Here is a 144,179-nt window from a genome sequence, read left to right on the forward strand (position 1 = left end):
CAAAGGCTTGTGTTTCCTCAAATTCTCCATTTACATTTAGGGAAGCAGAGTTCTTAAGCTCTTATGAGAGAGAAAATATGATGTGGTCTGGGCATCTCTGCCTTCCTGTGCAAAACAAATCATAATACTGTGTAAAATACCAGGTCCCAGGCAAAGATGCCTGATTTTCAATACATACTGCAGCAGAACCACTGCTCTGTTATCCTTTGCTGTATGAAGAGCCGTGTGTCTGATTCAGTTTGTACATCAGCCTGCATTGACATGAGCCTGCCTGTGGGCCCACCAGCAGCCCAGCAGTGCTGGAAAACTAGGTTGCAGGTCTTAAGGAGTCAGCAGGAATTTATATCCTAGCTGGCATATTTTTGAAGGTTTTTTGGTTTACTTGCTTTTTGAAGGTTGTGTGGGGAATTCCTGGGAAGCAGAGATCTGCTTAGAAGAATGGCACTTGTGATGTGAATGGGCAAGGGCCTGCCGTGCCACTGTTGGCATTTGGATAGGGGATAGGGCTGCTCTTTTCCTCTGTGGCTTTAGATAACATTGATGAAGGCTTCATCAGCGTATGTGAGGTATTTGCTCTCTGGCCTGACAGCCTCCAGGTGATGGAAAATGAAGGTGGAGAGGCAGCAGTTTAGGGAAATAAGGACTCAGCAATCCCCATGATGGAAAGAGCAGCAGCTGTGGGCTTTGGGCCAATAATAAAAGTGACAGTCATTGCAGGCGTGTCCTGAAAAGCAAGCAGGAGCCAGCTTGGATGGGCTGCTTGCACTGGGACTGACTGGACTGTGGGTGCAGCCTTATCGGGCTTTGCTGGGAAGAGACATTGACAGGGAAGATGAGGGGCAGGCACTTAGTGCCTGTTGTACCCTCTTGTATCATGCCCTGGAGACAAGTGATGTAAGTTGAATGATCAAAAATTTTAGAAGGTGGTTGCTATTTTCCCTTTATAGCCCAGTTGGGCCTACAGTTGGGATGGTTTTAGGTCAAGTATCATAATGTGAAGAGAGGGAGGGTAGGGGTCAGGGTGTGGTGGTGTTGCCCTCTGGTCTCTGGATGTGAGGTCAGATCTTTTCCTTGGCTTGGGGGCTGTGTTCTGGCTGACTATGCAATGGACAGTGTCAGGACTCTTCTGGTGGGGGCAGCCACTCCAAAAGCTGGAGCCTGTCACCTGGCCCACATTGTTCATGGCTGAAGCAACATCTCCCTTCAGGTGTCTTTAATGTAATTTGGTATTTCCAGTGGGTTGGTGCTATTTACTGGGGTATTGCACTGTGTATCTTGTGAAGACAAGACTTAGGACTGACCACTACAAACAACTACCACATAGTTCAGGGGATGAAGAAATGAGCATGTTTTAGAAAAATCTTCTTGTTCAGTATTTTCCCATGATACTCCCAATCTAGTTTTCTCTAGTAGCAGTAACCAACCATTCTGTGGCATTTAGTCTTATGCTGCAAAACATCGGTTTCCCAATTAATTTTCCTTCTTAGTGAAGAGTTGGGGAATAGATCTCATTTCCACAACGTGGGTGTACAGTCCCTTTTATTTTTTACAGCTTTGATGGATTAGAGAAGTTCTCCTTGCCTGCCTCAGCCCCTCAGCTGAAAGCTGTTGGGCATAAGAGGTGGTGCTTGGTACTTGTAGGAGAGTGAGAACCAGACCATCATCTGAAGAAGGTAGGAAGTAGGGGCTGTGTCACCACAGCAATGTAATGGTTACAACAAAATGGAGCAGACAGGTTTTGGATCCTGCTTAGATTAAAGGAATTTAATCTGTGGTACCTCCTTTCTGAAACTGAGCTATGGAAAGGTCTCGCATGAGGCCACTGACGTCTATGGGGCCACTGTTCAGCAAGGAGTGCAGGACTCCTGAGGACACAGACAAAGTGGAGAGATACACACCCTCCCTTTTAACAAAAAAATGTGTTTGAGAATGGGAAGTCTTGGTTCTTGTCCATATGCTGGAAACTGCTTCACAACGCTTGCCCAAGAAGCAATTGAATAAAAAAAGCCTCTGCAGCACTGGAAACAAGACAGAGGACTCATTTCCCAAGGGGATATTTAAACTTTTCATTGGAAAAGATTTAAACTTGTCATTTGACATATTTTGTCAGCAATGATTTTATTACTCAGTGGCTATTAATCATGGGCCTTACTGTGGCATTCATATTTCAAATCATTAGCCTTTTATTTTCTGGCAAAAATGTAGTAGATCTGTGAGAGTGACTGTTCCCTGCTGTTAAGAAAGCCATGGCATCATAAAACTTGAGAAGCTTTGCACCAATGTAATCAATCTACTAAGTGACAGCTATATTTGATATACAGTGTGCATGTACAATGCCTCACAATGGAAAGCAAAGTACTGGTAGCACTCCCGTGTTGTGGCTCCACACCAGCAGTTTGGGGAGTGTCTTGTGTGAAACTACTTCCATGCCACAAACCCTTCTTCTTCTTGAAGGTCTGCTCCCTCAGACTTGGTGATTATCAAACACCAAATGGTGTGTTGGCCACACAGCATTTTGATGTCAGGTTTGCATCCTAGCAAAATGACAATCACATCTTTTTCTGGTTGTTTTAATTACATTACCTCTCAGATATGAAAGATAATGTTAGCCACTAACTTGACATCCAGTGAATGTTTCCTATAAGATTGTTTTGCTGTGTTAAGCAAAGACCCGTGAAATCTAAATCAATTTATTTTGAAGTTCTTTACAGTGATACTACAAAGACAACAGCCATCTTGAGCACTGCATCAGGAGCATTGCATACTTTTATCTGTCCTCTTCTTTGAGAATGAAGAATTAATCTCTACAGGACACAGTCCCATTTAGTATAGGATTCAACCCTGAGTGAATTTAAAGGCAGATTAAATTGGGGGAAAAATGTTGACAAGTCTGCAGCAGCAACGTGGAAAGAACAAACCTTTTGTAGAGCTAGGAATTTTCTAAGAAACTTTTAAGGTCTTAGTAAATTATTATCTAGGTACAGCTGAGAAGATCAGTCGACATTCCTGCTGAATTTTCCTAATTCTTAAATATCTGACTGAGCGCAGCAGCGGCTTTATGAATGACCATTCTGGAAATTTTTTCCTCAAACATCTTGCTTGATGGAAAAATAAAAGCTCTTGCACATTGCTTGAACTTGTGCAGTGATATTATCCATTAGATTTGCACTTAGTAGCAAAGACAGTATTCTCCCCAAAGGAATCACAGCGCATAATAAAGCTTCTTTAAAGTGGGGAGTGTAATTGCCTGCTGTTGACTGCACACCTACAGAACTATAAGCTTAATGCTTGCATTGATAGAGAACATCTCAGGAGGAGAAGAGCTGAAACCTCAGGATTTTTAGTGCAGCTTGCAGGCAGGGTAATTCGGGTCCCAGGCAGCTGACAAAATGACTTCATAATCCCTGTGAATGTTTGCTGTTCACAGTGAGGAACTTATGCTCCGACATATTAAAATCTTTTGTCCTACCACTGGAAAATTCAGCAAAAGTTTTTTGAGGGTAATTAAATTATCAGGCCCATCTTCTAGATGAGGGCTAGACTGATTTACTGTATACTCTTGAGTAAATAAGGAGTAGCCAGGAATAGAAAGAATGCTTCATTATTTTACAGCCCAAAGAAATCATTACATGTGAAATTAGATTCTTGTAACCATGCAGGTCTGCTTAAGGCACTTCTGAAATTCCTCTGTGATGGGCAAGGGTGCACACAGCAAGATCACTCTTCCCTCACTACTTTCTCCAAAACCTTTTCATATTGGAGGCAGAGCACCCATGGTTTCAGGGAATGGAGTGGGCCTTACTCTGAATTTTCCTACCTTCACTTCTCAGTGTAAGATAAAACCCCATTCTCTTGCCTCTGAATGATTGTTCAGGGGTACCTGAGCAGTGATCCTGCTTTATCATGATCCACTTCTACTTCGTGGAAAGGGGAATGTCCAGGATAGGAAGTTAGCTCTTCCCTGGTTCTCATGAGGCTTAGGAAGTTTGGCAAGTATGTGAAAGACAAACATTACACATGTAGACAAAATGGTGAGTAACATCTCCACTCTGCAATATTTCTGTAGGATCTGACAAATCACAGCATTCCTTATTCTTTGTTTAATACTTAAAGATGAATGGCTCTATTAAGTTGCCTAGCTCTTTTTATTCATTTTGGTAAACAGACTTTTTCAGTAATTAATTTGTTTGATAAGTGAACTGAAAAGGTCCAGATTTCTTCTGCAATGGGATTACTATATGCAGGTATCAGTGTGGGTGAAAGAATTTTAGAGGGGTCATGGAAATTGAGGCATTACATGAAAACATGAGTAATGCATCCAGAAGTTGCTTAAATCTAATATATTCTTGTGTAATCAACTAATCTCTTTTTCTAGCTTTCTAGCAAATATTGGAATGAAATTGCTTGCTGTCTCCTTTATGAGAATAATTTTTGTGTTTGTCCTTTCTGTAGTCCCCTTGCAGTACTTCTGAAGAAAATGGGCTATTTTTCATTCTGTTCCTGTTCTTATAAAGCATTTTGTTGAGAAAATAAATTGTCAAGAATGGTAAAATTAAACATAACATCAGAAAACATTTTTGTGAGATCAGAATTTTACTCTTTGATTGAAAACCAGTAAAGGTTGTTCTAATCTCATCTGTTTCATTATCACAAAACCCTCTATGAGGGCAGAACCCAGCCAGACTTGTAAAACAACCAAAGGGAGAGCTGACACAGTTGATTACCACCTCCAAAATGTATGACTTGGCTTAAAAACTGGAAGATGGCCATGGATATGGTTTTGTTTTTTTGGCAGCAAGATATGGAAGTTATCAGCAGTTCTGTTGTTGAGACCTTAAATGGCAGACCAAGTCAGCCAAAAAGAGTTACAAATTCCTTGTGGCTTTGACCTTTTTCCTAGTTTGACAGCAGATGATTGAGAGTATGCAGTGGGTAGTTTATGACAGCCTGTGCTGTGCAACTAAGGTTGTAGCGTGGCTACAGGGTGAAGCCTGTCCTTGACATAATTAGCTAAACCTTCCTCTACTCCACAAAGATAGAAAGATAAGGAATCAGTCCCACATGTGGAAGGCTGCTTTCCAGAGATGAGGCAAACTGAATTTGCCAAAACTGTTTGCAGAACTCCATGATTCTTCATCATCCTGTGGTTCAAATACCTCTTCTGATCTCCAGTCCAAAAGCTGACACTCATTATTTCCCTTTGTTTTGTAAGGGGATCGTTATACAGCTCCAGAATAACCCCAGATGAAACACCAAAACATGGCAAAAACCAGATGGGAATGCCAGAGCTCATGTCACCTCATTCTTCAAGAATATTGCATAGAATGTGCCAGCAACAAAGGCTTGGATTCAGTCTAGATATTGAAGTTCGTTCTGCTAAAACAACAAATTGATGAAAATCCAATGGAGGAAAGTGATCTTGACAGCAGAGCATGAAGAACCAAGGAAAGCAGAGCCTGACTAATACGAAGGGACGTACCTGAGGAGGGAATTAAGGTCATGTAGGTAAGAAGCATCACCTGTGGCTAAGCCATTTTTGAAAGAATGTTTGTTTCATTTGCAGCTGTTTCTTGAACACTGCAGAGTGTTCTGGTACTTGGAAGACTAAGCCCAGCAAGCAGGACTGGAAAGGTTTTGTTTGTTTCTTTTTTACACCAGGGAAATATCTAATTATGCAGCCAGGGCAGTTGAACAGATCCATGAACAAAAAGTTAAGTAAATTAAAAACCATTGAGGGAAATGGAGGCTAGTTAGCCCTTTCTTTTCTGATGGATCTCTTAAATGAAATCATATTCTAGCACACCCCTCTCAGCTATGATCTCACAACTATTACTAATGCTTGGTCATATGAAAATATAATTTCTTTCCCAGTAAGAAACAAAGGTTTGTCTGTAGCTTCTCCCCTGAGCCTCAATGACCCCTTGGGCTTGTGTGCTCAAGACTCCCTTATGTGCTGTTGGATAAAGCAATAGGCATGACTTGGTACCATCCCATTTTTAACCTCTGAATCTCTATCCCAAAGAGCTAGATAACTTATGGTCCAGCTGGCAGGGTGCAGCCTCCAGCAGTGCTGGAATACTACTTTAATTCATGCCCCTTGAGCTATTACAGACATGCCACTGCATCCCTAAGAAACACACACAGATCATAAATAAGGTTAGATGTTATTTTAAGTAATAAACACTAAGATACAGAAATTTCATTGCAGCCTTCTGTCTTTGTCTGTCTCTTCATTTCGACTATTTTTAGTTTGCAGTCAGCATTATGACTGTGAACTCAAGGAACACTTGGACAATAGGTACATAAATAATTATGGATAGGTCTCCAGAGCCTTAAACATTAGCAGAGAATTTAAGTTAAATACTGGCTGGTACTATTCTGTGGCTTGGAAATATAAGCTGTACTTATACATATTGCTAGAATTTTATTTCCTGTGACGTATACATTGGTGGTGGTGGAAGGGTCTGCACAGAAGCTTCAAGAATTGCAAATTGATGTATTACTGAACACAATTCTGCAGAACGAATTCTGCGCCACAAAGATGGTGCCATCTTCTATGGTTTATCTGCTTATACGTCTCAGCAGTGAACTTTGAGCTGTCACAGAAAACATATTGCACATCCATAGACATGCCTGAGAGTAAAAAGAAAGATTTTTACTATTTTTCCAATTGATATTTAAAATGTGAGTTCAAAAAAACAACTTTTAAGGATAAAAGCTAAGTGTGCATCGAGGGATATTGCATGGCTAGTGCTTTGGGTTGTGATAAAAAATAGTAATAGTAAAGAAAACTCATGTAAACTACTGAACATTTTCTAGTAACTTGTTTTTTGGGGTTTTTTGCATGTGTTTTTAAAATTTTTGCCTTTTGAAAAAATCTCTTGTGAAGTATTAGTAAAGTGGTGCAGAAAAGTAAGGTTTTTATGCAGAGATATAAAAATGTTTTCTATTTAAAAATTGAAATCTTTGTTCATAAAAGCACTGCCTATGCAGACATTGATGATGGTAAGAATGTTGCAGAATTACCATGTAGATTTTCTCTATTTGTTTTTTATTTTCTTTTCACAGTCTGTGAGAATACTTGGAGTCTTCGGAGAGCTGGGTCAGGACAGTGAGTAATATAGAAGACTTTCACCTCCTGCAGGTCACCCCTGCAAATGCAAGGCTAGGAAAAAATAGTAAAAGTTAAGACTCCACTGGAATACAAATAAATGTATCTCTGCTACTACAAAGAGAAGCATGACGACAAGTTAGGCAGAGCACTGGTCTGAATGACAGCCTTGGTGATCAGGGAGGTTCTTTGTTTATATTCGAGGCACTTAGTTCTCTACACAGTCTCTGCAATTAAGCAGCCTGCATCAAAGGTGAATCAATCAGCTCTTCTACTAGGAATGACTGAAACATTCTAGTCAAACCTCCCATTTCATGTTGTATCACTTTGTAAAACCAAGTGGGGTCTCTGGAACATGTCAAGAGCCCGAGTCAAATCTTTCTTGATGGAACAGAGTAATTCAAGGTCTCATTTTGCGAGGGCAACAAGACCTCTGTTCTTGTATAGGCTTTAAAAAGGAGGAATTTTAATTTACTTTTCCTGCCCTTGGACAGTGTACTAGCCTCCAGGTGACAAGTCAGTCTACAAACTTGTGGTAAGTTCACAGCTACCAAAGGGGGAAGCTCTCCTTTTGCTACTGCACCCTCTGCCTGCTAGACCATGCAGGGAGTCGTTTTAGATCACTGAAATGGTAGAAAACTATCTCAGAAGAAAGGGAAAAAAGAAAAAAAAGAGCATACATGTGGCAGATGGAATCCTGCCATTCTAGTGAGCTGAACTGGCTTCAGGGAGACTCTTAAGCAGGTGTAGAGAGGGAGCAGGAATACTCCTCTTTATGGCTCTGTGCCATTAAACCAGTACATCTGCTTCTGAATGGAACCCAGGAGAACCTTTCCCTGATTCTAGGACCGCTGTGCAACAACTGAGGTGTGCTGGGCCTGAAGGAACATACAGGAGAACAAAGCAAAAATCTAAATGCAAGTGTGAGTCTAAAACATGCTTTTTTAGAGCATATGTGTGGTAAGTTCTGGTCTCCTGGTACTGCCTGTGTGTCTTGTATTTCCTAATCTGCAAATAACTGCCTAGGAGATGAGTATGCTACCCAGAAGACTTCTGACTGCTACACGAGTGACAGAAGGCCAAACCAACTGTCTTTCTCAGCTAAAGTAAATCTTCCATTTCACTCTGGCTTTCAAACTCAGTCCTAGATCATGCTCCTTTTCTATTTCTCTCCATTCTACTTCCATCCCAGTTGGCTCCTTCTTTTATTCCAGTTCAGCTCTTATCCCCACTGCAAGAGAATGCATCAGGCTGCACCTATAGAAGCAACCATTACAGGTCCCTTCCAACTCAGAATATTCTCTGATTCTGTGAATCCACACTGCAGCAGGTGTTCTGAGGAGCTGGTATTTTATTCTAGTAATGGCAATGAGGAGTGGTGATTGATTCTGCATAGGTGACAGACATGTATCTGGACAAGGTAAGAGAATAAAGCCTCTGAAGTCAAACTGAATATATTTTTTGAGAATTTATTCCAGCACTTTATAGAAAACTGAGGTAACTCTGACAGAAGGAAAACTCAAGTCAGTATTACAGAAAGAATAAGAAAAATCACCAGTGAATTCACATGTGAAAGTACATCCAAACACTGTTCATTCTTTAAAGCTCTTCAAATTTGTACAACTTTCAGGAAGACAGATTGGCTTACGTTGTTGGCAATTCACAGCTACTTGGAAAGCACAAATGAAACTGTTACTGCACTGTAATGCAGTGTGACATTAGCATGAAAGAGTCAAGACCCTCCCTCCGTCTCTGATCTCATTTGAAGCACGACAGCATCAGACTGGCATTACTAATGCACAGGTCCCCAGTGTACACTGGGTCTCACTTTTGCATGCACTGAGCTTTCCATACCCTTTTCACTACAGATCTGTAGATGTCAAGGACTCCTAGCCTTGAGCGTGCACTACTAAGTATGTATGAGCAAAACACATTTATAAAAGACATTTTAAAATTAAATGTGCTTTCTCTTGGACCTTCTACAGTCTGGAAAAGATCTGCAGTTGGATCTCAGGAAAACTATTTCAGCTTCAGATAAAAATATTTGGAATGTCAAGGGACTACTGGAAGTCCTGAGAACAACTCTGTGAACATTACTGTTATAACTCAGTAAAATCCATTAATGTTTCCTGTAACATTGAATATCTAAGCATGCAACAGCCTGAACCATGAATGACAATTCCAAGTTGCAATATGTCCTAACATTTCCAGATATAACAGAAACAAATGGCTGTGGTCATTCACAACAGAGCATTGCACAATGTCGAACAGAGTGCCTCTTTTTAATATGTATAAGGAGATTGCAGATGGATGATGAGACAAAAGCAGATATATTTATTTGACTGAATTTATAAGAAATGTTAAAGCTACTATTTAATAAAATAAAAACCTGATTACCACGTAAGAAAATCTTTTTGGAAATGCTTTCTTTTTTCAAAATGTAGAAATTCTCTGCTGACAATCTTATAAAACACATATATGCTGCAAAAATGAAACATACAGAGGAATAATGAAGAATTACCTCAGCTTTCACCACCACTTCACTTGATTGAAACTGTTCTTGTGTTCCATTAAGCATAATAATATATTTGGAAAATGTAAATAACCTAATTACATTTTTTTGCTTCAAGCTTCCAGGCACCAGTCATATATCGCAGTCGTATAAAAAGAAGATCCCTGCCCATCTGCAGCCAGCTCCAAAAGGGAACTAACTTAGAACCTGTGATTAATGAAGAAGAAAATCAGAACGACATTGTTAGGAAAAAAACGAGCACTGGCAAGACACACATTTAAGCAGTCACGAACCTCTGCACTCTCAGCATACTCAGCCCCACAACCTAGATCCTAACATTAATAAAAAATATATATTTTGAAAGCAATTGCTGTATAGTATTACATTATGCCATAGGTGAGACACTCTAGTTTGCAAGCAGCACAGTAATTCCATGTAAGTGCCAAGACGCGCATTGCTCTCTGAAAAGGCTTTGCTCAAGTAAATAGGAACCTGAACACCAATAACTAAGCAAATTATTCATCTAGCAACTTTAGAGAAGAGGACCACCAGCTTGTCTTACAACAATAATATGAAGGTACCTATCTTCAGGCAAGGCAAGGAACCCACACTACAAAACCAAGCCTTCTACCATCTCTGTTAATATTTGTGTTGGGCGCAATGTACACATGGAACTGCACTGAAAGGAAACATTTCTAGTAAAGTTGGCTCAGGATATTCTCTACTTGCACCTTTCATCATTACTACAGTTCATTATAATTTCTGTTTCCAGGGTTGTGCTATGCATGGAGCTATACTTCCCAGTAACTTAGTGGCAGAGACCTCCCTACAGGTCTGTAACAATATCATATCTTAAGAAGAGATGGTGCCCTAGAGGAAGCCTCAGTAGCTGAGAATTTTGGAAGGCAAGATAGGGTGAAATGGAATTCAATCAGTAAGTGATGATGGTCAGACTACCTGTGCAGTGTTTTAAAATGGCACTAATTTATTAACACATTACAGCAAGAAGACATGCCAAAATAGTGTTTTGTCCTAGCACTGTAATTCCTTACTTTTGTCTCCAGTGGGACTGCAGAGTTTCTCTGCCATGCTACCCCTTCACCTACACTTTCTGTGCCAAGCCATAGCAATAGGCTGGCAAGGACACAAAATTCAGAATTTGTATGGAAAGAAGGCTGTGTGCTATCAAAACCAGGTAAATAGGGCAATAACCTTGGATCTGTTATTCTGGATTGACATGTCAATCTTGTAAGAACATGAACTATCTCCCTACCTTCTATTTCAGTCCAGTTGACAGCAACTTCTGCTATAGGTATTTTCAAGCGCTGGGCTATGTAAAGAAGTTCCACATCAAACGCCCTGAAGAAGAACAGGAAATACCAAATATAATCACACATATACTCCCAGATGAAAGACAGTGGAAATGTTAATTAAATGACTGTTCAGTTATGCAGTTGATACCAATGCTCTATGGGTCAGATACACATGGATGGGAAATTAATTTTCTTGACTAAACATCTCACAACACAGCCAAAATACAGACAACAGTAACAATATTACACTATGTCCTATATTTGAAGGTATAGATCGATCACTCTGTGTTCAGCCCACTTCTTGCTTTTCCTTCTGTCACAATCACAATTTAAACATTTTTGAAGACCATGAAGACCAAGCAGTCAAATGTACAGTGTCACTCCACATCTCTAATAGTTTTATCAGAGAGGACATCTACCGCCTGTGGCTTTATTCTGATCTGATGGGTGCTCCTTTTAGTTTCTCAGTCAAGGAACTCAAGGCAGCAGCATAGAAGTGAGAAATTATTTATGTTACCATGCACAACTGAATCCAAACAACAGTATAGTGACCAATTAATGAACAAGAACCCTCTTGAGAGACTTGTATTTTTGCTGGCTTAATTTTTTGCAGGTTGTATGGCAAAATGAATTGAGGCAGTGATCCTACTCTGTCAGGTGCTCTTTCCTGTTTACTTTGTCCACAATACATCTTAATCTTCTCAGTTCTCTGCACAGAGAATTGTCTGTGTGTTTCATTCCTGTAAATGCAGTCTCAAGTAGGCCTTCTAGCTCTGAAACGCCAGACTTTTGATATGCAACAAGTAGTTTGGCAGCTTTTAATGCTTGTTTAGAAATCAGCATATGAAACTGCCAGTAGCTACTATTGAACGCAAATCACAATTAAGAAGATTCTGATAATTAGCCTTAAATTCTCGTTGCTGAGTTGAAGACGGTTTTCTTTTGAAATGAAAGAAAATATTTTGCAACTGGAGGAAATGTATGCAATAAAAAAACCCCAAAATTATTCATTCATGGCTGAAGAGTTGCTTGAATTCATGTCTTTGGTAATGCCATTTAATATTACAGAAAATATGGAAAGGCACAAAGTGATCAAGAGCAGGCAGAAAACACACTTTAACAGATTGCTTGCCAAGTTCAGATCTTATTTCCTTCTACTTCAAGCCACCTTCTCCTTTTAAGCAGTGCATTTCTGCAAAACTATTAATAAACGCAACAGCAGCGGTCCACTCTGAAATGTGCACGTAGGTCTGACACACACAGGTAGGTTCCCACTGAAGTGCAGACCACAGCAGGCTGGCTTGCTGGTGGAATCACAGGCACACATGCACAGACCTGGACTCATGCTCTCTGTGTACATGGCAGGAGAGCCACTGATTCCACACAGGACAGCACTAAAACAAGCAAAGGCAGCACAGACAGATGTTATCTACAGAGGCTACAGCTATTGGGTATAGGGAATTCAGAGCTCCTTTGCAAATCCAATTTTAGGACACGGGCCTTCTCATTGTCACCAAAAAAGTTAGAAGAATAAATTATTTTTTTTACCTCAGTGAACTAAATCTGCTCCAAGCAGCCCTGTCATTTCACTGCTGTCTTTACATGAGGGTTGAATATTATTTTATTTTATTAATCACTCCATGGTCTCGTCTACTGAAGAGGTAGTATTTAATGTTTTGCTGACATTTTACATTTGTAAGCCAAAATCCCAATGTATTCACCTTTGAATGTTTATGAATCATGTGTACTAAGACAAAATCTAATTTTGTAATACTTACTTAAATGACTAAAAATCTTAAGAGATGCAGAGTAATTGTCAGATGAATTAGACTGTATGAGCTGCTCTAAAAGTATTACATAAACTATTAGCCTAGTGAACTAATAGTTATTTGCAGTAATTCCTGTGGACAACTGATTACTGGAATGTCAGCACATACATCACAGAACAACAACATTAAATAGTTCTGTGAACTACAGGGCTCAAAGTAAGAGATTAAAAGCACACAAATTAATCAGGTTGAACACTAATATTGTTACATGTGGTTGCCATTTGGGTAACAGTGAAGATATCCTGAAATTAAAAAAAACCCAACCTATTCAAAGCTGAAAGGAGAATGACTTCAGTAGAATACCACTGGGTTATTGTTTTTCATCCCTTTTCCCCACCACCTTTCAGTATGCCAGAATGGTTAGTCAGGGAATACAGACTGCAGTGTGCTCAATACACTGACAGCAGTACAGGCATACTGCAGACCACCAGATCCAGATGGTACAGGAGAACCATACAGAAGCTTCCACAGCCAGGATTAAGCTTGGGTGTGTTAAATAGAGCCTACTCTAGAAGAGATCAAAGCCACACCCGTGGATGAGCTGTAAGCGCAATTCATGTGCCATTTGTGAGTAGTTAACCTGTGACAGAACCGAAACAGCAAGATACTATTCACACCATGCACTTCATTCTGCTGCCTTTTGGGAGGGGGTCACATAGCTCAGAACACCCAAACTTGGCTCCAGCCTGAAAGAATTCAGATTCCAATCCAAGTAGATAGCCAAAAATCTATGGTGTGAACAATTTCCCCATCTATTTCTAATAGTGGCTCCATGATGTGCTAATTACCACAAACATGTATTGTAAAGTAAAGAAAAAATTGTTTTGTTTTGGTTAAGTTACAATTTAAAACAATGCTGGCTAAAATTCATTTGAAACCCAACTTGGTAGGTGTTTAATTGAATTCAGTCTTTTTAAACTGAATTCTTAAGATGCTTGAGCTTATGAAATATCTATCCTTAAAAATTATTCTGTATTTTAAAATTGCACTAGGACTCTTTCTTTTTCTGGTCCAATATTCTGTGTTTCAAAAAACAAGATCAAGCCTTCAGCTATAATGTTCTAACAGGAATTTACGAGTTTTGTACATCCAAGATATGTTTTTCCAAGAAACTCTTAAAGGCAAAGAAAACAGCGAATGGTCAAAGAGGTCTAAAAATGAAACAAGATGCCAAGTGGGCTAGGCTGCCAGAACTGCCCTAGCTGAACTTGGGCTTTTGAAAGTCCACATGTCAGCCAAGAGCAGGACTTTTTAAAAGACAAAACAGACAGAGTTAAACCAGCAAAAATATTTTTGTGTCGTCTGGACACTCATAAACAATTCTACTTGCCATGCACAAAACTATGAAAAAAACAATTCATTACACTGCTTGTGTTGGTCTACAATGGCACAAAACCGGGAAAAAAATCCCTGCAGCAATATGAATGCTTATTTTTGTGAAATTTTAATATAGCAACTCATATTTAGAGATTAGTGACAAACTGGAGACACAAACTTTTTTTTTTTACCAGTTTACTTCCCAGTTTTACATGTGAAACAGCATGCCTTGTTCAGTGCACAAGGTAATTTTTATAGATAAAAGTAATAGCAACAATTTGATCTCTTCACTGATCTGCTGACTTGTACAATGCCATCGTAAATTGCCACTTCACAAAAATATGTCAATCAAACCAGGACTAGAACTACATTTTGAATTTCCCCTCCTTTTATCATAAAGGTAGGACTGTAATTGCTAAGGATAGACATTTTCTGGCTGGAATAAAGTTTTTTTTTTTTTTTTGTCAGAAGAAATCAATGATCAAATTTAGGATAGGAAAACTCAGCCAGCGAGACCATTTAATTTTCCAGTATTTCTCCTGTGCATCAAAATTTAACATGAACAGTTACATTTTTCAGGTCAAGACTCTAGATTCAGAACTAGATCTTCTTTTATAGCCTGAAGTGACTAATTCCAACTGTCTCTGTTATGTTTTTATAATATCTCTTTTAATTTTCTTTTAAGTTTCAAATTAAAAAATCTGCTCCATCGATTTCTGAAAAACAGATTAGCTGTGTAATCAAATTCAGAATCTAAAACACAAAGCATATGCTCTCTGTTCAAAAGATTGCTTTCATTTCAAACTAATGTCAAAACTTTGCTATTTAGAAAGTAAATTTCAAGAATGTTTCGTTTATACTCATATATACACAGCCAAAGGATAGTTAAACAAAAAAGACAATGAGAATACTCTCCAAAAAAAGCCAGTTTAGGATGTAAGTATTGAATATATAAACAGTGTGTAGTATCTATTAATTTTCAAATGCCTTCTAAAATTTAGGATTAGATTAAAAAATATTCTAGGAAATATCTTGGTCTCTCTTTTGGAGGTAGCAGCACAAATCCTACTTCTGGCTCAGCTACAGTCTCCTTTACGGCAATAAGCAACCCACTCAGGTGGGAAAGTGATTTTCTGACTGTTGACTGCTCAGTTCAATGCAACAATAGCTCTCTGTTCCACAGGAGATTTGTGTGCCCAAACATGACCTTTGCAACTGCAGTCTGGAGGAGCAGTATAGCTGTCAGAGCTCAGCCTAAAACTATACACACTGGAATTGACAAAGACTGTAGGATTGCACACAATCCTGTTTGTGTTCGGGAACATTGTTCAGCAGTTCTGTTCCCTGTCAAGCAAACAGAAGCCCATGAGAGATTTTCCTGAATGAAGACAATAGTTTGAAGAAGTTTGATTACACCTAATTAAATCATCATTTCTAGCAAAAATCGTGGCATAGAAATTCTACAGAAATTATGGTATTTATGTGAAAACAGTGCTTCAGTCCCATAACAGTAGTCATGGCTGTATCACTCACGCATGGGAACTGTTGTAGCTAAATTATAACTAAAGGAGCTCTAAAGTAATCAAAAGACCACATATAATTTTCAATTTTCTGAAATTAAAGATATCTGTCAATGTTTCTCACATAAAATACTTTAGCAAGAAAGTAAGTAAAGAATAAGTCCTCAGCAATTACAAACACCTTATCAGATATTGATTTTACACAAAATACTTTGGTGAAGCATTACTGAATTGTAATGTATAAAAAATAACACTGATAGGTGTTTTGAATATGATTAATAACTCTTAACTTTCCTAATCATAATAACAGCTGCTCTCTATTTCTTACTCTGCTTGCATGGCTTATATCTGTAAAAGGAGAGAGGACTCTCAGAAACTGGGAGTGAATTACAGCACCATGAAAAACTGTTTTTTTGAAATTTCTCCTGGAGGTGAAGAAGAGTTATTGGGATTTTCAGTTGTTTGAGGCCTTTTTCCTCTTTTTTCCCCTCTCCTCTTTCCTAATCAATAACCATTTCCTATGACAAGGCAAAACCAACGTATCCTACCGAGGGCTACATACATCTTTTGAGAAAAGAGAATAAAATTAAATAAAGAATAAAATTAAATACCCAACTACTTTCCTACAATATATCTTAATAAGATCATAGAATTTCTAGCAATTACCAGGATACTTTAACATAACAAGAAATCGAAGCTGCCATGCAGGCAATACTATAATTGGCTAAACTGAGCAGCTGAGATGCACACACAGACATCACATGCTTCATTGTAGCTGCAACACTAAAATTACTTTTTCAAACACATGTTCAATTATAAAAAAACCACCACCAACAAAAAAAAGGAACAATTTACCAGCGTTCTATGTGAAGGTTTGAGAAAGTCTGCAAGGCAGCTTCTCTGGTTAGAAGTTTAAATCCGCACTGTGTGTCCCGGATCTCTTTGACACAGAGAAACCACACCAGGAAGTGGAACCCATACATGAGGAGAGTTCGAAAGTAAGAGCGCTGTGGACAAAAGGCAAGAAGTTAGGTGGTTTTATCTGAGTGATGAGTGAAGTGCTTGAAGAGAGCTGTCTTACAGGACAGTAACCCTGTTTTGTGATAGCTTTCAAAGTTTGTAAACTGGTTGTATTTTGCACTGGAATGAAAACAGAACTTAACAATTGTTACAGTACAAACAAAGTATTGGCTGAAAGGGAAATACTTTGATCTAGGCAAACACTTGCCAGTCATGTGTATAGTCTAGGATAGGAGAAATCCAAGTTCCTTATTCTTCTCTCCCCAGTTCAGAGCAGTTTTTCACTCTGGATTATACCTTCTTAAGTAAAGAAGGAACCTGCATCTGAATTTCAACTAATTAGCAGAACAGCCATAGTATCATCTGCATGATTCTTTGGAAGGGTATAATGGACTAAGTGAAAACCAGTCTAAAGTAAAGGCTGCTGTGTAAGAGATATTTATTTTATATTTCCAGCAATGATACAGTCATCTCTTTTGTTCTTTTGCTTTCCCGGATACATTTTGTATTCCTGATAAATGCACCCAGCCTACTCATTGGTTACATGTGTTCCTGACACAAAAATCATACAGATAAGGTTGGCCATGAACTCCAGAGGCTGGAGTCTGGATTTGCAGATGTCCCTCTTAGTCTTTTATTCAAGACAGTTCCTAAACAACTAGAAGTGTGATCTAAAAATTGCTTCTGAACTCACTGCCGTTCTCAAGCTGAATTTAGGTGATTGTATCTATGACTGCATGCAATATATCATATAAAATCTTTAGGAGCCAATGATTCAAGTGTTAAGTATCTCTGGGTGACAAGAGATGCCTTTAAAGCCAACAATTTAGAATCTCACTTGAAAAATACAGAAGATGCTTGGCTTATTATGTAATAGCCTTTGGCTTAAGGAAAATCAAATTCATAGCGTGTGTCTTTTGAAAAGTGCTCCTGCCCCAGGTTAACGTGGATCTGGTGTGGCTTCTTTGGCTCTTTTGGCTCTGTGACCAAGAGCACCAAGCTCCCAGCAGGGCCAGAAGGGAAGTGCTAGGAGGATGCATGATTGTCAGACAGTGAAACTGTACACTTAATTCACAAAGAGCAGTTCCTGGGTTACACTCATCACTCCTAAGACTATTTATGCAAGTCATAGTATACATTCATTAAACGACATTAACAATTCTGGAGGCAGACCAGAATTCTTGATGTATTGAGACTGAACACAAGGGTGAAATTCTGGTCTTAATAAATTCTATACAGCTGCTTATCACAGCTTCATTCTACTGTTTCAGATGCAAATAAGTTCAGAGAGAAATCCCAACATCTAAAAGACTGCTCTGCAACTTTTTTATACCTATTGCACTATACAACAGTCTTGTCCCACTATAGTAAAGGTAGTCTTTCTACTCCAATCTAGGGACAACTGGGTGATGAAATGAAATGGGCTACACATTTCAAGCAAATCAGTACTACCTAACCAGCTTGTGATTCCTCTATTAAAAATTCAGAAATGTGGGGAGAAGCAGAAGGAAAAAGATGGACATGTCCTAAAAATTATACCTTTGTATTAAAAGATGAAAGTCCTGTTCCAATTCCTCTCCCTAATGGAGCAAGACCTTCAAGAAATATGTATGCACTGAGAAAAGTCTGTCCATATCCAGTACTTGACCATGCAATGAAACACTTTTTCTGGGCTCAACTTGATAAAGACTACATAATCTCAACTTGATAAAAACTACATAATCTCCCTGTAGTAGTTCCTAGTTTCTGATAATGATGAAGGTTTTTTTCTTGTTGAGTTCTTTTTTTGCTTTTGTTTTCTTTTTCTTTTTGAGTATGAGGATGCTTTGAGGATGAGGATGCTTTGAGGATGCAAATATACACACAGTAATATTTGCAAGAACTCAGGAAGAGTGAACCACTCCAATACTATCTCACAAACCAGAAGAAAAAAGAGTACAGATCTACCAGATGCTGAACATTACCAGTGTAACTTCTTTCGAACTTCTGTAACTATTTTAGTAGCTGTGTATATATTTTAGAATAATTTCAAGTACTAAACATCAGTATAAACAAAGCTTACTCCTGAGAATATTCACCATGATGAGCATGCCCAATGATGCTAAAAAATGAGCCCAGCAATGTGTCTGTTGCAATACAAGTTCCATGCCTGTGCTTTGTCAATTACTGTCTGCCAAGACATCAGAAAATCAGATGCAAGATAAAGCCATGTGCCTGTGCATCACTGTTTATTACACAAGAGTCACACAGAGAACAGTACTGTCTGTGTGTTCAAAACTCAAAAATTTTACTATGAGTAATACAGAAGACTTAAACCACTTTCCCATGAACAGAAGTACTCTTCAAACAGCTGGCTGCTAATTATCCTTAACTCATTTTAAACAGGTTTCAAGATCTGCAGGCCAAGTTCTTGCACTGAAAGGAAATCAATAATAATGAACTCATCAGCTGCCTTCCCTTCCAGCCCCAGTACTGGTTACTGGCTACCAATTCTGTCAGGGTTTACAAGCTCTGCTAGTGAGATATTCTCAACTATAAAAATTAAATCCATAAATTTGAACTGACTGAAATGAGTTCAAAGTGCCTAAAATCTAGAACATATCCTTTGTACATGATGGAGGACATCTTGCATATATGACAAGCTTTTCCTTATCTTTAGCTGCCATTCTTTCAAAAATATTGATTATCTAATTGCAAAACCTGTAGAGCAGAAGCAAATAAGTACACAGCAGGAAATGGAAACAAACCTTTGCTATTGAATCCTTCTCCAGATGAGCTCTAGAACCACAGGAAATAGCCATCCCTTCCTGTGCAGGAATATAAATGAAAGAGTTATTTCTTAAATGAATATTATTTTAATTGGTGGAATCTTGTGTTGAGAACCATAAAATAAATAAAAAAATCAAAGCAGTACACCTTTCTGCTTCCTGTAGCTGCACTTCTTCTACTGCTAGGTTTTGACCCTAAATCAGTCTTCTATAATTAAGAGACAATCTAAAGTTTATTACAATTTGCATAAGGTACATGCAAATTGCCTCAATTTATTCAGGTCTTGTTTAGCTTTACATTGTTTACTTTATGCATATGGCAAATGTTAGCAGCACAGATAAGTATGCAGCATTCCTAGGAACTAAGTGTTACAATGTACATTTTCCTTCAATATTGCATGATGAAAGCAATAACAAAATAAAGCACTTGTTGCACTGATGTATCTTCAAATGAATAAAATGCCATGACATCAGCCAAAAATATAATCTCAAATTAAGTCAACATGATCAAAACAAAAGGTTTAACACTCTTCTCACATTAAATCTCTCAAATCTACTCTATTTGAGGCCAGTGCTGGAGAACCAGCAGCTGCTGCAGCCCTGGTAGGGAAGAGCGTCAGGGTCACACACTGCCCTTTGGGTCCTGCACTTGTGGCTCTTGCACTCACAGGCTGTGACACCTTCCACAGGTACATCCCCTGCAGCTCTGTCTGGAAGGCTGCACATCTATTCTGGCACTCTGGGAAACCAGCTACAAGTACCCTACCCATCCGTGTTTAAGCAGAAAATAAACCTCAGTTCTTTCAAGTCAAGCTCCCAAAAGAGAATGACTGTGCAGGGAGGTGTTCTTGTTCCACAGGTTCTCGAATTTTTGTTTACAATAAAAGTTCTTCCAAATAACTGTTATTAAACTAAGGACCCTGAGAAAAGAAAACCTATATAAAAGAGGGTGGAATTAAGATGCACCCTTAAAGGTATATAGGATGACATCAGATAAAATGAAAAAACAAAACAGTTCACAAAGAAAACTAAGTAGGCATCACATAGTATTTATACAGAACAGCACAACTTCAAACAATTTGCAGGAAGGATAAACAGCAAATAGAACATTCTGTACTGCCTTGGAGTAGGCACAATGGATGCAAAGGAGGTAGGAACTCAGTGAAAGCTGCTTCTGATAGCCCATTCTTGAGGCTTCTAATCCTACACTTAGGTCTTCAGACTTACACCTAAATCTTCAACTGGATCTCAAAAAATTTGAAGAGAACTACAAAACTTGGGTATTAAATAACTACTATTAGAGAACTACTACTTGGGTATTAAAGTATGCACGTGTATTGCAGCAAAATCATGAGAATTTATACTCACAGGCCATGGCCGGAGATTCTTTAGACCTTCTTCTACTTTTTCAATATCTGCAAATTTTGTAGCTCCATCTGCATCAGCCATAAGAATCGTTTTCCCCCGAGAACTAAAGACACCCTGCAATGAAAATAGTCAATACAAAAATAAACACCTTTGTAATCAATTATTTGTCATAAACTAGGTGAGAGATACTCCAAAAACCTATGTGTTAACAAGACAGTGATATCTCACAGATTCCACACAGCAGGTGAGTCTTAATATTCTGCTACTAACAGCAATTTACATATTTATATGGTAATAACATCCAGAGACTTCACACTCTAAGTGTCCACAGTGACAGACAATGCATGAACATGAAAGGCTAACAATCCTTCTCAGGAAAACCTAAATCTAAAAGGCAACAAGCCGCTACAGTCGGCTCTAGAGGGGAGCATGAAGAAGCAATGATTAGCACTTGCCACTACAGTGGATGGCTTTTCTTGGTCACCTGCGCTATGGAAAGGAGGAGGCAGTGCGAGTTTTTCCTAACACCTTTTCATGAAAATTCAAGAGCTGTTTCTCAAAAATAATTTAAGACTAAGTCTCAAGTCACAATATCACTGCAAAACACTTGTGATACACAGGTTTCACAGCTTATTTTGCCATATGCTTGGTTAGAAAAATTTCTTAATTTTTGAAGGGGTCCAGACAGGAAAACAATTAGCAGTGGGTGAGACAAAAGTACTGTTGCAACCAAGCATGTGTGCATCTGGAAAAGCCTGTCAAGGAAATAGCTGTACACACATCCACTCTACATAATGCACTGTAGAAGTATATCACACCGAAAATTGTTCTCCTTCTCTTGGAATAACTTCAAAATTGTATCTCTTACAACAGTTCCATATGTTCTAACATTACGTTCTTTCCATTTCTGATAGTTATTTATTTTTCATAAAAAATAAATTGACATACTAAAGATAGAGCTGAAAATACAGATAAAGACACATCACTGACAATCCACAGATGATACCACTCTTTTTCAGAAAAGCAAGGTGTCATGCATCGTAGGAATACAATGTTCCTTCTAAATGTGTAATAGCTATTTCATATTTAGAACATGTTCATTTTATGATAATATCTATGTGAAAGCATGAATTGTGCTGTTTTGACTATCCAGTGTTGGTGATAGCAGTGAGCTTCAGTAAACATAAACTGTGCTGGATGAGTTCTTGTTTATCAGCCATGTTAAAACCACAGCCATGACATGGAGAGTGAAGTTTGCCAATCTGGCTCTATTTTGTCTACAAAAGCTTAACTTCAATCTGTAACAGTTTTGAGTTATTGTTTTTTTCTGGTTGGCTTTTATAAATGCAAGCATATTTCTAAGTAGAACTCACATGAATATGAGATTCAAGCAGTTTTTTTCCACTTTGAATTCTTGTATTAAAAAAATGTCTTTGTTATTGATCTTTCTGGAAAGACAACACTGCTACCAAGATCTACAATAAACTTATTTAGAAAAATATTTTTGCTTTAATTTATAGAATCTGTACTCAATTTTCTCCTAATAATTTTGTTAATGCATTGAATTTAAAATGTCAATCAGCACAGCTCTATCTTCCGCATATTTGGGCACAGGTAGTTCAAACAGAGAAGGAGATGAAAAGTATTAATTACCGTCCTGACTGCTCCCCCTTTCCCTCGATTTTTTTCCAAAGATATCACTCGCACTTTGTCACTTCCATATTTCTTGCAGTACTCCTTTGCAACCTGACAGATACACAAAAAGCCACCATAAAACAAAACCAGGAACCAAGGGAGAAGTGTACATTTGCTCACCCTTCAAAAGAAAATAAATTAATAGCACAGGGCTATAACCACTTCAGTCGGCACAAATACATTGCCAGTGTTTGCTGGAGTCTGTTTGGGAAAATAAAAAACAGTTCACAGTCAAAACAAGAAGACTAAAGAAATGAAGTAATGTTCAATAAGAACAGGATATTTCCCTAAGCAATTTCAACCCCCATCCTCCCACCACCAAAAAACTCAATCCTAATTTAATTTATATCATACTATTACAGACTTTTCTATTAACACCAATAGTTCATAAAAGAAATACAATTTTCTATGACAGCCTATTTCTCACTTGTCTTGCTGCTATTTGAGGTTTTGAAGAAAAATTCGTATTGATCTAAACCCCCATTCACACTGCAGGAGTCTGAACATTTTGGTACATGTTGTGGGGAAGAGAAAGCTTGAGTTTTCTCCTAATTTTTTCTACAGGTTGTCTTGAGTCCTTTTAAGTCCAGAGGCCTGCAGCCATTGTATGCTCAGTTGAAAGAGATGGTAGAAAGAATGCACAGCAGTCAAAAATATTTACCAGCAATCCTTAAAGCAATATGCATTTTAGAGTCTACCTCAAACATCTTCCAAGCAGTAGGTAAAAACCCCCACAAGTTGGCTAGCCCTCCTTGTCAGCGACATATATCAAAAGCAGAAGAAAACAGAATTATTTTGAAAATATTACTACTGGCACGTGGATTTTTAAATGAACAATCCCACAAATGGTATGGGAAAGAACCTCTCAGCTGTTCCGTCAATCACAGTATGAATGAGATATTTTAGAAGACTTTTTAGTTTCGTCTGTTTCATATTCGCATCATCCCTATGCACAAGTAGAATATTTCAAGTTAAATTTCTTGAAGTTAGGATTAGAATTCTTAGAATTAGAACCTCAGCTGCAGGAAAATGGTTACAGTTGCCAATCAAGAAGACTAGAATTTGCAGAACAATTATGTGTGTTATATGTCCATATGCACCATCCATGATGCAATAACAGAGATAATTCAGATATATGAACTTCAACTGTCAACTGCTTCAAGTACCAAAATACAAATATAAACCACTGGTATATTCCACAAATATACAAAAATCCAAACAAAATTCATGCCTCTGATTGCTTGGGAAGATATTTCTTTTTCTTACCTTTGCAGTTTGATCTTTACTACCATCATTAACCACTATCACTTCATAAGTGAATGTAGGATCTTGTTTCTTGAAAATAAAAACAGAAATAATGCATATTATTTCAATTTCATCCCATTTCTTAAGTAGGCAGTAGGTCTTTCAAATGTCATTATTCTTTTCTCCCTAGCAGTCATTCATAGGTGCCAACAGATACTAATATGATGCAGTAAATTTGTTAAGATGGCATAATTACAGAATTTTGCCATGCTTGATGCAGGTACTGCTACACTGGCTTGTCATGCTACCATCTAGAACTGAAAAATCAATTTAGCTGTAGAAGATGGAAGCTCAGAAAAACATCACTTTTAAGAAAACCGAAACAAAACAAAATCCACAAACTTTCACAATGAGCTTCTTACCCAGAGAACAAATCCTAATGAAGAGCAGATGCTTATGAAACTTGCTGGAACAAACCAGGACTTAGTTTAGAAACTTAAACGCATGGCTAATCCTTAGCTCTGTCTTGGGCAGATTTCATGCATATGAAGATTTTTTCATCCTATAGTAGTGTATTAAATTTCTACTTAATTAAAAAATTCTTTCCGGCACTTGATCTAAAAATAACTGATAAGAGACAGAAATATTATTTCTAAGTGGCCAAGTACTACTGTTGTAATGTACTACACTAACATAGCAAAGTGACTAGATCACTGACTTTAATACACAGAAAAATAATGAATTTTGAAGGCAAAAAGAAAATACCTGTCTTTTTTCTAGATAATCCAAAGCTTCATCCATCATAAGTGGTACTAGAGAAAAGATGGAGTAGTGCAGGTTAGTAGATTATAACACCAAAAGCACCTGCACAAGCAAGCTGAGAACAGCCACAAAGCAAGGCTGAGCAAATAAACTCTTTCATACAACACTACCTTCAGTAGCCAAGCTTATCAGTTGCAACTCCAAGTGCTGCCCTTTCTGAATGCAGAAAGAACACTGAAGAAAATCACACACATGACAAAAAGGCAGGATAAAAATATTTTTTTCTGAGGAACCAACTTTTCCTTTTGAAGTATGTAATTCTCTACACAACATTAAAGGGAAAAAAAATCATTCTTTATGACTGACCCTGTAAACCAGCACTGACTTCATCTATTTAAGCAAGCTGTCAGCTTGTGTACTGCCACATCAGCTTTAGAGATTGATTATTTCTACCACATCTAAAAGCCTTCACTCAGTATCAGGTACTTCTATTTATGGCCAAGTCAAACACAAACCCGTGAGATCATCCCTTTTTCTACTTGTCTGAAGCTGCCATTGTTGTTTAAAGAGTGGGATGCTCTCAAATCAATTTAAAAAGTATTTTACTACTTCTTGCCTTGCAGCATTTGCAGGGGCAATGAACAGCCATTCTTCTGGGGTTCATTAAAATTAAGGGAATTCTTACAAGTGCCCCATGCTATTTTTAGCAGTAGAAATCAAGTTACACTATGACTTAATTTTGAAATTCAATGTACTTGGACTGTTTTCTGGAAACTGTGTCCAAAATCTGATACATAACCTGGCCTGCCAGAATCTACTGCTAACCCAACTGACCTCTGCATTATTTCAGTAACAACAGATAGATTTTCTTATTTTCCTCAAAACTAGAAAAATCTTACACCGCTTTTCCTCATTGTATGAAGGCACAACGACAGAGAGTTCTCTTGTAGCAGGATCACGTAAATTTGGTGCAGATCCTTTCCTGCACTCAGCATCTTCGTGCGGCATTGTTTTGGCAGTTACATGAGCGACTACACAAATCTGTGATGAAGAAAAAATGAAAAAACTTGTCAAGAATTCTGTTAGAGGTTTACCTAGCTGTTAAATGTGCTACCAGGGGCAACCAAGCATATTTCAGTAATGAGGTGGGTCACTGCTGTGGAATTTCACATAGGACCAAAACCCTCTCACGCCGTTTGGTCACTCCCACTCTGACCACTGTTAGCATCATTGGCTTGCTGATGTTTTTAACTGCAAAGCATGCAGATACCTCCAAAGTCGTGGTCCAAGCTCCTTCCCCAAGTAACCTTAAGCACATAAGCAGGTGCCATCTCTGATCCCCCACCAAGCCACTGAAATCAACGGCAAGGGTCAGGACCAACCAGCCATATGTGCTTGCAAAACTAAGCCTCTCATTGCCTTACGCACGGCTAAAAAATAGCGGTAGAACTTGGGCTCTGGAGCACTTTCACTTGGTGACATCACACACAGAATCTTTTAGGCTGAAAAAGACCTCTGAGATCACGGATGCCCCAACATCACGGTATCAATTAGACCACTGCACTGAGTGCCACGTCCAGTCTTTCCTTAAACACCTCCAGGGACGGTGCCGCCGCCACCTCCCTGGGCAGGATGCATACGTGGCACTGCGGACAGGCAGCAGAATTTCGCTTTCCAGGGGGTCGACCTTCTTAATCTCGCAGGGCATTTCGGATACGCAGAAAGACAGCCACTTCCCAAATGGTTAACGCCAAGGCGTTACCAGGACATTTCCCAACACGTACTGAAAGGCTGAAATGCTCCGTCTTGGTGCCTTCTGCCAGGCACGCCACCCCACGCTTTGCCGAAACACGTTCCCCGCACAACCCCCCGCACAAGCGCGGCCCTGCCGGCTTCTGCCGCCCAGCCCGGGCCGGCCCTACCGCCTGCGGGGCGCGGCGGGACCGCGGGACCCCCGGGCAGGGCCGGAACCCCGGGCAGCGCCCCTGCCCCGCACCGGGGGGCGGGCACAGGCGGCCTCGCGCACCGCCCCCGCCACGGAGCCCCCCGGGCCCGCCGTGCGCGGCTCTCACCAGGACGAGGAGAAAAGCGGCGAGGGCCGCTAGCGCCAGCGCGGCTGCGGGCAGGGACAGGGGCAGGGACGGGAGCAGCGGCAGCGCCATCGCCCGCGGCAGCCGCGGGGCCCCGGCGCGCCGAGACAGCGACGCGGAAGGGTCCGCGCCGCCCGCCGGGCGCCGCTGGGAGCCGCCGGCGCCCCCCGGCGGTCAGGGCCCGGCAGCGCCGCCGCCCCTATGGCCGCCGCTGCCGCCGGTCCGCCCGCGGAGGCTGCCGGGAGCCCGGGTCGCCAGGGGGCGCCACATCCGGGGCGGAGACGGCATCGCCATGGCGGCTGCGTTCAAGTAAGTGCCGGGCCCGGGGGCCCGCCGGAGCCGCGCCGCGGGGTCCGCCCGCGCCTCCCAGCGCCTCGGCCGCGCGGGGTTCCCTCAGGGCTTTATCCGGTCACCGCCGCGGCCGCGCGGGGTTCCCTCAGGGCTTTATCCGGTCACCGCCGCGGCCGCGCGCGCTCGCGGGCTGGGGTCGGTGCTGCGGGGGCTGTGGAGCCCCGACGCGTGCGGGAAAGACTGAGCGAGCGGGGTTTGGCCAGCCGGGAAAAGGCCCGGCAAAAAGCGGAGCTCAGTGAGGCCCCCGGCTACCTGGTGTCAGAATTGCGGAGTATACCGAATGGATCCTTGGATCCAGCGAGTGCAGCTCCTGGCCCTGTGCGGGGCACCCCCAGGAGTCACATCATGTGCCTGAGGGCGTTATCCAGGCACTTCTTGGACTCGGGAAGTTTTGGTGCTGTGACCTCTGCCCTGGGGAGCAGTTCCCGGTCCAGTGCCCAGTCACCGTCTAGGTGACAAACGTTTTCCTACTCTCCGACCTAAACCTCCCCTTACACAGCTGATAGAATGATAAGGAAGTTAAACTGTAGGGAATGCAGTGACTTCCCATTTATAACTACCCGTTTTAGAATAGTAAAATTGTTTGGGTCAGAGGGGATTTTCCCAGATCGTCCAGTTCCAATCCCTCTGCCGTGGGCAGGGACACCTTTTGCTAGACCAGGTTGCTCAGAGCCCCATCCAGCCTGGCCTTGAACACTTCCAGGCACAGGGCATCCACACCTTCTCTGAGTAGTCTGTCCCAGCATCCTTGATTCTATTGTATGGCTTCAGAGCTTCCAGCAAGGTTTAGCAAGTGCCTTTACATGACCTGTAAGACAACAGACCTTGTGTTGGGCCTGTAATCCAGTGGTACAGGACCAACACATGTGGAGCCAACAGGAGCCAATTCATGCTGGCCATTATGTTGGTGATGCTTCTGTGTGTTAGTTTGCATTTGGAAAACTTGCCTATTCCATTTATCTTTTTTCCACATATGCCCCAGAAGCACTATTTTAACAAAACTGTGAATGCTTTGTTTAAATACTGGCAACACTTTTATAAAAAAGTGGTTTTGTTTTTTACCTTAAAAGTAAAAAATATTTTTTTTTACCTTAATGATTCCTGCTTAAAATACTAATACACAAGTACTGTTACTAGTGTATGATTAATAAGAAGCATCAATTATGTATCATATGAAGCATATTTTTTAATTTTATGTTTTCTCAAAGATTCTAAGAAAAACAGAATAATTTAAAATTTTTTATCATATTTTCTGCATCTGAATGCAGTCGTTGAAATATTTCACTGTGAAGATATTTCACACAGTGTTGTAAAATTTTCCTTTTTGCATTCCTTGAAAGGCACCTTCCTTCCTACACCCTTCTGTCACTAAACATTTCTTTTGATTTAAAGCTAATAGGATTATTAAAGTGAAAGCCAGCAGTTTTTGTTTTGTGTGTGCAGCCATGTTCCTTGTACGGAAGAAGCATTTTGGAACTGAACTTAGGAAAACATCTTTTTTTTAAATTAGTTTAAAATTTCCTCATTGTTCTGTAACTGTATTGCGAAGCAGCTTTGTCAGGCGTCTTGGTTCCCAGATTTTTTTTTTTCCCCTGTGTCTTGCCTACTCAGGAGCTTGCATTTGAACGTCTCTTTCTATTTGTTCTAGAACTGTGGAACCACTGGAATATTACAGGAGGTTTTTGGTGAGTGAGACATAAGATGCCTGTATAAGTTCCTTGCAGTGAATTTTCTTCTTGCATGCTTCTGCTCTTCTAACTTGTCTGTATGGAAATCTAAAACTAGGGAAATGGAAACTGAAAAAAAAACCCAAAAAACTGTCTGAGCAGGTGAAAAACATTTGTGCTCTTCAGAACATGTTTTTCTTTCCATCTGTGGTGTTGATGCTGCTCATCTTGATGGGTAAATGCTTCTGTTGGTCTTGAAAGGAGTTCAGGTTAAATTTGACCTAGATGCAGGTTTTTGCCTAGTACAAAATTATGTCAAACCAGGCTTTTAGATGCTACAAAAATTAGTAATAAAGACTATTGCTGCTAACCATGCACACTGTAACTGTGGAGGAAAAACACTGACTTTTGTTGCCTTAAATTAGTTCAGCTATCACTGAAGTTGTCTTGACTTAGAAGTGGATCCAATATTGTTGCAAATTTTGGTTCTCATAATTGAACCAAAAGCATTTGCTTTTGAAAAGCTTGAAACTGGTGAGTAACAATTCAGATCTAAAATGATGGAATATTGTTTTAGTTTCTAACATAAGGGTTATGTGTTGTACAGCTTCTGACTGATGGTATTTGAATGCTGTGTTTTCTTTGGGTGCAGGGTTTTTCTTTTGTTTTCTTTAGCTCACTCTTAATTTTAAGAGCTCTACTAAGCAATGCAGGCAGGTAGAAAAATCTCATTTTAAGTTACCAGTGCATGTGCATTCTTGGAAGATGTTCTGAATCTAATCTCCTGTAGTACCTACCCTTGAGACAATCAGTCTATTGTTATATTATCTAAATAAATTTAAATGAATTTTAAAAGTCAGGAGTTTTCTTTTGCAGGGCTACAACCACAAACTGCATATCAGTTGATGAAAAGCCAGCTAGAGTGTGACTGAGTTTTCCCTAGCATTTCTGAGAAGAGAGTATTATTTTTTATGAAGTTCTATAGTAAAAATATTACTGTGTTATTTGATAAAATATAGTTTCTAATTTGAAGTTTGTAATTTTTCTTTAGAAAGAGAACTGTCGGCCTGATGGAAGAGAGTTAGGTGAATTTCGGACAACCACTGTCAACATAGGCAAGTGTTTGTGTGGAATAATAATAAGGGGGAGGTATTATTAATATCAGGTTATAATGGTGACCTTAATGACTTACTAATTGGTTTTCTTGGTTCTTGTATTTGGAAACCAGGAAGAGGAAGGATTTTTCTTTGCAGTTTCACCAAGCATGAAAGAGAATGCATGGTACAATGACATCCTTGAGCATTGTTTTCAGTCCTGTTCCTGGGCTAATGTGCGCAGTGCAGTTAGGCAGTTCTGCTCCTGTATGTGCAGCACAATTGAGGTGCCCTCGCGAGTTTGCAGATGACACCGAACTGGGAGTGGCTGATATGCCAGAGGGTTCTGCTGCCATCCAGAGGGGCCTCAGCAGGCTGGAGAACCTCAACCATTCTATGTGGTTGACTGTTTAATACAGAGATTCTTTCCCACTCTGGATTCGAGACTTTGCTTAGGCTGTGTTCAGTATAAATTGATGGAAGGTAAATGCTTTGTGAAGGCTGGATATTACTTATTGCCCTTTGAAGGGAAAATAGATTTTATTGAACAGTACTTTTCCTCTTCAGGTTCAATTACAACAGCAGATGGTTCTGCCCTGGTGAAGTTAGGAAATACCACAGTGATTTGCGGAGTAAAAGCGGTATGGTTGGTTTTTATCTTTATTTATCTGTTAGATGACTTCATGCATTTGTGTTTAGAATTGATTGCCCTTGAAGTTACAGTAACGTGCCAGTCAGATGCAATTAGTCTTTCACCTGAGTTACTTCCAGACCTGAAAGTGAATATATAATGTCATTGTATAATCCTACCTGTGTAGTTTGAGAACATGCATTTTTGTGAATGCCTGTCGTGTATGGGGAAAGATGTGTACAAACTAAAGTCCTTGTTATTTCTAGATAAAAGCTCTGTAATTGAAAAGTCCCTGAACATAGATCACTGTCATAGAGCACTGGGAATGAGCTAGCTGGACTATTGAATGCCTTGTAGCCTCAACTCTGCTGCTGGCCTGCCATGACCTACAAGACAAATGACTGTTCATCCCTGTACTGAGTTCTTCCATAGGAAATTTACAAACAAGGACTGATTAAAAATGACTTTTGTAAATCTCATTGTAATAATAACTGGGAAGAAAACAACCATTTGTATATAGAACAGCTGAAAAATATTTGGTACAAAATTCTTCATTTTCCTCTTTTCTATTTCTCCAGGAACTTGCTGCACCTGCAGTGGATTCTGCTAATAAGGGATATATTGGTAAGTGTTTCAGTGTGGATCTAAGGTTTTGTATTAGTTCAGCTGAAAGGTTGTGGAAATTGTGTTCTGTAGATTTCTTAAAAGAATTAATTTGGATCAAATTCTATTACAACCCTTCAAATTAGTTTCAAAATTGACATCTAGGCATCTAGAATCCCCTTTGCTTTGCTTGTGAGTTTTCCATGTACAGCTACCTTTTTGTTGCTGTTTCCAGGCTGGGCATGGAAGGAAGCCTGCATCATTGTGTATATTAAGAGGGGAAGACACTCTGTAAAAGATAGTGGCATGCATGGTTGTGCAAAGGCATGTTAACTTCTGTTTCAAAGTCCCAGTAGGCAAAAAATGTAACTGTTAAAAACAGTGAAATAAAAACTGTTTATTTCTCTGAGAACTTTAAGTCCCAGCGGTACCTCCTCACTCCTGTTTGGAGTTTTCTTTGGAAATAAAATAATTCTGTGGAATTGAGAGACAAAATCCCCTTTTTCTAAGGCATCTCCCAAGTATGTTGTTTTCAGTAAGCTTGACTATGCTTAGGTTTTTTTTCATGAATGTTTATGCATGTTTTTCCTTCAAGTGTAAAGCCTCAGGTTTTAATGGTTGATGGAAAGCAGACAGCATACCAGTAAAGTCAGGCAGTGGGATGGAAATGCTGCTGTTTCTTGATCTGCTGAAAAGTGCTTAACACTTAGAGAGGTATTTGTGCGGGTCATGATAGAGAAGGATAAACAGAGAGTGGTAGCTAGGAGTATGTGCTTTTCCATGTAATACATAGTTTCTGAGTACAGAGAGTATTACAATTTTTTTATTAACAAACTCATGCATAACTTTATTTTTTAGGGGAGAATTAGGAAGGCTTGATTGAAAAATTCTTGGTCTTGCCTTTCATTTGTAGTGCATAAAATAGAATTAAGAGCATCTGTTACTTATTTTTTTTTATTTTTTATTACCCTTTGCCTGCTTTCTTTGGTTTATGACTAATGATTCTTGCTACCTAGTTCCAAATGTGGAGCTGCCATCCCTCTGTGCAGAGAGGTTTCGCTCTGGACCACCTGGTGAAGAGGCTCAAGCAGCAAGCCAGTTCATTGCAGATGTGATTGAAAAGTAAGAACCATCTTAGTGCTGTTAAAATACAAGCAACTCTGCAAGAGTTTTCTATTGCCTTGCTTACTCTCATTTTATTTTAGTTCACAGATGATAGTGAAAGAAGATCTGTGTATTGCCAATGGCAAGGTAAGTTCTATGTCAGAATGAAGAGGGAGATAGTAACAAGATCACAGGACCTCTACACAAGTACAAATACAGAAGGTATTTGAGGTTATAGGGGGTTTTAGTGTTGTTAATGCTTTTCGGTCCTCATAGCTTAGTTTACATCCTAAGTGCAAAACTCAAATGATAGAAATAAGTATCTGTATTTAGTGTGTCCAGAATTTTCTTATATATTGCACCATTTACTTAGGTGATGGAATATCTCACATGTGCAAACCTTTTTTGATAGCTTGCGTGGGTGTTATACTGTGATATCATATGTCTGGATTATGATGGAAACCTTCTGGATGCCAGTGTCTTTGCTTTGTTGGCAGCATTAAAAAATGGTAAGGCTTCCTTAGAACAAGAGACATTCTGATAAGTGTTGCTTGTAGAAATGCATGTGTTTTGAACCCTGATAAGTGGGTAACTAGTACATGGGACTGTTTGTTTCCTGTCATTTGAAAGCAAATAAAAGGTGGAAATGATGGTGGGATGCCATAGGTGTGTAACACCTGAAAAATAGGGTCTTTTTTGTACACTTATTATTGCTTTCTTGAAAGATTAAGTTATTCTGCCACATGTTCTCTGGTGTCAGATACCCGAGTCTTTCAGCAGCGGCCAAGAACTAATTTAACAACTGCATGGAGTATTACTTTGATAATGTGTTTTGTGTAGGCAGGATGAGTTGTTGGAGGCTTTGCTTACACAAGTACTTTGTCGCAAAAGAATATTCCTTTCCTAGCTTAATGAATTATAGTTTGTAAAAAAATGTGTGGCCTGACTGTTTGCAGGTGTGTGGCTTATAAATGCATGAAGGCAGCAGTTGAAAGGGAAGCTTATGGCAAGGCGTCCCTTTCTAACTCAGTTGCCAGCCTTGGAATTCCCCTGGCTACTTTGCTCTTGTTCTTCTTGTCATGAGCAATGTAGGGCTTGTCACAGCAAGAGTTAGCTGAAGGTCAGGTTGCACTGTTTCTACAGATATATGAAATTCATGACATGAGACTGTATTCCTAGTTTTTATATGTCCAGTAGACTTGGGGAAAAATACTTCTGGTTAAATATTCTAAAGCATTAGAATCTAAAGTACTAAAGTATTTTAATTGTGTGGCATTTTGGAAGTAGAAAATATTTCTGTGTAAGGAGAAAAGCTTCTGTTACCTTGAGTACAAAAATCAAATACTTCCTTGAACAGGTCATTCTAAGCTAAATACTTTCCTTGAATTCAAGAATTTGTTTTTTCTTTTTGTGGAGAGTTCGATTAATGTAGGAAAAACTATTCTGATTTATTTTCAGTGTGTTAAGAGAACAGCTTAAATATTTCAGTAGTTGTCAACATCTCTCGGGCTGCTAAACCCAGCATGTTTAATATTAGACCATTGTAATTTTTTCATCTCTTCAGTGCAATTGCCGTTGGTTACGATAAACGAAGAGACCGGTTTATCAGAAGTTAATTTAAAACAGAAGAATCCTTTGGTTATCAGAAAGCATCCGGTCGCCACATCATTTGCTATATTTGATGAGTAAGTTCCAAACTGTTTTGTACTTTAAGGAAACAACAGTGTCTGTAAAAGAAATGAAAGACAGAGGACGCCACAGGTGATGTTTGTGCAGTTTTGCCAGGGATGAGAGTAGAGCCTTAGGCAATGCTGCTCCACCCATCTTAAGTCCACAGCCTCTCTAATTGAAGGGGTCTCTTTTTCTGTGATGTAATGATTGCAAAGAACGAAGTGCATTCCTTACTCTGCAGCTCCTTCCTGTGGCTTAAAGCAGAAGTGGTTCCCAACCTAAAAGATATGCTTAAAAGTACAGGGATGGGGTACTGTTTTAGGTTTTTGAAGTGTCTTTAAGATGAAAACGTTACCAGTGCAATTAATGTTTTAGAAGCCTGTGTAAGTAACTGATAGAAAAGATGGTAGTTTTTGAACAGCTTATTCCAAGGATGTAGTCAACAAAGGAAGTAACAGTCCAGTTAGAACAATAGAAACCATGGATAACTCAAAATGTAATTACCCAAGGTGAAGTGTAACCAGCATGCTTACATTGTTCATGTAGGAAGAGAATCTGATTATGAGAATTCAAGTAATCACATCTGATAACTTGACTCCTAATCTGAAATTGTGTTCCTTAGGTCAAGAATGTTAAGAATGTGTTCTGCTGCTATTTGTAAGAAATGCAGTCATTTCTGGTGACATCCATTTGCAGAGTAGAAAGTGACAGGATAGTGCTCACTGTGCTAGTCAAGATTTAGGTCTGTTTGAGATCTAGGGGAGGGTTATGGCACATTAATGTGTATTCACAGAAATGATTAGTAGGGGCCTTTCATCCAAATAACAAATGGTGTGGGGAGAGCAATAATCTCAACTGTTGACCAAGTGATTACCAAAATGCATCAGAGCAGGACATTATTCAGAATGCCTCTGTTAATTGCTTTAATATCATTTCTTCTGGGTCTGAAGTTTGATGTACACTAAGTGTTTGAATAACATACTAGGCAAGACAGCTGTCAGTAGGGTATTATTTACACACAAATTACACATACTTACACATAGACCAAAAAGCTGCCTGGGGAAGAAGGCTTTCCATGAGTGTCTACTGGGCTTTGTTTCCTTCCCTGAAACCAAATGTTGCATCAAACAAGTTACTGAAATCTCCTTTTAGCTCCTAAAACTAAGTAGTGAGGGGGTGTCTCCCTGTGTTGTGTGGTTTGCGTTGTTGTTGTGTTTTGTTTTTTTTTTTTTTAATTCTGGTTAATAGCCTTTCAATAAAATGCTTTACATACGCTGGCTTCCAGAGGCATTTTTCTTCTGCATAAAAGGCCTCCTGGAATAAATGGAAGTGGTAGGTTGCTGGTTAGTGTGGCCATGGCTGAGGAGCACTGCTGCAGGGCTGCTTCTGTGGCAGCAACCTGTACATCAAAAATAGCCAGGCACAGAACTGCTCATGGAACAGTATGGCAGCCAGAATAAGCTGCCTCAAGCAACCCAATGAATCTGTTTTTGAACTGTTCCCAGTCTGAGTGATTAGTTAAGAGTTCACTGACAACAAACTGAGAACCACTTTGGTGAACTTAGTGGAAATCAGTTTTGCTTTAAGGTGTCTGGTAGAAATTAATGCAGCCTACACCTAAAACCAATGCCAGTCTTCAGTGTAACTACAAAATAACAACTGCAGTCTTTCATATTGCATACTGTAAATGGCAATTCAGTGGCATTTTCCTGCAAAACATGGCTGTCACAAATTTATGAAACCACTTACATGCCTATTTTCCACAGTCACAAACACATGAATGTGTATACTCTCCCACATTTTTTGGCTGTTTTTTCTTTTTTTTTTTAAATTGGTGCATTTTGGTAGGAAAACAGATAAGCTTGAGCACTAAATCCATCTACAAGTATTTCGTAAGACTACAGTAAAAACTGTATTTTGCAATAACATTACTGGAGCAATGTATACCAACATATGTGCATGCATTTCTTTCACAAGCACATTACTCATTGTTGATCCAACTGCTGAAGAAGAAGATTTAGCAACTGGAACAGTAACCATTGTAACTGATGAAGAAGGCAGACTGTGTTCTGTCCATAAACCAGGTATTTCCAAATTTACGACAAAGAAGCCTATGGGAGATGATGATGTTAGGTCAAGAAAAGATTCTGTACCTGCTTGGCTTTGTGAGATGCAGATGCTTTATGGTTACAGTGTGTCTTTCTTGAATAGTCATGAAATTACCTGGTCTTGAAAGGAGTTTTAAGATGGTGGGTGGCATGACTAAAGTTCAAGAAGCAGTCACAGGAGAGGAATAGTTCTGGGCATGTCTCCTGTTACAGCTCTTGTTTTCCATTATCTTTGCCTGAAGCTAGGGCTGGGAAAGCTGTATGCTCCCCAGTGAAAGATGCTGGTAATGACAATTACTGTATTAATACTCACATTTGGAAATCACAGTTAGATACATGTAAGTAAAGTATAAGTAGAAAATCAAATTGTTCCCTTCAATGTTTAGGTGGAAGTCCTCTTACAGGAGCCAAGCTTCAGGACTGTATCACCAGAGCAATTACAAGACACAAAGAAGTAAAGAAGCTCATTGACAAAGTAATAAAAAGTATAACACCCAAGTGAACAAAAAGAGAGCTCTTTTCAAAAATGGATTTGTAAAAATTGTATTTGTTACAGTGTTCACAAACCTTTTATACTAAATAAACAAATACCAATACTACATTTACAAAGTTCATTTTTTCTAAAATGTTTTTCACCCTTATTCTATGTACAATGTTGTTGACTGGTAAAAAATACAAGATAAAACATTCTGTTAAAAAATTAAGTGACTAGAGGAAACCAGATCCTAGCTGCTTTATAGATGAAATGTCTAAGTTCTGTAAGATTGGCTTCCAAAATCAGTTCATTTCTTTTAGTGTAATGTCAAAAGTTCATTTTCCCATCAGTAATATAAAACACTAATTTTATTTTAAGCCTTTTCCTTAACAATCTGAAAAAAAATCCCCTTCCAATCAATTTTTGGGGGGGAGGCAAGTCTCATGATTTTGGAGGGGCTGGTGTGCCTCTTTTCCTTTTACTTTTTGAGTGGCTGCCTGAATGTTGTTGATGATGCAGGTGAGCTGCTTGTGCTGCTGCTGCTGCCATAGCCATTTGATGCTGCAAGAATCGCAACTGCTGCCGTGGAGGAGAAGGGAGAAAAAGCTTGTTAGTGTTGACAATAAAGCTTTCACATCAGAAAGAATGAAGGGGGGGAGAGAAAGAAAAAATGAGGAAGCACCAGGTTGACAAAAGGAACACACCATGTACTGGGGCGGTGGGTACAGTCAAGCAGCACCAGTGGCACAGAAGCCTGCTGAGGGCACAAGCTAACATTTTACATGTGAATGTGCACAGCTTTGTTTCTTTGCCCTTTCTCTTCATTGCAGTAACTGCAGTAACTCAGCAACTTCACTGAGTGTTAGGGGTTACACAGTACCTTTTTAATGTGATACCTTCTCAGTGTATGCATTGTATGAATTTTCTGTATATATCACAAACATGAGCCTGTGTGAGCTAAAAAATGCTAAAATGTTTTCATGAAGCATCTGAATGGTAAAGGAATGCTTTGCAGAGCTCTTGCTTTCATGTACTGACTGTAGCAGTGCTACATTTGAACTTCCAGGTGCTTACAATCCTGTCATTTTGGAATCTGTTGGCACCTGGTATAGTATTTAGATATGTGCCACAAGCACCCCTTGAATGTTTGCAAATCAGGAAGGTGTAAGGCTTAAACGAATAAAAATAAATTCAGTGCTCCAAGCTGAGAGAACCACAGATTTCAGGTCTTGCATGATAGTTAGCCAAAAACATGTTGATTTTGTTGGGTTTTTTTTTCCTTCCATTTGCTAGACCACAACTGCATTAGTTAAAAAGAGAGCCCAAGAGGGCAATATTTTTGATTTTGGAGCCAAGAATTGTATTTTTAATTTAACTTTTTTTTTAAACACAGTCATAGTGAAGTTGCTGGATTACTTGTATCTGTTGCTGCTGCTGCTGCAAGGCTTGTTGTTGTTGCTGTTGCAAGGCAGAAGAGAGCTGGAGTCTCTGCTGAGGAAGGCTTTGCCCAGGTCTGTTCACGGCAGAGCCAAGCTGAGACAACACTGAGAAAGGAGAAGGGGAAAGCAGGCAGGTCAAAGAGGTCAGGTTGAGTTGGTCAGGGGAAGAAGACATAGGAATACAGTGTAACAGGAAAAGGGGATCAATAGAATTAGTTTCAGAGTCAAATCTGGAGCAGTGCAGAATAAAGTATACATGATATACATACTCTGTTAGTTAGAACATAATTAGATTATGAAGTGCTTGTGGAGACACAAAGGTTTCTCACACTGGATGTTAAGCACAGAGTTAAAGAAACATTCCTTAATGAAGTCTGGCATGAAGTTCCCTGCATTTTCATTTTGTTTTAAGTGTAACTTGTTTTCATGTGATACTATCAATTGATGGCACTTAACTGCCAAACAAAGCAGAGAAGTGCATGCTTTAGAAGTCCAGTATTTCTCATAGAATTCATGTCCTGATAAACAGTAAATCATTCTGATCTAACATAAGACTTCCTTGAGACCAAACTTCATTTCAGTGTGAATTTATCAACATAAACACTTTGCTACAAAAGGAGGCTCAGCAAGCACATACCTGTGGCTTGAGGTTGCATAAAATTCCCTACTCCAGTCAGGTTAATTACAGCAGCTTGTTGGGCAGATAATGCCTGATCTTGATTGGATGGACCTTGGTCAGACCCCTAGCAAAAATGAAAAGCTTGATCCTTATTACCAAACTTTCGTATCAATGAATAAGCAAATAAAGCCAGTGTGAAGGCAAACTTCTGAAGTGCCATTTAAAAACATTTAATGCTACGTCATCCAGTGCGTGCCAGATACAGGCTATCGTGTAGTCACTAACAGTAGAACAAACAGATACTGAATACCCCAGAAGAGCTTTGTTTTGGCAGAAATGGTATTGCTCCTGTTACCCAGCAGAAGTCCATGTAGTTGTCAATTTCTCTGCAGTCTAGCAGAGACTACACTTCATGGTTGTAATCTTATGACAATCTCCTGTCCCACTTCCAGCCCCAAAGTCTTCAGGGGACCCTGAGATATCCATGTGCAAAAGTCCTAATCAATCAAAATGTGCAAAGGCTGACACATTCCCATGTTCATTTTGTACCACACACTCCTTAATTTCATAAAAATACAGACCCTGCTTTTAAAATTATATTTTCAGAACACAGTAGTTTTGACAGTAATCACTAGAGGAATTAGTGGAGTCTGACCTAGTGTGTCCTGAAGTCAAAGGGTGCTGAATTATGACCTCTTTTAGAACTTAAATTATGCACTGATTTATAACACAGGGAAATAAAGCATTATATGCACAATTCAAGAAAACTGCATGGCTTATGAGTCGGAAAAAAGCTGGTTCAGTCCAGGAGTTGAAATGCTTCTTTAGCATTACATTATAATGCTACTAAGATCTAGGAAAAACCGACCAAAAGATTGCATGTTGAGACATCATCACCTCCATGATGACTAAGAGTCATAGAACCACCATGTGGGGAAAATCCCTAAGTATGAGAGAGAATGCATATTTATATTATATTGGTAGCACAAAAAAATTGTTGGTTTTGGGCCCAAGTTTTTTCACTAAGCACTGCGAGCACATACATTCCTATCCTTATCAAAGCTAAGGAATCTAGTGTTCATAATATCTCATTTTTGCCAACAACCCCCTCCTCTATAATGCAAGGCATGAGAGAAGTTCCTTAGGGCAGTTTAACCAACGCAGAGTTGATTTCCTCCAGAATTTCCTGCCACAAGAACTATGTTTATGTCAGCCTTTTTATAAATGCCCTTGATGTTCAATATCTAGAAAATAAAACCCAACAGTACAAGGTCACATTAGTTTTTTAAAGTAGTTCAACTACTAACTGACATTCAGATATTCGGAAGCTGTGAACAAACTGGAGTTTCCATTAAACTGTCCCACAATCCAGAACAGGGCCTGTGGCACAGGAGGCTATATACCCTAAAAAAATTCAGTGAGGCATCTTATTTATGAACAGTCTACAGTATCACAAGTGAAATTATGACAGACTTGAGTATCCAGTAGAGAATCCAAGTAGAGAACCTTACTTGGTTAAGCAGAAGGCTTGTGTGTCTGAGAACACAAAAGCAGAGCAGCTAGTTTTCTCGCACTGCTGCATCAATGTTGGTTAGGATTTTTAAGTACTAACCTGGTACTTGCACCTTAGGATTTTTAAGGTGCAACTGACCACTCAAAATTTGTCATTTGAGGACAGATCGGTGTCTATTGCCTTTAACACTAATTACAGACAGCAGTAGAGCAAATGTCTTAACATTACAGCTTTAAAGACAACTTGTGCAAAGAAAATTTGGTGCAGAGAAAATTCTGCTGAACTAGAGCAGTGAGGTTTGTAAGACAAACCACAGCAGTGTCAGTAACAAGTTTTTGTTTCTCTGTAATAATCCTGTTCTCTGTTCATCTGATATATCTGTTAGTTATGATAAACAAAGCACTAAGCTGATTTTACACCACTCATACAGTGGGGCTGGCTCTCTTCGTGACAGAGTTAGACAATGCTCAGCAGTTGTTACAGCTTTTCTATACAGGATATAAAAAAAGAAGTATAACCCAGCTCCAGCCATGGCAGCAGAGCCACTGCACTCTGCTGTTTCAAAAAGTTTAGGAGGAAGAGTTTCCTCTCCCTTTGCTTCAGATCTATGGGGTAATGGCTCATTTACTTGTGGAGATTGGGAGAATAGGAGAAACTGTTTCATCCACGCACCCCAGACTGAGGGCTGTTAGCACACACCTGTTCTCCCTGTTGCTGAGGACTACAGGTTGTAGGCTGCTGAGATTGCTGCTGTGGAGAAAACTGTGATAGCTGCTGCTGGAGTGGGTTTAAAATAAGTGAACCACCTGGAAGCTGTTGAAGATTAAAAACAAAAGGCATAATTCAATAAAACTGCTGAGTTTCCTACTGTTCTAGGATGAACACAGTATTGATAGTGGTGTACTTCCCAGAGGCTTGATTTTTGTTTTTTAATGCCTTTAAAATCAATAAATTTACATTTGTTGCTGTTTCTGAAAAAGGCTCATGCTCTGAAAACAAACTTGCATGAACTTACAGAAAGGTATTTCCATAGGAAAATATATTTTAATTATTTTAATTAAAATGGCAGATACTGTACTGATACTGGAAAGATAAATGCCAGTCTTCAACAGCACTGTATATAATTTCCACTTTCAGAATATTCCACTGAATTTTAATAGATAGTGAAACAGCCTTGATCACTCTCCATTACCCCAGCTTTAATTGCACTTATTTCAGCTGAATTGTTCTTGGTTTATATGAGTGCCAGAGCTAGCTTGAAAGAATGTCCTTTAACATGGAGTCACTCAAATACAAGCATTTAATTCTATAGAAGAGCTCTGGCTTAACTGCCTCCTGTGCCTGCCCTTTTCCATGTTTCTGGAGGGTAGAGGAGTGGGAAGAGGAAGTAGCAAAGCTGGTAGTAATTTTTTGAAGCGTGGTGCAACCTATGTGGAACACTGAAGCTGCAATTCCGCACCTGCATCTGGCAGCTGACTTCAAGGTCTGGGAACTCCGCCCAGTTCCACAAACAACCCCTGCTCTGCTTTTAAATGCAACTCTGACATAATGAACATCTGCTCATGTTTGCATTTGTATGTATGCTTAGTGCAAATAAAGCATTTACAGACCTTCTAAGCTCCCTATGTTACTTGAACTTGCATTTCCAAAAACTCTTTAAACCTATTACTGCACCTACCTGTGCATGGTGAGCTTGGTTTTAGGCATTCTAGGTGTAACCTCTGAGTGATTCTACTACACTGTTTTGTACAGTAAAATTGTAACTTCAGTCTGTGATCTGCAATGAAACCTTAGGCAAATCCTGAAAGATTGTATTTTACTATTAATCTTTTGAATACAAATGTCAGCATCTTTATATTGTTACTGAAAATTACCTGCTTTTTTCTGAGCTAGGAATATAACTTCCACCTGGTATGTCTATGGAGATGTCTTTTCTCTTATTCTAAGCCTTTTAAATAAGCAATTAAGATTTGCAGTAAATGGTCTGAGCAACTGGCTCCAAGGATCTGTGTGGGGCAGTACAGTAAGCAGCACTAAGCAGGTTTCTAAGAAAGATAAGAAATTATCAGTATTATTGTGTCCAAGTATATCAATTACCTGTAGAAGATTTAAGGGCCGAAGATTTGATGTATTTTTCAAACCAAATGGGCTGCCTGTTAAAGAAAACATCTTTTTATTAGTAGTGAGTCTTTACTCAGTTCTATTTGTGTTTTGCAGTACACCTTTCCACTGGGACTATTTCTAAACATCTGGAAGTTGGAAAACTGGCAAGTGTAAATTGAGTGTAAACTTAATACAATGCTGCATTTTCCATAATGCAGTTCATAGTTATTCAGACTCAAAGTGCACAAGAGCTGACTAAATGGAAAGAAATCTGTATCACTACATAACATTATACCCTGTGACCTATAACCCGTTTGTGCATTTACACAAAGGTGATTGTGGAGAACACCACAGCAGTTATTTTTCAGTGATCCTTCTTCTGCCTTTAATAAGTTTGACTGTTTGTATAGTAAATCCAAAAGAGTCTAAGGGCTCAATGAAGTAATACACTCTTACCAAACAGAAAACAATCCCACCCCAAATCTGAGCAACACTCCAGTAAGACAGCAACTATCAAACAGAAGCCCTGGAGTTCTTACACAGACCTAGCTCAGCTCACTACTTGCATCTGTTGTGTGGGTGACAGCACAGCATGTACATCTGCGACACCTAAGGGGTAGAGGTTGATAGTGTTTGAAAGGACAGAAGTAGACTAAGAGCAATCCTCATGAACTGAAGAAATGGTCCAAAACTCAGTAACACTGATTTAAAGAAAGACAAATGACCAAGTACAAAATTGTAACTATCTTTGTGTCTATACAGCAAGAAAGGACACGAGAAGTTACAAACATATCCATATCATCCATACCACAAACTACAAGAGCACACAAAAGAAAAGAACCTCTTCACACAGTTTACATTTATAAAATTCACTGTCACAAGATGCTGTAGAGATTCCAAAAACATACACGGGTTCAAAAACCAATTAGATAAATCCACAGACTAGAAATCTAGCACAGGATACTAAGCACAAAGATCCATGTGGATATTCTTCAGTTGAGAAAGTCTCAAAGCTGTAGATTGCCAGAAGAGGTACAGTTGTAGACAAGGGATGTTTCATTTCACACTTTTGCCTCATCTCAAACACTCTCCTCAGTATCCTCTAATGGCAACTGTCAGAGACAGAATATAAACTGGATGGATTTTTGGCCTAAACCAGTAAAGCCATTCTTATGTTAAGGTAATGCTGTTGCAAAAAATACAGATAAAAAACAGGCAGACCTCTTTTGGGGAAATGTTAACAGGAATGTTGTGAAAGAGATGAGATGCATTTATTCTGCTGTGCTCCACAGTAGTAAATCAGCCAAGCTCAGGCTTGTGTCCCGTTTTGGTTATCACATTTTAAGAAGGATGTAAGCAAATTGGACAGTCTAGAAAAGAGTGACAGGATTATGAAAGGTTTGAAAAATACGACCTATCAGAAAAAGACAAATGTGGGACATGACAGCATGTTTGATACTTAGAAGGTAAAGAGAAAGAGTGAACAACTATTTTTCACATCTAAAGGATATAGGAGGAAAAAAAAAATTGCAATTCGGGGGATGCACTGTAATTAGAAGGAAACATTTTACATGGATAATGAGCCACTCCAAGCAGCTACTGAGGAAGACTGGAATCTTCTTCAGTGAAGATATTTAAAGTTTAGATAAACGTTAGTTCAGTATGGTTTAGACAGATTTAACTCTTAGCATAAGGGATGGATATCTTGAAGTCTTCTACTGTCCTCATTCTATAACCATATATTAGACTTTTTTATTATATCTCCAGAAAAAATAAACTGACAATTTAAATTGTGCTTTTAAGATTCACATAGTTGCATTTGAAGGCAATAAGGAACTACTTAATTGTTGAACAACAATAAAGTAGTACCAGGGCCAGAATAAAATGCCCCACACATTTAGAAAGTGAGGCCGCTTTCTAAGTTCAATCATGCCTTTTTTCTGGAAGTCATCATTATCAAAATTTCATTTAAATTTGGAGTTTCTCTCAAACTTCTTACTGAGTGCAGCAAACAATCCAAGTTTTGACTGTGTATCCCCAGCCTAGCTCACCAAAAACCAGCTTAGAACAATCACAGCCTACACTTTGAATACAAAAAACATGTATGTTGTTCCTGAGCTCCAGCCATCAAATACACAACCTCTTCACACAAAGGCCACTTCAGTCCATTTTTCTCACAAAATGTTTTCACACTGTCCCTGTCTGAAGGGTGGCTTTTCCACTTAGTCACACTGACCTGCTTGGGAGGCAGACTGCATTGCAGCGGGCAGCGCACTTGGTACCAGACCTCCTGGGGGTAAAATGCCACTCAGATTTATACCTGCAGGGGCTATGGCACCAGTGTTGCACCCCAACATAGGGTTTGAACCACTCATCAGTGACTGTGCTCCACTGTAGAAGAGGAAAGACAACACATCAAACCCAAGTGGCACAAGTAAGTCTGAATAACTAAATTGTTGCCCTCTGTCTCATGGCAAATAAATCAGTAGCTTGCTGTGAATTATGGGACTATGGATAAAGCATCAATGCAGCTTAAAAACAAATCATTTTGCCTAGAGCATAACATATATTTTCTATTATGAGCACATACTTTTTTTTTCTTGATATCAACTGACAAAAAATAAATCACAAGTTGTCCTTTCATTCTAGAAATACTAAAAGGTTAACAGTCTTCAAAATGGTTGTACTATCATAAAAGGAACAGGTTTGCAGTTTCTTTTTCCCCCATAAAAAAAAGCCCAATTTATCAACAGTGACCAGCTGCTGAACACCTTAGCTGGGTAATTTGAATGTCTGATACCTGCATTGAAGCACACTATGTGTCTTACGCTGACCATTGTAATTGCAGAATCTTCCTTATTCTAAGAAACAGTTCATGTTACTATATCAAGCCCTCTGTTCTTGACAGCATTTTTTATTTTTTCAAACCACAAACTGAGTTTTAAGGATCAAAGAATGTTTCACCTCAATGCTTCTTCAAATTGATAGAAACAAATGTGTTCCCATTTTTCATTTAGATCGGTCTGGATATGATATTCTACCTCCCCTCTGATTAATAAAAAGTTTTCAAACTTACAGAGCAAAACCTCAGAAATCACTTAAATTGAGATAAAGCTTTCAGAAATGAACCTATATGACTCCACAAAGATGAAAGCAATAAAGGCCTTTCTTAATAGATCTTTTCAATAATCTAATAATAGGTGACTTCTGTTTGAGAAATACAAATAATTTCTAGTGGCTCTTCACTTTGTCATTACAAACTGAGTGATCTTTTTTGTACTGCAGATCCTGAAAAATATTTACCCTAATGGATGGTGGATAGTCCTGGACCACACCCCCTCCCACCAACCAACCAACCCCCATGGCAAATTAAGAAACCATCATAACAAAAGACTTACCACACAGAGCCCACTACATTGATGAAGTTAAGTCCTGCAGGGTTTGCCATGACCTGGGTGGAGGTTGTTCCTGTAGTAATGGATGTTACCATGGTGGAAAGAGGAATGGTCATTACAGGCAGTGCCTGGCTCAGAGACATTTGCTGCTGAGCAAACGGGGTTAACAAAGTGGGCTGAGGGGTGAAGCCTGAATCTTTGGGAGTAGGGGTGGCAGGAAGGGTAATAGGAGTTGAGCTCTGAGCATCAGGAGGGTGTGGGGTCGATGAAGGGGTGTTGGTTGGAGTAGGAGTAGATGGTTTAGGAGTTCCAGACCCTGCTCATTGAGAAAAATAAAAAGTGCTAGTTTGTTATAAAAGGCCAGTCCTTTTTGTATAAGGTTAAAGGAATCTTACTTAGCATTGACAATTTCTTCCGTTTTTTAGACTGCAAGTGTTAATTTCTACATGACAAGTGTTGCAGCACACACTCATTGTTAAGGATGCAGTATAATCACAAAGAAAATCCATTCTCCATGCTTCATTCCTTGTGGCATACACCAATTTCTTTTTTCCTTTAAGGCTTTCATAATCTACCATACATCAAGTCATAATTCTATTCAGGAACACGTAAAATAATTTCTTAGTGACCATTTTAACCTAATTAGTGTTTGTCCTAAACTGTTAAACAAAGAGTATCCACGTACTGCTTGCACAATAGGTTGTGTTAAAAACTTATAATGGAAAACAAGAGTCAGCAAGATCATGTACAATTTCAATGATCATGGGGCTGATCTAAATTTCATCAGATAGTCAAACTGCAATTTTCCAAGTATCGACCAAATAAAAAGCAACTATCTAATATTAAGGAACCATAGAAGAGGATAATACTGCATCTTTAAAAGCTACTGTGTAATTCTCTCTACTTAAATGTAACACATACAGCTGTATTTGTTGTGGATGCAGCAGACAAAGTCTATCAATAGAAAAAGAAAACAAAACAAAACCCGCAAAAAGCTTGAGCTCTTTTTTTTTGCTTTTCTTTTTTTTTAGCTTTCATGTCCTGCAGAAAGAAAGGAAATAAATATGAATGGTGACCAGAGCCTTAAAGTAACTGTGTGCAGCAGATTTACACAATTCATAACACTAACATAAATCCAGACTCAATATTTTGGAAGAAAACTTAAGTTTTCTTTTTATCTTGTGCAAAACAAGAAGGCAGAAAAGTTACACTTTTAGAGCTACCCAGATTTTAAATTATTTAATGCAAAAAGCATATTATAATACCATGCAGGATACTGGAATGTGCAGTATACAATTATTCATTAAAAAATTGAAAAGCTGCAGCTATGGTTTCCTCTTTGTACAGATTTGTTCACGAAATGGTTCAAGACACATACATGTTTTAGAAAACGTTAATGATCTACAGCTAAGATTACAATGATCCTGTCAGTGTTAATGAAAATACTTTAACTAGGATGTTGCTTCTAATTGAAATTTGCATTTTTACACCTGAGAATATGGTGCTATCATCAGCAGCATCACCACCACACTTGCAATCAGCAATGATTTGTAAAACAGTGTAGGAGTGTTTTTAAAAAATCATCTTATCGTTTATTGTATCATCACCTCGGGACTGATCAGATTATATACATACACAGATACACAACTGCACCAGCTCCTATAACATTTAAAAAACCAGATGCTTAAATAATGTAAAGGCAAATTGGTCTAACATACTGTTTTTACACTGGAGGAAAAAAATCTACACTTTGGAATTTATCTCATCACATCATCTACCAGCCTTTCATATATGAGGAGATCATGCTAATTGCATAAAATGTATTAAAACGTATACACAGAGGGTGCATACATATATATATACAGAAAACGAACACAGTTACAATAAACATAAAATACATACAGTGAACAAGAGACCTGCCTAAAGCTGCACAACTTATACAATTTAGGGTACACTGTACACTTAAGTTTCATCATTCCACAGGTTAAGAAGTTTATCTCAGGAAGCATTTATGCAAAAGCCTAAGATTTAATGGAGAATTTAGGTCGTGACTCACTTTGTGAAGAGCTCGCAGGAGACATGGCAGCTGGAGAGAGCATGCTAACTTGATTAAGATCCATAGATTGTTTCCGAGAAAGACCAGGAGGCTTAGAAGGAGGAGGTGGAGTTGGGGATTTAAGATGGCCACTTGACTGTTGTGAACTAAAAATATTACCTGAAAAAGCATAATTGAAATACATTACTCTTCTGTGAGCACACGTTCACTTGAACATTAGGATACAATTTTGTAAACAATAAAATCAGAAATTAAAAAAAAAAACAAAACCAAAAAACCCCATGCTCTTTTCACAGGTAAGATTCTGTGAGAAGTATCTTTTTATTAAATCTTCACTAAAGGGATATACTTTCATTTTACAACAGGCAGAACATGTTAAAATTAGATGTTTGGGTCAAAAAAAAATTACCTGAAGAGCTACTTCCTGAACTTGAAGGCAATTTGATAGGAGGAGGTCGGTGTTTTACACCTTTCCCCAGTACTGAAGACTGAACAGAGCCTGATACACTTTCTGGCTGCTGGAAGGAAAGAGAAATTAACACTACCACAGCAATGACGAGAGCTTTCACACAGCTGACAGGTAAGACAATTCAACTGATTTGTATGAAGGCTTCTCAGAAGTATGACAATACTCCTTTCAGCCATTTCAGATGCTTATGTATTTGTTTAAAGAAAATAACCTATGATGAAGTCTCTTTAGATAAAGTCTTTACCATCAAGAAGCAGAATGAAAATGCTAGTAAAAATTTAAACTGAGCAAAGAAATAAGTAATATAAAGTTTCACTTTTCTCCATAATTCTGGAATTTTTTGTAGTAATTTTCACAAACACAAAAGTGATGAATGCACTTGAAATGATAAAATATGTAGGTTTCACTTGAAAAAATACATCATTTAAGTAATTCATTCTGTATATACCTGCCATTTTCAACCAAGATAGACTTAAAAGAACAGGATCAGAATTCTTTATTCTGGGAGCAGGATTTCAAATCAAATTGAAGAAAATCCTGAATGCAGAGAAATCAAGACACATTTCCCCACTGGCTTCAGCGGGATCAGAACTTCATGTTCTTAGAGGGAAGATACAGCCTTTTTGTTTGCTCTTGTATCCTAATTATCAGGTTGTCTGAATATATATCTGCTTCACCTATTTGAGTCTGTAGTTCTCAGTCACTCACAACAGACCCTAAATCCATAATTCCAATAGCTGACACTGTCTAAAGACTCAAGAGTCAAACACATGCAGTTACAGTCTATGTGTTTTTACCTTATAGCAGATATCCATAAAGGACAGTAATGTTTAAACAAACATACAGTTTGCAAACTGCTGAAACTAGGAAATGAGGTTGGCAATTTAGTGAATGGAGTATTTCAATAGTGGAGCCTCCATTAAACATGATTTAAAGAAAAGAAAATGTAAAGAAATCAGAGCATTGTGCAGAATCACCCTTTTTGGTGAGCTTAACTTCCACTGATTCTCAGTAATAAGAGCCAGTCCTTCTACATGTTTCTAATTGATTGCTTATAAAAAAGAATTATTTTGAGGAAAACTCTGAGGACTACCTTTCTGTTCTTGTATTAAAATCTGCTTTCTTGATTTTGAAATCAGAGACCAATGCCCCATTCCAATGGTAACTAGATCATTAAATATAGTAACCTGAGTAACTCTAGTCCAGCTTTTAGTAGGGGCTTGGACAGGCAGACAAGCTGACTTTGGCAAGCACCTTTCCACCCATTTATGATATGATTTTAATGGATACATACACACGTGCATGTACATGTCTGTATGTGTGCACACATACACAGAAACATCCATATTCCTTTCTGCAACTGCTGGCCTTGGAATGCTGCTGACACCAGGAACTACCTCCTTCAGAAAAACATCGTTGGGAGTTTTTAAGTACATATTTAGGGGAAAGATGTCAAGGAAATACCCCAGGGGATACAGATCTCATTTACTAGCTGGAGTATAACATACAGCTCACTGCTGAAGTACTAACTCTGACCAAACAAAGCCAGAAGCAGTAAGTAAAATGCAAGACAATGCCAACAGGCAGGAAAACTTAGGAATGCAAGAGTTTATACTGGAAATGTAGATATGTATGTGCATGTAAACATACACACTTTAAAGTTATTGGGGTTTGTGTTTTGAAGGCTTTTTTGGTGGTTTTTTGAGCTTTTTTCTGCCTTTGGCTTTTTGTTTCTTTTGTTTGTATTGGTTTTTGTTTGGGTGTTTTTTTGAAGTTTTCCTCTTCAAATTGAAGAGAAAATAATTTGAATTTCTAAAGGTAAAAGAAGTTCAGCTACTCCATCTGCTTCTGTGTTTACTGACCTGCAAAACAAGACACACAGCTGCATTTTACTATACTGCTCTTGGAAAGGTTCACCTGAACAGGGGAAAATGCTAAAACAAAACTTTGGAGCTAACTACATGATACAGAGCCAACCCCCCCACTCCTCAAAACAGCTAAAAGACAACATTTGAACATTGAAAACATAAATGCTTTCCACTAACTTTTCCAATATACTCACATTGAATGATCATGACCTTAAATGCATTTAAAAAATCATTCAGGATAACATTTTTAGGTTATTTTACTGGTAAATGTGGATAGCAAAACTTATTCCAATAATTCAATAATTAACCGCAAATAAAAGAAATTTGTAGCTTGATAAACTCACTTCCATTTCCTTCCCTGGAGAAAGATGACTGACTGATCCACTTGAATTATGAAACATTTTCACAGTACATTTAGCTTCATTTTGCACTAACTCCTGGTACTGGTTCACCACCCTGAAACAAACAATAAGGACACAAGAAGATTAACAAGTTTGAACTTCTAAAGTAGATACTTATAGATAAACACATAATTGTATATGTTATATATTTTATATATTGTGTAAGCATATCTCTATATAACATAGAGCTGCACATATATAAAACATGCTTATACCTCTTTGTATCTTTCTACATTATATTCCTGCTCTTAGATTTATTAAATTTTAACTTTTAATCTGTTTTTATACCTAATACAAAGTACAGTGTAAAAAACACTCTACTGGAGGAACAGAACACAATAGAACAGTTCCATTCCCAAAAGCAACAGCAGATCTTTGGGATGTCAGTCAACAGGGATCCCATTCCCCCTTTTCTACAGAGATCCAGAATATTTTATAAAAGTGTCTCTTCTGGTTATGCTGCTTGTGAAACAGTCAACCCTTCTTCAGCTTGAGGTCTGTGTCAGACAAGGAGTCTAAATGCAAGGGCTGAACAATCCCCTGTGAGCATTAGACAGACATTTGACAAAGCATCAGGGAAACAAGTTTAAAATACTGTACTATCAAATTAAATCAAATACTACATCTCTACTAATCTAAGACAACCAAGCTGAGGGAATACTGTTTCACAAACATGAGTGGAATATACAAAATATCCTTGAAATATGAAGCTGAAGGGCTGTGGTCACACTCTGGTAGACTGGACCTCAGTGAAAACCAGCTGGAATATTTCCATTACCTCACACCTAAATGTGATGAAATACTCTTTATTTTGACATAGCCCTGCTTCTGTCATATGCTGTTACCTGACTAATGCAGACATAAGCAAGGGTCCTGACACACACAACAGGGGAAAGGGGGCAGTGCACTTTTTGTAGCAATTAGATTTTAGACTGACTTATTTTAAAATCGGTGGAGTCAGGGTAGTAAAATGCCATGTGCTCAAAAAGGTGGTCCTGCACTCCTCTACTGTTTCTTCTTGTTCTTGTCCCTGAAACCCTGTTGCTTATTCTGATGAAAGGACTTGTGCAACCCAGTGACAAATATGATCAGGAAATCAATCCCAGTTAAAACTAGGCTCTTGTAATATTGTTGCTTTACTTTTCAGCCGGCCAATCTCCCCAATTCAGCTTACAGAAAAAGCAGCAGAAGTATCAGCACAAAGGAGGCAGAAGAGAATATAAGCAAAGAGTTTCTTGATCAAAACTACCTATTTAAAAAAAGAACATTATTACTGATTTTTGATCAAATCAAAGACTCATTTCCCTGCCAGGCACATAAGGGTGCGTGGTGATAAGAGCTATGGCATGTACATAACCAGTGGTATCCTATGGAGGCACAAAAACACAACTGGCTCTGACAGAGGTTGCTTTTTAAAGGTTCTGTGCTTATATGCATAGGCAATCTAATGTGATGTACCCTGACAAACACTTAAAAGCCACTTATTTTGCTGCTTCAGTGATCCCTGAATTGCTACTCCTATTCATTCTACAACTAAAGTATACTTAAAACTGGTTTATTATTTGCTTCTCTAGGAAAGCTGAATCAAGACATGCACAATACACAACATGAAGGTGTATAAATCTTAAATCCTAGATTACACTTCAAATGACAAGTTTAAAAGAACCATTTCCATGATTGCTAATTTACCATGCCGAATGTTAGGATGAAATTACTACTAAGCGCTCTCAGAGGTCAGGTGTACTCACGTATTTGATGTTCTCTATTCTTCCTTGCTTGTTAAATACAGAAGGAATTTAACTACACACTATTCTACTTCTTGATATGATGACTAATTACTCTTATTTTTTTTATTTGTTCGGCATCTGTTTCCATAATCATAACACTAGCAGTCATAACTGCCAAGAAGGAACAAAATTTATTATTTGTCATCAAGCCAAACAGCTGTATAAACTATATTAATTTACCTTTCAGCATCAGTCTTCGAACCAATAAGGAACCTAAAATGTAAAGTACATTTTCAGTCATGAACTGGATGAAAAGAACATATTTTTATAATCACAAGGCTTCAAACAAATGACAGTGCTGTGTTTTTTTCATACCTGCTCGAAATACAAATGATAATGTATCCATTCAATGGACTGAGTATCATTCAGTATTTGAAATACACACTCGACTTCCTAACTATATATACAATATACATACATGATCTAATATGGTCTCCTTAAGCCGTAAATTACCTACAAAGCAAAAGGCAGAATATAGAAGTTTTGGATTTTTAATTTTTTTTTAAAAAATGGAAGCGAGTAACTGCTACAGAAGTATTTATGTAAAAAGTACACAGGAAAAGTTATGTATAAACCAACACCATACCAGTACACTCAGACTGAAATACAAACATGCTGAGGGGAGGTCAAAACCAGTCCTATGCATAATATTTTATCAAGCATTTAGTTCCCATTGCTTGATTTCACTTATGCCAATTCCTATTCCCCATGAATTTCCAGACCTCCTAAATAAGTATCTCTCTTTTGCATAACACTTACGGCTTGCAAACTTATTACTATTTCTTTAACTTTACAGAACTTCCTCTTTCTCCAGCTCAAAAAAAAAATTAAAAAACATCTTATTTTACTGAACAACAAAAATGTTTGCTTCACCTTTCACTTCATATGATAGCTTGTAAAGGATGATTTATCCAAGCTTTGATGAACTTCATTTGTTAGTGTCTTAGCAATGATTTCCAAAACCTTCCAGGCATTTAATACCTCTAAATTAATTTAACTCCCAGCCTTATTACACAATTCTAAGCTAGCACTGTTATTCCAAAAAGATCAGCACTAAGTATGTGTGTTTTGGCTAGGGTGGAGTTAATTTTCCCCATGACAGCTGACACAGGGCTGTTTTGGATTTGTGCCAAAAACAGTGTTGGTAATACCAGGGTGTTTTAGCTATTCCTAAGCAACACTGACAAAGGTCTCTCACAAGCAAAAGGGCTAGAGGTGCTCAAGAAGTGGGGAATTGACTCTGCAAGGACAGCTGACCCCAAGTGACCAAAGGAAGGGATATTCCATACATACCATACGGCACCATGCTCAGCATATAAAGCCAGGGTGAAAAGGAAGGAGGGGAGGGAAGCACTTAGAAGGCATTTGTCTTTCCCAGTAACCATCAGGTGTGATGAGGCCCTGCCCTCCTGGAGACAGACAAACACCTGCCTGCCCATGGGAAGTGGTGAATGAATTCCTTGTTTTACTTTGCTTGCACGTGTAGGTTTTCCTTGACCTGTTAAACTGTCCATATCTCAAGCCATATGGTTCCTCACTTTTACCCTTGCTATTTTTTCCCCATGCCACCAAGGAGGTCAGGAGAGGAGGGAGTGAGTGCTTGCATGGCACTTAGTAGCCAGCTGGGGTTAAACCACAACAGTATGGAAACAAACAATGAATAGCTCAAGTCTAGGGATAAAATACTCTTTAAAACTCAGGATGTTTTAAGATTTTCATAAAAAATAGGAGAATGATTACATACTAGAAGATAAAAATAACTTTCATTAGCAGAACTAAAAGGTTTGCTCAGTCTCACTGCTCCTTGCCTTAGTAAAATTTATAGGCTCTACTCTGCTGCATAGGTTCCTCCACACAAATAATCTGGTATATACAACAAAAACAGCTGAAAGCAGAGAATCTTTGTAGAACTGCAGCCAAAACCAGCATATTCCAAACAATTCAAAATTATGAAGCTTCTCAGAAGCTCATGTTTTTCTTCATTTATTTAGTTCAACTGGGTCTAAGAGTAAACAGAATACAGCCACATCTTACACTTTCATGGCATCAGGCAAATTTTGAGACCAATCAAGATTCTAAGTATCACCAAAAAGGAGTGCAACAACATCTCACAGTGTCTCCACAATTTTCATGACTGATTTTGCTGCTGGTCTTATTTCTCCCCCAATGTATCTTTAATGTAAAAGAATGTACTAATCTCATGTAAAAGTACATTTGAAATATGACGGTGGCTTGTACACATTTTGGTTTGGGTTTTTTTTTGGTTAAAAAAATCTAAAGTCAGACTTATAGCTCTAGAGTACTTTTGTGACTGAAAATGACAAGTAATGTTTGTTTTCCTCCACCTACTGATCACAGCATAGTTTTAAAAAGAACATGTAACTTACTGTGATGGAGTTAAGAGGTTGTCATTTTCCTCATCACCTTTGAGCGTCTGAATTTTACCATAGTACAAGGGATTGCCAAGAGACTGAAAAATGGTCAGTTTTGTTTTTTGAACCTGATTACCAACTTCACATTCAAACACATAATCATCCTTCATTTCCTAAAAAGACAGAATGACCTAGTAAGTCTTGAACAAGCCATAGCTGAAAAGTAAAGTAAAGCAAGTAAAACAGACCAACCCCATATACAATACAGAATAAGAAATATTCTATAAGTAACTTTAAATAATGCTCTATAGGAAGGGGTGCATTATCTAAAATTAAAGTGATTGCAGAAGTCCCATTAACAGGCTGAGAGGAAAACAATTTATCACCTCTTAAAAATACAAAGTTATTGCAAACCCCAAACAATCATGTTAGACATGGAAATGTAGACTGGGTAAACATATATAGAAATAGTTTTATATGAATTATGACAATGCAAAAAACATTGAGAATAAAATGCTGGAGCTGAACATTAAGTTCTATGGGAAAGTATTACTTTTTTCCAACAGGCAACTACAAAAATATCATGATACATGCTGTTAATAAAGCTAGTACCTTGCCTCTGAAATTATACAAAATTAATCAGTGATGTGATTTAATCACATAACTAATCAATAAATTAATTATTAATGTGAATTAATCAATGATTACGTTAAATTACTACTTCTGATCAAATCACATAGTTTGTGCCAAAAATCTTAAGGTTCAACTTAAACATTGCAGAAGGAGGTTTTTTTAAAGAGGCATTTAATATTAATCTCTTTCAAAATGTAATGTTTTGATTTCAATAAAGCTCTTTTTCATCAGCCTTTGCATGTCTGAGTAAAGAAAGCAATTTGTTGTGCAGAGTTCCATGTAAATTATGATAATTTCTTTAGTACAAGCTGCTTATCCTTGTATTTCTGGAAAATCCAAGGAAATCAGACTGATCACATGCTTGCTTTACTGTATAAAATTATAAGTATCTCTGGTAATCTTCCCATGTCTCTGTAGTACATGGAAGATTAATTAAATTAGGGGAGGGAAGATTATTCCCCATTACATTGATTTTGTTGAAATAAGAGGCATTTGAACTAGGGACAGTGAAATTTGGCCAAAGATCTAAATTACTCACGTGTGCTGGCCAGACAGTTGGTTGTGAGTCATCAGACTTGATAGACTTCTCCACTTTGGCATATTTTTCCACCTTAAAGAAAATAGAGAGATCAGAAAAGAAAGAATCCCCTATGTTACCTCCTATGTTTCTTCAAGGAAATTTAATTGAAGAACCTTCAGAACTTTACAGTGTTATACCACATTTGCTATGTTAAACTTAACAGAAGACTGAAACATGGTTTCAGACTACAGATTGAAATCATTGCCTGCAATGTGGAATGGTTAAGTAATTTCACAGTAACAGTAATTCCTAAAGCCTCTGATTAAGTCAGGTACAACAGTTGAAGTGAAAAGAGAGGGTTTGTTTTGTAGAAACTTACACTGTCATTTCACTGTCATTTGCATTCTTGGCAGCCCTATGATGTCCAGAGCTACAGTCTTGTCTAGTCTACAGTGTCTTAAAAAAATCTCAGCATAGTAGAGAAAACTTGTGGAAAGGGACCTGGACATCCTGATTGGTGGCAAGTCAAATATGAGTCAGCAGTGCCCTGGCAGCCAGGAGGTCCAGGCGTGTCCTGGGGTGCTTCAGGCACAGCATGGCCAGCCAGGCAAGGGAAGAGATTGTCCCACTCTGCTCTGAGCTGGGGCTGCCTCACCTCAAGTGCTGGGGGCAGTTTTGGGTCCCACAGTATTAGAAGGATATAAAGCTGCTAGAGAGAGCTCAAAGGAGAGCCACGAGGACAGTGGAGGGCCTTGAGGGAAAGCTGTATGAGGAGTGGCTGAGCTCACTTGGTCTGTTCATCCTGGAGAAGAGGACACTGAGGAGAGAGCTCACTGCATTTATAACTTCCTTGTGAGGGAAGAGAAGAGGCAGACACTGATCTAAACTCTCTGGTGACCAGTGATCTAAACTCTCTGGTGACCAGTGACAGGACCCCAGGGAGTGATCTAAAGCTGTGTCAGGGGAGGTTTAGCTAGGATATTAGGAAAAGGTTCTTCACCCAGAGTAGCTGGGCACTGGAATAGGCTCCCCAGGGTAGTGGTCACAGCACCAAAACTGACAAGAGTTCAAGAAGCATTTGGATAAGACACATTATATGATTTTGGGCCTGTCCTGTCCTGTAGGAGTAGGAGTTGGACCTAATGATTCTTGTAGGTCCCTTCCAACTCAAGATTTTCTATGAGTCCCTTCTATACACTAATAGTATGTGTTCTGGCAGTGCCAGAAACTAAGAATATGAATGTCCCCAAGAGAAAAATGCACACAGAGTGGAAAAAAAAAAAAGTCTCAACTAGAATTCTCTGCATAAAATGTAAAACTTTTCAAAATATTAGTGTCCCATAGTATAACATATCAAAAGACAGGAATTTCTACCAAGACAAAAAGTGACTCATTTTTAAAGAATCTACGAACCTCATTTGCTTTTTGGATTTTCATACAACTTCAAATAGACATTGAGCCCACAGAAGAACAATAATAACAATTTGTTTTAATGAATTACTTCATCCAAACTATTCTGATACAACTGCAATTTATTACAGTGTGGCTTAACTTGTGTTTCTACCTTAGGGTACCAAAAAGTAACTTTAAATGTTAAAGTCACTCCCATTTTTTAAAGGTTATTCTTTGATACTGGTTACTTCTTAGACATTTCTTCATATAATACAGTTTCTAATAATTGCTAATTATACGTAACAATTGGTGGTCTTACATCTACTTCAGAAGGAGCAGTCAAGTAGCAAGGGTTCTGTTTCCACATATCTACGCACTGGAAAATGAAGAACAGGATTAATATATTAAATCCTTTAATTAAATAATTAGAAGTATATTACATTACTTTTCAGAAGACTTACATTTCCAGCTTTTGAAATTTTGAGGTCATACTGCTGGGCTGCTTTCCTCTCCTTCCTTTTCTGTAAGTAGTCAAGTAGTCTGAGCTGAGGTGGAGTTGAGTAATGAGCTACTTCTTGCTGTCTGTTCAGAGAGGACCTTGAGTACCTTTTGAAGCACCTATGGCAAAACGACACCTAAGCTTGTAAAACCATCAAAATTAATTTCTCCACTGTCCTTGTACAAAACCAAAAATATGCAGGGAACTGCTACTTACACGGAGACTAATAAGTTTGTAAATACTAATTTAAAATTGCTTTTGGATTGTAATTGGATTACACTGTACAACTTTAAACTACAATTTCATACTTATAAAATATACCAGTATTCTGTTCATCTCTTTCAGCAATAAGAATGTGGTTATTTTTAAATGCCTAATTTAAGTACATCATCAAAATGAGTAACTAAGAGGGTACCATGCTTAAAATATTTACGTGTTATCATAATTTCAGTTCCATCAAATGATCCTTGTCCTACTTATGTAACTATAAAGTTACAATGACAGTAAATACCCTCTAGTCTTTGTTTCATGACAAACTCATAGATTCAGTAGTGCTGTTCTGGACATCCATTTAATCCCTTGTCCTATTTTTCTAGTGGAATATTTGTTGACCACCAAGTTTAATTTCAAGGACAGCTTCACCAAATAACTATTTATATATTTTTAGAAATTACTGCTGGTTTGGTACTATAACAGTATTTCAACATAAATTTATTTTTAAATATTTCAGTAATTGTGACAGACCATTAACACATTTCCTATTTATAGAGTGAATGCAACTCTTGTGATAGAACACGTTGAACAAATGCTTCAAATTTCTGTGGAAATAAAAAAGGGCCCAACCATGCACAAAAGTGAAATAATTTCAATATTTTGTACATAGCACATACCACGTTATTTTAAGTTTTTCCAATATTCTTATACGCTTACACTTCTATTTAGCCTGAATGTCAAACATACAAATAATTCTTTTAATTTGCTCATCCAGGATAAAACTTGCATGTAGCTTTTAACAAATTAAGATCAATATGCAACATATCTGTTTATATATTTTACATTACTGAGCTGCAATCTGACTCTGCTTACACAAAACCTAGGCAAAGAAAACCCCAACTCCAAACTGTAATAAAACTGATTATGTTAAGAAAATAAATATACACTTTACTTTGATATACAAAAATGAGCACACTACAGTATCTACTAGTAACTGCAATAAAATACAATATTGAACACTTAAAAATGATATAATTTCTTGACTGTTTCTCAGATATTCCTATTTAAGTAGGTATTACATATGAGGAGCTAAATTTTCACATAAAGCATTACTTATATTTTTCTTTGAAAACATATTTCATACTGAAAACTACCGTTTCATGGGGCGAGTGTTCATCTTCTGCTTGTTGTACAGGAGTCTGTTTGTAGTACAGGTCACTGCTATTGAAGGATCAAGACACAAAGGCTCTGCTGTAGCCAAAATAAGTTGGCTCTCAAGTAGGAGTTTGTCCTCCTGTAATATACATAGCTATTAATAAATCTAAAAATATGAAAACTTTTACAGTAGTCAAGTTCCTATATACCTATGAGTGTAGGCATTATCTTAAAAAAACCAGAAAAAATTATTAAACAAATAAAAACTGTTAATAAATTTTTGGTTTGTTGTGTATTTATGACATCACTGTGAAGTTTTTTAATGACCTCTAACCTACCTGTGTCCATTTGTGGTTGTCACTTGTTATAGAATGCACATCACAAATTAAAGTCTGAGGAAAAAGACATAAAGGTAATTATGAATAATAGTATTTGATAATATATGTTCAGTAACTGTGCATATCCAGTCTATGAACTGCCATAACACTGACAAATTACTTAAGGCTCCTCTTACCTGCATTGTAGGTCGCAAAAGAATGTGCTTGCTTTGGTACGTTGGGGATTTCATGTTACCAGACTGCCTATAGTCACGTATTTCTGCTATGACACATCCACAATGGAAAATATTAACCTGGTTGAAAGAAAAACACCAGCTTTTGAATAAACTGACATTTACCCATCTTCCCCTGCCTCTACAAAGAAGTTTTCTATATAACATATAAAATTCAGTGAAACTAGGAATAAATCTCATGACTAAGTTTTTCAGACCAGCAGTCCTTTCTGTGTACACAGACATGTTTCTATGTCCTAGAAATACCTAAAACACAAGCTTTAAATGCAGTGTTTTCATATGCTAGCAATGCAGTTGTAAGAAATTCCCATGCCAAACATTCCATAATGACAAAGAACAAAGGAAGTTTTCCTAGAGCAGAGTTGAAGATGTTTCACAGCTGTAATCATAGCAATCTCTCTCTTATCTCCTTCTCCTAAATAGTAAGTACTGTTTTTTTCCTATATATTAATTAAATATTTATTTGGGGCATTAAACACTACAGCTTCATATGCACAAGTGTCTTGTGCTTACAATCATCTATGTGAAGCTCTCAAAAAAAATCAAGGTCTATCTGGGTGCAATATGTAAGTTCTTTTTGAAAACAAAAATTTCAAACCTGAGATTTTTCTAAAAGATCAACCAAAATAGGTGGTAGCTCCTCTGCATCCAAATATTCAAGCAGCTCTCCTTCTTCATAAGGCAGACGAATGGTCTCAGAGTCTGAATTTAAACAAAACACATTACCTGTATGTTTCAAAGAAACACATTAAGAAATCTAAAACAAACTTGCAACAGGAAAAAGCAGGGTTGGCAGAAACCTATCCACACATACCATTTCTTTTGATAATATTATTTTTTACATCTATTTCTGTACTTAAAGAGTTTTAGTTTGCTCTTACTGAGCTAGCTTTTGCTCCCAGATGACACAATGTTCGCTCTTATCACCCAGGCAGTACAAATGGCATGAAAATGCCACCAAAGTGGAACACAAATGCCTCTAGGCAGATCTAGACATGGGAAGCAGGGAAAGAAACAATTTGACAGAAGGAACCCGAAGTGAGTGAATCTTGCATTTGCAGCTGCAGAAACTAAGGGGAAAAAAGAGACTGGAAGGCTATCAAAAAGACGCCTATCTACAGATTTTGTCTGTAGACAAACAGCTCAGAGCTTTATGTAAATTTTTAGCTCAAGTACAGTTGGTTGTTCTCCCACCCCTCACTGGAATTATGTTGGAAGTGAAACAGGTAAATGTAAACAATAACACATTCTAAAAGTTTATACAGCATTCTGAGTATTTTTAAAAATTCAAGAGAAAAATATTACCTGAACCATTTTTTCCCCTGAGCATCAGTGAATAACCCTCATTTCCTGGATAGAGGTTTACCACCAGACATGACAACGTCTCCTGCATAACCAGCTTCTCAAGTAAGTTCACATTTCGTCTCAGCTTCTGCTTTAAAAGTAAACATTGCTCATGAACATAATACTATGAAATAATTAGCAGAAATAAAAACAAAAGCAATTGTTTTTATTAGACTTTACTTAGATTAATGACAGATTACACATCTAAACAAGCCCAGTTAAATTTAACTGTACTGTATTCAGCAGAGTAAACATACGCATTATCACACATGCTTATAGACACAGATTTTTGTAAAAAATCCCACTCATTTAAAATTACAAACCCTAGAACTGGAAGATCACAGAGTTAATAAGAATAACATTATGCTGAAATGTTCTAAATCTACAGTGCACCATTATTTGTATCATTTCTACAAACATCATCTGTCCCGTACAACTTGTTTGATAGCAACAAAATATTTAGTACTTTCAGATATTCCTAACAGGAGGCATTTCTCTCCAGGATTAAAACAATGAATTGGATCATTTGGAAGCTTTCTCAATTGCATTTTCTTGTCTTTATTTGCTGAAATCTGATCCAGCAGCCACAGACACTATACCCTTATTTAACTGCAAAACTATCTTTTCGATGTATAACAGATTTTTATAATTGCCTGGTGTGTTTCAGAGACCACATAAAAATTCTACAAATTGAAACATTTGAAATCCCCTTAGAACTTAAGACAATGAATTCTGAACCTCAGATAATTTTTCCAGCCTCTGGCTGGAAACCATATTTCATCTCTGAATACCAGCTCTGGGTACAACCATTAACTGGGAGTTAACCCGAGTGCTCATTTGTCTTCCCATTCATTTTACTTCCTTGAAAGCAGCAATACAGCGGCTTCCACAGTTTTATCTTCTTGTTCAATTTGACATTCAGAGTTTAGCAAAGTAGTTTGTACCTTTTACACCTTATATTTACAACTGATAAGCCTATTTGAGTCTCTTTGTTAACATTATGAAAATTTTTCACAAAGCTTCTTAGCTTACCAACAACTGGAGAAATAAATCTGAATTTACAACAAAATTACAGGGTCTGAAAAATGTTCCACATTTTTCCACGGCAGTCATGCTAAGTAATTGATTGTGAAACAATGCTGCACATGGCATTGACACTGGCCCTGAAGTTGAACACAAGTGCCCTTTGGTGACACAGGATTAAGACAGAATGAACAGCTCATTAAGCCATTCCCATTATGTAGTCTTATCTTTAGGTGACTACTACAGTAAGAAGGGCTTATACTTCATTTAACAAAGAAATTAGGTGCAATTAAAACCAAAGTATTTTCTAAACCTGCCTGTTTAGACAGAAATGAAAAGCTTTTCAGCAATTTCCACTTACCTTTATCTCAGGCTCTTTTTCACATTCTTCAATATATAAATCATAAAGTTTTTGAAATACAGATTTTCTGAAATTAAAAAAACTCAACATGTAACCAAAATTAAATCAAAGAAATGCTATTAAAAAACTAAATAATGAAATTCTTGGTACCTTCCACTTGATAAATATTTTCTTTTGGGAGGTCTCTGACGGGCACTTTCAATGATATACTAAAAGAGAAAAGTAAACAACAAGCCAGTATACATTACAAAGAAATTTAATTCTAGTTAGCATTACCAGACAGCGTTCACATATACAGAAAGTAATTAACATTTATGGTACATGACTGTTCCAAAAGTTCACTAAACACAATCTGGTTTATGTTACCGTCATCAACAAGAACACAGCTCAATTTAGCTGTCAAAGACAACATTTCATGCTTATGGCATAAGTTCCATGCAAGGTCTTGATTCTACACTCACATCTTTTAATACAGTAGTAACTAACACTACAACACTACTGTATTTAGTTACCACTACTGAAATTCATGTGGTTAACACACTAAGGTACAACCAAGTTTATGCATAGTGGCTTGACAACATTTACAAATCAAATACTCTTCAACATGGTAATTTCAGGAAGTTCTCCCTTTGGCTTTTGCATTTAATTATTTTTCTCTATAGAGCTATGCATTGTAAATACAATTCGTGTACATTAAACATTTGAATTAAAAAAGAATAAGAGAGATAGCATCCTCCAGGAAATGTGATTTATATTCTAACAAGGTTTTTCAAAATCTCTATTGCTTGAAGTATTTCAATTAACAGCTTTGTTCAGAATTTATGTTCTCTCACTGGACCGTGTATTTCCCATAACAGGGTTCAAGGTAACTGTTACATCAGATGACAGCATTAAAGAACATGAACATGAAGGCACTTGCCTCTTCACTCTCACTAGGCTATCCTTAAAAACACAAACAGGATTTTAGTATACATTTCTGCCTGCTTATTTCACAGCACACAGATTTGCTGGTTTAGAAGGGGAAAGCTCAAGTCTTGCACAGCCTATCAGCATTGCACTCGATGTTCTCAGTACAATGGGTAAGAGAAAAAATACATGACAGCAATTTCAGTGAGCATTCTGCAAACTCAGTGTTACATGTATAGGTGATTACACACATATGTATTTACAAAATGTGGTTTTCTGCTGCTTTCCAGGAGAAATAAAAAATAGCTGTTGTGTTTTTATAACTCTAAGACCAATAAATTATGTACAAACAAGTAATTTAGCAGCATCTTACCTCAGCACGATCCAATGCCAGTTCTAAAGCTTGTTGCTGCAAGAATGACAAAAGGTTTTTTCAGAAATTATATGACTTTTTTAACATCCTCATACATTAAAAACACCCCAACAATCCTACTACAACTGATATGAATTTATAATTAGAAGATGGGCTCAAAAATTCTTTGGGATATACTAAACTTAGCTAAAACCTCACATAACTGCATCACAAGGCTTGGCTAAATTATGAAGCCTTAGAACAATGAAAGGCAATTAGAATTAAAAGCAGGAATGGAAATTATACCTAATAAAAGCAGTAACAAATACTGCCCAAAACAATTAGAGATGACAACTAGAAAACCTGATCTCCTTTGTTAAGCTGATCACTAACTCAACAGAAAGGATAGGCCAAAATATCCCCAAAGAGATGCCAGGAAGAAAACATTTATCTTTTAGATACCAGTGCCCAAGTATCATCACAGTTATTTTTCACGAAGTGGAAACCAAGATCTTGTGCTCAGAACTTTACTTCTGCACATAATCCAATTTAAGAAGTTCTCCTTATGATATACTGTTAGGTGGCTAGGAAACAAAACTAGCTTCCACTACAGACTTTCTCCAAGGTAGGAGAAAGTCTGCCCACCCCCATGAAACACAACAAAATCTGCAAAAGCTTCTCAATATCCCATAGCGTGGTATTCTCATTACCATTTATTTTATTAAATTTAGCTCTTTTGGAATGTTTTTACATCAGTACACCTGCAGTTGATATATCTTTATTTCAAAAAGACCCCACAACTTCACAGATCAGAATTATGAGTTCTTGGACTGAAATTTGACAAGTATTTCAAACCAGAATAAACAAGCACCAGTGTCAAAAAAAAACCCCCAAGAAAGTCTTCCTTGGTTTCTAATGTTCCTTCTCTGGCGCTCACTTAAGCTCTGACATCTTTTATGCAGGAATAATGTGCAGTTGCCAAATGAAACAGACAATGAAACTGATTTGGGGCAGGGAGGAAAAAGAGGACACTATCAAGAACCAAAACATTGTTGGAGAATGCCAGAAACTTGATTCATCTCCAGATAAGTCCAGAGAAGAAATGCATTCACTTCAGTGGCAGGTGGATAGAGTCCTTAGCAGTGTACTCGTGACAAGCTCTAATATTCAGTGAACCTTAGAACATTTGCAATAGTACCTCTTCCCAAACATACATTTGTCCTATTCCCTCGGTTTAAACTGTCCCTATCAGCTGCTTCTAAAAGCAAACATCTCTATTTGAGCCTCAAGGAACAGAAGACACACAAGCCATGCCAAATCCAAGGTAGCACCAGTGATTACATAGATAATATTTTATTAGAATAGAATCCAGTGAAGAAAACCATACTACACAACAAAAAAAAAAGAACAACAAAGAAATATACAACAAAAACATTCATATAATATACCTAAACCAAAATTTCTTACCTGTTCATGAAAATCCCCCCACCTACTTACCATGCTACTGTGCAGTACAACCTGCCATGACAGAACACTTTATTTTCAAGTGTCTAGGCGTTTTTATGAAAATATCAAATACTGATGCTTTCTGTATAAGAAAATATATCTAGCAGATACATCTACAATGCCTGTGTCTAGGTATGATTTCAAATATTCAATTCACTGACTGTTTAACAGTAGGTAAAAATCCATGGCAATATTAGCATCCGTGAATAAAAGACTACTATGTAGAAGCAGCATTTATATTCACCCAACTTCCTGCCACCACTCCTGACTGAAAACACCACTAGCTTGATATGGCAGTTCCTATGCTGCACTGGCCAGTGAGTAAGTGTTCAGAAGTACCCAAAAGCTATGAAGACACTCCTAAAAAGAGAAATACCAGAATTCAGCATTAACAAGCAAACCAATTTTGTAAAAGAAAATGTCAAATATTAGTGGTATTCTCCTTGTCAGCCGGACAGCTAGCAGACTAGAGCAAAACGATCTGAAAATATACAATCTAAATCCTAACTTACCATTGTAGTTGAAGCCATGTGGCCAAATGGCAAAAGAAGTACTTAAGGAGTTTCGTGTAGCAGGCAAAGAATCATATTTGATGGTCAGACTTGGGGTACTGAAACCAAAAAATTCAAGGAGAAAAAAAAAATACCATTGAGAAACGAAATGGGTATTTCATTTAAATACAACATTTCTGGCGGTTAATTCTACTTTAATTTCATTAGCAGAGTTTCCTCCAAGAGTAGGAACAAGTGTTCCATCCGCTGCCAGTGCAGAGGTTCTCACTCCAGTGACTACTGCTACTTCTCACAATCATTTTACATGTAAAATGTAACAGTACAGTAATACAACAGTAAAGCAATAACCACATAAATGTACACAAACATTTCTCTATTGCAGCAGTCTACCTAGGCTATTCCAAATGTCACAACCTCAATGCGCAGGAGGCTAAAACACTTAATGAAAACCAGAGCGTTTAGCACACCGCATCAGCTCTTTTGTTTTGCTTTCGAGAAGGTGTTATTCCATAGCCAACACCTCCACTGGCGGTGTCCTCTAGCATTGTTTGGTTTAAAACTGACTCACAGCGAGCTGTCAATCAAAAAAAGAAAAAAAATTCTCCGCCGGGACGGAGAACGAGCGGCGCAGCCCCCGACGGCAGCAGCCGGCCGGGAAGGGCCGGGCCGGCGCAAGCCAAGGGCGCAGGCCGGGCTCCCGCTTCCCTTCCCGCCCGGCCCGGCCCCGTCCCGCCGCCCCCTCCCGGCTGTGGGTGCCCCGTGCCCGCCGAGCGCCGGTACCTGGCGGCCTCTCCCGCGGAGCCCCCGGCACAGCGGCCCCGCCGCCCGCCCGCGCATCCGCCCCCGCCGCGGCGCCCCGGCCGCTTCCGCCCCGCCGCTTCCGAGCCGCGGCCGGAAGGGGCGGGCGGGTCGCCGTGGAGACCGCGGGGGGCGGGCGAGGGCGGGGAGCGGCCGCCGGCGCCGCGATGCTGGTGGGGGTGTGGATAGGTGAGGGTCACGGATAGGCGCCGAGGAATTCGAGCGGTTTAGTGGTAGTAAAGAGCTGGACTGCGCTGCAAGTGACGGCTTTAGTGGCCTTGTGAAGATCAGGCAGGCTGCTGTGTGTCTCAGGGATGCTGTAAGGATATTTGAAGGGGTTTGGTATGTCCATCGCTTGGCCCTGCACAGGACCGTCCCCAGGAGTCACACCGTGTGCGTGAGAGCAGTGTCCAAACACTTCTTAAGCTCTGCCACGCTTGGTGCTGCAGTCACTTCCCTGGGGAGCCCGTGGGCCTATGGAGCCTATGAGCATCCATAGTCAAGCTCTGCCAGGCACATCTACACCACACATTGTACATATGTCCCCGGGCACAGCACTTTTATGGCTTGTAACACTTGTTTTTCCCAGACCTTTCTAGCACTTCTGGCTGAGCCGTAATTTATTTGTTCACAGCAATGAGCGACTGTGCTACCCTGTGATCCAGCAGCCAGACGTATAGGAAAAACCACACCTAACACCACCTTTCAATGCCTTTGTTAACCTTGTGGTGCTGACATGTCCTAGCAAGGGATGACTTGAAAACTGAAGAAAATGTAGACAGTGGGAGGCCCAGGTAGCTCTGGATAGAGTGAAATGCTTCTTGTAGGACTACCCAGGTACTCTGTCTTGGTGTTGACATCGTTTTGTTTTCAGCACTGGATTCTTAGGAGCCATTCTGGGTCTCACAGCATAGCCAAAATGTTGGGAATCAATTACTGGTTGTGTCTAGAGTCTCTCAGATGTTCTCAGTGCATAGAATAAAAACATCTGATGAGATCAGTGTTCTTCAGCTGTGGGCATAAATAAGTTGGACACCTATTTTCAGCAACAGGAAGGCTAGTTTATTGATTTTTTTAAGGAGATTTTAGGAGATTGTTTCAGGAACATGTTGTTTCTGAACACCAGTGAGAAGATGGCCAGAATCCTGTTCTGGAGCAGGAGCAGGTGGCAGTTCTTCCTTGACTCATCTGGGCACTAAATAGGTGCATGGTCCGACAGTCCAGCAGCTGCATTTCATGCAACTTTGAAGCTCCTTTGAGGATGCAGTTGTGCCATCCTTTAACCTAATATTTTTCTAAATTTCTGTGCTGTATGCCTGGGACTACCAAAGTTCTGTAGCTGTACTGATTGACTTGTCCCAGTAAAAAATTGCAAAGCTGTTTTTCATTTTCCTGTGCTCTTTCAAAAATAAATGGATTACAGGCCTATGAATCTGAGTCAGATTTATATGTTGAGGCTGAGACAGTGATTCAAGGATGGTTCTTCTCATTTGAGTACAAACATTAAATGACAGCGTGATGTGAGTAGAAAGTGCCTCATTCAAGTGAGACAGACTGTAGGCATGTGGATGAAGCTTAGGGCAAACAGCCATGACCTCCTGAATTCTAAATCAGTTATGTCATTGGCTTTCTGTGTGGGCAGTTAGAAATCCCTGAGGTAACATTTCCTACCCTGGTTATGTACATCTGTATTCAGGACTTAAATGATTTGCAGACTTGAAGAAACCCCACAGCTTCCATTTACTTGTAAAGTTAGGTACACCTTGTCAGGTATAACCATCCATTCTTTTGTAGGCAGGTATTTCTAACTTGACTGTTTAAATAGAATTTTAGAGGTCTGGAAAGTGTAGCACAAAACTTGAGAGATCTGTGTTCTTCAGCTGGGGACATTACCCCTGTCTTAGTCAGCCTCCTGCTGGTCAACCAAGTCACTCCCTTTGGACTTCTTGGCTGCCTTGAAGAGTTCCTCTGACTCTGGGAGCAGTAACACATAGAGACACCTAGAATTATCTGTCTCCATCTCAAACTGAGCCCTTCTGCAAGTTCGTACTTCAGTTCTCAGATGCTTAGTAGAGACACCTTAAAACAGCCTTGATTTTCTGAATTTTCCGACTTACACTTTGTGACATAGGCATGTATAATTCCATTCTTTCCTTATTGCTCCCCACTTGTTTGCATTTGACAGTTCCTATTGGACACTGCAAAAACTGTTGAGTAGGAGATAAAGTGGATAAAGGTTTGCTTTCATTTCTGTACACAGAAATGTGGCTATCAGAGAATGAATTCAGGAGCTAACAATCCTTTTCAGGATAGCAAATAAAGCAAGGAAATTTAATAGAGGTAGTAAATCTGAAATATTTTGAGCCACAAGGAGTAAGCCAGAGGTGGAGGTTACTAGGACTGATTTTTGGATGCATTTTTTTCTGTTTTCTTGAGAAAGGCATGGAGAAGGAAGTAAAAACTGAGGACATGTACAGTGGTCAGAGTAGATTGGCTTCCTGATGATCTGGAGGCAGGCAAGGCAAAATTAGCTTGGGCCTGGGGAGGTTATGCAATCCAGGCTGTACTTTTTTATAGGAAGACTGCTCTGGCTGGTCCTTTTCTTGACATGGGCTTACATAGAAACTATTATGAGAATGCCAAAGCATGCTTATAGTAATTAATGTCTCATGATGCTAACTCAGTCTGGTATTTGGATTTGGGATAGGTGTCATATTCTTTCCAAGAGCCAAGGAACCTGTGGTTGGAGGAGTTTGGCACTGAAGGCATTTCAAGGAAAACTTAGGGCAATACAGATACAGCCAAAAAATTTGAGTCTATGATGCCAAACTTACCTAGCTTGCTAGCACATAAAAGGAGGCTTACAATGAAACCATTATATTTAGAGTATTTCTGGGAAGAGAATTTTGTTCAGTACCAGTTGATCCAACATGACCAATCAAAGCAGTCAACTAAACAGTGAGGTTACCATGGCAAACCATAATGGAACAATAAAATGAGGCCCTCTAATTAAGGCAATGATGTCTGAGTGCAAGAATCGCAGTGTAACAATGTTAAGGGCAGCCTTAGGATCCCTAGAAATTTTTGTCAAATTATTCTTATTTGGCAAAGTATAGTATATGTGCTTGGATTATGAACAAAATTAATGTAGATATTGAATTAATAAATCTATAATAAGGATAGAAATAGGATGTTTTCTCCTTAAAAGATGAAAAATCACATCTTTTATTGAGCGTCTTCTGTAATGAATAAGCAAAGAAAGGTACCATTTCTACATAATTAATTTTTGGATGGGCTGCTCTGACTGAATAGTCCAAACTTCATAAGTAACAGATTTGTTGGCCTTCTCTTGCAGAACTCAGAATCTGGATTACATATCTGCATATTTGCATTTTAAACTTTTACAGATGATGTGAAAATGCAGTGCATTTGTCACTCTTTGGAAGAGGTATATTTGTTTAATTTTAAAAAATACTATTATTATTATTATTAATAATAATAATAATAATTATTATTATTTCAATAGTGTCACCCTTGTTATGTTCTGTCTTTCTAGTTTGGCCTGATTTCCATTTGCTTAGTTCACAGCAAACCAGAACAATATTATATTCATTAATTTAGGTAAATAATGTGAGAAAGAGAATCAGCTTTCACGAGTGCTTTCACAAGACTTCTGTGCTGGAGACGTAGGACACGTAGGAAGGAGTATGGCAGAGTATCTGTGGCTATCCTATTAAGGCTATCCATGCATCATTTACCCTGTGTCAGGAATTTGAAAGAGGCAGACTACATTCCCATCACTTTGTGTCTTTCTTTGGCCTTCTAGATGAAGGCAGCTGAATTTAATGTTGTCTCTTGCATATTTTCTGCAGTCTTCATGTGGAAGCCTCCCATACTTAACTGGAAAATCATTTCAGTAATCTTTTCAGAGCTCTGGATTTAATTTTCACTGTGGGATAAAAATAACAGGAAACCTAAGATCCTCAGTCTTTGAGTAACTGGAGTGTATCATGCAAGTGTTAAATTTTTACTCAATGTAATAGAGGTTCATAAACCTTTGCAGCAATCAGGTCTTCATCTAATTCTTCGATCGCAGAAAAATAGGAATGTACTTATCCCTAACCTGTCTTACTTGTTTTTCTGAATCCAATCATCTTTTGGTCTGAAGGTAAGTTAGCAAAAAAAAGATAAGCAAACTTTGCAGATAACTAAGCATTACAGAATACAGAGTTCCCAATGGGAATGAGCAGTCATCTGCTGAGAATCAAAACACCTCATCAATCAGATGGATGTTAGCATAAAGCAAACACAGTACTGCTGTTCAGCCTGCAATTAATTTTCATCTGTTTAATAAAACAGCTATTCCTTGGCTGATTGCATGGCTTTGCTTTCTACATTTTCCAGGTTTAAATGATATTGTTTATGAAACCAAGTTAGCATGTTATCCTGCCTGTAATATTGTTTCACTGAACCCACTAGAGGTCAGGGCTGTACTGCTAAGGTGAGTGGTTAAAAATCAGCTAGGGAGAAATCTCTTAAGAGGTTGCCAGAAGTGAGAGTTATGTGAGAGACTTCTAAATTATGGAAATTTGGAATATGTTACATAATGCAGCTAATATTAAATAATCCATTGTATTTACTGCTGCTGAAGTAGGTTATTTTGGCAGATCCATAGTTATTATAAAATTATAGAGCAGTGAGAAAAATATCTAATCTGTTTTTAATTATTATTTCCATAAATTTCTTTTAAATTCCTATTGCAGTTTTAGTTCCAGCTTTGTGATTGCATTTTATACACTGGTTATCTAAGTATCTACTTAAAGAAGGTCAGAGACAGGTATAAGGAATTTTTCTTAGTTCCATAGAACAAGGGTTAATTCAAGTCCTGTAACCTTCTCAGCAACATTTTAAAGGAAAGAGTTGCAATACTAATGGTTGGTAATCCAAAGCAGGGTCAAGGTCCTCAACATCACATTTCACTCACAGTCCTGGGACTTCTGTGCTTTACTTGCTGGTAATAGGAAACAATTTAATCTTTAGTTATGAGTAACTAAAATGCAGCACATGATCAGTACTTTGTTCATCCTTTATTCTGCTCTTTTGTAGTATTCCTTTTGTAAAATCCATGCATGCTAAAGCAAGGAGAGCCACAAGGCTCATGGCAAACCTATAGAAAGGCTTAACACTCTTACTACATCAGTGTATGACAAAGCCAAGGGAAGGCAGATGAGGAGCTTCATACTGCTTCTGGTGTAAGAAAGAAATCATTCTTTTTTCTCCTGTATTGACTGTATGCCTGACAAGGCCAGGTCCACCTTGTGACAAGAACAGGCAACCTGAAAAGATGAGAAATTAGTATTCATCCAGACTGGCAGTGATGCTCATTTCTTTGCCATTGTTGGTTATGAGGTCAGCATCTAAAATATCTGAGACATCTCTCTCAAGTGACCAGTGTGTGTTTAAACACACAGCGCTCATTTCTCATTTTGATGTCTACATGCACTGTGGATGTGTGCCTGCAAGTGGGGGTGAGAAGCAAGCCCCAGCTCCTTGCTGTGCCCGTGGCATTGCAGGAGGGATGTGCCTGCGTGTGGAGTAAGGGTGCTCCAAGCCAGTGCTGGGGGTGCTGCAGGGAAGGGCTGTGGCTGTAATAGAGCCACATACAGTGGGATTGTGCTCCTGGCTTTGCTGGCATTCTACCAGCCCAGTAGCCATGTTGCCTGACCAATAGTCAACAAATCCCCTATCAGGTTGACCTGTGACATCTGCCATGTGTGGCTCTGGAGGAGTGAAGCTGTAAAACCACAGATGGAAGAAGCCAGAAGACTGAACATTAAACTGAGAGTAAGATGTTTGAAAGGTCTGATAGTGTTTATTTTTATAATTTTTTCAGAGGGTGAGAGCTCCCTCCTTCCCTAAATTTGTGAAGAAAGTCAATAATTTAAAATTTCACACGTGCCGTTGTGTTTTTATCCAGAGTAACTAAGATTCTTTCCATGGTAATTAGCTTAATTATTCTTTTGAAATCTCACACTTGGAGAATTTGATTGAATTTGAACAATGGAAGTTGTCGTTATGTTTCTGAGCAGGTCTGATATCAGTATTTGCAGGAGAATGTGATGTGATGGGTTTGTACATTTTTTAATACTCCCTAGCAAAGGAAATACTTTTGGCTGTGTGCTGGGATTTGTTTTCAACTTGTCTTAGTGAACCAAAATTAGGAAAAGCAATGTGGACTCTTCTAAATTTTCCACAATATTGTAAGATGGTGCAGAACAAACTTACCTATCTCTGTCAGCAGAAAGGGTGATATATGTTGTGATTATTTGCTACTGTAAGCTTCACTGAACTTTTGCTGTAGCACATTGACAGTCCGAGATAATTTAATTTGGTTTTTTTTGCCAGGCCTGACTGAGCCACCCCATGTCACAGTATGAACAAACTGTGGTGTTAAAGCCTCAGATGTTTAAACCTTTTGACTCACATTTTACTTTTCCCATTATACTGTCTTTCAGGACAGTCAGTTTAAGAAGAGTTACTTGTTCAGGGCATCTCTGTCCTACTACTTAGGCCAAAAATAATATTCAAGCGTTGCTGCTATGTACTAGTCATGTGTAGATGGTGTAGTTGGTAGCCTCAGCAATCTCATATACCTTCCTGCATGTCAGAAGCTTTCTGAAACTAATTTGGTTACTCAGTATTTGGCAAAAGTTGGGCTAATGAAGTGAAGAGTAACAGATGACAGTCTTTTTCTCCACTGAGATGGGCTGGTGGCTTGTGATGGTCTCAGCATGGATATGCAGGGTCAGTTCTCCACAGAGAACTCCAAAGGTGGCCCTCTGTATGGGGAAATTCTTCATCCATTGTTGGTCATCTACTTACAGCAGCATAGTGTAGTCTTGCCAGTGGGTTTTAGTTTTTGAGGCCTTAGACCTTTTCTCTCTTAAGAGGTAATGCATAGCAGACTTGGACCCTCCTTATTGCAGGTGGCCTTGGCAAGGAGTTGTGGGCCTCAATAGCACTTTTCTTTGTTCCATTGCTGAGTCCCAAGACAAGATGTAGATTATGTGTGTCATGGATCCTTTGCTGACAAATAATTTTGTCTCCAACCAAGAAGGCAAGCCTGAGAAAGCATGCAAGGTTGTCTGATATGGATAAAAGTAATTAAAAAATCAAAGCAGTTGGAGCTTTGGGAGTATGAGCATCCAGAGGCAGCATGTTAAGATACAGAGGGTTCAGCAACTGCCCATGTGGGAGCATCTGTGGGGCTGAAGTTATTCAGTGCATGTGTCCTATTGGACATGCAGAGAAGTGTGTGGGACACTTCAAAGCTCTGGGAGATGGATCCCATGCACTAGTCTCTGCCATCTAACTGGCATCTGGCCCAAGATCACTGGAGGGTGGTGAGTTTACCAGCCTGCAAGCACACCATGCTATGTCAGCTTGCTGAAGGGGCTGAGCAAGTAAGTGCTTTGGCATGCTCATTTTTGTAGTGGAAACATATTGTAATTATGTTAGGCAGAGCTAAGTACCTATGGATATTTCATGAGTGCCAACATGCTGATTGGGAAATCCTATACACTGCACTGTTGAAATTGTTGTAAACAGCAGTGTTGTTAATCATAACATTTCCCAGCTTTCTGTGCAGCAGGATCATTGCACAGGAATTACTTTGAAGGTAAAGCCATAGTAACGAAATTAAGGCAACATCAGTTCTTGCTCCCAAAATATGATCAAAGATTAAATTCACATTTATTACTCCTTTCTCTGGGGTTTTTCCTCACTGTCTTTCTTGTTCTTTCTCCCTGTCTACTTGAAGAATCTTTTCTTAATAATGAAAATTGGCCCAATTTGAATGGAGCTAATAAATACCTCCCATTTTCTCCATTCTTCCATCACCCTGTCTTATGCTAGAAACACATTTTTCTGAATATCCTAGAGCTGTGGGGATGGGATTCCCTGGGACAGCAGGAATAGTATCTTTAATCCCCCAGGAAATGAGTGGACTTAAATGGCCATCATACAAATCTTTGCTAATCACTCTAATCATTGTGCAATGATGGAAAGAGGGACAATTCAATCTCCCTTATGGAGAGATTGGTACACTTCATGTACTCTGAACATACCTTGAGAATTGAGCTCTTAAGGTAACAGGCCTGAGCCTGGAGGAACACTTTACTTGCTTTATTATGCATGAAATAGGTGTTGAGTTTTCAGAACTGTCAGGAGGACATTTCTTCTGACAAGTCCCAGGCGCAGCATTCTAGGTGTCCTGTGAGCTCTGGTATCAGAAACTTAGCCGAGCTTCTCTACAGACTGAACAGATACCAAATGGTGATTGTGCTGAGCTATACTTCCAGTTAATGCCTGAATGGCAGCTGGGAGTCCTCTGAGGTGAGATTTTTAAAGGAAGACCGGATTAAGTTATTTATTACCAGTTTTAACTGTAGTAAAACAGTTGATTTAACTAGTTTTAAATGATAGTAAAATTAATAGCTGATAAATGCAATAGCTGAGAGCAAGGCCCTTCCTCTTTTTCCCTCAAGCCCAGAAAGAATGTTATTGTGTTGCGATTATCTTTGTGTGTCTGAAAATTTAAAATTTTTCAATATGCCTCTGTTTTAAGTAAATTTTAAATGGTATTCAGTATAAATTATAGTCTTTCTTATGAATAAGTAGTTCTGAAAAAAAGTCAGATTAAATATTGCTCAACTGAGAGAGCATGGAAAAAATCACATGGTGAGAAGGCCAAGTAACCTTATGAAGTAACTTTTTCTTATATATCAGGTCATAATTTTATTTGAGAATATGTTTGTTTCCAGCTGTTGGCAGTCTCTGCTTTTCATCTTTATGACCTTCAAGTGTGTCTGTTAAGGAGAACATCAATTCAAAGCCATTTTCTTTTACTTGCTTTCCAGACGGAATCACTGTATCTCCTTTTTGTTTAGAGAATCCAGAAAACTGTTGTATGAGAATTTCCTTTCTTTTTGTTTTTGCTTTTAATTTTCTTTCTTTCATGTATTACTATGTGTTTATATATGCTGTAAATGACAAATAATTCAAAACTTTGAACTGATGCTGAAATCTAAAGTCTTTAGGCTTTTCTTACATGAGCACAGCCAATTTATTACATATGTTATTGAAAAGCTGGCTTGTAAATTCTGTTTATGTGTTAAAAATAAATCTTATCAAAACTAACAGCGACTCCTCATGATTTTATGGAATTTTTATCTCTGGAATTCATTTCAGTCTTGGAAGAAGATGTAGGAAGGTAGGCCTGCTGAAGGGACTGACCAGCCTAAACCTGTGGCTTTCAAAGAAGCATAGTGCATTTTCACTAACCCAGGTCCCTCTGCAATCTGAGGTCTTTTTTGCTTTGTCTTTGTTTTGTTTTGCTGAAAGTGGTAATACTATGCCTAGGACAAACTGCTGCCTCAGAAACAACACACTTTTTGACCTTGCAGGTCACACATATTTGCGTATTCTGAAGCATGGTACTTTTAATGGTACTTTTAAATTGTGCTTTTAGTTATTGTCTAAACTCTTGCTGTGCTAAGGGCTATTTTTTGGTGCTACTGTTTTTTTTTGTATTAATAATACCACATTTGGTATGGCAAATAAAGTGTGTCATGGCTTCTGGTGTGTGTGTGAAGGCAAGGAAAAGACGTGTCTTACTTTGGACTTGTCATTCTACAGCTGTGGAAAAATAGACTTGATACTTGAGGGCTGTTTCTATTTGTTTCTATACATTTGTAATCACTAAAGGACTCCAGACAGGCTATGTTTATTCTGGTTTAAATTCTGATATACATATGGAGGTATCATTCAAGTATGTGTATCTTCAAGAACCCAAGATGGGAGTCATGCCCAGACTACAGTCGCCTAAGCTTCTGCACGTCAAAAGAAGTTTCCACATTCACGTGAGGTGCCTCAGATGACGACATAATAAAGAGATCAGTATCGGAAACAGAGTGGAATTCAGTTGCATTAATTAGCTCAACACTCTTAAAAGATTATTCAACTGATCACCTGTAAGTGTCTCTTTTAGGATAAACTGGATCAGTTGATTATATAGGTGGGAAGATGATTTTGTTTCCTGTGCATGTGAGTTTAATGCCCTTTTTAGTGGTAGGGGTATATTCCTGTAATTCAGCTGCTCCACATTTTTACCTGCTGGTCCTGTGACATATCTGTCAGCTCTGTCGAGGTGTTCTGGATTGTCCATGATGCTGGAAATCTCTAAGGTCACTGAATTCCACTCTACCTCTGGTGACATCGAAATTTTATCTTCAAAGTCAGACACTGATTCAAGCTTTTGTCCCTTACTGTTCTGCTAATCATGTCTCTGTTAATATACCTTAGATTTTTTGTTTCATGCCCAAGTGTTGGACACTGGTTCTGCATTTATGTTATAAACTTTATATCATATCAGTAAGTTCACAGTATTACTCAGACAGTTAAAAGATACCAATACATTTTTTAAGTAGAAATTTGAATCAAAATTTTATAACTGTGTTGTCTTTGTGAAATTTATATATATAATGTAATTTTTCAAGTATTGCTGTATTTCACTTATTTGGGAAGTAATTCTTAATTGCAATTTTGGGATCCTTCAGAATTTATATAGTTGGTGTAATTGTTATTTTCTTTCATTACGAGTTTTACCACTACTTTAACGATGTGGGTTATAAATGCTGGATGTTCTTTCTCTTGACTTCATAACCTTGTCTTTTAAGCAGCTCAAGCATTATTCTGATGTAGACGGCAACTCTCCAGTTCTGCAGATGTAATGAACAGGCTTAATTAAAAAACCTTACTCTTCTATTCTGAATGGCTAGACAAAAAATCAGATTTTGAAGTTGATCCAGCTGTAAGCTGGAGAGGTCTGCTATTTCTGTCTGAAACTAATGCCTTCTACAATAACTACCTTGTATATCATTCAGACAGCTAGCTCTTTCAAATGCACCATTTACCCTTCCATATATCAAAAAGTAGATAACATTTCATGACAATAAATGAGTAATAATTCATAGTAAGGAATAAATAGAAATGCCTCAAATGGAGTTTATCCAGGTATTAGTGTTGCCTTCCTGAACTTCAGAGAATTACAAAGAGTGGTCAGAGTATGTGTGGCTTATGTTTGTGTTTCTCTATAACAAAGATACAACTTTAGATTTTATTCTACAATTTTGCTGAAGATTTTGTTCAGTACTGATTGACTCAGATAACACTCAAATGATGCCACAGTCTTAGATGTTGTACATGTAGTTAGGAAGATTCTTGACACAGCAGCAATACTGAGGAAACACTGCTCTAGTGGTCACAAGAAGTAAAGTTTTATTCACTAGCTGTAAGAGTTTACATGCTGCACACCCCTTACCTTCCAGTGCTTTCCTGTCCTGCTGGGCCATAAGGTGCCCAGCAAGCTTCTCTATCACTGTCTGTCCATCAAAAAGACAGGGGAAGAAAATGCAATGAAAAGCTTGTAGGTGGGCCAAGGAGAGAAAGATCACTTTTCAATTTCCATCATGGGCAAAACAGACTCAACTTGGCAAAATTAATTTAGCTTAGTTTATTATTTGCCAATAATGAGAAATAAAAATTAATCTTAAAATACCTTCCTCCCACCCCTCCCTTCTTCCTGGGCTCAGCTTCACTATCAACTTCTCCATCTCCTCCTACCCTCATCAGCACAGAGGGATGAGGAATGTGGGGAAGGGGGAGTCAGTTCATCACGTTGTCTCTGCCACTCCTTTTTCTATGGTTTCTTCCCATGTTCCATTGTGGGATCCTTAGACATAGGCTACAGTCCTTCATGACCTTCTCCAATGAGAGTTCTTCCCATGGGCTGCAATTCTTCACAGACTTGCTCCTCCTTCCACGGGGTAGAAGAGCCCCTTAGGAATGAACTGCTTCAGTGTGGGTCCCTCATGGGCTCCCAGATCCCACCAGAAAACTTGTGTCAGTGTGGTCGCTTCTCCACAGTCTCAGACATCCCACTCAGGAGCCTGCACCTGAGTGGGATGTCCATGGGCTGCAGCTTTTCTTGGGGCACACTCATTTGCTCCAGTGTGGGGCCTACCATGGGCTCCACCTGGATATCTGACCCGCTGTGATCCTCAAGGCTTCAGGGGAACAACCTGGCTCACCATGGTCTGCATCACAGGCTGCAGGGGTATCTGCTCTGGTACCTGGAGTGCCTCCTCCCTCTGCTTCTCCAGGGTCCTTGGTGTCTGCAGACTTGTTTCTCTCATATTTTCTCACTCCTCTCTCCCAGATGCTGCTGTGCAGCATTTTTCACCCTTTAAAAAATATATTATCACAGAGACATTACCTGTGTCTCTGATGGGCTCAGCTTTGGCCAATGGTGCATTCATCATGAAGCTGGGTGCAAACTGGCCCAGTCCAATGGGGGGGCAGCTTCTCTCAGAAGACAGAAGTCTGCTCTCCAGATATCAGCAAGCCAGCATCACTTAGGCGCCAGGTTTCTCTTGTGTAACCACAAAATACATAATTAGATTGGCCAGTAAGCTTTACCTCTTAATTATATTGCTTCAGAGTTGTTCTAATTATCCAAAGAAAAAACTGCTAAAAATGTATCCCGTGAGACATAATTGTTTCATGTTTCCTGTTATGATTTTAGAAAAAATCCCACTCTTCAGTCAGTCCCACTTTGAGGCAAAGAGCAACCTCTGTAAACGTTACCCAAGCACTCAAATGGAAACCTCAAAATTGCATGAAAGGGTGTGAGACATTTCAGTAAAAAACAGATGATGTCATTCTCTCATTATGTGTCTGATTTGTCACTGATAGATTTTCCTTTTCTGCAGCCACCCCGTGCCCCCAGCATGGTGCAAATAACACGTGGCTTGCATAGCAGATATCGTAGATCTTCTTTGGACAGATAAATGTTAAAACCACATAGCTTGGAATATAGTCTAGCCAAGGTTTCCAGCTGGAGTCTTCTTGCAAACCCAGCAAGAGTTGGACTAAATGGTTTGGGTTTTTTTTCACAACTACTCTTTCCTTATTCCTTTTCCTCTTAGAATGAATTAGAATACCATTTAAGATTTGTTCTATATTCTTTATTTATTCCCCTCTTCTCGTAAGTTTATTGCCTCTTCATTGAAAAAAAAAAAAGATAAAATGGCAAAAAAGAAAGGAAGAAAAATATGTCCACATATGGGGGAAGCTTCTGAACTTTACTTACTCATTTGTATTTAATGATATAAAGGGGAAAAGGCATTCCCAGACATTATTTTCATGCTTTCTGAATACGTTTTGGTTGAGAGGTTGAGTAAGAGAATGACTTTACACAATCTCTCATTATACAAATAAAGAAAAAACAGTATTTCTGGTAAGTCAAAGGGGTGAAAGATGTTCTGCATAACTCAGTAATGGTGGTCTCTGGATTGGTGATTGTGGGAAATGAAGAAAATATTATTAAAATAATATCTCTCCATACTTATATTTTTCTTCTCTTAAATCAGGTGTTAGAGGGCACTGTTCAATCAAAGAACCTCTTTTTGTAGCTGGAAATGCAGTTCTTAAGTTCTAATATTGTCCTTATTTTTTGAGAATTTTACACGCTAACACACTTTTCAAATCCACACAGATTGCCATATGAATGAAGAGTTGTTCTTCATTTTAGATTTTCTGTTCTGAGAGCCAGATACTTCAGAGCCCATTGTTTGACAACTCTCTCCCAGAGAGATGCACAGAGTCAATAAACTCTGTGTCTCTGACTCAGATTCTGTCTATGTCCTGCATGTTTCCTGCTGAGTCGCTGTATGACTTTCTCGCTGACTTTTAGTATTTTTGTTTTTGAGTGGGAAATTATTTTGGCTGAAGGCCATACTTTTGTGTATTTCTATGTATTATTTACAACAAAGAAACTTGATTGAAGAGCTGGGGAAAACAGCCATAGGGTGATCGTAATAAAGTATTTTTTGAATGAAACAGGTAATTCATTTGAAAATGAAGAGAAAACTGTAAACTAGTCTTCTTTCCATTGACTAGCCAAATCTTTTTGTAGCAGCTGGAGGCAAGTGACCAAGGAAGTCAATCTGCAAATTTTCATTTGGACAGAGGGGATCTTCATGCTCGCCACACTGATTTAGAGAAGAGAAATGGAGCTGTGAGTTCTGTACTTGTAATCCTACTGCTCCCATATCACCAAGACTACCTGCAGGAAATCCAAAAGCCTGGAGAGTGAAGCAGGTGTAGTTGAGATGAAGAACTTTATATAAAAACTATGGATTATGCTTAGAAAAAAATGCTTCTCCTGGTGGTTTTCCTCTTCCATCTTCTTCACAGTTGCACATCAAAAATAATCTGCTGCCAAAACTCAGCTACATTAAATGAAAAATTAAATCAGTCTGGATAAAATTGTAAGAGCAGTTTTAAACCTATAGATTTATAAGAACTAATAAATTTTAAATAAAATCTTAATGTTCATGTGGATGACAGCATATATTTGCACCTTTAGAATATTAGTTAGAGGCTAATAATTAATAAAAAATAAATAGGTTTAAAACTGGGGCCTAATTTTCTATTGATCTCCTGTGGCAAGAGAAATATTACAGACTTACAGAACAATGCATCATTCCCTCTTCCTGTCCCTTCCAGGCTTTCCACTTCATTACCTGTCTTCTTCTATTCTTTTTTTTTTTTTTTCATTCAAGGAAAAGTTTTAGCAAATGAAAAAGTTCTGTATTCCTAGTAAAGCATTTAAATTTGTGGCTTAATATGTGGTATCCCTTTTACTGAAAATCCTGTCCTACAATCTTCCTGCAGGCCTTTTTCTGTATGCACTACTTCAGATTGTCTAGGTAGCTCTGAACTGTCCAAGTCTCTCAGGTCCCAGCACTTAAATTATCATTACTACTTTGGCTTTGAGGCAGAATAAAACAGAGAGGTAGGGAAACTGTCTGCATGGAGGTGATGTAGCAATGATTGCTTTGTCTTAAGTAAGCTGGAGACACCAAACTCCATAATTGATTACAAAGGTTGAGAACACCACCAAATATTGTAACTAATTGGTGATTTCAGTATTCAGAAAGTTACTGCATAGCTTCTGCAGCTTTCTTCACTCATATGAATGCAAATGTTTATATCTCTGGCAGATAAGTGTTAACAATTCTGGTAGGATTGCTTTAAGCTCACTTTTTGCCTGCTCTTTGAACAAGAATGCACTTCGGATAGAAAGTTTCCAAAATTTGGAGATGCTTAGTTTTCTGTGTCCCCTGGATTAGACTGTGTATGTGTAACAGACTTGCACATGTGCCTCTGGCATGTCTCTAGAACTTCTGGACATGCAACAGTCAGTAGATGATAGCTTGGAGCAGTAGGATGGCAGGGTATTGCTGTGTAACACTTCAGGCAAAGCCTGTGAAGTAGCCTGAATAGCCACAGTCTGTTCCTCCTTTGAGTCATAGCCCCAGAGGTTCCAACATCAGCTATGTTGCTTTAATCCAGTCTGTGAATCTAGGCAGCTGTTTCTTGTGATTGTTTCCTAGTCCTTCTTTTATAGTATTTTATTTTTTGTGCCACAGTGATTCAGTTATGGGAGAAGCTTAGCAAGATTCATTGGCACCCTCATCCCTTTTCTGTGTGTTTACTAGAATGAAGTAATTGACATATGGGAGCATTTATGGGATTGTGTCAGACAAGCTAGACTGAAAGCAACAGACAGATGTTTAACTCCAGTGAGTTAAATATGCAAATCTTGAATATAAATGATGAATTAGATTAATGAACAGATGAAAAATGACCATAATAAGAATGACTGGAGTCTGATCTCGTTCCTTCTGGGATAGTTTTGTGTATCACATTATTATCACAGAGAAAGCATGTTTCTCTTTTAGTGTTACTCTGGGTAACTGGCACATTCTTTGTTATTATCATGCTAAGCTTGAATGTGTTTTTCTGTGCCTAAGTTGAACTTCTCAGTAGGTACTTTCTGATTATTTGTTGTTCACACTCACTTTTATCACATAGCACTAGATAGTAACAGGAGTATTGATTCATACTCTCAGTAAGTTTAAAATTCTAACAATCGATGTAAAAGTGTCTGATCAAAGTAACAAAAATAAAATTTACCTTTCTTTTCTTGCATATATTTTCATCACTGAGAACTGCGTGGAGACACCCAAGACTTAATTTCGAACCACTGGACATTGCAGGGTTTTGCTGAGACACAGCTGAACTGATCAGATTTAATATGAAATGCATTTAATTACAACAGAAGAGATTGATTTCTTTCTAGCACACAGCCTAGTATGAGCTATTTTTTTAAAGCTGGTGGAGAAAAGTAGACTGAGGTCATGGCCAGAGGCCCACTCTTAAGTCAGCATGCCTCTGGCTCCATTCATGCCATTGCTCCTTCTATGTCTCTTTTAGCAGCTCCTGGAATAAGCAGAATGCGGTTCCAGTGTACTGTCTGTTTCCCTGGAGGGATGCAGGAGCATGGAGAATGTGGAAAGCTCCCTTTTGGTGACAGTTCAGGTTTCTGTTGCGTGAAAATGCCCATTTAACCACACTTAACAATGCCTGTAATGAGCTGTACTGCTTGCAGCAGGAGCCCACACAAACAAGTTACTTAGTTACTTAGATAAACAGAATTAAGGAAAATAAATCCTGGTCTTAGTCTACTAAACATGTACAGTCAACAAAAAATGAAGTGTTTACATGACAGGCTGTGTGAGGGTGTGGTGCGATAAGCCTTTTCTGCATTTCATTCTTTACAGCTACCTTAAAAAATGTGAAATAAGAAAAGAAAGAAAAGATGAAATAAGTTAAAGATGAGCATGTAATTGTAAATATTGATATAACTGCTAATTGTCACAGAAACACAAAATAATTGGTTGGAAGTGACATCTGGAAATTGCCTGGGCCAATATCTGTACTTAAGCACAGCCACCCAAATCCAGCTGATGAGGACTGTGCCCAGTTGGGTTTTGAGTATCTCCAAGGATGGGGACTTCACAAGCTCCCTGGGCCAGGTGTGCCAGTGCTTGGTCATTCTCACAGCAAGAAAAGATGTTTCCTGATGTTCAGATGACATGTCTGTGTTTGAGTTTGTGCCCATTTTCTGATGTCCTTTCACTGGGCACCACTGAAGAGGCCAGCTCTGTCTGCTTCAAACATTCCCTTCAGGTGTTTTTAGACCTGGATAAGATCTGCCTGAGCCTTCTTTTCTGAAGTCTGAACAGTCACAGCACTCTCAGCCTCTCTTCGCAGGGGAGATGCTCCAGTACCTGTATCATCTTTTTGGTCATTTATTGCCCTCTCTACTGCATGTCCATGTCTTTGTTGCATTCACAAGTCCCACATGGACACAACTGTGAGGGCAGCCTCACCAGTGTCAGAGGGGTGGGATCACCCCTTTTGACCTGCTGGCAATGCTGTGCCTAATGCAGTGCAGGTTAACCTTGGCTTCTTTGCAGCATGGGCATATTGTTGGCTCGTGTTCAACTTGGTATTCACCAGAACCCCCAGGTCATTTTCTGTCAAGCTGCTTTTCACCTGGTATATGTGGGTGCTTTTCACATATACCTCTGCCTGATGTTGTTCATCCCCACATGTAGGACTTTGCATTTCATCTTGTTGAACAAAGATATTACTAAAATGATTTAGAAAGGAAAAAAATCTCTTAAAATGTTGTAACCACAGGGATGTTCCTTTTTGAGGTACAGGGCTTTCTTTTTCCAGTCAGGTTTTCTCCTACTGGTCTTGTTTAGTTTGTCTGTGGGGTTTTTGTACAGTTTTTTGAGGAAAAAGCAATAAAGCATTGAGTTGAAGAATGTAGTTAAAGTATTTTGTGGTTAATCCTGAGATGTCGCTCTTAAAATCTGGGTTCAGAATATTGTTTCCAACCATTGTGGGTCTGCAAGAAAACCACTTCCCCTCACATTGTCATCACTGTATTCTGCCTTAAGCCTCAACTCATGTGAAAAAGAGGAGAAAGTAAGGTTAATGCCTTCCCACTCCTTTTACCCCTCTCATGTGAGGGCAGCTGAACTTGCTTTTTATTAACTAATGAAGTAGCAAATTGCTGTGTCATGATTTAAAGTAAAGTGTCACTAGCTTTCATCTCCTTACATTCCACAATCTTTACTGGCGCAGTTTGGAGGGTGATTTGTAAGTGGTTTAGTGCATTTTCTTTTCTTCCACTGAAGATAAGGTAGACTTCTGGGGTTGAAGCTTCATCAACAGTCCTGAGTTTTTTTTGTCTCCATTCAGGAATCAGAGCACTTTAATCCTAAATTAGCTCTTCAGAGGAACTTTGATTCAGTACACTTTAGTGTGTCATTTACCATAAGAGTCCCTCCGTGTCACCTGAGACTTCCAGTCACTATGACAACACAAATCATAACAAACTGGTGAACATCTGAAAGAGATTATGAAAATGCAATATCTAGCTGGGTAGTTTTTTTTAAGAGATTTCATTAACCTATTTTCAGAACGAGCAGAAGTGCAGGGCTTGGGAGTGTCCCTGCTCTGTGAAGCTGAGTCATATGTGAGTACTTTCACTGTCAAAATGTGAGCTGGGTTTATGACCCAATGGTGGGATGTCTTCCAATTGCTCAACTTCCATTTGTGGATGAGGTGGAAGGATGTAGTTTTGGATATGGCCTGTTGTAGACAATGTCACCTGGTTTTGGCCATTTCCAGAGGTCCCACTGGGAGGTGCTGATCTACCATTGTGGGAAAAGTGGTGCTAAAGAGACAGAGAATACAGCTGCATATATGTGTATGGAGCATTGGGAGCTACTTTCCAGCTGTAGGCATCCATAGAAACAGGTGCTTTGATTTATGCACTTCCTTTTCCAGCTTGCTTTCATCATGTGAGCAAAGGTTGTACACATGCTGTGATCTGCTTTTTTCTGACAGTCTGCTGGTATGTGGTTCTGTCTGAAGTGTTTGTATTTATTTTCTCAGAAGAGAAGAAAATATTAGTTTTGTATAAATTTAGCAGACATTTGTAGCAAGTAATTAGTCTCTGAGTATTTCCAGGTTAAATATGCTGTAACCAAGAAATACTTGTGGCTCACAGAGACAATACTTTGACTTTATTATTGCAGACAAGTGAAATATGCTACAAAATATTTATCTGTGGGAACAGTGAGGTTTCATGACTTCCTAGGCATTTACAAATTAATGTGAGTAATCCTTATGATGTGTTTCCTTCCATGAGAAAACATAATCAATGCCTCTCATTTCAGTTGTTCTTTTTTACAGCTAAAAACCTGCTTATTTGTGGTGGTGAGATATCAGTCTGACTAAATGACTAATTCAGGCAATAAGAAAGGTCCTGTGGGAAAGGTGGGAGTGAACTACTTGCATGAGAATTGGTCATTGTTTGTTAGAAATCAGAATCAATCCAGATTCCAATTCCTATGAACAGAAGCCCACATTTTCCAGTAAAACATGAAGCTCTGACTAAGAAGTTTGATTCCTAATTGTGAAGTTATTGTCTCTCTCCTTTGCTATTGCAGAAACTTCTTTGGGGCCTACCCAGACAATGGCAGTGAATCCAAAAGTAGTTAACCTTTTACTAAGGCATCTGGACTACCACTGCTTAAGGCATGTAAAATACCATTAAGATAGTCTATTAGAAAGCCTTGGAAACTATCCAGAGAGAATCTGCAAAAGTAAAATTTCATATTCCTTTAAAATCCTTTACTAACTCATTTAGGTAAGTTTTTAACAATATTTTATTTTGTAGAGCAAATGAAATAAGGGGAAGCTAGAATCTGTTTTGTGCTAGAATTTGAGTGAGTCTTTAAGTGGATAGCCACATTTCACCTTCCTTGGAAATGAAGGCATGTATGTGAGTCTCAGTGAAAGGGTTTAAATACCTTGTCTTGAGGTCAAAGGTAGTCAGAAGCAGAAGATTTGATTTCCTGTCACACATGTCAGGCAAAGGCATCACTATGAACTTTGATTTATGTGCTTCCTTTTCCAGTTTGCTTTCATTGTGTGAGCAAAGGCTGTAAATATGCTTTTCTGAGAGTCTACCAGTATGTGCTTCTGTTTGAAGGATTTATGTTTATTTTCTCAACAGAGAAGAAAAGAATAGTTTCATATCAATTTAAGGGAATTTGTAGCAAGTAATTCGTCTCTTTTATCTCTACTATCTTCTGTGTATTCTATGTAAAGTTTTAGCTTCATTATAAAAAACTTACTTCCCTATTTTTTTTTTTTTTTGCATATCCATGTGCATTCTGTGTATGGGTATTCATGTGATGAAGAGCCAGTATTGCTATATTCACCTTATATCACTAGGACAGCTACTTCCAGCTCAGCATACTCTATCTCATTTGCACACAAAATTCCTTCTGGGTACTTTTTCCCTAGTTTATCTACTCTGGACTTACCAGAGTTACAAGTTAAATTCTGTTAATGACCACTTTTCCAACAGAAAATCTCCACCCCTTAATTTAGGAAATCTTTCTTTTATTTCAAATATCCAGGAGCTGTACATACTTCACTAAGTCTAACTGGAAAAGCGTAGTCTGTAGCTTCTTAAATTATACCTGGTTCAGAATTAAGGCAAGAATTCACGGAGAAAGATTTCCACAAGCATAAAGAATTTGTAAAGGGAGAAGCAGGGTAAAAAGCAAACAAGCAATAAAAGTAAAATAAAAATGCTAAGGATATTTGCACACTTGACATGTGTCTACAGCTACTGGCTTAGAATGATCATGAGTTGTGCCAGGGACAAATATAAAACAAGTTCATTGCTTGCATATGAATCTTTAAAGGCCATGTGTTAAGTTAATGTGCTACTGATAACTTATCACATTTTATGTCTAGACATCCAAGCTAATGTGAATAGGAATACTTTTATGTGTTTTTTCCCTCTGGTGGTTTTTCCCCCCACAACTGTGCTCTTTTTTTGCTTCAGTGCTGCTAAGAATAATAATGGAAACTTTCTGTCAAAAAAGACAGGCAGACAGACCCACACTCCCCCAAACACCCCCTTACCTTTTCATGATGTAATGTGGAGTATGGAACTTTGGCCCTTGCAATGACATGTTTAAATTTAAATGTGGTCAAATAGGTGATACACTGTTTACCTCTAGCTTTATCCTTGAGGGGCTTAGAATATTTAGGTCTTGTTTTGCATCTGCTGTAGTACACTTGGATTATAGATGGGTTACCAGATAAGAAAGACAATTCTCCTGGCCATACACTAGATTTTTACACTTTTGTAGAGCTATTTACTTAGACAAAGTTTTAAATCAGGAGGAAGATAATTGAATTCATGGTGATTTAGCTACTGTTGAAAGTGGTTTTTCATTAATTTTGTATAAAGACTCCTTTAAAAGCTCTTTAATTAGTAAGGTTCCCCTACTGAAAGATTAAAGAGTGATAAGACAGGGAATTGTCTTAAAAACACTATGGAAACATATCTAATTTTATAACATCCTTTGTTCTTCAGTAGATTTACAGATCTGCCTAAATACCATTTACATGTCCGTGTAATATTTGCTTATATTTTACCCCATCATCCATTTGGTTCACAGAATTGATTCCATCTTATTGTCATTAAAATTAGGATAAATTTTCCTAACAATGAGCAATGTATAGTTACCCATGCTTATCTGTCAGGTCACTTAAAAGCTTTCAACAGTATTGATGATGAGATGTCTTGCCTTAAGGAGAAGTAATATCCAGGTCAGCTTACTGAAACAATTCCTTGAGGACTGTATCTTCTGAGCAGTGAAAGAGGCTTGTATGTCCAGCATAGTGTCTTTTGACATTTTCAGGCCTGTCAGGATGCAGTGGATGCTGGGCTGTTCTGCAAGGAACATAGAGCCTGTAGAGCCCCTTGGAAAGGAGCCCTGTCCCACGGTACCCAAACAAGAGGAGCAGAGCAAGTTTAGGATGTTATCAGGGCAGTAAATGACCATCATTTCTAGACCAGGTTGTGATGACAGAGTTGGTGTGAAGCCACACTGAGAACGCAAGGCAGCAGGCGGTCACAGCACAAGGTCAGGCACAGGCATCCCTGAGTGCTGCTCAGACAAGGACTGTGGGCCAGGATTCAGGCCAAAATCAGTTCCCAATCTGGGAAGAGGCCCCCAGCAAGGCATGTCTTGGGTCTTTCTCACACAGCTCTTTCCCAGCAGCTTCACCCAAGGTTCAGCCACACTGTGCCAGAACTGATCATGAGCACCCAAAGCCCGAGTGTTGGCAGTGGGAAGAGGCTACAGAACCTGTTGATACACTCAGCAGGTTGAAGCTGAGGAGAAATAAGTCTAATTGTGGTGATTTGATAACAATCTGCAAAAGAATGTTAAAGAGAAGGTGAACAAAAGATGATTCTTAAAAACTTGGAACATTAAATTTCAATCATGAGCTCTTTTTTTTCCTTTAAAGAGATAGTTGCTGATAAACTGAAGATAAACAAAAGGAAGTATCTTCTACATAATGATTTGCTATATCATAAAAAATATAGCAGAAGTCTATAGACTTCTAGAAGTGGCAGCAGAAGTCTAATTGAGAAGTAGGCAAAAATACTTCGTCTTCTTTGTGGAAAATAGATCCCCAGATGACAAGTAAACTTCATACTCAGGATGTGACTTTTGATTCAGGGACAACCTAAACCATTGGCTGTGAGCAGTTTGGAAAATGTGCCAGGGAAAAAAACGTCTCTGCATCAGGCATACTTGTTATATAAAGTAATTATGCTGAGATAGTTAATCATGCCTTCATAATATTAGCATTCACTATGATAATATAGTTTAGCTGGACACGAGTCCTTTAACTCTCAGAATGTTAGAAATAATGCAGTTTGCTATTGCATATCTTCTCAGTTTTACAGGTGCTAACATCAAACTTGTCCTTCAGACAAACTATGGGTTCCTATGGTACTTTTAGTTAGTTTCAAAAGCTCATCAAATTATTTAGTGTCTCAGGCCAAGAGTATCTAAAAGCCATCCCGAATCTCCTGGTTGATGATTTTCATCTCTGCACAATGCAATACTCATGAAGTTTTCCTGGCAATGTTGGAGAATTTGGAAAGAAGTCCCTGGGGAACTAAGGATCATTACAAATGTCAGCATATTTTTTTCTTTCAATCTGGCTTTTCCTAAGAAAAAATATATGTGACTCTGTATTTTAATACAGTGTGGAAATAAACAACTCTTTCAGAAAACCCAAACCTCAAACCTAATAAAACCTGAACTGCAACAGAACAAAGCTGTCATATTTCTGTTTCTTTTGCTCTCCTGCTCCTGGGGAACTGGTGAAGAAAATCCACAGCATTGCATAGTCTTCTGTTCCCTTTTCTTTCCAAATTAAAGTAGCTCAGATTGTACTGTAATAATCACAGAGGAGACTAAATATAAAACAGGACAAATGTCCCAGTTTATGCCCAAACTAGTCACATTCCACTGTGTTCAATCAGTGAAACAAACTAGTAGCTTTTTTCCTTTCCTTCCATGCAAGAATATGCAGAGAAATTTGGAAGTCCACTGTAGACTGAAAATGCAAATAGGGTATTAAGTTCTGCCATTTAATTTTTTTATATAGTAAATCCTAAGATGTCTTTACATTCTTACTATGTTTTTCAAGAGTATAGATTTCAAGATTTTGTATTGGGAAACTTATACAGCAACCCCCCATTTTACTCTTCTAGCCCTCTTTGTAGAAATAGTGGTTTTAATATTATCTGGCCAGACAATCAAGGAAGATGATTTGATATGATGTCAAATGACCCTACTCTGAAGATATAAGTAAATATTCCACTGCTGGTGTATGAAAAGAAAAGCAGCAAAACACATAATTTCATCTTCTTCTGAGGATAAATTTTCCTCAGATTTGACTCCTTCTAGCACAAAAATCCTGACATCTTTTGGAGGGAGAACTGGAGCCTTCAGAAACTCCTGAATTAGCTACAGAATTCTCAAATTCTACCTACCCTGATAATTTCTAGCCATTTGACATAAACCTGAATTAATGCAGCCACGCACAGTTGTTTGCATTTGTGATAGGAAAAAAACAACTTCTATACATTCAGTGAACACTCAGTGTGCTTGGCCCAATATGCATGAACCATGTGATTCTATTTTACCATAACTATCTCAGAGGAGTCACAGTAAATTGCCAGCTGAAGCTAATTTTACCACCGCATGGATAGTTTGTAATGGGAAGTGTTCCTGCTGAGGAATACTGTGGTAGTGTTTCTCCCCTTTCTCCGCTGCCATCTTTCAAATGAAGTCTTGTGATCCTTAATGGTGTCTTTTGTCACATACTTTCTTATGAATCTAAACTCAGATGTGAGTCCATCATGGGTGTAATGTATCTTTTGTCCCTGTTTAAGTTTTCTCCAGCTATCATACTGCTGTGTTGGCAAATCACAGTCTCCTAATGCCTGTGTGCCATCATAGTGTCTCTCCTGCTCCTTCTATGCTAGAAAGATGGAGTAAGTCTGAGGAGCAGATGGAAAGTGTTTACTTGTCTCTAGGTTCAACCTAAGCTCGTAGCCATAGTGTCAGACTTGGTTTGGGGAAGCAAATATGAACCCATTTCATATTTCATATGTGACCCGATCTGGGCATATGAGACATGGACATTCACATCACATCTCTTCACCACTGGGTGGGTTAATGAAATAATGTAAAGAATTTGGGTCTTCAAATGCTTAATTAGGAATCTGCTGATACTGCTGAACCCATTTTGATTTGAGTCCAATACTAAGCATTCTTGCTATGAGGTACTGGATTTGGGATTAACCCTATGATCTATATTGATACTTAGATCAAATTCCATTGATATTGTTTACTCCTTGGCTTTCATTTTCACATCTTTAAGTAGTCAATAAAATTTTTATTGTTGAGGGTCAATGAGATACACTTTTGAAATACAGGTTTTACCTGGGGAATTTTGCTGTCTACTTCTCTGTATGTATTTCCAGTAGAAAGAACTTCTCATTAAAAATTGTCATTAATAAGGAAAAAGAAATGATGTATTATATAGGCTTTTGAAATCCTGTTTTATGTTGAAAAAATCTGAGGCACAGTAATTAAAATAAACCATACCTTGCTCTAAGTATCTGCAGTGTAACCTCAGGTAGGGGTTCAGGCTTTTAACATTTTGGTTAAAATGTATAGATATTTTGCTAAGGCATTACATACTCCCAGGGCATAAATAATCAACAGCAAGGACTGACTGAAGACCTCATGCTCTGACAGTATAAAAGAAGATCAGATGCGTGGATCAGGCAGGAGAAACTGATTGCACACATTGTGTAAGATCTCACAATGGCCTAATTAGTAACATTTGAATGAAGTGATCTAGTGCAGGTAATTGACAGCTAAGACAATTTTTGATCTCTTTATGTCAGAAGAGTAGCAGAATGATCATGAGAATATGAAGAACTGGTGGGCCTTAACTTTGTTTTTTTTTACAGAGATATTAATAGGTATTTATGGACTTACTAAATGAAAGCAAAAAGAAGTGTGTGTATTACACATTACATGCACATTAGTTGTGGTAAAGTGCAGGAAAAAGTTATTACTGATTTTTAGGTAATGATTACTGAGTTTGAGGTATGGTTGTTGGTGGAACCAAGAAAAAGTTTTGGGAGAAAATCAAGCTAGAGGTGATAAACTACTTCTGCACTCGCTGTCTGTTTTGCCAATATTTTAGCTAGCCTTTAGAAAAAACAAAGATGGCATTTCACTTCCTTCAGTTATATAACTCTGGGGGACTTAGTTGGGGTTTCTAAAAATGTGTTGGAGGTCTTAATGTAGGCTCTCTGGCTCCAGCTGCCTTTCTTTAGGCACGTGGGTCATCCACAGCTTCTTGTCACACCTGTCAGCTCTGTGTCTTCAACACTATAAGTAATTGATGACTCTAGGTACCAGTGTCCAGACAACTGAATCAGCTTGTCTTGCTTTTTCCCTGCATCTCAGAAATGGGACTTTTTAACCTGGATCCTGGCCACATCATCTGTCCTCAAAGTCCTGGCCTCTCAGTCCTGCATCTTCAGCAGCTGGTGGAGGCTGCATGGAGCCTGTCCAGGGTAGGCGTGTGGATTTCCTTTGCAAGAAAAAAACTGGGCATGTGGGAGGAGGAGGTGTGTAGTCAGGGAACACACCCACTAGGATGAGAAGCTGGGATATGGACATCTGGGCCTGAGAGCTGGGATGTGTACCTATCTGAGGGGACTGGATATGGTCTAGACTATGTCTAGACATGATCTAACAAAAAGTACTAGATTTTTGGCTATGGGAAGCTTGAAAAGTTCCCAGGTTGAGCAGAAGGGATGCTGAATCCCTCATCCAGCTGCTTCAGGACAAATTAATAATGGAAATTTCTCAAGTATGGTAGTTTTCACAGCTCTGCTGGTAATCTGGCAGTCTTACCACTACTAGAGGTAGGTAGCTTTGAACTGGATTTGTGGACATGAAATGAACTCTTATTATTTGTCATATTTATTTGCTGAATTTGGTAAGAAAACTATAGCTCTAAAAATAATGTAGGGAAAAAAAAGTTATTTGCACCCTTGCCAAAATAACACATTCATACATATATAAGAATGTTTCTATTCAAAAAGACATTTTTCAAAATAAAAATTAAGTATTCCTCCTCATTCCTCCTCACACTTCCCAACCCACGAATTCCTGTTTATGTTCAAGTTTCAGATGATGTAATTCAACCTCTTTGTGAACAGAAGTTGGGCTGAAATAGAGAAAACTTTCTTTTTCAATTCTACAAATCTTTTTTAGATCCTTGGACTCCTACAGATAGAGTATCAGGCTCTTCATTCAGTTATACAAATATAAATTACAGGACTGTTGAAGAATATATTGATAGACATAACTATTCTTCAGGAAACCAGGGGAAAAGTTCCAGAGTTTACTGGAATACCAGAGGATTGTCATGTATGTTCTTAAATATTAGAAATCTTTTCTTTGTCATCAAGTATTGTACTCAGTGATGTCCTTGGTGACTCTTCAGTGAGTTGGCAGAGTTGGTAAATAGGTCTGGATGTGCTATGGGAAAAGCACTGTAAGTTAAATCTACTGTGAATCTCTTCTCTGAAAGTATGTGCATCTTCAATCAAACATTCAAGCAGAACATCTGTTGTTGATAGGAAGAGTTTTATAACTCTGTATCAACAAGATAGTTGATGTCTTCCAAGAAAATGATGTTACCATGAGATTTATTCACCAGTCTACAGAGAGAAACCTGTGATTGGAAAGATAAATAAAAGGGGGGAAACCTGATCCAGAGTTCTGTTGCTGACTTTCAGGAGGGTTTTCCATATTTACTATGTCCCAGCTGAGTGTCCTTATTGCTAGCCTCTAATCACAATTCCCTGTAGCTGTTCTCCTTCTTTCTGGTCTGATGACTCTTGCATGCCTGATCCCACAGCACGTAAATCATGTCTCCTGAGTGATGTGCTATCCTGAATCCCAGGGCTGTCTTGTGGAAGATGTGGATTTGAACTTCTTCTGACGGAAGGAAGCCACTTCATTGAAGGTGCTCTTGCAACTTTGTGGAATGTAGGAGATGTGGCCAGGAAGTCCCTAGTCCTTCAGGCGAAAGAGAGGTAGCTGATGCAAAATAGATCTAGGTATCAGCTTATCTGACTATAGAACAAAGAAACAGGATCTCCCTTCAGAGGTTTTCAAACACTGTTGCTTCTCTCCCTGATGTTCCAGCATAACTGGGGCCTAATTTTAGGAGGTCTGACTTATACCCCTGGGGCAACCACTGAATGTAAGAAAGCTGGATGCACAAGATTGGCAATGAAGATGTGCATTGTGAATTACATGTAAGATTAATATAGGCCTTTAATAGAAACTCTTTCCAAATAGTTTTCTTTAGTGGGATACATGCAGGCCAGAATGAATAAATTTGCCCAATTTTCCCTCTTTAATTTGAACTGAGAAACTCCTAATATTTCAGCTTCACTTGTCTCTTTGCAGTGGCACAATGAAGCCATTTTACAGCCTGATACCTAGTGCAGAAACACTAGGCTAATCTACCTTTATTTTTTCCTGTTTCCTTTTATTTTATTTGGCTGTCATTTTGTATAGGCTCTTTTCAGATCATGGTAGATTTTGCAAGACCGGATTTAGTTGGTAGTGGTACCAAAGGAAATATTTAATTTAATAATTTTTGATCCGAAAACCGCTTCCTTTGCTGTGGTATCTAAACTTAATTAGGTTTATTGTCAGCAAGACCACTTGCTGTAGCACTGTTTCCCTTTGAAATGTATCACATTCAAACCCTCTAGATAATGTCAGCTATTTGACTGAAGACATCAAAGGTGCGCTAAGGACTGATAGATCTGTTGTACTATCTTAATCAGTGGCTTGTGATTACAGTTCAATTTGTGAATGAATCAACAGTGAACCTCTTCATCCTTCCAATCCACTTTGGACTGTTCAATATAATGAAGCTGAGTATTCATTTTTCCCTGTAAAAACCATCCAGAAATATTTTTGCAGCTTCATGTGTATATGTTTCACATGTAATGATAGAACAAGGAGTAATGGCTTTAAACTGAATGAGAGTATGCTTTGATTAGACACTAAAAAGAAGTCATCTGCTATGAGAGTGATGGCCCAAAGAAGTAGTGGATTCCCCATCCTTGGAAAAGTTCAAGACCAGCTTGGATGGGGCTTTGAGCAATCTGGCCTGTGGAAAGTGTCCCTGCTGCATCCAACCTGGCCTAATGTAGCTTCTCTCAGGGGAATTTTTAATTACACTTTCCCTTCTTCCATAAACCTTTGCCAGTTCCAAGAGTGAATTTTCCCTCTGAGGCAGACTGTGATGCAAAATCCCTGACCACCTCGTCCAGGCAGCAAGCAGAGAAGCTGCCAAGGGCCTCAGCTGTCAGCCCATAGTTAGCATTTGTTTAACCTACATGTTATTTACACACTTGTTATGGACAGCTTCTCCAGGAAAGCAGTCCTTTGACCTTCCCAGCTGGGACTAGAAGTAGGGAGTTCAGTGTCAGGGCTGATGCAGGGCGGGAGCTCCCTGCAGGGGTGTGGCTTGCCTTGTGCAGAGTTGCTGCAGCAAAATGAGGGAAAAGGCTGTTTTTTTTCTGTGTTTCACAACTACTCACAGACTTTGGGAATGTTGCACATTAAAAATATTAGAAAATCCAAGCTCTGAAGTATCAATTGATTCTTGGAAATCACTGAAATACTTTGTCTCTGTTTTTTATTTTTTTTTGTGGTTTTTTGGGTTTTTTTTGTCAGGGAGGCAAGGGTTTTTGGCAGACTGAAATTTTTCTTTATGGAACCTCACCTGTTCTCATAGCATCTAATCCAAGAACCACAAAAAGCAAGTGGAAAATGCTACTAGAATTTTGTCAGGCTTCTGACTGGGCCCTTTACCTTGAGCTTGGAGTGTCTCTACACAACACGAATAACTGGGTTTGGCACTGGCAGCACATGCAGAAGGGGTCACAGAAATGGAATCTAACCCCAGTTCTGGGTCTGAAAATCCTGTGCCACACAACTTTGGGCAGGGGATAAAGCAAAGGACTCTCTTCACAATAGGTAGCGATAGTAGCACTTTCCTACCCCAAAGAGGTGCTCTGAGGATGAACAGATGCACAGGTCTGTCTGTGAGAAGGGCTGTGAGCATCACTGACAACACTGAAAGGTTGAGGTAGAGGGACCAGAACTCCATAACCCCATCCATGGTCAAAGGGAGATCAGTCCTGATGTATTAAATTTGTGGCACATAGACTTCAAAATCAGATTTTTCGCTCTCGCATTTTTCCAAAAGTTGTTGGTTTAAGTAAATTTACATTTTTTACATGATATCTAATTTCACTAATTACATGTGGTAAAGATTTATTCTAGAGGCAGGTTTGCAAGACTGTCTGTAGTATAGTAAATATAACAGTCTTCCTGCCTTGCTAATATGTGACAACTAAGTAAAAGCTGTAAGAAATTGCTCTTATTTATGATCAGTTCTCTCTTGCCTGTACAGGTTTGGAGGTATTGTTTGGTTGGTTTAATTTTTCAATAGCATAATATGGCAATTCTTGCTCTTGCTAATTGCATTCTGAAATTGCTGTTGTGATAAAAAAATCCCAATCTAACAAACCCAACCAAATCACCCAAGTGTTTTACCCAGTACCTTGTGCATTGGGTTGTCAAGACTGAATGTATTTCTCTCCCTTGACTGCATTCCTTCGAAAAGGACAAGTCAGCACAAGGTGGTGCTACATAGCACACCATTAATCTTTTTCTAATATGCAGCCCTGAAGGGAGCTTTGGGAAAAGGCAGTTAAATGATCTTTTTTAACAGCCTGATAAAAGATTTTTCTTTTTTTATTAGTTAATTTATTTACTTGTCTGTCGTGACCAGGAGACTTTTCCCAGTAAAGCCTGCCCACTTTGGCTGTCAAGGATGACAGCCAAACCCTCTGAGAGGTGTGGGCCCCTAGTCTTTGGATAAATGAAGTAATGTCATCTTAAGCTTTCCTTACAGGAAAGTGTAGCCATTATCTACTTATTTTTAAGTGGATGGTGGTATTTTTCACCTCTGTTCCACAGATCTTCGGGGTTTGTGAGTAGTTTCTTAGAAAACATGTACATCGTGTGCTGTGGGCTTAAGTTACAGGGTTCTGTATTTCATTTGGACAAATTGCTAAGGAGAGGTTGAAAATGCAAAATGGGTGGAGAAAACCTGAATGCCTGAGCGGATTCAGGACTGGCAGCTCCAGGGAGGATGGGTGCCCCTTCACCCAGGAGCTGTTCTGTGTGCTGCTGCTCTGCCAGAAGAGAGGAGGGATGCAGTGTTTGATGGGCTGCTGATCTCTTTGTTTTGTCTGCAAGCAGAAGCACTAACTAGATATTTTGTTTTCTTGGCACCAAATCACCTCTTCTGAGAAAATGCTCCTGAGATGCAAATTGAAATGGATGGACATCTTTAAATACCCTATATTTTAGGGGAAGGCAAAATGAAAAAAAATCTCTAAAACCCCCCAAAAAACAAATTGTGTTTTTGCTAGTAAACACAAATCAGATCAGCTGGAGTCAATTAGCCAGAGTACTGTACTTGCTGATGCTGTGTTTCTCAAAGAATCTCGACTCCACAGATATTTGGCAGCACTTTGACATTGTATCTACACTTCAGAGACTTCCTTTCATGTCTTTTGCCCTTTAAAGCATGTGTTATAGGTAGGAAAGGTCTCTAGGAAAGCCTGGAATGTTATTTCTTTTGCAAAACAACGTAAGTTTCAGAGGGGTCCAATTTCTTTCCCGTCATTTAAATCCCATGGTCAGAGAGAGCTTCCTAAGGAACTAGGGGAGCAGTTATTAGGCTTCCTAGAGAGGTGGTCGATACCCCAAGCCTGTCAGTGTTTGAGAGGAATTTGGACAATGCCCTTAACAACATGCTCTGACTTGAGGTCAGGCAGTTTGAGAGGATGATTTTTGTAGGTCCCTTCCAACTGAAATATTCCATTCCATTCCATTCCATTCCATTCCATTCCATTCCATTCCAATAGCTAACTTTCTCTCTTAATTTGTTTGGATAGGAGTGAACTAATGAGTCAGAGGAGGCTGGCTCTATTCTCTCTTATATGGACATGTATTAGTTAATATATACTAATATAATAATATTACCAGAATTGAGGTTTGAAATCCAGGCTCAGTAGCTCCCTAGTTCTTATAACCTAATTTTCCACCAGTGGCACCAGATCTCTAAAACACATTTGTAACTGTAGTAACACATTTTCTATTGGAAACAAAGTGCAGATCGTGACTTGTTCTTCCTGCATGCCATTGACGCTCCATTTCATTAAGAGACAGTAATTTGATTGAGAATTAATGCTTTATCTATTGACTCTTTACCAGGATTGACAATGCTGTTGTATGTTAGAATTTTAAATCATATTTTATAACTAACTATTCATAGGGATTTTCATCAGAAGATGAGTCTGGACAACTCATCAGGATCTGAAACATCCAAATTTATGGTGAAGTTCTTTAGGTGATTGTGGTATGAGCTGTTAGAACAAAATTTGGCAGGCATCAAGAGATTAGACATGTTTATATAGTGGGAACATTGAATTAGTTTTGGATAAGTACCTGGACTTCAGAATATAGTTCAGTGACTGTCTGGAGTAAGCAAGACATTCCTTCTTCAGATAGGTTATCCTACAAGTTTTTACTGGATAGATGGATCAGAAGTCTGCTCTGATATGGCAATGCTTGCTTTGTATGTTTTAAGCATCAAGTGCAGAAAAGACCTGGAAACACAAAGTGGCATTTCCAAGGGTGACATCTGATACTCCTCATCTGTGTTTCTAGTTTCAGCCAAGAGTCTGAGTGGCTGAAACTCAGACACTCTTAGACACTATATTGTGGGTTTTGGGGTTGTGGTGGTGCTGGTGGTGGCGTTTTTTGTTTATTTGTTTATTTTGTTGCTGTTGTTGGTTTTTGGTTTTTTGGATTTTTTTTTTTCTTGTGAAGAACATGAATTCATATACCAATAATCTTCCTTTTTCTTATACCTCTCCAGTTTTTCAGATGTGAGTCTGTGGATTCTGTTGCTTTGCAAATCCTGGACTGGTGACTTTTTATTTGTCCTCCATCCCCTACCTCAATTTATTTATCACCCATTTGGACCATTAGCAGTAAATTGCCTTCTAGTTCACCTAAGTCTCAGGTAGGCAAAGAAATCTACTTTGAGTCCATTCAGCACCAAATAATTAACTTGATGTAGAAAATAGGTACATTTCCATTCAGGAAGGCAAGAGGGAACACGTGAGGAACCAGCCCAGTTTCTTGGTTAGAGGGCATGTTTCTAGGAGCTATTTCATAAGGCAGCTTTGCAGTTACTGAATTGGCACTGAAAGCAAGTAAAAAAAGACAAAACAAATGAAACCCCAGGAAACTAACAGCTTTATAGATAATGATTCTTCAACTATCAGGAGAGGCTCAACAGAGAACAAGCAGATGATGAAGTAGAAATCAAATTGATTTCTACTGATCTCATTGCTCTTGTCAATACTATTGCACTGCTACTTGTTTGTGCCAGTGGGAGAGAGAAATTTGTGTTGCTGAACCCCACAGCAGGGTGAAGAGCTTCAGAAGTGCTCTGTATAAATTGAGAATGAGTTTACTTTGTTCCCTAACCTGGTCCTTCAAATTGTCTAGTGAGAGATTTTGCTCGATGTTATAACTATTCTCATTTAGCACAGCTGAGTCATTGCTCTCTTTCCTCTGCTTTATGTCTTGTAATTATAGGTCTGCATACAAAGGTGTGAGCCTTTGGCATCTACATTGCCCCAAGTGATTAAAGTGCTGAAAGAGGAGACATTTTCCTCATTTTGTAATAACACTGCCTTCGATGAATGCTATAAATCACTTGGTCCTTATGCTGATTTTCCTTTGGCCTTCTGGTGTTGTCCCTCCTGCAGTCTGGAATGAATGCTGCTATGAAGCACAGTTTGTTTCTGGGAAAATCATGCTGGCATTTGTAGCTTGAGCTCCTCTGGAGGATACAGCCTATTCATGTACAGAGAGGCCTAGTGCTTCACTTGCTGGAAAACTGTCAGTACTCTCTGGAGTGTTAGTAGCTTAAGTTACAAGTGACTGCATCTTTCAGGCTTCCAGCCTCTTATTCCACTAGGATAAAAGAATTTGACATTTTGATTTTTTGTTTAATGAAAGCATTCTCTTACCTATAGCTCAGCTGTTCTGATATTTAAAAAAGAAAAGAAAATATATATTTTGGAAACCAGAGATCTTGACTACATAGGAACATTGTTTTCCATCCATCCAACAGTGTGACGCCAAGCAATTAGAAAGAAGAGTAGCACTGGCCTTCACACTGTGTTACAGTGAGCAAAACATGACCAAATATTAAACATAAATTGTGCCCATAATGTTTGGTTCAGATCCCAATTTGAACAACTTCCACTGTTAGAGGTGCTTACAGCTGAGTCTTGGGTTCAGTCTAGGGTAAAGGGATGGATTGTTTGCACGTGTGGTTTGCAAATGGGCTTGGGTTTGGGTCCATTTCCTCAAGATGGACATGGCCCTTTGCATATGATTGTTCTGGCATACTGCTGCTCTGCAGTGTGCTTTGGTGTCCATCCGATTTTGAGAAGCTTTTCTGGGTGGCTCCACAGTTCAGTTGTGTCTGAGCAGAGCTGCAGACAGTGCTCTGCTGAGTGCTCCTCTCTGAGATCTTAGAGGAGAAATGAGCTGAGCTCTTGCAGACTGAACTCATAGCAACTGGTGCATCTCTGTGTTGTGGACCCCACACTGGAGTCTCCAGGGTTGGCTGACAGCAAGAGAAACCCTTGGAAGCACGAGGTCTTCAGGAGCCATGGGGACGGGTGTGGTGCAACGAGTAACGGTATGTAATGCATGTGCAAGGGGCCTCTGGAAAATACCTGAGAACACCAGAGATAACAGCAGGAACTCTGTATTTATCTCTGAGCTGGAAAGAGTTGCTCATTCAGTTCACTATCCGGTCCTAGCAGAGCCAACATCTGAGAAAGATATATGCAAGGTCAGACAGATAGCTAACCTGCCTTTCAGAAAGTTCTTCCTCCTCCTGGCTGTTTCATTAGTTTGTGAGCTAAGGTAAGAATAATATATATCTTTAACCTTTTCAAAAAGAGCTTTGGATGTTCTTATTATCTGTATGAATGTCTAATTCTACTTTTATTGCTGGCTAATGCTTGAATGCATCACACAGCAATGACTCACACGGTGTAATGGTATGTCATGTAAAAGGCACCTCTGTAAAACGTATTTCTTTTCTGCTTCACTACTTGTGGCTTTTCTTCTTATGTTTATGGAAGACTTGTTTCCATGAGATTTCTTTCAAAACTTATCTCTCAGAAAGAGACCAGTTTCACATGAAGGTCTAGATTCTCATTCTACAGCCGTGCAGTTTAAAAGCGCTAGCATTACATGAGAAATGGCACACAGTCTACAAAAGCATGCATTATTGATTTCTGTTACAGCTGCAGGAAGAAAAAAAAATGCAGGGAGTTGCAGCAAGTTCCTTTAAATAATGAATGGTCTCTTGATTTGGGAAGATCTTTGATTTTTTTTTTTTTTCATTTTCATTGAGCTTTTAGGCTAAGAGAAAGTTTTTTTGTTTTTTTTTTTTAAATCTTTAATGTTGACAGAGCTGTAGCAGGCTTTGAATCAGCCAGAGTTTTTGAAAATAGCTGGGAAGCTGACACTCCTTTTCAGTAACTACTGGGAATTGCTCATGTGCTCAGGTATTCCATGTTAACTGGTCTTGCCTCTGTCCTCTTGGGCTCCATGGTGGTGTGTGTGAGTGTGTTAACTCATAAGAAGTTAAGAACTCATAAGTAAGTTAAGAAAACTCATAAGAAATGTCACAAGAAAAGTGTGTTAATTAGGAAAACTCACAAGAAAAATTGAGCAAGACAGTGGTTTCTATTTTTCATCAGAGAAGTGGCTTTTCTCTGGTTTTTTTCCATGCAAAATATTTCTCTCATTCTTTGAGGAAGATTGCATTCTTCAAACTCCTCAGAAATCCCTTCAAATGACTCTGCTTCTGTCTGGTAGCAGTCATTTTCACAGGAACTTCAGCTTTGTTGGTTGGCAAAGAGGCTGGTACACACAAAGGAGCCTACTCAAGTCTCCTGAACTCAGCAGAAAGTTTCTTCATTTACAATAGCAGATTCTGGACATGATTAGTCTTGTCTGATGGACTTTTCAGAATGGAAGATCCATTAATATGTTTTTCCAGAGTTTATTAAAATTTTATATTAAGATTAATTTACTTTGCAGTAGGGTGTATCAGAAAGTGAAAATGTCCCTGAGGTAAGGTCACAGAAGTGCTCACAAGTCTAACACAGAAGATGGAAGTAGCAGGTTGTATTGACAGATACAGCTCCGAGCAGATTAAATACTATGGGAAACTGGGAAACTGCTACCAAAATTTTATGTGCTATTTTGAATTTCTCTTGTTAATTTATTATAGAAATAATCTACTTCAGTGAAATTCATCGTATTTAGACCTAGTATATGCTGTTGAGGAGAAGCAAGAACGCATTTGAGGACGTTCGGCCAAAGTTTTCAAGTTATTGTTGTTGCAAGTGTGAGCAAATGTCTGTGCCTGAAGAAAGTAAGCAAGTTACCTTCATCCATGGTACTTATTTATTCAATCTGTATTTAATAACTATATATTTAATGCATGATGTTCCCCACATATAAACCCAAAACCAACGTGCAGGATTTATGTTGAACTTAAAAGTGAACTGCAGGCTTTTCTGCTTCCAGTGCCTTTGAATAATTTTTACTGTTTTCTATCTGTACAAGTGCAATTGACTGAAGCATACGATTATGCTGGAACACTGTGAAATGAGGAAAAAAAATGGCACACCAATACTGTAAAAGCTGAGAAGGTTTCTGTAGCAGTTGAATGAGAGTGAATTTAGTTCACTGAATTTCAACTAAAGGTTGGGTGGGTTTTCTGCTGACAGGATTTGAAGGGCAGATTGGCAATGTGGTGCATTTCTTCCTCCCACTTTACTAGTGGAAACCATTATGAATTCATACGGAACCATAATTTAAACCACATGATTTCAAATCACTCTGATACTTAATTTTGTCTTCGCAGATATGTAATCTATTATTTCTTCTCTCAGTATTACTATATAGGAGTATTAATACTTGCTCCAATACTATGAAAATACAGACAGGTCCCTGTATGTAGTGGGATATTTCTTTTCTATCCTCCAACAGCGTTCTCTTTCCATGCCTCAGGAGCCCTAACTCTGCAATTTTCATTCTGTACATTTTCATCTCTTCCAGTGAGTATTGATTCCTACCACAATATCCTCCCAAATTGATTCCCATCACATTATCCTCCAAAATTCTTTCCCTTAATAGTATGTTCTTCACTGCTGAATGCCACTACTGCACCTCAGCTATTCAGCAAGCTGCCATACCATGTGGATGGAAGAAGGAATTGCTAGGAAAGGGATGGGTTTGTGCTACAAGCTGAATATAGGACTGCAGTAGTTGGTTGATTTAGACAGAGCAAGGAACATCCTTTCTGTGTATCACACAAAACCCCCATTTTTTAGTGTGCCATGACAAAGTCAATATAAAAACCAAGAAGTCATAAAAATGGCTTGAATGGGTCCCAAGGATGCAACAGCCACAGGCATTTAAAAAGGAAATAATTTGTAGACAATTGAATATAAGGTGTGAATAAGTGAGTTGCCCAATAATGAGTTTTATGTAAATATTAAAAATTTTAAGAGAAGCTAAATGGCTTTATTTGTACATCCTTGCTTCTTTTCTTGTTTAAAATAATAATACTCCAGGTAGCAGTGAAATAATTTAACTCCACTATATGAAATGTAATGTGGTTTATGATTTATTCTTCTGGCTGCCTTCTATGGACAGCTTTGCCTAAATTCTGTAGAGCTGAAGGCAGTGGATAGTGGCATGAAGCCATGGAACATTAGTTAATGTAGCAAAACAGAAATGCAGGAGTTACTGTAAGTACTGAAAATCTTTGAGAAAAAGGAAAGTAGCTGAAGAGAAAAGCTGAAATAGCAAGTATAATCACTTGATAAGCCTAATGTGAAATAATGTGTGGGTTGGCCTGACCAACAGCAGGAAGGGGAGCTCTCTAAGTTTGGCCACACACCCAACTGTGATTTGTGCCACGTGATTGTGTGTACACGAAGGGATTTCTGGAAGAGTTGGTAAGTTGAAACTGATTGTGCGAGTCCCCCTGGCACAGATCATCTGATCAGCCATGAAAATGCCAGGGAAAGACCTCCTCTATTTTCCCTAGTCTCACATCTTTTTTTTTTTGGTGTTTCAAAATTAATTGATAATAGAGGGCTTTCATAATGATCATCTTTCCCTGCTGTTTCCTGGAATGTCCCTCCCTCTCTTAGATTTTGGCTCTTGTCAAAACCACTACCATCTCTTTTCGCCTACCACAGGAAGAAGTGCAGTTCCGCCACCTTTATCCCCTGGAATTATTTAAAAACCGGCTGCCTCTGAAAACATCTGGCTGTATTTTAGCACGCTGTTTATCAAACTTGCATACTATTAGGCAAATACACAATTATGAGTAAGCCATACCAAAAATGAGCAAAATAATCAAGCTCATGGAGCGAAAAAAGAAACAAGTAAAAATGTATTTAATTGGAATCTCATAATTTTTCCTTGAAGAGTCATTATGTAGAAGTATGTTTGGCTTTATATGTATGCTCTTGTGCTCAATACAGGTTTGATTTAGGGGAAGAAGAGAGGGAGAATGGACATGACAGGCCCTCTTTCACCTCTGCTGCTCTGGTAATCTCAGTTTCAGTGATTGAGTAATTCCTAATTTGTACAGACAGCAGATGTAGGCTCTGGGGTTCTCTGGTTTATCAGTTTCCAAGAACTGGCTTAAGAAACCTTTTTTAAAAGTTCAAAGAGCAATGTTTTGAAACTATCTCTGGGATACATTGTATTCTAAAGGAAATAATTTCCATGTCCTTTGAGGTTTGGTGCTCAGTTCTGTTTCACTCTGGATGAATTACAGTGTAGGAAAGCAAAAAAGGAAGATGTTAGTATTTAGTCCTACTCCTATTTAAAAAAAAAAAAAGTTGTTTAGAAGGGATCAACGTTCTTTTCATGCTTTATTGAAGATTAGCTAAAAAGATAATCCTCCCTTGTTTTTGACTCTGTCTATGACTATGGTTGCATTATGGACATTCATACTGCAAATGCAGCTGTCATTGAAAGTTCTGATGTGAACACAATATGGGCTCATAGGTGTTTACATTCAGAGCAGTACAGGGTCTATCTTGCTTCTTGGTTATGACAGCTGGTTCCAATTTCTGAAGTGTGTTCACTGTTTCCAATGAACGGTACATTGCATTAACGAGGTACATCATGTCTCCAGATAGCTGAGGACCTGCCAGACTGTGAGATACATTCACTGCTCAGACCTTCTATCATGAGTAGTCATTTTTCCTTAGTTGCTCTGAAATTTGGTGAAAATAGATGAAGATATAGCCATAGGTGAAACTTGGTCATTTTTGAGGAGACTTGACTTTGCTTTTAACTGACTTTTCCTTTTTACACTGCAGATTTTACTAAATGAAGGCATGATGGATGCACAGATTATAAAACATTTGATAGTGAAAGGTCTATCCAGTCTTCAAGGTTGTTTGTTGTTGTTGTTTTTGTTTGTTTGTTTGTTTTTGTTTTTTGGGGGGTGTTTGGTTTAGTTTCTTTCTCTGTCATGTGTACTCACATCCATTATGTTGAAGAATATTCTTGCTGTCCACTGAACCACATCAGACCTGTAATTAAAATGTACTCTCTGCAGCTTCCTTAGGCTGAAATCAGACCTAGATCTAGATACATCTTCTCTGTAGCATCCTTCCAGTTAGAGCACAAACAGCACACATCATTGCTGGACACCGAGCAGAGGCGAACAGAGCATAGTTCACACCCACACTCATCTCTTGGATGACCTTGCAGCTCTCAGTGGGGGAATGTATCCAAGTTTCTTATCACCACATGGAGAGCTGGAGGGAGAACAGGAAGAGAAGCATCTGTTTCTCTCCTGTTAGAGCACTGGCTCTAGGGTTAGGGGCACAGCTAGAGAGCTTGAGAGCTTATTAGCACTTCCAAATGTTTAATTTCCAAATCTTATTAGCACTTCCAAATGTTTAATTTCCAAGTCTTACAGCTAATGGCCCATGCACGTCCCATCCTTTGCTGCTTATGGAAAAAGACAGGATTGAATAAATGCTCTGTAATAATCTGGGAAGTGGGAAGAGGAGAAAGAAATACCTAGAGAAAACTTGCTATCCCAATTAATGTGTCATTAGACTGCCTAATAGCTTTAATATTGCCCTAGTAATGTTTGAGATGAAAGTTTATTACTTCCTATCATTTACTGATTCTACCATCATTTACTGATCACACCCAAGACCCAGTTAGCATAGGCCTCCTCACCTGGGGAAGTAGTAGCTCTGTCTTTGCTGTTTCTTCGAAATCCAGGTGGAAGATGGAAAGTGCAAATATCACCATGTGTAGTGGTTAATTTAGCCTCCAACTTTATAACAATTTTATAATTACAGAACACTGAGGAGAAGTATTTTAACCCCTCCTAAATCACTAAGTGTGCAGCTCTCTGGCACAGGGCATGTCCTGTCTTGGTTCCTTATTGTGAGCTTTCAACAGCTTCTATAGTCAAATTAGTTTTCTTTACAAGTTGTAGGGTCCTCTCAAGTTGTCCCCTTTTCAGTCAAGCACTCAGGCAGAATGACACTGTTTCTATTTCTTTATAAGAATCTCAAGACAACACAAGTTTTATTTTAAATATTAAGTGTTTCTCACAGAGCCCTATTTTTTGCTGCTTCACTGCATTCGAATACTACAGAGATGTGTTAACTGACATTTTTTCTAATGAGAGTCAGCCTAACATTTCTTAAAAGTATTCTGCCAAGTGTCTTGTACAATATAATGGATTTAATTCACAATCAGATGAAAAAATAATGTATTTTTAGTGATAATTTATTAGATGTATGAGTTTCCACTTTATGCTTTTGTATGGTGAGAATATATGTATGCTTTTGATGCATTTATTTTGCAGAGCAGTCACATCACTCTCATATCTTACACATCACTTCAGATCCTCATTTGAGCAATGCAGCTCTCAAGCAATGGTTTCCAATCCACAGAATGTGGGCAATGAGCCAAACATTACTCATGGTACATTTGTTCCTATAGATTTTAATTTCTTTAACATGACATGAGATCAGAGTGGCACATGTCCTCTGAAAGCAGCACAGACACTCTTAGTCATACTTTTATATACCTCTCATAGTTTACATATACTTTCCTATCTACTCTGGAATATTGATTATATTTTCCAGGGAAACTTTTTGGCTGCTCAGATAGAGTCTAAAGAAAGAGTATACCTTAAAGGGTATTCTGCACAAAAAGATCACTGTATTTTTATGGGTACCTCCTATCACCTCTTTGATTCATCAGGCATGAAAAAATTTCCTATAAAGAAAAAAAATTCAAGTAATAAAACATTTATTGCTTCAGTTGAAAACACTTGGAAAAAAAAGTATTTTCTAAAATTTTTTTTAAAAAGAATTATATATATATATATGTATGTGGTATATTTATATATATATATATGGTCTATACTATCTGATAGAGTTTATAAATTGATGTCCTACAATGATCATGGGTGAATACAAACCCTATTGTGTCATTTTCTTGGCTGCAATGTCTGGAAAAATTATCTTATTTAACTCTTCTTTTAGTACTTGCTTTTCCTCTTGTCATTACCTGTTACTATTCTATGCTGTATCTATCTATATCTATCTATATCAGTATCTATCTATGTATCTATATCAATCTATATCTATCTATATCTATCTATATCTATATCTATATCTATATCTATATCTATATCTATATCTGCATCTATCTATATCTAATATATCTATATCTATATCTATATCTATCTGCATATATCTATATCTATATCTATATCTATATCTATATCTATATCTATATCATCTTTCTATATTTATATCTATATCCATCATCTATATCTATACTGTATCTCTCTATATCTATGCATATATCTATCAGCTGTGACTTTTTTTTAGCACTAAGAAAGATTTTCCGCTTTTTTCTTGTGTTTCTGCTATCATCTTTGTCCGTATTACTCTCATCATGATGACATTGCCCAGTTCTTGCAAGCAGTGTAATCAGTTGTTATTATTCCTTCTGTTTTCACAGAGTCTGGTTTCTGCTATTGTCACAGCATGCAGAGGTTTTTTTCTACTTTGTTGTTTTTTCTCAGAACTCTAATTCTGAGCTCCGTGTATTTTTCTCTCTCAAGTTTCTTTCCTTTTAGCATGCTGGGTTTTTTTGTCACGTACCCATAAACTAGCCCACCATAAAACACCTTCCATGGAGGAGATTAAGAGGGGACCTCTTCAATGTCCATAGGTATCTGAAGGGAAGATATCAAGAGGACGGAGCCAGGCTCTTCTTGGTAGTGCCAAGCAACAGGACAAGAGGCAGCAGGCAGAAACTGATTCACAGGAAATTTCACCTGAACCTGAGGAAGAACTTCTTTATTGTATATGTGACCATGCACTGGAACAGAGAGGGTATGGAGTCTCCCTCAGTGGAGATATTCAAGAACTGTCTGGACACAATCCTGGACATGTGCTCTAGGATGGCCCTGCTTGAGCAGGGAGGTTGGACCAGATGCCCCACTGGAGTCTCTTCCAACCCGATGCATTCTGTGATCCTGTGATTCTGTGGTTCTATGTCTTCCTTAGGTTAGCATCTCCAATTTGCTGCCTGGTTGTCAGGTAGAGACTTTTCTTTCCCAGTTAATATTTGCAGATGGCAAGAGTCCAGACTGGGCAGTGATACGTGTTCAGTATTAATTTTTAGTGAGAGAATTAATTTTTTTAGTTTTACCTCTAGAGCCATAGGCCAATTCTAAATCCCAGGGAGCCTGGCAGAGCCTGGATAAAGTCAGGTCTGCCTTCTGACTGTCTCTCTGACCCCATGACACAGCAACATCCAAGTGCCACAGCAGTGCAGGACAACTGGCTTTAGTTGTGCCACCTTACAGGTACAGTTTCCCCAGATCCACCAGGAAAACAGCAAACACACAACATGTTTCTGGTCGTGTGACCAGAAACAGATTTTTTCCATAGTCCAATTTAGGCTTTTTGACTGTTTTCAAGTATTTACTTGCAATAGGGTACGTGAAGTCTTTCTGGAACTGACTCTGATGAAGCTTGACTCTTCCTTCCTCCTGACCTTTTGATTTTTTCAAAAGGTGATGAATGAGTCAGGATCTGAAGGTGGTGATCCAGGCGCAGCCTTTTCTTGTGTTGCTGCCAGAGGATATTTTCAAAAGGAGAACCAAACATACCATCTTTTAGGAGTTTCCTTCTTGCCCTCCTTTTCATTTCTTTAATAATGTTTAAATATTACAACATAAAAGACTGCCACATGTCAGAGCTTGCCTTGTTGCTTGCCAGCATTCAGGCAGCAGATTACGATAAATTATAGAGAAATATGCCTCTTTCTTAGAAAGCTAGAATAGATCTGCCCTGTGCTATTGTGTCATTGTGCATGTAAACTGTCTGTTACACACCTCTGGAAGGGTTCAGAAGATTAATGCTCTAAAATAGCTCTACCCAGAAATAAAATTATGATTATATCCTGTTGGCTACAGAGTGGGTCTAAAAAGTTCTCAAAGCTTTCCCTCAGCTGATGGAAATAAAAGGTTACCAAAAACATAGAGACAAAAAAAGTGTTTCTTGGATCATGTGCTTATCATCAAAAGGGGAAGGAGACAGAGACTCCAAAGAAAGCCTTTCAGTTTTTGTAATCATCTTCCTGACCCTTCAACTAGAGGCACTTAGCATCTGCTGGGATAGATGACTATAAAACCAGGGAGAAATTAGTGAAAAAAAATCTAAAAATGGTCCTATTTTATTCCCAGGATGACTTTCTGATGTTGTGGAGTGCTCTGTACAACCTCCAGTAGCACTTGAAAGTATGTCAAAGCCAATAAAGCTTTATGATTTCAGCTAAACCCCAGATTTTTGAATGAAAAACTGAGAATTCAGGGATTATTTTCATCTGCACCTGCTAAAGCTTTTGGCATGATGCTGAGGTGGGCAGAAAGAGGCAGCATTTTGTTGACCTGCCACAACCTAACCTGTTCAGCTGAGCTTCTTGAGTCCTTAGGCTTCTCTCTCTTCTCTGCATTTATAGTTCATGAGGTAGTTACATCTGAACTTCACCTTACCTTCTCCTTGTTCCTCCTCTCCCATAGGACAGAGGGACAGAGCCAGAAGTGATGCTGAAATGATGAAAGGTGGAAGTTTTTCATACATGGATGAGGAGAAATGGACTAGGAAAAAATCTTCTTCCTTAAGTTTTGAAGATAAGAGTCTTTCAAGATGCGGCCATGGGAAAAGTCAAGGGAAAAGAATGTGAATTTGTGGGTGGTAAGAAAAGATTGTATGATACATTCTGCCTAACTTGAGTTACAAGCTTGTGCTCTCTTTTTAGCACATAGCAAAGCAGTCATAAGTGCTTACACTGAGTATTTTATTGATGTAGAGAGGTAGATAATGTTGAAAACCTCTATAGTATACTTCCTTTCTTTCTCAACTTTAATAAAAAAATCTATTTACAATCATACTTTATAGAGCCTGAGTGACTTTCTTACCAAGATAATAGTGGACCAGCTGGTGTAAGAACAGTGCCCCTTAGGATCAAAAAAATGACAGGTGCTTAAAACAATGGACTGTGTCTGAGGAATAAAGATTAATCCAAATTTTGTCTTCTTTTTCATAGAAAATATTTTTTTTCTGATTCAGACAGCACTGCAACACAGAGTCTTAATCTGTTTTAATCAGCAAGGTTAAAAATGTTTGATCAATAGACTCACTTTTGCTGTAAAGTTCAGATAAGGTAGATCAGCTCCTGATATGGAGAGAAACCAGGCTGAGCACTGTTTGCCTGGCTCATTTCTGTGCCTCCTTAGCTATAACACAGCTATAAGTCACAGTTTCTCTCCCACTGGCATCCTCTGCTCACAAAGGGCACTCAGGAGTTTGCTGTTAATGCTGACTTCCAGAGCATTTATACTTAAATAACAAAATTACTGGGAGAGTTAGGGGAGGAAACTCAGCAGCTTGTTTCCACAGCTGTGATTCAAAACCTCAAAGACATTCATACCCGGTGAATGAGGCTGCTGCAGACCAGCACTCTTTTCGTATCCTGTCTGCTTTCTATCACCTCATTAGTTTTATTGGTTTTTGAGTCAGAGGTCAGCTATGTCCCTCTCCCATTTGTACACCTATGGAGGGAAACACTTGGTGAATTTTCCTAACAGTATGAGATTTCATCTTGTGTTATGCAAGTTGTATAACTCTTTTGAAAGTCTCAATTTTACTCTGCTTATTTTATTTCTCATATTTCCTCTTTGTCGGGACTATTCCTCTGTGGGCAGCTACTGGATACTTTTCTTTATAAAACTGATCCTATGTAATAGGTGGGGTGCTTTTTCTGTTTTAAAGTATCTGCATTCGGTATATTGCTGCTCTGTATGGCTCTCTAATGTTGTATTTCAACAGGCTAGGGAAATGGGCCTGAAAAGATGCGCTCTTATCTGTAAATAGTACTTAGGGATACATTTGTCTTAAGCACATGACTATTCCCATCAAAGCTGTCTGTGTGTGTAAGTGCTTTCTTAGGTCCTTGTAGCAATAGTACAATTTCTTTGATAGGGCAAATAAGTACTAATGAAAAATTGTGCTGAATTCTTAATATTTACCATCCCCTAAAGTCTGGAAATAAGTTTCTCATTTTTGGAAATGTACTTCCGAGGACATGTTAGGTAAATTTTTAATATTTTTGGAAGTTGGAAATCAGTTTTAAGTATTGGTGACAAGTGGGAGTGAAACCTTTGATATTTCTTCCAGATTTGTAGTGCTATGAGTAATCTCCACTTCCACAGATTAAGAAAGATTTCCTCAGAAATTTCAGTTGCTCAGAGGATGTTTTCTTTTGACCTTTTATAATTAGTTCTGTGGAAACAGCATTTTTTGTATATTGACTTCTAAAGTTTTATGACAGAGAGCACTAAGCAACAGATATCTGCTTACTGCTCCTTGCTTAGTGGTTGTGTGCATAAACCCACAAGTAAAGAGAATGCATTTGCCATGCACCATGAGTAAAGGCAGCAGTTGTGACAGAATGTATTTTAATATTTAGGAATGTCAGCAATAGTGGAGAGGATCAATTGTGAGATACCTCTTACCTATCTTGAGGCACATGAACCCACTTCTTCATAGCCTGCTCTGCATTTTGCCCCATAACATCTTACAAGAGGGCTGGCTATTATAGGTAGGGATTTCTGGGAGTGGAGTTTTCACCACTTTCACCACTTTCACATTCTTGTTTTCATCTATGAAATGTAGAAAGCAAGTGATGTCTCAGCATGCTGTGGGAAAGCAGGCTGGAGGTGCGTGAGGCAGGGTTATCCTCCTGACTAAGCCCAGCAGATATTTCAAGGTCAAGTTGTGCAACCACAGGATGCTGAAGGGAAAGTTCACAGTGCCAGGGGTCAGCCAGGAAAGAGCTGTTGGAGCAGAATGCTTTCTGTTCCTGGATTGTGTTCTGGGATGAGGAGGGAAGATAAGATGCCATGAACTCACTAGCTGCCAGCCAGGTCATGGCAGTGACAAGACAGGTTTCTGGGTCCCAGTGTTAAACAGTGTTCAGGAGCACTGGTGAGGAGCTACACCTTCAGTGTATGGTTCTATTGAGTCATAGCTACAGAAAAATCCATACAAAGGTCCGCTGAGGTTGTGTGCATGGAGGACATGAAACTGACTACAGTTTCCACCCTTTAACAATGTACCCAAATTTCAGGCTGCAGAGCTGCCTCTTGTAGGAGGGTAGACAATGCCACCAGCACTCCCATAAGTCTGCTGCTACACTGTGTGCCTGCTGCAGCTCACCTGTACATGTCAGGTATAACCCACTTGTCCTGTATCTCTCGTACTGCTGGATGCCATGGAGGGGCTCAGCATACACACAGCATGAGTATGGTCAGGGTACTGGCCATACTCTTCCTGTCCTGTGTGGAGATCCCTGGGAAAAGGTATATTATTAGTATTGTTATCATTATAATAATTATAATTAATAATACACTATAGTATTTTAATATTTATAATAAAAATTATATTTATTATATACAATAATAGTAATATAAAATAATTGCTTCATTGAGGGAGGCAATTTCTCATGACAGTTGTTGATTTGAATTTATTTGATGGGGATTATGTGTTGGTGATACTTCTGAGGATGAAAAGGATTCTTTCTTATTGTGGGTTTTGATAGCTCTCTATTAGTGGTGTCAGGGCCAATGTAAGACAAACAAGTGATTTTTTTTCATTTGGGAAGGATTTATATTTCTTTACAGGATTAGTCTTTTTCCACTTCTTCATGGTTGTATTATAGAGGCTGTGAGTTGAACATAAATTTATTCCCCCACATCTTCACCAAGAAACAAAATAGGAAAATATGGGGAAAAAATCTCAAATGTGTTTCTTGGTGTTTTCATGTTTTTGTTTCTCCTGTTGGGTTAAACTCTATTAATTTTGTTGTTTTCAGGGGGTTTTGTGGCTACAGGGGTTCAAGGTGATAAATGATGAGAAAGCAGTAATATCTTTTGGCTCACAGACAGGCTGATTCATGGTTATGGTATGGAGTAGGTCAGGTCTTTCCCAACAAAACATAAACTGCCTATTACTGTAAACCTTAAATTTAAAAAAGATCTTGGATACCTCAGGTGTGGCCCTGTACTGTAGCTGCCTAATGACTGGTATGCAACAAATACCACCCTTTCAAAAGTTTTTTCTCATGGAGAGCAGGATCTTAAAATCTAGGATGTATAGCATTCATACAATAATAAGAATAAGAAGTGCTAATTACTTTTTCTGATGGTGAGATCACTCTTATTCCTGTGAGGGCTTCCTTTCCCCAGATTATCAGTTCTTTTTGTTGCTGGAACTGGGGAAGTTGGATGCGTGTCTTATCGGTGTGAGTGCTTTCCTTCTGCCACACCTGCTGACCTTCCTCAGTTTGGATCCCTGACACCTATGGGTCCCTCTCACTGTACTGAGGTGATGCTGAAGGCATAGTTTCATCATGAAGGAGTATAGATCAAGGAGGGACTTGGACACAGATGTTTTTAAGCTGTCCACTACAGTTTGGAGTAGAGAATGTGAGGGATAAGTGATAATCCATGAGTGCTGGAAGAAACATAGCTAACCATATTCTATAAGATATAGAGAAGGGAATGGGATGTCCTCAGCATGACCTTGTTTTACAAATCTCTGGAGGATAGATCATGGCTATTCCAGAGAGATCAAAAAAGTACATGTTGCTTTTTCCAAGAACTACTAGACCCTGGGGCCAAAGGCTGAAGCACATAACTTTTCTTGTCACATTCATTTTCATGCTGTAAGGAAGTCATGTGGTCCCCTGGCCCAAAACTATCACTAGCCACATGACTGGGTGGATGAAATCAGTATCTATGTTACTATCTTACTGTACATCCTTATTGTCACTATTTGTTGGGTTTTTTTCTTTACAACAGCTTTAGAAAAATTTCGATTTTCATTGTTTGAGAAAACAGGCTCACTTTTTAGCCTTCTACTAACTCTTTTACTATTCATCTTTTGGCTCTAGAAGTCTGGAATTTCTTAATATTGTTGAGTATTTTCCATCCAAAATAAATTGACTGAGTCTACTGGTTGAATACATAGACTGGCATTGGATAGAGCAGCTTGGAAATAAAATATATGGGAGACCTAGGAAGAGGCTTGCATGGTCAAAAAGCTCATGTAGCTGTGTATGTGGCCAGCAGGAACTGTTGCCAGCTTTGCTGGCAGATGTGATAATGCAGAGCGATGTGACAGATGTGATAACACTGGGCTGAAGACGTGCAAATTGTCACTGTGAATAAAGGTGAAACCTGGAAAGAAACCATCTGTTTGTTTGTAGAGTATTGCTCAAGTCTCCAATACTCTTCCTTTGCTCTCCACTGTACTAAGACTAAATACTGTTAGAGAATAAACTCAAGGGTCTCCTTCACAGTCCACAGGGTTCATGCAAGTGCTTAACAAAAGACTTTGACAAAATAATGCATGTCCTCTGCCTCTGCTGAATGCCAGCCAACACTGAGAATGTTTAAACTTCCTAGTAAACTTGATGTTCATCAGAGATCTGTTTATCTGGTCCCTGTGGCTTTGGGGTCAGTATCCATGCCTGATGGACTTCAGCTTGGCTTTTAATCCAAGCCCAGCCCTGGATAGGGCCTTTCTCCATTGAGGGCCAGTGACAAACCTGTCCCATTAGACATGGCCTGCACATGGCTTGATCTGAGCAAGGTGTTATGCTCATGGCATTGCCTGATGTGTCTGACAGGCTCATGGCCTGGCAGGGCCATGTCACATTGTCATGTCTCTGTGCTCTTCCCAGTGCTTGAGCATCACCAGATCAGTGTCTCACAAAGTATAGCCTCACCTGGTCTCATCTTCATGGCCTTCAAACCTGTGTTTTCCACCTTCCATAGCTGTACTGAAACCAGAAATCTCTGGACTTTCCTTGGTGAGCAGAGGTAAACAAAAGTGCATAGATTTGTGACATCTTGGTTGGAGCACTGAACTAGGAAGGAGGTTAACTTTTGGACATCTAAGCCTACACATTTTATCTTTTAATTGCTTCATGTGAAATGCACTTTAGACGCAGGGAGGATGGGAGCACAGCTCAGCACTCTCTTTTTCCCTCTGACCAGTGAAGTAGCATACAACTAAGTCTAGCTCCATTTTTTTATTACTATAACTGTACAAAAAACAGTATTTCTACTATTTTTCTTTTCAAAGAAAAGTATTTTCTTTGTAAAATTTCTCAGATTACCTGTCAGTGTTAGTCCAAATGAGTTTTGAAAGAAGTTGTATATTGTATTTCAGGTATTTTTTATCCAATTTGTACATAAAAACAATCAATATAACTATTTAGGAGTACTGAGAAATGTTATCCATAGCTAGACAGAATTTAGCTCTTAGCCGCTTTGTGGCAGAGGAAATAACCCAAATAGTTGGACTACCTTGCCTTGCTGGCTTCTTATAGGAAAAAGCTTTTCCTGGGTTCACTAACAGTATTTCACTTGCCAACATTTATCTGTAATAGAATTCCTCGTGGTGAGACACAAGCTCAGCCCCTGTGATATTTCAGGTACTCTACACCATGCAGCAGAGAAAGGCACAGAGATGCTTACGTTCACATTGCTGGGGCTTTCTCCCTGTCTAGTGGCAGGTCTGCTGGGCCAGTGCAGTGTTTGTGGAAGCCCTCACAGTGTGCAGTGTTTGTGGAAGCCCTCATTAGCTCACGTGCCAGTGCTGCTGTGCTGATCTGGGATCTGGTGGATTATCTCTATTATGTCCTAGTAGCGTTTCATGGATATTTCTACTCTTTCAGTGCTAGTTTCAGCATTAGCATGCTGTCTTGTGTGATTTGAAGACACCTACTGAGACAAGAGACACTCCAAAGGGAGTACAGGACTGCCTAGTGGAGCTGGGCAGCAAGGCAACAGAGGTGACTTCCCTCTGCTACCTGCCTGGGTAATACCACAGGCTGATCCATTAAGGGGAAAAGAACATATAGATTAAAATATAACAGCAAGCTAATTCTTGCAAACCATTCCTGTGTATTGAGATGTAGAATCTGGTATAGTGAGTGATGTAATTTTACAATGTTCCATTTTCCTGTGCCTGACATGTACAGCACTTGGCACACTTTGCTCAACAGTTCTGTGTTAGAAAATACCATCCATGTCTGTTTCCTCACTAGTCTCCTTGTGTTCTGCCTGAAGACTGCAGAGCTTGCATCCAGCAGGCATTTCTTGATGGCTAGACACAGAGACTCCAAAATTCAGTTAATATTTGGGTCAGATTCTGATCTTTGTTCTGCTGATGTGAACTTGGAATAACTCTCTGGATTTCAGTGATCCAGACTTGCACTTTCAGTGACAGAAAGTTTCTTGGGCTGGATTTCTGGCTGAGACAAATGGGTGTGCCTTTCTTGGACATGAGGAGCTACAGAGCTTGATGTAGATGAAGTTATGAATTTACTGAATATGCTGCTTTTACATTAGTATGTATTAAAACCATGAAGTGGTGTGTTTGGTTTTTTTGTAATTTGATTTGAAAGTCACAGCTGTGGAGTAGATTTCCATTGTGGTTACAGCCACTGAGCAGCTTTTAATTCACTGTCTGTACTGCGGCTGGCTGAGTAGCCAAGAAAACACAAAGTTCCAGATGGGATGAAAGATCCAGTTGAGAGAAGAGGAAAGGAACCTGCTCTGAGATCTGTACTTCTTCAAGCAATGTCAGATATTCCTGAGCTACAGGCCTTGTGCTGCTGTCCCAGACTGCACTGAAAGACTGTTGAAATTTTATTTCTTTTCTCCTGGCATCCCCTGTTCTTGTGAACAAGCAGTGGTTTCCTAGTGTACATATACATTTTTGCATAACACGAAAAACATCCCAGTCTGTACTTTCCATCGCTGAAGGTATTTCTGTTATCTTTACCACATACAAAAGGGAATGTGTTTTACATCCTTCTCTACATGTAAGACATATTAGCCCAAGGAAAGAGAGCTGTGCACTGGGAGAACTTTTTTTTCCTGTCTCTGACATTAGGCAAGTCAATCAGAGCTTGATTTTCAGACAGATATTTATATTTTATACTTCTTGTGGTTACTAAGATCAACAGGTACAAGTAGTTCAGTAGTAGTTCCTTGCTATCCATCAAGTATTCTCCACCATTTTGATGTGAAAGGACAGCTTTCAGTGGTCATGAAGTAGTGAATCATTTGCATCAGTTAACACCTGCTGCCAAAGGATATGCAATAGGATTAACAGAGAAGAACCAACTCTGGGAGCAGCAGGTTACTAAATTATTCTATTTTTGAGATATTTTTCATAATTGCAAATAATTTCAAAACATTTATAAATTCACTCTCTGAGTTTGGACTAAGGACTTCATTGTACATTTGAGAAGCAAATGTCAGTATGAGAAACGATGTCCTAAGTCTGAGGGCATGAAAGTTTATCCTCAAATCATTAGCAGTGCAGTCTTTGACCATTTAAACCATCCATCAGGGTTTTTTTATCCTCCAGGATAAAAAAAAACCTCACTACTCCATGAAAGCACACAGAAATTCTATGGCAATCGTAGACCTACCAGCCTTCATTTTGACAGCGTACTCTGGTCATATCAGGCATCATATCTGGTTAATTTAGTGGACTTCAACACACTCATACAGGACAAAACTACATGAAAAAATGACTTTATTGGTTGAGGGATTCTCTGATGGGTTGGGCTCAAAGAAAATTATATTAAAGGGGTTCACAGAGTCACAGAATCACAGGAGGAACAAGGTTGGAAAAGACCTTTAACATCATCCAGTCCAACCTATGACCTAACTTAACACCTCCTCATCAACTAAACCATGGCATTGAGTGCCACGTCCAGTCCTTTTTTAAACACGTCCAGGGATGGTGACTGGGCAGACAATTCCATTGCCCAGTCACTCTCTGAAGAATTTTTTCTAACATTTAACCTAAACTTCCCATGGCACGCAGCTTCAGGCTGCGTCCCCTCATTCTGTCAGTTGTTGCCTGGGTGAAGAGACTTTCATCGAGTCCTTTGCTACTTCATGGGCATACACCTCATTCAATCCAGTAAGGACATATAGCTCAGTGATCACTGATCATTTCTTTTCTCCCAGCATCCTAGTTATTAAATTCTCCCTATTCATAGTAACAATGCTTAAATTGTGTGTGTGTGTGTGTGTGTGTATGTGTGATATCAGAAGAAGAAAACCTCAGGTCTCACTAACTGTTGAGATATTTAGTGACCTTCTTCTCAACAACTCTGGTCTTGTAGCAAACAGAAAGATTTTAAGCAATGTGGTTCATTACATACCTTAGAAATGATTGATTTCACTGATAGCTCTTGTTCTCCCTGATGTAAGACTCAATTTTATTCACTAATTTTTCAGTGGGACTTGGATAGAAATCAGACTACTTTTTTTTTTTTTTTTTTTTTTTTTTTTTTTTTTTTTTTTTTTTTTTTTCCCAGGGGAGGTATTTTCCCTTTGTCAGTGGTCTCTGTGAAGCATTTGAAAAGTTTGTAACAGTGGAAAGGAAGTAGCTACCTGTCTAAGTGAAATGAAGATAAAATCAAGAAAGGAAAAGAAATTTTGCAGTACATTTGCTATTCAATTGCTGTTGAAGTGTGTATCAACTTGTCAGCTTCATGGGAAGGTACGTGCTAACTGAGTTTTCATCTGCTTTGCTGCAGCAGTGATTTCTTCCAGGCTTTCATGATTTATTTCTTGAAATCTTATTGTTTTGGAAAAAGAATTTAAGTAATCACCTCAGTTAAAAAAAATCTGATGAAAGAGGTAAAATTTTTGGGAAATGATCTTTTCAGGAGCAAAGTGATGAGAGGCTCAATGCAAAGCAAAATATTTTGCTTTTATAAAAAACATGCCTGTTTTTCACCGTCCAAACCCACCAATTTGTTTTTAAAAACTGCACATGAAAGACAAATTTTTGTGTTATTTATACACTGCATGAAATTTTTGTGTGGGCTCATTCTCATAATGGCTGGAGTAAGCTCTCTCATAATTGACCTACATGAATTAAAAAAAAAAAATTAAAATTGTAGTGTTTCTGAGCAGTCCAAGCAGTATTTTGCTCTGCAGCTACATCATGCTGAAGTCAGGGGTTCACTTGGCAGAATTCAGTTCCAGGGACTGATATTTCCATCTCGTCATCACCACATTAATTTTTTTTCACTGTGAGTAGCAGTGCATAGAAGCCAAGCTAAGAAATTAGGATCAGGGGATGAAAAGGAAAACTGACATTAAGAATAGAGAAATGATTAAAAAATTCTTTAGATTGATTAATCCTGGTTGCCTAGAACTCAGTCTCAACTGACCATTTAAATAGACCTCAAGGATTTACTAACCCTTTTTCAAGTTATTTTGGTTTCTGTCCAGCTTCAATCTGAGAAGACAAGGAAAGAATAACAGTGTCTCCCTTGTCTCAAAGAGACAGCATACCAGTAATTATTTTCTTCCTTATCTTTATATGCAAAGTTCATCCTGTATATGCTGAAAGTTTCATGACTGAATGGGAATTTTGCCTTGCCTTTGTGTTATAGAATCAGAGTAGTTTGAAGTGACCTTTGAAAGTCACCTAGTGTAACGCTCCACAATGGACAGGACACCTTCAACTAGATCAGATTGCTCAGACTTCCATCCAACCCAGCCTTTAACACTTCCTGTGCCTGGCTCAACTGAATTTTTAGTTACTTTAAAGGACCAATGTAACTTTTTCAGGTGCAGTACTAAACCTGAGTAGCATTGTTACTGCACTTCAGCCAGAATGAATGAGGAATAAGGGAAGCTGACAGTTGTAACTAAAAAAGAATTTCTTTAGGTTAGCTTGTGACTGAAGTACATTGACTAATAAAGAATTCCTGAGTGTAAAAGCTTGCAAGGCATGCTGATACCACACATTATTTTTTTTTTTCTCATGATACTGGAAAAAGTAGATATACAGATCTATCTGAAAATATATAAAGATACAAATCTGTTACAAAGATACAAAGGTCTTATAAAGGTACAAATCTGATTTTTTAAATTTTGAAGCATGAGCGTGTCCTAGTATTCTGGATCACCAGATGCAAAGTTATTTTTTCAAACCCTCTCTAATGGGTAAGAATAACACTGTAGGTGTTGATACCTATCTACCAGCTGAGGCACAAGGTGGCTCAGAGTCAATTGCTGCAAGGATTAAAGTTGGCTGAAGAACCACTGCTCAAGGTAAAATGTATAGTCATCATCACAGCGAATGCTTATAATCTTCACTAAAAAAGGAAAGAGAATTATAAATAATCTCCCAGGTGAAACTTAGCTACATATGGAAAAATTCAATGAGCTCAAGCAGACAGTTTGGTCAGAGAATGTATCAATGAGCAGACATCTGAAATGATTGGTGAAGTGGAATAAAATCAAGTTGATTTTCCATCAATCAAGCTGAGAAGACATATCTCAGACAGATATCCAGAGGTTGGGGTTTTTTTTTAATATTTCTTTTTAAAAATACTTTAGAAATATCTACTTGAGAAGCCATGCCAATTAAGTATTACTGAACTGAGATTTCACTGGAAAATGAAATGGAATCAGTGCCTCAGAGTCCTCGCCAAGTGAAGAATGGAAATTGTGGAGTATGGGTCTGACAAGGAGCAGAGGCACTGGAGGAGACCAAAGGGTTGTGTCTGGAAGCTTAGCACAATGACATCTGACATCTGAGACTTAAACTGCAGCAGGGTGTGCCAGCTGCTGCTGGAAGCTGGGAAGAAAAACTAATAAGACACCTCATGTCTGGCATGCTCTAACGCTGCTGGAGGGGAGGTTTGCACGTGAGCTGTCAGGAGAGGTGACGAGGCTGCTGGAACTGCAGTTGTAACAGTTCAATAGCTTGGTTCATTGGTGGAGGTAAATGCAGACACAAGCAAAGCAAAAGAATGGGCTGTGAACAAGTGTCCTGTCTCTGAGGACAGCAACATCAAAGTACGTCAGGTAAAGATTAGAAAAGAATATGGGTGGAAATTTGTCTCTGACATCTGCAATCTCCCTGCATCATGACTATAACTCCTGGAAAGACAGTGGCAACATGACGGCCACAATATATACATACTTGTTTGTCCTGGGTTTCCCTAGGCCCTGTCTGGTGAGCCTAAGAGTTAAAGAGCATGTGCTGGGCTTCCGTTCATGGCATCTAAACCAGTGCAGGGAGGGGCTGTGTTGCAGCCTGAAAAATTGTGGGTTTATAACCTGAAAATTAAATTGTCTGTCAAAAGTTCTGGGGAGGGGGAGCTGGGAATCGTGTGGGGTGTTTCAGAATGCAAAATCTGAGAACATTTAAGGACAGGTACAAAATAGGTACAAAATTTGATGTAATGCAGTCTGCACTGGCTTTCAGAGGGATCACTCTAGTAAAGCACCCCCAGAGCCATACTAGGACATTGTCTGGCAGACAGCTAGGTGGAACACACCAAGACTGAACCATGGAGCAAGATAAAATGACAGAAGAGTGGAGTGGCTGAGCTGGCTTCCCAGCCTCTTTTCATTTAACAGGGCAGGTATGTCTCTGCCTCCTGCTGGATTCCCCATCTGAGCAGCCTCTAACTCCCAGAGATGGCATGTAGAAAAGGTACAGCAGAGAGAGGTGAAGTGTACCTTCAAATTTTCAAATGTTTTTTTGCTTGAACTCCAGAATCCCATAATGGGATTTCCCATTTGCAAAATCCTTCAGGGAAATTATTGATGCACAGTGGTACACCTGGCTGCTGCCTGCCGAGGAACTGCCTGTACAGGAGTGCAGAAATCTGCCAGGGAAAAGCAAGCAAGACATACTTGACAGATCTTGCTGAAATGGGACTGTTTCCATCCGATCATGATAAACAAGTAAACTCCAATAAAAAATGTCTTGGAAACCTCCCAATGGGAAACACCCATTAGTGACACCACATCAAACCATCCAGACCCTACTCAATCATCAGCAGTAAGTTCAGTTTTCTGAAGCATAGAGAACATGAAGTTGTTAAAGGATATTTATGAGATACAGTCTATGGAAAATGCTTTGCAAAGCAGGAGTGTGTGATTGCATAAGGCCCCAGTTCTCATAAAATGTTTCCTTTTGCCAAAACATATAGATAGATGCATGTATTCGTGTAAGCCTCTCAATTGCCTGAAGAATATAGCTGCTTACTGCTAATTAAATCTCTTAGGGCTTTTGTGGGAGCTCACTGATGCAGGTTGTGGGGTCAAGATTCCATGAGCATTAGTCATGATCAATCTCTTTGATAAAGTGCAGTTATGCTATGCTGTCTTTTGGGTATTGAATAAGCCAGGGAAATGCCAGCACTTCTTTGTGAGAGAAATACTTCTCGTTGCACTGCTCGTGACAGGTATAGCAAAATAACTAATAAAAAAGAGGTTACTGTATGTGACAGATATCAATGAATATGTATGAAAAATGTATCTCTCTCTCTATATATAGATATATAGATGTATAAACAGATGTATAAACAAAAGGAAATGCAAGGTGGGCACCATCAAAAAGCTAGGACTGAAAGCTGGTTAAAGAAATGCATGGAAGAGGGAGATCTTTCCCCTTGGATTCTGGGGACTTCATTTTTCTCTGTGTCCCTGTCTTTTAGCTCAGGGGGCTGGTGAACAGCTGGTCTTACTCTTAAAGATATGCAAATAGCCTCAGTCTTTTCATCATCAGTTGTCACTGTGTTTTCCCTTGTATCCAATAAATGATGAAGATTCTCCTTAGTTCTATTTTTGTTGCTAATTTTGTTATATTTATAGAAAGATTTTTTGTTGTCTTTTACTGCAGTAGCCATATTAAGTTCTAGCAGAGCTTTGGCCCTTCTAATTTTCTCCCTGCATAACATCACAAAATTTTTGTAGTCTTCCTGAGAAGTCTGTCCAACCTTCTCTTGAATCTTTAAGATTTACTTCTTGAAGAATATCCAGACTTCCTGGACATTTTTGCCCTTCAGAATGCTGTCAACCAGGCTCCTAAACAGGCCAAAATCTGACCTGTGGAAATCCTAGTTGTCAGTTCTGTCAGTATCCCTCCTGACTTCTCCAAGAAGTGAAAATTCTGTCATTTAATGATTACTATTTCCAAGACAGCCTCTAACCATCTCCCTCGAGCTCTTCTCTGTTCACAAAAAAATGTGTCCTGTGGGGCACCTCCTCTGGTTCCTCACTGACCAGCTGTGTCAAGAATTTGTCTTAACACTCTCTCAAGGAACCTCCTGCTCTGTTTCCTCTCTGCTCTGTTGCATTTCCTGCAGACTTGTAAGCAGAAGTCCCCCTAGAAGAAGGGCTAATGATTATGAGACTTTTCTCAGCTGCTTGCAGAATATTCCTCCTGCCTCTTCCTCCTGCTTGCAGAGGGGTCTATAACAGACACCCACCAGGATATTTGCCTCATTGACCTTCCCTGGAATCTTACCCATAAACATTCCACCTTTTTTCCCCAGTCATTAAGCTCCGAACAATCAAGACATTCCCTAAGCTACAGGACCACCACACCACCCATCCTTCCTTGCCTATTGCCATCCATTGCAGTGCTCCAGTTGTGCAAGTCATCCCCTGATGGCAACTATGTTCTGATTTTCCTGCTGCACAATGGCTCCCAGCTTCTCCTGTTTGTTGCCTGTCCTGCATGCATGGGTGCAGATGTGCTTCAGTTTGGTATTAACCCTACCACATTTTTGGACAGGGAAGCCCAAATTCCTTTGTGACCATTCTCAGGTGCTTCTGTGGTTTCTATCACATTGAAAGCCCTTGTGTCTTTGCTGCCAGAAGGACCTCCATTCCCTACCTCTACGGACTGAAGGACCTGGCTACACACCATTCCTCAAATATTGGTGTGCAGCCCACAGACTTATTTCTAGCAAGGCTCATTTTATCCTTTGTCCTGTCAAATCTATTTTAAAGCTCTTCCAATGAGCTCCTTATTCCCTTCACGGTGCCAGAATCTTCTCTTCTGGGTTCTCCTGAGAATGTCAACTCTTAAATTTTATCCTCCACTTGCTCTTGAGTTAAGTAAAGTCACCTAAACGAGCTAAATAACACATCTCCCACAGCCTCCATCCTATCTTTATTTCTGAATAATCCAGGGGTTGTGGAGAGTTAGAACCTGAAAGAAACACCTTAGAGGAGAAATCAGTAAATCTACAAAAAGTCAGAAAATTCCCATAATCAAAGCCTAATAGTAAATGGGTCCAAAGACCTCAAATCTTGTAGCAACTACAACATTGAAAAAGCAAGAATAAAGGGTATACAGGTATACTGCAGAATTTTCTAATAATCACAGTCATTACTGAAAATGGAAAGGAAAGCTCTAGAAAGGAAAGCTCTAGACTCTTATACTGAGTCTTGCAAAGCAAAGGGGAAACATATAATGCTATGAACAGTTAAAGTCTGTTAGTATCATAATAGTATCATAATCTGAGAACACAACCACTGCTGGCAGCTAAGCTGTGAGAGGGTGCCAGCACAAGCCCTGATCCATCTGTGATGAACGATTTGGAGCTGTCTCGCGGCCATGACTCATTGTGCTAGGGCTGCACAAACATGGCTGACCCAGCATGTAGTGGGTGAGCAGGTCCTGGAGGGAGGGAAGGAGATGAGCACTTGGTTCTGCACACGAGCAGGCAGTGCAGGTGCTGCAGAGGGAGTAGGAACCACCTTAATCCTGCCTGGGGTGAGCCCTGGTGTGACTGAAAGATAGCTGCTGTCCCAAAGCACTGATAGTGTGTGACTGGATCTGTCCCCGAAAAATGCTTTGCTTGTCTTTTCATCACACCCTGGTGAACTTCACACATGCAAAATTCAGATCCTAAAGAGCTCTCTAGGCTAAAGTTTGCATGGTCATATTATTGTGATGCAAAGACTATGGGAGTACTGTGGTATTTATTATTAATAGTTTTTCAGTTTTCTGTGTGATACTCTATTTTTTTCCTTGCTTGGGGAGTGGCCAGAGCTCATTTTCTTCATGTTTTTAAGAAAAATATATTAGCCATAATCAAATCACTAAATGTGAGGTCATTTGGTTTCATGCATGGTATGAAGATGGCTGTGTATTGTGTCTCCCTTGCAAGAAATTTACAATATCTCATCTTAATTATTTACTATGTAGGAGATAGAAAAAGTTTTCCTTCCTTTAGCACTTAGTGAGCATCTCTGCATTTGGTTTTCTTCTTCATCTCCACCCCATCCCAAACATAAGTGCATCCCAGTCCTCCATGCTGTCTTGAGGATTTTCCATCTTTTCCCACATCTGTCTCTCCTTCTGCTCCCACCAGAAACCAATCATTATGTCCATCACCTCTTTTTCCATTGCTTATCCTGGCATCATCAGGAAAGCTTTACAGTGCTGAATGTGATTTCTAATATCCCTAGGGGATGCTTCACACTGGGATGCATCCACACACACATGCTCTGTCTGATAGAGGTGCTGTCTCTGTCTCTGCCTGCAGTGGTGGAGATGGGGTCCCACAGCTTTAGGACAGTGGCACAGCAAGCCTAGTTTTTACAAAGCTCTTAGGAAATGAAGGAGAACAATGCTGTTAGCTAACGCTGGTCTCAATCCAGAAGAAATAAAATTATATGCTGAAATAAGGTAACAAGAACTTACTGTTCAGAGGCCATAGCCTGCACATAGTTACACTGCTCCACATGTTTTTGTTTAACACCAGTGTGTCACTGGAAACATGGAGAGAGCTGCATGACCTTGCCTCTGAAAGGACTGATGCGTGACTAGATTGAACTGAGAAATTATGTAACAAATGCAATAGAACAACCCTTCATGCTGCTCAAACACAGTTTGTGTCTGCCTCTGTCTTCACCTGTATCTTTGCTGCTTCAGCAATCATCCTATAGGAAGAAACATCATTAGGAAAATTGTTACTGCTCAAAACCAGTTTGATTTTACTCACTGAGCAGTAACAGCTTATGAATAATTTTCAGCTTCTGCCTGCTAAATTTCCAGGTGTCATGAGCTGGTGTTCATTGTTTCTTCCCACAATTCCACTTTCTTGTGGGATCCCAAGGCATAAACAGCTGGATAAGTTTTAACTCAAGACAGTTCTGACTGGCCAATGCCAATCACCCAAACTCTCCATTAGTTCTTGGCATATAGTGATGAAGGGCACCTTATTTCTTCCCTGTAAAAGTTTGGATTTCTCATAATTTTCTTGTAATTTTCTTACCATCTTTTCAGATATCCTTTATTGTGTGACCTGCTTCTTCTAGTCAAGCATTTGTTCATCATTGCTGCACTACAAATGTCTTCACTAAATAATCTAGTGAAAAAGTCAGCAGTGCTATGTTGGGTTTTTAGAGTTTTCTCACTATGTTTCTCACAGACTTTTTTTGGTCTGAAAAAATTTGTCACTATGTGCACAACATCTTCACCAAAAGACAACATAGACAGACTAGATGTTTTATCTCATAAGGCTTTGAATCTACTATGCATGTTCTTATAACTAGCCATTTTTAAGTATTGAATGACCTTTCTTGGCAATTATACGAGGATAATTTTACTAAAAGCCAAGTTGATCTGAGTTGGGAGGAGAGGGTTAAAACCAGAAGATTTGGTGAGGGGGAAATAGTTTCACTCAAGCTGACCTTTCAGCTGGGTATGCTAAGAATATCAGTTTGGAGCAACTTTTATTATGCCTACTGTTGTTCATCCTCTGCCTATTTTGAATAGTATTCCTGTGCAGGGATAATACACTCCCACAGACATGCTTGAGCCTTCTGCTGGAGAGAGATAATAAAAGCACGGCCTTGTGATAAACTGTGCATGCATGAAGGCTTTTAATATAATGGGCCAGGCAACAAGCTCCCTGTTTTTGCTAGGATGAGCTTAGCCTAAGGGAGCCTGCTCTCTGTGTGTCTCTGCTACCCCATTTTGTCGGCAAGGTAATGAAATAAATCTACTCTCTGCATTTCAGCTGTGGATTGGTGGTTGCCCTGCCTACCTGGTATATGTTGATTCAGACAATCTGTCATTTAAAGAGCCTTTTCATATCTCATATTCACAGAATTTACTTCGTAGATGCAGACCTCTGAAAAACTTCTATCTTATTCTTCCCTTCTCCTTTACTTTTATCCCAAGTAGCTTTTTAGAAAAGACAGTAAGCTGTCTAGATATGATCTTTAAAGTTTTTCATCAATTCCTCAAAGTTTCCCTCTTTTGTTGCACCTCTATCCTCCTGTAGTGCACTGAACACCGTGAGTTTCTCTGCCTGCCACTGCTCACTGGGGGCGAAAGATCTTGGATCTGTAGTTTGTCTGTCTGGATTTCATTTAGTGTTCATGTTGCTGTTTGAGTTCCTTCCAGGCATGCACTGTGTTTTCCTGGGCCATCAGGGTTCAGGAAGTTGGAGTTAATGGCCTCTGTAGAAGCCATCTGAAATGCATGGGGCCTTTTGGCACTTTGTGCCTTCTACTTCTGGAACCCCTTAAAATTTTGTTAAAAAGCATAAGCAATTTCAAAGCAAAGCTGTCATTAGCACATGAAACTACATGCAGGAACGTGGTAACACAATGTCCTGCTGTTCAGTCATGGTAACTGGAGAGAGCTGTAGTGATCATTGATTTCACTGTGGTTTCTCACAGAAAATATGGACTCAGGGCTCAAAAGTATGCAGGCCCTGAGGTGTCACAGTGGACACAGCTCAGCTTGGAGATTAAAGATGAGATAAACCTACTGGTTAGCTTCATTTCTGCATCTTGAAACTGTAGCCTCAAAGTCTCAGGATGTGGCCTTCATGTCTGATTTGCTGAGAGCCTGGTTCGTCACAGTGATGGAAATAGTAGCCCATGATAAATCATGACAGTGAATTTGAACTTTGAAGATACCTTAATGGAAACAGGACATGTTCAATAATGGCAACATCATATATCCTAGGCAACCTCTCCAGCCCTTCTGTGTCTGGCCTTGTTTCCATTCTATATGCAAGAGAATGTGATTTTGGATGCACATAGCTCCCTATACCTCTTGCTTCTTTCTTCTCTTTAGCTTAACAATAATAAAAAAAAGAGTATAAAATGACTATGATCCAAAGCACTGATTTCTGAGAACATGGAAAATATGAACTTAAAAGTGCGGGGTTTTTTTGATAGATTAAATGTGAGAGAAGAGATTATGAAAATAGTGGTTGTTCACGAATGTTAAGAGTAGCAATATGAATGCCATGGTTGAGAGCCAGGAGAAAAACAAAATGAAAAAGAAACTCTAATGTTAAATATTTGCCACTTCCATAGCAGAGGACTGAGGAGAAGCAGTTGTGAGGAGCAGTCCATCAGCTTGTGGAGTCTGGTTTGCATTAGTGAGCACCAGGTCACTCCAGTCCACCATGTTATCTTCACATATTGCACAACTGGATATTTATTTTGTGTGGAGTAAATCACAGTTCTGAGGAAAGGGAATCAAACACCCTTCCGTGCTAACGCCCCCAGTTCATGTAGATGTATCTAAATAATTTTTGATACCATCACATGAGATTTATAAATATGTCCCTTGGGAAAATAAATTCACTGACTTGATCCAGCTGTATTTGCTTTGATCTGCTCAGCACCATATTGACCCAAAAGAAGCTTCTCTTGTGCGTTAGTTCCACCTTAAGGAGAGTTTTCACTGCAGTGGGGATGCGTGGCTTTTGGGCCTGGTGACTTCTGACAGATGAGGCAGCACTGAATGGCAGACAACTCAAGAAGACCTGTAGGCGCATCCTAGTCCAACCTGATCCCTAGGCAAGCTGCAATTCCACAACAAGTTATAGTAAGTCATTGTCATCTGTACTCTGTATTGATGCTCTTAGCAGAGGGACATTCCCTGAGCTTCTTGCAAGGTCCTGTATTAGATGAGTCAGATAGCTTGCAGGAAGAGGTGTCCCAGAAAAATGTCAGGTGTTTTGTAAATGGGGAAAAAATCTTTTTACAATAGCATTTAAAAATGTGGAAAAAATGATTGCAATGGGTAGAAAACATACAACTGTGATAAGAATAATATCAGAAATATGGAAGAGAAATGAGGATCCTCACTTAATTATGTGTGATTTATGTTATGCTTTGCATAACATGATTTAACTGAGGATAGCTCAAAGGGTCTCAATGTAGCAACACTTTTAAGCTCTGGAATCTTTTCACTGATTCTGGATTTGCTGGGTCAAACAGAAGCTTTTTGTCCTGCCCTGGATTTCATATAGATACAGGTGTTTGCTGCCATTCCAGAAACTGACAGATTCGATCAATTTAGGCAAAATAAGTTACTGTGTTCAAATACTGAACTTCCAAAGGGCATGGAAGAAGGAGCTGCCTGTTTCTTCAGTTTTGGAATTACTATATTTGTAACAGATTTTTTTTTTTTTTTGAACAGTGGAAAATTTAAAATATCTCTTTAAGGAAGATACAAAATTGCAGAAGACTATTTTTTCCTTAAAAGCAAAAGCAAAATTTATCTAATGTTGAATTCTTCCCTCACTTCTTCCTCTACATTTTGTAGGTCTACTTGCAGAAAACAAGAAAAAGCTGAGTAACTTGGTTGCTTCTCAGCACACTGTAGATATTGATCATCTACACCAATTTTATAACTTATCTTTTTTTCTTAAGAATATCTCTTGACTGGAGTGATAGAGGAAGTACTGATTTTCTCTAAGCTGAAGTGATAAAGAACATCACCCCCCTGTTTTTAATAATTTTTCCTTCTCTGGAAAGAGAAGGTTGTAGGTCTGTAGTTTTTCCCCCAGGTAATATGCAAACTGAAATAGGAACATAAAACTTAAAAACTGGATTGCTTGGAACTTTGAGCCAACAAACCCAAGGTTTTTCATTATCTTTTTTCCTCTCCAAGAGAGTTTCTCAATTTAGGGACCTGAACTGACAAAGAAAATCAGTTGTGTTTTGCTATATCCAAAATACCTAATCAGAAGTATATGCAAAGTACATTATTGTGATTCATGGTGACTATATTTATGGTACTTATTTTTATTTTTTAAATTTAATTTTAATTATCCATAGCTACTTAAAAAGTGTCCATTATCCCAGTAATCAGGATTATATTAGCTTCATTAAGTAAAATAATTATTTGGACCCAAGTCAATAGCCTCCCTCTTTTTGCAGTTCCTGCCTGAATGTGTTAAAAGTGTTTGAGCCCTGAGTTTGGTTGCTAGGTAATTGGATCTGTGTGTTTTAGAGGTAGCCCAAGGGGACAAGGTGCTGTGATGGAGCAGCCCCATGGAAGTGATGCCAGACTGGAGTTCTCTGAGTGCTGCCATTCCCATGCTCATCTGTCATGAAACAGAGTCTCTGGGTTTGTTCACTTACCTTTGCTCTTAGAAGAATATGCTTAGGATGGGTTGCCTGACCAAGCCACTGGGCTTCAGCCAGCAGGACAAAAATGGCTTTCCCAGATCCTCTGTGACCCTTAGGCTTTGTTCCTTGGAATAAAGAAGTCATCTGTAATAAAATAAAATAAATTTTAAAAAAATGAAGTCACATCTGTGAGGGAGGAGGGCTATCTTGGTTCAGTGTGAGCGTTGTAGAAAGACCAGAGCAAGATTTCTTTCTGTCTTTCTCTCTGTGGTGCTGTGGGCCTCCTACTCTACACTTTTGAATGTACATCCCTAATTTTGGGGTTTAGTATAGATTTAGCAATGTTGAGGAGAAACTGGTAGCCCTGTGTAGGTCCTGGTGCAGACAGAAGTGCACTGGAGGAAATCAGTGGATAAACGTGCAAGCAATAAGCAGAGGGTGAAGATACACTTCCCTGAAGAGTTCACAATCTTTGCACAAGACATAAGAAAAAATTGGTCTAGAGGGAAATACACAAAAAATGAGCCATGGAGGACAGAAGGTGAAGACAGAGTTTATTTGGACAGCCACACCATTCCCTCTTTGCTGTGCTCTGTGTAGAAGTATGCCTCACCCACCCCACACACCTCAGCGCAGGTCAGTGTCACCACAGCTTTGGAATAAGACTTGTGCATATTGTAGAGTGGATATTTCTGTGTTGCTAGTCAAGAGGTGCACAGCTGGAAATATAATTCTAAAATAAAAATCTATCTATAATTCTAATATATTTCTCTTTGTGTTTTACTCACAGTCACCAACTGGAAGAGCCTCCAGCCTTGTAAGGAAATCTGGGAATCCTTGTAAGCTCTTGCCAGTGCATGGGGCAGCTTGCCAACACCATCAAGCTTGGACCTCCTCCCCAGCCCAGGAATACCTTGTGGCTGTGAGCCCTGCCCAGGCATCTGTGGGGTGGGGATGGCAGTTGAGGGGTGTCTCCCAGAGCACATCTGCACAGAGCTGCCAGCAATGGCAGCCTGGAGGAGAATGTCACTCAGCATATTGGAGATGTGCCCTTGCCTTATGAAGGAGCTTTCATCTCGGGGGCTTCACAAAGCATGTTGTCAAGGCCTGCATCCCAGCTGCTGCCATGGTTCACCTTCCCTCCCTGTGTTCCTAGTGCAGCCTTTCAGAGCAGTATGACACTATTTCTAAGGCTTGATTCAGTCAGGAATTGCCCTGGTGTTTCCCTGCTCCTCAGTCCCCTCAGCTTGGCTGCCCTCTCAGCCTGTAACTTTTGTCCTCAGCCCTCCAGATTCTTCCCCTGGCTCTCTTCTACTGCTGTCACCCATGGAAGAACAAAACATTTATTCCTTAAATGTAATTGGGGAAAATTCTCCTAATAAGTCATGGTAAATACATTCTTTCCCACATAAACATTTTGTCCGCTTACGTTTTCTCTCTTTTGACTAGATCATGGCAATTCTAGGAGACTGCAGCCTCCCACAGAGGAGCAGATGTAGCCATTGGGCACTTTGTAGTCAAAAAGTGGTGGCAAAAAGCAGAGATGTGGTGACATCGGGAAGACTGCAGCTATTTGCACAGCATGGAGCCTAATAAGGCTGGACCTAATAAGTTATGTCATCCCAAAATGTTATGTGCTGAGTTATCACCAAAGTCTCTGCCTCTGTGGTATGCCTTGACTGCAAACCAGATAATCTGTCTGCTGACACCAGAGAAGAGTTTTTAATTCTTTTTCTCAGCAGCATCAGCAGCATCTAGGACACTTTTGATGCTGTTGTAACACAAGGCTTAAATTAGATCTCACACTATGTTTTGATAACCTGTTAGATCCAGGCTGTTTTCTGTGTTTATTTACCAGTTTAGGTGAAGTAAACTTAGTTTGTTAAGGAACTGCTACTTTTATTTCTGTATATTTATTATACTATCATCAGTTTTAGTTTATCAGCACTATCAGTTTTAAGACAAAATGCTGTAATTCCTGTGATTGTATCTGTGGAGCAAAAGGCCCAGATTTAATGGAGGTCTCCAGCGAGTGATTTATCTCCTACCTAAGAGAAGAAGAGTACACTTTAGTGAGAAGGAATGCAATAATTAGCTCTCAGGTCTAGTTTCTTTAAGAACACAATGGGGGGTTTATGGACTGTTTATGTGGTCATAGCTTTCCTGAGGCAATTAAGTACAGTGAATAACAGAGGTAATTACAGAGGTAATTCATACACCATTCAAAACCTGCTAATGATATTTCCATGAAATAAAGAATTCTTCCTTTTTTAATGCAATGAAAATTGTTAAATGTCATGCAGAATTCATATTAATAAATTTTCCTTGGGAATAAAATTGCAAGATTGACCACCCATTCCACATTAAGTCAAAATATCTCTGTTTGCATCCCTCTCTGCAGGCTCTTTCCTTCCCAGCTTCCGTTAATGTATTTTCTGGACAGACTTTATGTGTTTCTTATGCTTGTAAGTCTCTGCAGCCCCCTGAACCAACACAGAAATCTTAATGGTTCATCTGTGTCCACTTCTCCATGTGAGTCCTCTGGGGATTCAGTGTAGCCTCCTGACTTGTGATAAACACACACGAAAGACAGGCTTTGCAAAAGGCTTAAAAATGCTCTCAAATGTGTTATAGAATCACTGATAATAAAGAAATAAATGCATTCAAGTTGAAACATGTAACTTACTTGTCTTCCTGTAGTGATTTAACTGCAGCTGGCAACTAAATGCCGCACAGACACTTTCTTGGCCTTGCTAAGTTTCATGGTTATACTGGGTGTCATGCAGATGTCTGCTCATCTTTTCCCCTCCCCTGCCTTCTTAAGACATTTAACATCAACATTAAACTTCTTACATGGTGTTGGAGACAATTTTGGGATCCTACATAGTGTCTAGGGCAAATGTGCCCCGTACCTCTCTGATAAGATGTCCTGCTTGCTTGGCATTTTAGGGGATTCAAAGGATCTTTCCAGGCCTATTAACCTTGACAAATACCTTTCTTTTCTGCTGTCTAGGACAGTTTTCAGTCTATAGAACGTTTCAGCAGCCATTTCCAGCCCATTGTCTTTAGCACACTAATTCAAAACAAATGCCATTTTTCCTTGGATAGAGAGATCCTGAAAATGCAGAATCTCAGAGCCTGTGCTGTGCTTGCTCCCTTTCCAAACATCCTGTCAGGCTGAGGTCAGCTTCTTTCCTCTCCTTGAGTGCACAGTTTAGTTCTGTTCCAGAGAGAAGTTAATTTCTGATCCTTCTCCTTGGGTAGACAACTCATTTTCTTCCCCTTTTTCAGTTTGGCTACATCCCATTATAACACTGTCAGGGAGATTAAAAAGTTCTCTGCAATGCAAGGCTTATAGACTGCCTTCCACTCCTTTCTGATGGCATGTTGGATGTCTTAGTGTGTGGTAAACATCTAAACCAACCAAAGCAGAAACATTTTGAGCCCTGTTACCAAGACTACTTGTCAAAATATATTAGCTGAATATTTTAATATATATTTTTGAACAAGTCCTGGAAGACTGCCTATAGTATATGTATTTTGTATGAAGCATCACATTATTAAAATGCAAAAAAAAAAAAAAATTAGCATCAGAGGCCTGTGGAAATATATGACTTTAATCCTTCTTGGTATGTTCTAAGGATTGGTGCTGTCACACAATACATGCTGCAGAGTAAGTGAAACCTTGCATGTCCTTCTCACAGCACAATTCCAGCCCCCTCTTTCTTTCCTGGGTTGTGACAAGAGACTCATTCGAAGGGGTGATATTGTGGTCCCCCTCTGATTAAAGGGGAAATGCTGATTTTCTTCCATAACATTGGTTTGTACCTTCATGGCCTTGTACAGACACTGCAGGCCATGTGCAATGTCTACTTCTCCAGAAATTAATGTTGAATAGTTTTTGTAAACCATTAATTATTTTCCAGCTTCACACATTGTTTACCTATAAATCCAGCTCTCACAGGACATCTGTAGACATAGGAGCCAAAATTGTTTGTGGTTTTCAAAAGTCTTGACATAAGTCTTTTTGGCTTACTCTCCTTTTGGCTTATCCCATGTGGAGAAGAAAAATATACACAGCTTTCCCTCATTACCACAAGTTATTTATAAGCACCCTCATCTATTGCTTTACGTAGTCCCCTGTGGATAAGCATTTTTTTGTTTATTCCAGTAGTCAGCATAAAATTTACAGAAATTATTATTTGGTGTTTTTCCTTCTAGCAATAAACAACCATAATTTCAACACTTCCCCCCCTCCACTTATTTATGAAACTTTAGTTTTATTTTGGAAATATTTATCCTACAAGTCATATAGTAATAAGTCATCTCATTCCACAATCATTTAGAAGGGTTGTTTTCAGAAAATCAACAAAGCTCATCTGGTGAGTGCCCATGTAAGGATGTGAGGCTGGCTCAAATAAAAAGCCTTTTAGATCAAATGGCCTCTTCCAATATTTACAGCCTGGCACGAGCTCTGCAGCATCAGCCTTCTCCAACAGGCTCTTATCTCTGCAGATAAGTGAGCCATGTCAGGTGGCTCAGCTTTCAGGTTTTAAAAATGAAATAAACATTTTTTTTTCTAAGATTGTGGATGAGAAGTAGAAAGAAGGTGAAAGAGAAAAGGAATTCGTTTTTTTTTCTGGCACCAAAAAACACAGATGGATACTTGGGTCTGTGTGTTCAGATGATTTTTAGGTACCTCTTCACATGTAGCACAAAGCCATTGGTCAGATACAGCGAGAAATATACTGAATTAAAGAGAAACAAAACATGAAGTTATTTTGGCTCTGTAGTCACATAGACCAGAAATGAAAGAAAAATAATCTTAGACTGTTGAATGGAAACTTTCTATACGTTTTTGATCACCTTGTGTTAACAGCTCTCCAGATTATCCTGTTTCCTTTGCCAATTTGCACCAAATTTGCAGAAAGAATTTATGAGGTACTGTCTTATCTCTAGGCTGGGAGTTTCATCCATTTTCATTAGGAACACTGCATTTTGACAGGTACATTGTCTCTTGGAGAAACTCACTCTTTCCAAACATAATGCCTCTGGTGACAAGTACAGCTCACACCATTTTTAGATGAAGCTGTAAATCAACATTATATTATTCATTGTTTCACTGTACGATAAAAATGCAGTTAATTATAATTTTATTCTCTTCCCCCATTCTTTTGTGTCCTTTTGCATCGTTTTTTGTGTCATCCTGACACACTCTTGTATTAGGTGATTCTAATTGTGACCATCTTCCTCCTAGCCCGTGCAGCTTTTTCCTCGGCTGTCCTTGCTTGTCTGTGTTATGATTCCCTCCTCTACCATGCTGCCCAGAGACACGTGTGTCCTACTTCTAGATGTTGCTGATATGCAGGTGGCTTTCATTTCTAAGCTGCAATATGAAACTAACACTCCTTTTTGGGGTGAAGTTCACATTTTTCCCCAGAGAGAGATAAATTAAAAAATCACCAAGAAATCATGAATTTGGAAAAGCTGCAGAAGGATTGTTTTCCTTTGTGGAACTGTGTGATAGGGAGCTATAGCTTGTTGCAGTACAAACTAGGGTACTTTTTGTGTTTTGTCTTGTTTGCATAGTGGTCCTGTGACTGTAGCTCCTTAGTCACTGCTACAGATTGCTTATATTGTTATTATGAATGCCTTAGGGTGATCTGAGTTTTGGTGAAGAGGTCTGGGACAGTAACTTGGGATATCAGAGGCAATTTGAACTTGCTGGTGACATTTCAAGCATTGCACTTTGAGCAGATGCTTTAGTTTGTGTGTTTGCAGTGAAGAAAAGTTGTGATATTTGAAACCTCCAGGGGCTGGACCTCCTGCATTCAATGTGCTTAAGGCTAACACCAGATTTCTCTGGAGATCTTCAACACCCCCTGCATCTCCACCAAGTTTTGTATTTAGGCTCATACTTGGAAAACTGCTCCATCATGCCTATACAGTTAGGTTTGCAAGCCAGGAAGATGTCAGAGAGGATTGATATGAGCTGTGTTCCCAGATGTGTTTCATACTGTGGTGGGTATGAGCACACTCTGAAAGACTCTCAACACAGGGTAAAGATCCCCAGTTTGTAAACAGTTTCTCTTCATCAGTTCTAAATTCCAAGAGATCTAAACTCTTCTGCTTTAATACCCATCAAAGTTACTTTCCTCCTTACTAACATGTTAATACATATTAATTTATGTTCAGCTTGGACCCTTTGGTTATCACTGATGTCTTCCAGTTATTAATTTAATTCTAATCATATTCTTCACCCCGACCTCTTTCCATCTCAGCTCAGAGTTTCACAGCTGGAACATCTTGTATGTTTGTACATGGATAAAGCAATTCTCATGTACTTGATGGGTAAGCCATGAATTCTAGTAACCACGATTTTTCTGAAAGCTTGCAAATCAAACAGGAAATTTTTCTGCTTGATTTGAATTTTCTTTTGAGTTGACATAATCCAAGAGAAAGTAAAATCGATGAAGCAAGATTTGTAATACTTGTGGAGCCTAAAGTATTTTAAACACAATTTCTGGTTGACTGACTCATGTCAATAGAAATTTTAAGTCTGTTTAGAATACATAAAACTTGTATGCATCCCAAATAAAGCCTAAAATTATATTGTTTAGATACAGCTGGTTTTATATATAATGCAATATAATAAGTAAAAAACCTCGAAAGCTCAAAGGGAGCTATTAAAAAAAAACCAAACAAAAAAGACTTATTCAGCCTTAGAAATTAATAGTTCCTGTGACCATCCTTAGAAAGATATACAGAATCCCTTTAATATTTAGATATCCAGAGAATTTACCTGTAAAGTCACCAAAGAAGATTTGAGGTATCTAAGTTTAATTTGCTGTATGACAGATGCTGTTTCTTTCACAGCAGTTTCCTGTGGAAACTACATTGTCTTGGATAGATATGTTATTACCAGGTTTCACTTCTAGTGCCTTCCTAGTATCTGGCTATGTCATATAAAAACTAGAAGAATGGAAAGCAAAAGGAGAGACAGAGAAATCTGTTTAAATGTATTATTAGAAAAATGTAAATAATAAAGTACAGCTGAACTATTTACATAAAATCAGAATTTTGCATTTACACACATGAGCATGAAAATCTGGATTGAATGAAAAATTACTGCTTCACATATAAGTGTTTCTGTAAGAAGGAGTTAATCTGGTGTGAAAGTGAAGCTTTTCTTGAAACAGTGTCAATGAAAGGCACGAGCAAGTTGGGAAGCCCATCTCAGGGAAAATCTCGCTGATGCAAAATCCAGACTGATGGGGAGAGCAGCACCACCACTGACAAAAACCAGAAAGTGCCCTATGAAATTCAGTAGTGCAAAGAGATTTTAGTAGATTTGGATCTTATTTGAAGCTGATATATGAACTATGAGAAATCAAGTAGTTGAGGTGACAGAAGAAGCTGCAATTAATTGATTCTACACTCTATTTCATCAAAAGGGGTTATCCCAAGGTTTGGGATAAAATAATAAATACAGAGAAATGCAGACCTGTGAAAGCTTGGGGATACTGACATTTGACACTTCTGTGTCTCTTGTGGAGACCTTTATTTCAGTGTATTCCAGAGCTTGAGCTCTCTGTTTGTACCAGTTATATATCAAAGGCCAAGCTGCTACAAATACCTTTGACTGGCTTTACCACCAAAAGCTGGAAGGAGCAAACAGTGGAAATGTAAAGTGCATCTGGGCAGTATTTTTGTCTGGTTCTCAGGCTGTGATCCATAAAGATTTCTTGTGTATATTTTCAGAGTTGCACTATTTGGCCTCAAAGTCCTAGGCTGTGAACCCTTGAGCTTTTTGATGTATGGCCATAAAGCAACATTACAACAGGAGAACATTAAGTCTGATTTCACACCTTATAAGAAGGAAGGAGTTTTGCTGAGGATACACGTAGGTTTGTCTTTTTCTGGTGTGGTCTAAATGCTTGAAATAGGAGATTAGTACTTTTGGATACTTGGATGAAAACCTAATTAGTCAGAAAAGCCTGTGAAGAAAAACTGGAGGCCAAAGTTTTGGCTTTTTTTTTTTTTTTCTTTTCACCCACATAATTGAGAGCATGATCTGTGGAAAAATTCTGGAAGAGTGAAATTTTCCAACAGAACAAAAGAAACAGAATCTTCCCCAGTGAGCAGATTTGCTCAGGAACACAAGGTATTACTCAGGTCTCCAGTGAATATAAACTTGGCATGGAAAGAAAAACTCTTCAGATTGTTTAAATGGCACTACCATGTGACAGAAAGTTATCATTTATCCAAAGTTACTGAAAAGGAAAAACATGATGAGAATAGCTAAGAATGCATGATCTGAGATTTACACCAGACTGTCGTGCTGGCAAAGACTTTCTGAGTCATGAAGTCCATGTTCTAATTACTGCAAAATGCTCCACCAGTTTATACAATATAATTAAATTATAAGCTCCAATGCAAAACCATTTCATTTTTTTTCCCCAAGCCTACTCATTATGAATGGCTGTTTCAAAACCTGCTGGAATGAGTCAACGCCTTTTATTTTGCAAGTTCAGTTTATCACTGGCCTTCTCACTTCCATTTGTTCCCTGGTCAGTATTATCTTCAGATCCATGCAGGATGGGAATAACTGGGGCTTCACTTTGCTTTAATTCTGTTGCAAAGACATAACTCTGTAGCAAAGACCCTTGACTCAATTTTCAGTTTCTCTTAGTGAAAAGCACTTGGTAGACCTTGAAACTTGGCTAACCACATAATATTATTTGGTGGTTTTCCCTTTGCCTGCTTCTAGAAGAGCTGATAACTGAAGGGATATGGAAGCAAAACAGAACTGATAAAACTTGGAAGCTGGATTCAGCTGAATTCTTTGCAGTATGTTTGCACTGCCCAGCTCAGGGCTCTGAGGACAGCCATCTCTGAAGGTGGTGGCTCATGGCATTGGAGGGGTCAGTAGATCCAGCTGGGAACAGCAGTGCCATCACAAGGCAAACCTTTACTTCACTGTTGAGTACAAGAGTAGTACTTACTAGGGCAGTAAGTTCTGAGTGAGCTTTCTGTTGCCAGAGGGAGTACCAGAGGGCGGGTTCTGCACTCTCTCTGCAATCACTCCCAGATCTTCTGCTTCACACTGCCAGAATGGCACAAGAGCTTGGCCTCTGGAAAGAGATGACGCATCGTTGGATTCATTCTTTTCCATGGGTCTTAGGTTACATGTGATACAACTTCAGCTGCATTTCTTTTGGTCTCTCTGTGCACTGATAGCCCTAAAAGAATTTTATCCTCTCATTTGAAATCCAGAAAGTGGAATTTAAGGGTAAGTTGTGTAAGCAAAAAGAGTGAGCCTGAGAGAGAAGCAAAGAGAAATGGACCATGCTGTCAAACTTCTCATTGTGAAAGGGAAAATGATAAAAGAATAATTAACACACAATAAATTAGATCACATTATATTGAAGGTAATATTTTAGGGTTAAAAAAGTGCAGTTGTTTAAAGACAAGTGCTTGTATTATGATGATGAAATGCAAATGCCGGACTTTGGCGGTTTTAAATCTCTGTTCAACTTGCCTTTATTTTTGATTCCCCATGAACTAGTAAATACATTGTGGGCTTTCTTTCTTATGAAAAAAAAGTTCTGGATTCAAGGAAAAGATATCTCATAATTTATTCCAAATCATATCACAGAATCATGGTGCTGAAGAGATCCAGAGAAGAAGCATTAGGAAAACTTGCTAGAGGCAAATTTGATCCTTGCCTTTCTGAAGCTGGCAGAAAACCCTGGTGACTTTTGTGAAGACGGAGTTTCTCTTTAATAATCAAAATATAATTACACTCAGAAAACTCTCCTCAAAAACAGGTTCTTAAAAGGTTTCTTGTCATTTTCCCCCTCTGTGTATTTGCATACCTTCTACCAATCTCCTACATTTGCTCTACTATTGACATGAGTTCAAATGAAGGCTTTTGGGAGGCCCGAAAGACAAAGGGGAGTTAGTCAGAAAAGTTTTGATCACATTGAAATGAAAGTCAGGAATCTTTCCATCGACAGCCTTCAGTGAGATAAAACTGTCTTCACTCTGCTAGAAAAAATTCCTTAAACAGCAAGTGTTAATTACACACATGATTAATCACCAGCCCTACTTTGTTAGGGTCATTATTGAGCTTTGGCAAAATCAGAGTAAAGAAATCTGGTTTTACTGTTTACTTCATTCTGTTACTGTATCAAGAAGGTACATTTTGGTATTTTGGGCCTCAGATCCTCTTAGAAATCAAGCAATTTTTGGAAGAGGTTACTTTGCACCTTAGGTATATTTTTAATGAAATTATTATGGAACCTGGAACTAATTAGAAAAACTTCATAATTTTTATTCACTGAGTTTAAAAGCATGCTTTTCAGAAGGAATACAGACAGATTTTGGCTTAAAGTGTAGCTTATAACATTCCTCAGGTATTATTTCATCTAGCATTTGGAAACTAATAAGAGATCTTTTAACTGAAGAGTTGAGGGTTTTTTCCTCTAAAAATTAGCAAGAGATCTGAGAAAAAGGGCACTTCCAAACACATTGATTTAACTGCTGGAGAGTCTCTTTATTGGCTCATTGCTGCCAGGAATAAGATGCTATTGTGTTGACTTGGAGTCATGGCAGGAGAACACAACAAAGACAGACAAAACATTACGCCACACTTTGTCTGCAAAGGTTTGAGAAATTTAGGAAGGAAGTTCTTCTCTCTTCTGATTTTTACATAACCTCTTGTTCACCTGCTTTGGAATTTATTTGGCTAATGAATTTAAAGTAAGTTTGCCTGCTTGAAAAAATTCTTTATTAACATATAGACTTAGAAATGGAATTTAAAGTAACTTCTGGACTAGTTGTGTAAAGTTTCAGTTGTAAAGCTGAAAGAAGATTCTGTAAATACCTGATGTTTTTATGGCAGTAAGAAGTAGATGGCTATTTTCAAAATCAGGCTAGATGTATGATTCTTGGCCTTACTTTAAAAAGATTATGACTCCAAATTTCTCAATTTCCACATAATAGACATACTGATGGATACCTCCCTACTGAACTGTGTCAATCACCCTAAGATACTCCTACTGTGTAACCTCCAGGTGGTCTGCTCTTGAAAGTCCCCATGCACTGCAGCCCCAAATACCCTGATTGTGTCAAAGGCACTTTTGTGTACACCAGACACAGCAGAAGACTTCTTAGCACCCAATCTAAATCTTTCCTTCTTTAGTTTAAAACCATTCTCCCTTGTCCTATCACTATCTGCCTGTGTAAGAAGTCACTCTCCCTCGTTTTTTATACCTCCCCCTCTAAGTACAGGAAGATCAGGAAGGCATAAAAGCAATTTTAATAATGAGAAAAATGGTTTAAAAAATGTGGTCTTCTGAACAGGGAGTTCACCTGTGGATGCAGCAGCCTGGTCAGAGAGCGAGAAAACAGGCTTAGTTTTCTCACAGTGGACTTGTGAGACTTTTTAGGGAGTTGTAGAAACGATGATAACTTGTTAGTATAAACAACATGCAGGTGGTGTTTTCCTACTCTGTTTTTCTGTTCTTCTCAAGGGCTGTTTGTGAGAAAGATGTTTTTGTTAATTAGCCAATCAAGTAGAAGGTGTCGAATCTGTCAATAAAAGAGAGGATTTTCGTATTAAAGTTTCCTTCTCCTGCAAACTAGCCTTCAAGTGAATTTGTGTCATTTCTGGCTCAACAGTGACATTCACCTAGGTAATATTTTTTTCTTAAACATAATCATATGAATGAAAGCATATTTCCTGTTAATTTCTCAATATTTTTCCTAAACTCTTGGTCAGCCAAAGGAAGAAATTTTCCCACACTCATTATATTTTTGGAAATAAGTTTTAAGATTTACAAACAAAACTGAAAAAAATTTTCAAAATGAAGAGAAATTTGAACAGAAAATTTGAAATGCTTTATTTTGAACTTGTTAAAAAATATGTACTTAAGAAAAAAATTTTTAATAGCAAAACAAATACACAAAAAGTTTTCAAGTTGCTGAATTTGTATTTTTGTTTTCTGAAAAATGTGTGTTTGAAAAAAAGTTAGCCTTATTTCTGACACCTCAGCTGACATACTTCTGGAGCAGCAATATAGGATCATAAACTGGTGGGAGCTGTAGCCTATTACTATTTTTATTAGCTGACATAAAACCCAGCATAATCTACTGAAAAAATAGGTCTTAGGTAAAAAAAGCTCTCTACGGTCCTGCGTAGCTGTTTATAAATCCGCAGTAAGTATATAATTTGTTTTTTTCACAGTCAAAAAGCAAAGCATAGGGAAAAATAGAGGGAATGGAACTGTAAGTTTTACTGGTTCTTTTTAACACACAAGCTGTATCCCACTATGTTTTTTAATTTATAGAAATGTATATTGTAGCAAGGTCTCTGAGGAATCAGATTCCCTCCTAGTGTGGATAGAAAGCTGCCTGAAAACTGTTGTTCTGTTCCCAGGGCCATAAGTTCCATGGGAATGTGTAACTCAGTGATTTTAGCCATATATAAATACAATTTATTTCAAACGAATTGTTTAATTATAGAGATTCCAGAGATAAATCAAAGCAGTTGCACTTTCAGTGTTATACATATATAACAAAGCAGCTTTATCCCCACTGGCAAAGAAATGTGTTTATTCCTAAACACAACAAATAATCCTCGTGTCAAGCCCTTGGTGATTCAGTGATGGCAGATAGTACCAACAGCAGGGCTTGCTAACTCTAGAACATAATTCCCCACAGTGTAACAGGTTTTTTAAAACTCCTCAATAGCTTTCTCATAACTTCTTATAACTTGAGGTCAGTTTTGAAGATGATGCAGATTTCTAAAGTTTTGTACTTTCAGATATGCATGGGCAGCTGTTTTCTTTTTTTCCCACCAAAATGCAGCAAGAGCAGCCACATGCAGTCACCTGCTCTTGATGTCTGGAATCACAGCTGACAATTACACAGGCTCTGGTGCTGGGCAAAACAGCTTCCGCTTAGTTTCAACATTTTGAAGAGGCTGGGAGATGAAGTAATGACAGGGAAAGAATTAAAGATCTGCCAAAATACTTGAAACAGCTGACATTTTAAAACTGCCTTAGGCAAAGTTTCACTTCAGATGATGTAGTATGAAGCACACTGGAAGTGCTCTAGTAATCCAAATGTGCAAAGTTTTCATCGAGGAAAAATTCTCAGCATTAAAATTAATGTATGCAGTCCATATCTAATCCAAGTTTCTTAAATTATCTGCTGCTAGACTGAAAAAAACCCACCAGACCTATGCTTGTATTTGAAATAACATCTAACAGTTATACTAACCAGTAACAAATTTTTAATATGTAATGCTTCTTAGCTTGCTATTTTTCACTGAGAAACAGCACAGTCAATGGAACTATCTAGACATTTTTAATTTTCCTGCATCTTCCAGCAAGTTCTTTTACAAATTGCCTTGAAGTACACAAGTATTTTAAGTTAACTTCACAGCTTAGAGTGTGAAACTAAGGAGAACATTAACAGTGAAAGAAATAAGCCCTCCCTGTTTTCACACTTTAAGAAAATATTTAGG

At 38.8% G+C, this 144,179-nt stretch overlaps 3 protein-coding genes and 1 long non-coding RNA gene across 17 annotated transcripts; 2 read left to right on the forward strand and 2 right to left on the reverse strand.

Moving 5' to 3' along the window:
• Nucleotides 1-8,564: 8,564 nt before the first annotated feature.
• On the reverse strand, nt 8,565-26,634 carry ALG5 (ALG5 dolichyl-phosphate beta-glucosyltransferase). 2 transcript variants are annotated; one of them, XM_038130930.1, is made up of 10 exons: nt 26,533-26,634; nt 25,360-25,501; nt 24,464-24,510; nt 23,720-23,788; nt 22,412-22,504; nt 20,759-20,872; nt 19,370-19,429; nt 16,458-16,609; nt 10,897-10,982; nt 8,565-9,830 (listed from the first exon to the last, which is right to left on the reverse strand). In XM_038130930.1, the coding sequence occupies exons 1-10, from the start codon at nt 26,620-26,622 to the stop codon at nt 9,718-9,720; spliced, it is 966 nt and encodes a 321-aa protein (XP_037986858.1). In that variant the 5' UTR covers nt 26,623-26,634; the 3' UTR covers nt 8,565-9,717. The 2 variants fall into 2 exon arrangements, with proteins under 2 accessions (XP_037986858.1, XP_037986868.1); XM_038130940.1 differs by lacking the exons at nt 25,360-25,501; nt 26,533-26,634 and adding an exon at nt 24,631-25,312.
• A 134-nt stretch (nt 26,635-26,768) lies between these two features.
• Nucleotides 26,769-36,380, forward strand: EXOSC8 (exosome component 8). The gene is made up of 11 exons (XM_038130954.1): nt 26,769-26,859; nt 28,550-28,586; nt 29,620-29,683; nt 30,230-30,303; nt 30,872-30,917; nt 31,913-32,018; nt 32,102-32,147; nt 32,413-32,509; nt 33,565-33,685; nt 35,649-35,755; nt 36,166-36,380. The coding sequence occupies exons 1-11, from the start codon at nt 26,843-26,845 to the stop codon at nt 36,279-36,281; spliced, it is 831 nt and encodes a 276-aa protein (XP_037986882.1). The 5' UTR covers nt 26,769-26,842; the 3' UTR covers nt 36,282-36,380.
• SUPT20H (SPT20 homolog, SAGA complex component) lies at nt 36,307-66,119 on the reverse strand. 13 transcript variants are annotated; one of them, XM_038130839.1, is made up of 24 exons: nt 66,044-66,119; nt 65,264-65,361; nt 63,267-63,302; nt 62,138-62,196; nt 61,988-62,054; nt 60,565-60,691; nt 59,858-59,961; nt 59,203-59,319; nt 59,027-59,080; nt 58,688-58,827; nt 57,283-57,439; nt 57,141-57,197; nt 55,448-55,519; nt 54,292-54,449; nt 52,085-52,117; nt 50,061-50,172; nt 47,789-47,894; nt 47,380-47,538; nt 45,327-45,639; nt 44,165-44,319; nt 41,923-41,978; nt 38,331-38,436; nt 37,671-37,798; nt 36,307-36,833 (listed from the first exon to the last, which is right to left on the reverse strand). In XM_038130839.1, exons 2-24 carry the CDS (start codon nt 65,279-65,281, stop codon nt 36,696-36,698), a joined length of 2,472 nt encoding a protein of 823 aa, XP_037986767.1. In that variant the 5' UTR covers nt 65,282-65,361; nt 66,044-66,119; the 3' UTR covers nt 36,307-36,695. The 13 variants fall into 13 exon arrangements, with proteins under 13 accessions (XP_037986767.1, XP_037986741.1, XP_037986805.1 ...); XM_038130813.1 differs by having other exon boundaries at nt 47,789-47,897; XM_038130877.1 differs by having other exon boundaries at nt 45,327-45,396; nt 60,565-60,694.
• Nucleotides 66,120-109,925: 43,806 nt separating this feature from the next.
• On the forward strand, nt 109,926-131,819 carry LOC119705709. Its single transcript, XR_005258303.1, has 3 exons — nt 109,926-110,087; nt 118,804-118,988; nt 131,436-131,819. It is a non-coding gene; the product is annotated as an uncharacterized LOC119705709 (long non-coding RNA).
• The last annotated feature ends 12,360 nt before the right edge of the window (nt 131,820-144,179 follow it).

Source organism: Motacilla alba, chromosome 1 (genome assembly GCF_015832195.1).
Source record: "Motacilla alba alba isolate MOTALB_02 chromosome 1, Motacilla_alba_V1.0_pri, whole genome shotgun sequence".
NCBI lineage: Eukaryota > Metazoa > Chordata > Aves > Passeriformes > Motacillidae > Motacilla > Motacilla alba.

What these genes read in the sequence shown, in the direction of transcription:
- SUPT20H (XM_038130804.1), bottom strand. An exon ending in TTTTGCGACCTACAATGCAG is followed by an intron (nt 59,081 to 59,202) that starts GTAAGAGGAGCC and finishes CTTTTTCCTCAG; the next exon opens with ACTTTAATTTGTGATGTGCA. An exon ending in CTGCTCCTTCTGAAGTAGAT is followed by an intron (nt 55,520 to 57,140) that starts GTAAGACCACCA and finishes ATTTTCTTTAAG; the next exon opens with GTGGAAAAATATGCCAAAGT.
- ALG5 (XM_038130930.1), bottom strand. Translation starts at nt 26,622, where the DNA reads ATGGCGCTGCCGCTGCTCCCGTCCCTGCCCCTGTCCCTGCCCGCAGCC. An exon ending in AGAATCTCCGGCCATGGCCT is followed by an intron (nt 19,430 to 20,758) that starts GTGAGTATAAAT and finishes ATTCCTGCACAG; the next exon opens with GAAGGGATGGCTATTTCCTG. An exon ending in CAACTGGACTGAAATAGAAG is followed by an intron (nt 9,831 to 10,896) that starts GTAGGGAGATAG and finishes CATTAATCACAG; the next exon opens with GTTCTAAGTTAGTTCCCTTT.
- EXOSC8 (XM_038130954.1), top strand. An exon ending in AATATTACAGGAGGTTTTTG is followed by an intron (nt 28,587 to 29,619) that starts GTGAGTGAGACA and finishes ATTTTTCTTTAG; the next exon opens with AAAGAGAACTGTCGGCCTGA. An exon ending in TGTGTATTGCCAATGGCAAG is followed by an intron (nt 32,148 to 32,412) that starts GTAAGTTCTATG and finishes CTTTTTTGATAG; the next exon opens with CTTGCGTGGGTGTTATACTG.